Source organism: Bubalus kerabau, chromosome 11, assembly GCF_029407905.1.
Source record: "Bubalus kerabau isolate K-KA32 ecotype Philippines breed swamp buffalo chromosome 11, PCC_UOA_SB_1v2, whole genome shotgun sequence".
NCBI classification, from domain to species: Eukaryota; Metazoa; Chordata; class Mammalia; order Artiodactyla; family Bovidae; genus Bubalus; species Bubalus kerabau.
Window position 1 is genome coordinate 29,352,302 of NC_073634.1, and position 144,179 is coordinate 29,496,480.

General features: G+C 38.2%; 2 protein-coding genes and 1 pseudogene across 5 annotated transcripts in view; 2 read left to right on the forward strand and 1 right to left on the reverse strand.

The window, feature by feature from the left end:
• The first annotated feature begins 7,969 nt into the window (after positions 1-7,969).
• On the forward strand, positions 7,970-101,493 carry PPM1B (protein phosphatase, Mg2+/Mn2+ dependent 1B). Of its 4 annotated transcripts, XM_055539961.1 has the most exons (7): positions 7,970-8,108; positions 67,897-68,756; positions 77,458-77,575; positions 81,559-81,670; positions 82,060-82,117; positions 100,509-100,553; positions 101,457-101,493. In XM_055539961.1, the coding sequence occupies exons 2-6, from the start codon at positions 67,911-67,913 to the stop codon at positions 100,551-100,553; spliced, it is 1,179 nt and encodes a 392-aa protein (XP_055395936.1). In that variant the 5' UTR covers positions 7,970-8,108; positions 67,897-67,910; the 3' UTR covers positions 101,457-101,493. The 4 variants fall into 4 exon arrangements, with proteins under 4 accessions (XP_055395936.1, XP_055395937.1, XP_055395935.1 ...); XM_055539962.1 differs by lacking the exons at positions 100,509-100,553; positions 101,457-101,493 and adding an exon at positions 92,699-94,444; XM_055539960.1 differs by lacking the exons at positions 100,509-100,553; positions 101,457-101,493 and adding an exon at positions 90,802-91,862.
• Positions 46,739-47,195, reverse strand: LOC129622993 (small nuclear ribonucleoprotein E-like; annotated as a pseudogene).
• Positions 101,494-121,154: 19,661 nt separating the features above from the next.
• SLC3A1 (solute carrier family 3 member 1) overlaps positions 121,155-144,179 on the forward strand; it is a 38,401-nt gene continuing 15,376 nt past the window's right edge. Inside the window, exons 1-5 of the mRNA XM_055539969.1 lie at positions 121,155-121,261; positions 126,377-126,838; positions 130,309-130,488; positions 130,642-130,796; positions 133,731-133,856. Of these exons, the coding sequence (XP_055395944.1) occupies positions 126,409-126,838; positions 130,309-130,488; positions 130,642-130,796; positions 133,731-133,856 (891 nt within the window). The 5' untranslated portion in view covers positions 121,155-121,261; positions 126,377-126,408. The remainder of the gene's footprint in view (positions 121,262-126,376; positions 126,839-130,308; positions 130,489-130,641; positions 130,797-133,730; positions 133,857-144,179) is intronic.

Here is a 144,179-nt window from a genome sequence, read left to right on the forward strand (position 1 = left end):
ATTCCTTCCAAAGAAATCCCAGGGCTGATCTCCTTCAGAATGGACTGGTTGGATCTCCTTGCAGTCCAAGGGACTCTCAAGAGTCTTCTCCAACACCACAGTTCAAAAGCATCAATTCTTTGGCGCTCAGCCTTCTTCACAGTCCAACTCTCACATTCATACACGACCACAGGAAAAACCATAGCCTTGACTAGACGAACCTTTGTTGGCAAAGTAATGTCTCTGCTTTTGAATATGCTATCTACGTTGGTCATAATTTTCCTTCCAAGGAGTAAGTGTCTTTTAATTTCATGGCTGCAGTCACCATCTGTAGTGATTTTGGAGCCCAGAGGTTAATAAAAATAACTAATTTTCCCCCCTCCAGGTTCATAAACTTGTGAATTGAATCTCCTTGGACTTTGTGGACCTCAGATTAAGAACTTCTCATTGGGTGGGTGTGTGTGTGTGCGTGTGCGTGCGCACATGTGCTCAAACACGCCCTTCAGACAGAGTAGCATGTTGGAACAATAAATTACCTAAATAATTAAAATATGAGATAGAATAGGATAAGTAGTCTAGGATTGCAGGAGCAAAGCACTACGGGGAATCAATAGGGAGAGGAAATCTGAAAAGGCCTAAAAATAGGTGAAGGGGAAGAAAAGAGAGGGGAGATAAGGGAGGAAGGCATTTTACCTTCTTGGTCATCTTTTTCGTCTTCCCATCCTCTTCCTTAGCTCATTATACTGACTAAAGTTGAACTGGCTTTTGGAGTTAGCCCTAGGTGGAATATGACTTAGAGTAGCTCTCAGTTTGGTCTCACTATCTCTTGGCCCTCATAAATTATTGAGTACCCAAAGAGCTTTGTCTCTGTGGGTTATATCTATGAACATTTATTGTACAGAAATTAAAATTGAGAAATTTAAAAATATTTATCAATTTATATGTTCACATAAATAGCACTTTTGGTGACACATCACTTTTATTTTCACTGTTATTATTCCTATAATAACAAAAATATTAGTGAGGAAGGGGACATTGTCTTATATTTTTGCAAATCTTTTTCAACTCTGGCTTAATAAAAGCGGGTTGGAGTCTGCCTTTGCTTTTGCATTCACTGTGTTGCAATAGCACCTGTCATATAGCCCCTGGAAAGCTCCACTGTATTCTTGTGAAAGAATGAGTAAAACAAGCAGATAATATCTTAATATCATTGTGAAAATGGTTTTGACTGTGTTGATCCTCAGGGGCCTGAGACCTTACTTTGAGATCTTTGAGTTAAGGATTTCTTCTGACATTTTTCTTCTTTGTTTTACGATTTGAATTTTCTTCAACTATGGAAAAAGACAAGTTCTATAACTAGAAATAAATGATATGCATGTACTTGTTGTGTTTAAATATATGTGTTGGATATCTCTTGTTGCCCCTCCAGATGTCCAGCTGTCCCTCCATTTCTCCATCTTGTTCTGTGACCTACATGGATAATGTCAAGAGGCTCCAGTTGGGCTTGGCCCATGGGTAGCACCTGTGGGAGATCAAAGGGTGGGAGGAGAATGGGGTTGGGGTACTCGAAGAGGGCTCACTTGGTCCTTCACCACAGGTCAGACCCTCTGCATACAATGCTTTCCAGGTTCCTACTTTTATCCCTTCAGGCACAGAGGTGCTGCCATGTTTCCCTATTACTAGCCTGAGGGGATTAGATTTTATGATTTATCTCTACCCTGCCTGCACCTTTGAAAACATTCCCTTTATTACACTCTCCTCAAAATTCCTAATTTGGGTGCACCATCTGTTTCTTGCCAGACTCTGACTAATGCAAGCTATGAGAGTTACATGACCTTAAGGATAAACTTCAGTTCAAGTATTACCCATGGCATCCAACCCACCTGATTTTTAATGGAAATTAGAAAGCTCTGAAGCCCTGGTGTCTCAGAGCCTAAGGTCTTTCATGGCTTGGGAAAGAGAGGACTGGGTGCCTTGACAACCTACTGACTTCTGCAGAGATTTCTTGGTTTTGTCTCTGCTTGATTTTACTTTCATCTGTGCATAGATAAAACAGAAACATAGCTGCAAAACTATTTATAAATGCTCTGGGCAGCAGTGTGCCCATGCCAGGCAATAGATCATGATTAGCCTGAATCAGTGGTTCTCAAGAATGTGGTCCCTGGATCGGCAGCAGTGGCATCTCAGGGGCTCTTGTTAGAAAGGCATATTCTGAGGCCCTACCTGGGACCTACTGTGTCAGAAGCTTTAGGGGTCGGGCCAAACAATCTGTATTTTAACAAGTCCTCCAAGGGATTTAGATACTTGTAAAGTTTAAGAACCTCTACTCTAATCAACTGTGACATCACAGTTCTCTAATTTCCTGGCCTCCCTTGCACTTGGGGGTGGTCATGTAACTCCCTCACACTCTACTGCCTTCAACTTGGGCATCTTACTCTGAAGACATGGGAACCATCTTGTGATCTTGGGGCGATAAGATCATTGTAGAAAAACTGACCCTGACATCACTGCTCACCTCCAAAGTTCTTCTGTGAAAAAAATGCCACCCCACACCCTCCAGTCATTTAAGCCTCTGTTTAAGTTTTCTGATAGTTGTAGTTAAACATTTCTAACCAACACAATATGGTTTTTGGAAAAGACTTTTTCCCCTCATGATGATAAGAATTGTAAACAATATTTTAATATTAAAATAAGTGTTAAGTATGGGGTAGAGGGCAAAATTCTCTGGATTTTAAAGATAATTTTTAGCACATGTAGCCCAATTCTTGCTAAATTCCCAGATACCTTGGGATAAAAGAGCCTCAGTATTAAGAAGTCCTTCTCTGAAATTGTTTGAGAAACACTTTCAACAGAAACAATATTGTGGATTCATGAAAGTCAGGGTTGAACATTTCTAAGAAAGTGGCAGTGGTCAATAAAAGGGAAAACTTGTTTTCCTACTCTTACTCACCACACTTCTGACACCAAATGTGTGGGTTGTTTTCCTTATGTTATACAATTCTGACACTAACTACCCGGAGTTAGCACAGATCCCACAGGTTTCAAGGTTTTGTACCACAGGTTTCAAGGTTTAGTCCCACAAGAACAACCCCGACTTAAGGGGCTGTCATCAGTTCCAGGTTGTGACCTGTACTTCTAACCGATTAGGTATAAATCAGGGGTTCCCACAACCCCCTCCTTGGGTTTGATACTTTTCTAGAGGAGCTCACAGAACTCAGCTCACAGGGAAACACTATCACCTGCTTTTTATAAAGGATAAAACTCAGAAACAGCCAGAGGCTTCCCTGGTGGTCCAGTGCTTCAGATTCTGTGCTTCCAATGCAGGGCACATGGATTCTATTCCTGGTGAGGGAACTAAGATGTCACATGCTTCTTGGCGAGGCTAAAAAAAAAACAAAACAAAAAAACAAACCAGAAACAAAACTCAGGAAGCCAAACGGAAGAGATTCATAGGACAAGCTATGTGAGAAGGGTGTGAACTTCCATGCCCTCGCGGGGCTCACCACCCTCCTAGCACCTTGATGTGTTCACCAACCCAGAAGCTCGCCAAAACTTGTCATTGAGGGTTTTTATGGGGGCTTCATTATGTAGGCAGGATTGATTAATTCATTAGCCACTGGTGATTAAGCCCATTTCCAGCTCCTTTCCCCTCACCAGAGGCCAAGTCGAAAGTTCTAACCTTCTCATTACATGGTTGATTCCTCCAGCAACCAGCCCCCATTCTCCAGGAACTACCTCATTAGCTTAAATTCAGGTAGGGTTCAAAGGGGCTTATTATGAATCACAAAAAATCCTCTTGACACCCCTATCAAGAAACTACAAAAGTGTTAGAAGTGCTGTGCCAGAAACCAGGGATAAAGACCGAATATATAATTATTATAACCACAATATCAGTTAATAAATTCCATAAGCAGCAATATGCATCATCTACCATAGCACATGATTCACAGTGAATGGTTAGTAAATATTTGTAGAGCGGAGCTGGTGAATTTTTTCTTAAGTGAAGAAAACAGGTTTATTAGTGGAACATTTATTTTCAGTGGTTAAGAAGGGAGTGGGTCAGATGAGACTACTTGAAGTATGACACTGACGCTTGTCAGAGACTACAGTATCTGCATATAAGAGGCACATAAATATGCTGAGTGAATATATGAAATTTCTTCTAAATTTCTCCTAAAAATTCTTTATAGAGAATTTCTTTCTCTATAAAGATTCTTATTCAACTGTGACAAGCATTACCTTAGGTGCTATTATGTACCATATCCCATTTAATCTTTAAAAGTCATGTGGAGTAGGCAGCACTGGATTACCAAGGGTGGGCTTAGTGTACCAGTAAAACTGGGGCATATCCAATTTGTTTGGAGAAAATTGATACCTGATGTCTTATTTAAAAAAGAACTTGAGAGTACTACAGTCAACATTGGAAAAATCGGGACCTTTTCTACATTACGTTTAGCATTATTTCTATTTAAAATTATGTACTGGGGAGTGCTTTGTATTACTAAGAGTGCCCAAAACTCTTCATCTGACTCTGGAAGAAGATGTTATGATTCCTATTTTACAGAAAAATAAACCGAGGCTTGTTTACTAGCTGAAGAGCTCAGTTACTAGCCGAAGCCACATAGCTAGTTTTTAACAGAGCCCATTGTGATGATACTCAATGACACATTATATGTTAACGATAATACACACCAATTTTGTGAATCTTCTTGGACCTTCCCTATTGGTTTAGTTTTTTAACTAAATAAAGTACGTAACAAAGTAAACTTAAAATCTTTTTGATCCTTGTTGTACTCTCAGCACCTAGAAGAGTATTCAGTACATCCTTATTTTTAAAGTACATCCTTATTCCTGATTGAAAGAAGGAATGATGGACAATCATCAGCCCACCTAAATGACTGTGCTTTGTATTAATTTCTAGGCCAACCAAGGGAAAGTGAGAAGGAAATCAAGCAGACCAAGAAAATTCTCTGATGACCTTGCTTGGATTCTCAAGACAAGCGTCCCGAGATGTCTCCATTTGTAGGATCTTTAGCATGATTCCTATTTTGGAAGCTGGGATCCTAGATTCCCTTACCCCTATATAAGGCATGTCAGGCAAAGGAGTATGATCTAAAGAAATAGATTCTATAAATCATTTAAGAAATATTTCCTGAGAACCCATACTGATCCCATACTGATAATGAGGGGGACAAGAGAAAGGCAAAATCTAAATGGGCTACTTCTTTATTATTTTTCTTCCCAACATGCAAACATAGGGAAACTGAGTTTTAACTTAGTGTTTCCATTACCTATGATACCTCAATCACTGTGAGAATTGTCTAAAAATTCACTTGTCTTATCCCCTGGGTCCCTGCTATCAGAGATGTGAGTGGACCCAGGAATCTGCTCCCCAGGTGATTCTGATGCTGGTGGTCTAGCCATCATGCTATATGAAACACTATCCTTACACAAACTTGAGTAGATTAAGAAATCTGAATGGCAATCAAGCCTTTATTTCTGCTCTCCTCACATCGGCCAGAACAATCACCCTATTCTTAAATCTGCCCTTCTCCCCAAAACACTGACAGCACCTGAGTAACATTGTTTTGGGTCTTAGCTTAACTGTCTGCCCAAACCAATTTACACCAAAGTATGAACGAAGGTTAAATTCTCTCAGGGCATTTTCCTTGGAAAAAAAAAAAAAAGGCAACTAAAGGTATTAGAATGTCTTCATTACATTTTAATTTTCTTTTTGTTGGGCGTGGGGAAGGAGCAGAGAATCCCATGGACAGAATCCCATAGACAGGTGAAAAGGGACCTGGAGAATCCCATGGACAGAGGTACCTGGTGGGCTACGGTTCATAGTGTCATAAAGAGTCAGACATAACTGAAGTGACTTAGCACGCACGAATGCACCTTTTAGTCTAATTCAGTTGCTGGAAGAATTATGTCCACTTCTCTCATCCTCTTATTGAATCATTCATTCTAGATTAATCCTGCATTAAGCCTTGTCAGGTAAATTTACAGGAAAGATCCTTTAGGTCATCACCGTCTCTATCATGTTTCAGTTACAGCAAGCATCATCTTATAATTTATTTTTGTACTTCAGCTCTACGTACAGGGCCTGACAAATAGCAGGCGTTCAATAACCGTGGAGCAAACGAATGTCAAAGACTAGGCCAAGAGTTTCTAAAATCAATGTTGACTAAGAAACAAAACAAGGAAATGCTAAGGGCTGAATGCCAGGTAGTGCGGAAGGAATAAAAATAACCCCTAACAGCACAGAGGGAGAAGGCGATGGCACCCCACTCCAGTACTCTTGCCTGGAAAATCCCATGGACGGAGGAGCCAGGTAGGCTGCAGTCCATGGGGTCGCTAAGAGTTGGACACGACTGAGCGACTTCCCTTTCACTTTTCACTTTCATGCATTGGAGAAGGAAATGGCAACCCACTCCAGTGTTCTTGCCTGGAGAATCCCAGGGACGGGGGAGACTGGTGGGCTGCCGTCTATGGTGTCGCACAGAGTCGGACACGACTGAAGCGACTTAGCAGCAGCAGCAGCAACAGCACAAAATCCTTCCGAAAGAATCACCTGTCTCATTTTCTTACATCGCTTTTTGGCCTCTCCAGACACCCCAATTTCCCGCTCTCTAACTCCTTTTCTTTCCTTATGGGGACAGGTCAGGCAGGTTGTCCAGTGCAGCTGCTTTGATTGGTCGGCGATGATTTCATTGTTAGGGAACATCCGGGCCTTTCTCCTTCCCGCACCACCTCCCTCAAAGCCCTGCCTTCTGAGTTTCCCTCTCCCGCGTGCGCCCCACCCGCTGGCTAAAGCAAAACAACCGCCTCTCCTTTGATCGCTTCTTGTCCTCGCCTGCGCCATCCCTCTCGTCTCTACGTCTAAGAGAGGCGTTTATATCTTCCAATGAGGGCCTAGTAGGACTTTGTTTGCCAATCAGCAGCGAACCCCCTGCAAATCCGGGTGGGACTAGGCCTCCACACCTATAATTGGACAGCCCATTGGCTCCTTTATGGCGTTTGGTTTTACGCAAGGCTTAGAGGTCAAAAATAAAGGGGCACGGTCCTCACAGAACGAAAAGGCTCCGCACAGACTTTCTGGGTTTGACCGTTTTGGAGGACTAGCCAATCGCTTTTCGAATACTTCCCCGCCTTTTGCGCGTTTATTTAAAAAAAGCCGGTGTGACGGACTTGGAAATTGGTTTCGTGACAGACATGTAAAGAAAGCCAATGATTGAAAGTTCGGGCCACCATTTGGACCAATAAGAAAAGTGAATCGCTAGGGTCTCGGCTCTGAGAGGCAGAGCGCAGGTGAGCGTTACTTGATTGACGACGGTCTCTACTTATGGCTGTTAGGGTGGGTTGGTCCCTTGCATCTGGGCGGCATAGCAGAGGCGGGGCTGAATGAAGTAAAGGGTAATGAAGGGTTGGGTCTCACTCAGTGGGCGGTGTTTGATGGATAGCTGACCTTGCCAATTGAAGATGGTCACTTGTGTCCAATGGGAAACTAAGAACCCAGGGGCGGGGCCCTGTGGGCGGGGAAAACTAAGGACGGAGGTACTGGGGCTGCCGGACTGGGTGGGCTGTGATTGACGGACCGGCCAGCTAACCGACTTCAGTGAGAGGCCGCGTGGCGTCCCAATGGGTGGGAATGGGGGCGGGGCTCTCCGAGGGGCGGGGAAGGACAGGGTGCGGGGAGGGGGTTGCAGAAGGAGCGGAGCGGCTGCTGCTCAATGGCGGAAAAGCCGCCGGTGCTCTGACCGCCTCGTCCCCCTAGCAGTTGCGGGGGAGTTTCCTGCCGGCGCGGCTGGAGTCTCTGTTTCTCAGGGTTTGGTGGCTAGAAGATGCTCCAGAGAGACGAGGCTGCGGCGGAGGAGGTGGCGGCGGCCGAATCGGCAGCGGCGCTAGGGTGGAGAGAAGGCGGCAGCAGCGGCGGCGGCGGCGGCGTGCGGGGCCCGAGGGTGTAAACAGCCCCGGAGGCGGCGGAGGCGGTGGCCTAGACCCCGAGCGGGAAGCGGCGGCTGAGGCAGGGTCGCGCCTCCGTTGGAAGCCTGGGCTGAGTGCAGCAGGGGGGCTCTGCGGCGGTCGCGAGCGGACGCCCTAGACCTCGCCTCCCTCCCTCGCCCCAGGTAAGGCCGCTGGGCGACCCGCCGAAGGGGAAACGGCTCGCGGGCACCGCGGAGGCCCCGGACGGTTTTCGGGGTGCCGCCGAGCCTCGGCTGGGATCTCTGCCCGCCTAATCCTCGCCTCTTTTCTTGGGCCGCGGAGCCCGGAGGAGCGGTATGCCGGGCCTGGCTCCTGGCTAGGCCCCTTCCCCAGCCGCCGCCTCCGCTCTTGGCCGAGGTTGGGAGAGGCTCGGGGCCGGGAATTTTAGTTTGTTTCAACGTCTGAAAGTAAACTGCTTGTTCCTGTTCTCTGCGAGCATCTCTATCATCTGAAAGCACTGGGGCTACTCCAGGCCTTAACTCGTTCCTTCCTGGTGCATGCCTATATGAAAACACTACCTTTTCCCATTTGTTTCCTCATTAGCTTCTGCCCTCTGCGCTCCACTTCACTTCCTTGTTAAATCTTTCTCGCTCTTCTGTCTCTGCGTCCTAACACCTTCTTTTTCCTTAGTGACTTTAAATCGTTTCTCTTTCTCTTCTCAGCCGACTCCGGGCTTCCTTCCCTGCCCTTCCCAGCAGTCCTTTTCGGATGTCTCTTTTTACCAGTAAAGCTACTATCGTCAGTATTCCAAATCCACCAGAGGCCCATTAAGAATAGACTGACCAGTTTTAAGCGGCAGATCAGTTTTTTAATTAACTGAGCCAATATTCTTTTTAAAAAATTGTGTTATTAAATGCAGAGTGTGGAAATAGCCTTGAAGTTATTTTAAAAATGAAGAGCTCAGTGAGTGTTGTAAGAGTTATTTCATTTTTCAAGTTGCATGACCTCCAATGTCAGATTGACTAGCTCTAGAACATTTGCCCATTTTAAGCGTTTAATAGCGACTCACATTCATCAGTATTCAAGTTGGCTTAAAAACAACTTGGAAACTTTAGAGAGAAGACATAACAACAACTAGGAAGCTGTTTTGATGAAGGCACTGCTAACTACCTTTTAAAATAGGCTCTACATGTTTAATGTATCAAAATAAAGTTGGCGGGAGTCTTGTAAAAAGGATTATTTAGGAATTTGAGTAGTCTCAGTGTTATGTAGCTATTTTAGGAGAAACATTCTTTTTCGGTTAACAATCGTTTACAACTCCTGTGATGTGAGAATTACCGAGGTTTATTGCGGGATTAACACAGGAACTCATTTTATTTGCGCTACTGCGTGGATGTAGAAGTGGTAAATTGTTCAGGGTAGATAGTGCAAGCCAGTATGTTCCAGTGGATGGAAAAGTATGCCACCAACACTGAATGTTAATAGACATTATTTCATTTACTTTTTCTGTTGGGCAATAGCAAAGTTACTATTGTTGGCCTACTTTTAAATAGTGCATTTCTAAATAAATAGGCAGGTTATTCTAATTATTATTATAGTAGTCTTTTCCAAGTGTACAGCCTTCTAAAAAAATACAGCTAAAATTACACTATTGAATAGTGGTAATTTATTAAAGGAATGATTTTGTAGGCTTCTTGAATGGACAATGGTTTCAATAGCACTTTTATTTAGTATTTTAACAGATTTTGTTAGTCCACAGATTTTCAGGGATAATTCTGATTTTTACTGTGCTGCTTTCTCTCAGTGGCTTCTTTGTCTATTTTTTTTAAATGGTCGTTTGTATTTTCTCATCATTTATTTTTGCTCTCATAAAGTCTTACACAATTTCTGCAGTGTTTCTTTATGTTGCATTGTCAATATGGAATAGTATTTTTATTTGATCTTTCATAACCATTAAGATTTCCCCAGTTTCTTGGACATTATCCTTTCGATTTGTTCATGTTGTGATTCTTCTCTTAGATGTGACCAACAGAGCTTTAAACACCTGTTTTTTTATACTGGGTGTCTGATTTTCTGTAAAGACTTGAGGAATAAGTGAAAGCCTTTTCAGTTTGTCTGCTAGGTCAGTAAATACTATTTTATGTTAGTAATTCACATATAATTATCAAATCCCTTAAGAATACATCATTTAAAGAAGTGGGATAGTGTCTAAAATAAGAACACCTCGTTCACAATTTGACAAGGTCAGAAAAAGTGGCTCTCATTGACAGTTTATTTTCTTACACAATTTTTTTTATGGAGTCCTTTGAATTAAAATGTTGTGTGGATAGACTCTTGGCATTTGTGGAAGAGTAGAATTTGCCATTGGATTGTTTAGCAATCATAGTGTTTCATTAAAAATTGGCTGAGCCTATAATGGAAGAATTGCACACATGTCCTTGTTAGGTGGATTGGCAAACATTTATTACACATGATGCTGGGAGTGAATGTTCCCCCTTAACACAGACACACACACACATTGGTGTTAGTTACACATTTTGTCTACATTAAATGAATATTTGTATACTATGTGTAATTATTTAGAAATATTTTTTGACATCTAACGTAGAAAGTAATAAAATAGTATGATCCTAACTCTACAGTAGTCCTTCATAAGATATTAATAGCATGAGTAAAATTAATTTATTAAAATAAAACTCATAGTATTTTACTTTTTTGTGAAATATGACTTTCACAGTTCACTGATTTTAAGAAGAAATTAGTTGACAAAAAACTGACAGTTTCAGAGTTCTAAGAGTTACAAGTTTCTCAAATTACAAAATTTTCAAGTAATACTTGGTTGAAAATTACAGGGAGCAGTAAGGATTTGGGAGAATATGGATTTTCAATGATTTTTTCACATTATAACTGATTCTTTTAATTTTTCCTTAGTGAGCTAATTTCAGAATTTGGATTGAAACTAAATACTGAATTTATTTTAGCAACTTTAAAGTTTTATTTTAGAATATATTATATATTCTATCAGAATTTTGAATTAGGAGGATGGATTAATTGGGGATTTGAGATAAGATTCCTGGAAATTGAGAAAACCCCAGAAGTGTAATCTAGATTACCGTCCATCTTGCTGTCCTGTACTCAAACTCAACAGTCAAGGTAAAATATTGTAGATTAGGAAGTATTGATTTTTATAGTTTTTGCTTAATCATAAAATTTATAGAATGACAGAGGTTGTCATCAGCTTCTAGCAGCTGACCTCACAAGTATAGGTGAAGAAAAAGATACATGGAGTTCAATATCCATTTTATTTTATTCTTGTTTTAGGTGGTGATACTTCTTTATATCAAAACATTGATTTAAAATAAAATAAATTTCAGTGTTTTAAACTAATTTAAGTATGCTAATATCTCTGATTAGCCATTTTGGAATCTTTTTTCAAGTGAAATATTTCTAAGGTGATTTAACCTCCTTGTGTATATTTGACTTGAGTTACACTTTTCAGCGTTTTCTCTGGTTTGTCCCCAAACCACCACCGTTTAGAATGATTTGATCAAGTAGTCGAATCAGTGTTATAAAAATAAGTCTTCACTGAATTCTTGCTAAAATTACAAGACTTTCAGAAGTGTAGTCTGTCTACTGTAGTTTCATTTATCAGACTTTATGATTTTGAGATTTAGTTTTTAATATCATCTAGCAACCTAGGAAACAAGTACATATGGTTGCTTATACCTTTTTTTTTTTCAGGTTTTCAGAGTGTTTTATTTGTACCCGTAATGTTAATAACAGACATAAACATTTTGCTCTGAATTATGGTTAAGTCATGATACAGAGTTTCTCAAGTTTTTTTCTTTTTCTGCAGCTAGCTTCTGACCACACCTTCTATACCATAACAGATGTGCACTTCATAATAACTTATTTAACTTTGAAACCCAGTAGTTTTAACAGTCAAGTGTAGCATTTAACTTCTTATAATTAAACATTTAATTGGTTTGTAACATTTAAAGCATAGTTTGCTAATTTAAAGCTTTTATGACTTAATAAGTGTGATGGTAAACTAATGTGAAAATGGATTCAGAGTTTTCTTTTGGAGTATGTTGAAATATCAAGATTATGTTTATTGGCTTTAAATTGATTTCTTGAAAATTAAAGATCTTAAAGTTAAGAGACATAATACTAGTTGGAATATGTGCTTTGCATCCTTTTGAACAAAAGATCTATTAAAACACGGTCTGAGGTTTAGAGAAGAGAGAAACATTGGAAGACTTCTATTTAATATTAAGGAACTTGTCTCACTTTGAGAGATGGGACCAGTAACTGGTGGTCATTTAGGAAGGGTCAGATCTGTGTCTGTCTGGCTCTGTTTTTAATCTCTGTAGAATGACCTTCACTTCAAAATAGGTGGTAAGTGAAAAGTACATTTGTATGAAAAACATGAAAAACCTTTTCATGGAAAACTTCTCAAATGTGGTTATGTCATTAGGTATAATTGAATTTGTTATAAAAGAAAAAAGCCAGGTGTATAGATTTTGTTTGATAAGTAGTACATACCTGAGAAGTAGATTTGATGAATTTGTGAAGTTCTGAAGGATTTCAAAGCACTTTTGAAAGCTTGAGAGTAATGTTACTGATTCTTAAGTATAATGGCATTTTCTTGATGTAGGTATGTATAAGTGTACTCCTAACCTTGAAAAGGGATGGTTAATAGATACTCTTATGAGTAGGAGAATCTAAAAGTGTTCATATAACTCATAGGTGCTTAAACTTGTCTTGGCAAAGAGTTTTTCCTTCTTCAGATTAAAACAGTACTTGAGTTAACGAACTGGCGTTATCTGTTGAACACAGGTGGCCCTTCTTAGTCTCTTACAAAGAGGAAATAAACTTAAAGCGACTCTAAAAAGATAGAATGTAAGGGAGATAAAATTTAGATATGAGGAGCTTCCTGTTACTTTTGCTTACTTTAGGTTACCAACCCAGTGAGAAGTAAAAAATCGGTAGAACTTAATAGTATTTAGTCTGTAGGCTGCCCTGCTCCCCTGTGTGTGCTCTGTGCTCAGTGTTGTCTGACTATGCGACCCCGTGGACTGCAGCCTGCCAGTGTGCTCTGTCCATGGAGGTTTCCAGGCAAGAATACTGGAGTGGGTTGCCATTTTCTACTTTCCAGGCAGGAGGCCCAACAAAACAGACAAAATCCTTGTCCACAGAGATCTTATGTTCTGATAACAGACTCTTCCTTAGTTTACAACTGTGCTCCTTTCATGGATGACTTGAATTATGAGTGGGATTTGGCATGTGTGATGTTTTCTACACTTTGCTTAGAAGCTGTGATTAGAGCTTTCCTATTTTTAACAAGAGAGAAGGAAGAGGAGGTTTTCTATAACTGGACAAAAACTGGAATATGAAAAGAGGAAGTAGGAAGGGGGAAATAGTGTTGTACCTAAGATTAAAATGTGAGCCAAAGATTAAAAAAAAAGAGAGATTCCTACATTAGGCATGTGGGAAGCTGGGGAAAACACCATTTACTGTCCAGTCTAGGATAGAGGAGTTCTTGGACAGGAGAATGGGAGAAAAGATGGAATAGTGGGAGAAGGGTAAACAGGGCTTTTAACAAGTCTGGTTTAAGTAACGGGATGTTCCTATAAAATATATGTTATTTGTGTTTGGAAAAGACCCTTTTCCTTTTGTGAACATAGTTGAAAGATTAGTGGTTGGCCAGTACTGTCTGAAATACTGTCACTGATTTGTGACTGCTGATCTGTCTCTGGTTAGTTGACAGTTCTGTTGAGGTTAGCTGATGGAGTCAATCCATCTCTTAGTTTATTGTCCTCAAATTGCCCTGTATATCGAACTGCATCCCTTAATTCCATAGCTGTTTATGTATTATTTGAAGTTGTGCCTTTGTTTTCCTGCCTTGTAAGTTTCTGCATGATGTCCTGTTGTACTTAAGAGACAAAGCAGGTGCTTAGTTTTCTACTTTCTGTTCATAGCTTTTTTTAGTGACCATCCAGTTTGGTAAAGAAGTCTCTTCTTGAGTTTACACAATACATTGCACACTTTTAAAGATAAGCATGAGAGATCTTTGATGTTTGTTTTTGTTTTAATGCATAATTGTTTTTTTGCTTTCATTTATGAGTCATTCCGTCAGAGTCTCGTGATCTTGCTTGCTGCAGTGAATTGAGATAGATTTTTTTATTTTAAAGCAAATCAACTTCTGTTTATTTCAGTGCTCCAATATGAAAATGAACTCTAGTTCCATTCATGACCTAAGAGATTCCCTTTATAACACCTGAATAAGCCTTCAGAGTACTCGTTTCACTTTTAATGTATTTCTGTAACTGTATTTATCACTTTTATCAAAACTCTGATGTGCAGAACTTGAACTTTTGAATATATTAAAGACTGTAATTCAGACAAGGTTCATTAAGCTGTTCAACATCTGGACATCTTTGAGTGCCTATATTTTAGACTGAAAAATGAAGCAAAAATAACCTTACTTGATTTCTAAAATTATCTTTCATAAAGTGTTGGTGATTCTAGGTCCTAAATGTAAGGAAATTGAGTTTAGCTTCTTTCTGTTCAACTGTTCTGGAGTGTTTTGAATCAGAATGTAAAAGTGAAATAGTAACTTTTAGCTTAAGACATAATAGATTCAGTTATACTTTCATTTTGTTTTTGTTTTATAAAATCCGACTCTAGTTTGTAAGGGAAGTAGAGGCGTCTAAGGAATTGGTGATAATTTAGGATGTTATTACTCTTAACATCTTGAGTCTTTTTCTCAGTGATAGGTTTGTATTTTAGCTCAGTTTATTTGCTGTTGGGCTTTTGATTTATGTTGCTCTTTCTGCCTCTGTCTCTGCTTACTTGCTTTTTTTTAAGTACAGGGTGGCCACCAAATCTGGAAACAACAATAAAAAACCATACACAATAAATGGTTTATTGATGTTATAGAATATGTTAACATAATACCTATGTTTTCAGACTTTATGACCATCCTATAGAGTGGAATTCATGTAAGTAGGTCTTCTGTTTTTGTTTGGATATATATTAATTACATGGCTATTATGGAGTCAGGTATAAGGTATTGAATATAAAGGAGTAGAGATGCATAGTTAATGATAGAGAGCTGGCTAGAATAAGATTGATCCTGGGATTTAAGGGGACTGAAAACTATCTAACAAGGTAAAAATAAGTGTGATGGTTAGTTGGTTTGTAATATTTGGCTAATAAAGTTTGGGAGATGCTGGATAAGCAGTAGCTTCAGGACTATATTTGAGAGATGGTCTCGCGAAGAGTCAGACATGACTGAGCGACTTAACTTTCACTTTTCACTTTCATGGATTGGAGAAGGAAATGGCAACCCACCCCAGTGTTCTTGCCTGGAGAATCCCAGGGACGGTGGAGCCTGGTGGGCTGCCGTCTCTGGGGCAGAGTCGGACACGACTGAAGCAACTTAGCAGCAGCAGAGGTGCTGACCAAACAGTGATGCAGTTAAGAGTGTTTTTAGGCCTTAACCCTATTATTTGAGAGTAATGCCTTTGGTAATGGTAAAATTCTTACGTCACTTAAGAATGAAAACTGGTCTACGTCCACAGAGCTAGATGAGAATGACTTTCACAAATATGTGTGAAGCATCTTTTCCAAAGATTTAGATGCATATTTCTGAATTTTTGCTACTCTTTGCTTTTAGGTAATGCTGTCCGATGCTTGACACTGTTAACTTGTGTATGTTTGTAGGTATATATTAAGTGTAAGAAACCTTTGTACTAATAGGGGTTTATGTTTCTTGGAAACATTTCCAAAGGAAGGAAGGTGATAGGAAGCATAGACTCTATAAAGTCAGAATGCCTATATCCGAGTCCCTCTTCCATCATGCTATAGATGGGATAACTTAAAACAATTACTTAATGTTTCTAAGCCTCAGTTTTCTCTTTTGTACAGTGAGGCTATTTCATAAAATTGTTGAGTTGGACTATTCCATGTGAAGTCGTTACCATAGAGCCTTGGAATGTGATAATTTGAGTGCGTTCTCTTATTGCTATAACTGCTGTGACTACAGCTTCTAAATGATATTGGGAAATCAGAAGGCGGAAGGCCCTGTTTGAGATTCCCACTGAACCTTTTAATGATTCTGTGATTTCGTGAGGTATATATTCTTTCTTGGATTTAGTGGCCTTAATCTGTAATGTAATGTATTTGAGTTAGGACAGAGAGCTGGACCATATGATGTCTTGAGGTCCTTTTGATTCTTAAATTTAGAGCTCAGTTTTAAGATTATAATTTTCTTCCAAAGTATAAGCTACATAAGGATAACAACTATGTTTTGTGTGGAGATTATCCATTTATCTCTATTATGTAAACATTTGTTGAATACATTTTCCCATAAAAAACAATATCTTTTAGGGGGAGGAGAATAGAGAGTAAGAAGAGGAAAGGAAGGTTTGTATTCCTTCTCAAGAACTTGATGCTTATTGTGTTAAAGGTATGAACACAGATTCCTGCTCTTCAGTTTTTATTTAGTACATAAATAGTGTCTGCTAGCGTTAGATACTTTGGGGGACAAAGATTATCAGTCTGCCATGTGTGGGATGAGGAAGGGAGTAATCGTGTATATGAATTGTCATACATGGTAAAAAGTAAAGATGCTATAAAGGAACTATAAGTGTATTTTATTGGAAGGATTGATGCTGAAGCTGAAACTCCAATACTTTGGCCACCTGATACAAAGAAGTGACTCACTGGAAAAGACCCTGATGCTGGGAAAGATTGAAGGCGGGAGGAGAAGGGGATGACAGAGGATGAGATGGTTGGATGGCATCACCGACTCAATGGATGTGAGTTTGAGTAAACTCCAGGAGTTGGTGATGGACAGGGAGGCCTGGTGTGCTGCAGTCCATGGGGTCGCAAAGAGTCGGACACGACTGAGCGACTGAACTGAACTGAAGCGTACTTTATATATTAAGAATCCTTATAAAATGTACAAAAAATCAAACGGCAGTATAATTAGATTGTCTTACCTTGTAATTTGCTTTGTTCTCACTTTTAGAAATCAGATGCTTAAAAGGGAAAGCATCAGGGTTGTGAACTTCAGGAAAGTTTATGACCTTAAGAACTATTACTTAACCTTAAGACTAATATTTGTGGAGGAGATCGATGAAAAAATAAATATATAATCCCATCGCATTTTGGCCTTTGTATTATGAAAATTTTTAATCCTATGGAATATTGTTAACAGTACACTGAGTTCCCATGTGAAAGTGAAAGTTGTTCAGTCGTGTCCGACTCTTTTCGACCCCATGGGACTGCAACCTGCCAGGCTCCTCTGTCCATGGAATTCTCCAGGCAAGAATACTGGAGTGGGTAGCCATTCCCTTTTCCAGGGGATCTTCCCAACCCAGGGATCAAACCTGGGTCTCCCGCACTGCAGGTGGTTTCTTTACTGTCTGAGCCACCAGAGAAGCCCCTATATACCACCACCTAAATTCAATGGTATTTTATATTTTTGCCATATTTGCTTCATCCATAATCTTGTTGAACCATGTGAAAATATATTAGAAACATCATGTCATTTCACCCCTAAATACTTAAGTATGAATCTCCAAAAAATAACATTTCCTTTATACTTAAAATACTTATGTCATGCGTAGTATAGTTATCTAATTCCTAGAAGTCATGTAATCCTCAATCAGAATGTCTTCTATCGGTTTTTTCCTCTCCATACCAAGGTTTAGTGAAGGATCTTGCATTACATTGCATTTGCTGTTGTATCTCAATTCTCTTTTAAATTTAAGCGCTAGTTTTAAAAAATGAGTTTCTGAAGAGACCAATTATTTTGTAAAATGTCCTGTATTCAGAACTTCTCTGATTAACTTCACTGAAGACTGTTAAATTCAGGTGAACATCTGGCCGTGATACTTCTCATAGGGGACGCTGCTTCGTGTTACGTCGCGTCAGGAGGTGTTACAGAAGGACTGGTTGCACTGTTTGTGGTGCTGCTTCATGGCTGGGTTAAGGTGGTGATTGTTCAGGGTCTCCCTGGACAAGAAACATTTTCTCTTTTGAGATTACCAGGTAATTCATGGCATATTTTGTTACTACAGAAATCTTTCTTCTTCAGACTTTGACTTAATGGGTTTATTGATATCTTTTTAAAAGATAGATCTGGACAGGAGTTATCAAACCATAGCTTACTGGCCACATTTGGTCTGCTGCCTGATTCCATAAATAAAGTTTTATTGGAACACAGCCATGCTCATTTGTTTACATACTGTTTCACTGCTTTCCCACTACAGCGGCAGAGTTAAGTAGCGGTGACACAAACCATATGGCCCTGCAGAGCTCCAGATATGTACTGTTTGGTGCTGTATAGAATGTTTGCTGACCGCCCCCCCCACCCCCGTTTGTATTCTCCTTTTTCTCATCATATTTTTAGTAGTGGTATAAAACTGGTGTTTATATGTTGCCTCTCCTGTGTCCTGATGTATTATTCAAGGTATAATTGCTTTTCACATGGTTGAAATTGTGAAGTTTTGCTTATGTCCCCCCAAAGCATAAAATATATCTGGTTATAGTCCTATACATAGTGTATAAAATCACATGTTAAAAAACGAATATTTCAGACATAAAAAGAATAAAGAACCCCAGAGTACCCACTGTGCAGCTTTAGTTTAGACCATTACTGATACAGTTGAAGCCCTTCTATAGTCTTCCCTGGATACCATCCTTTCTTTCCCACTGTCTTGAATGTTGTGCCTTCTGTTGCATATACAATCTCCATGTATATATATGAATCTGTGTGTAACATATAGAACTGTCTTAGATTTTGTAGTTTCTGTACATAATTATATATGGAATGTCTTTTTATACAATTAACCTTTTTTAACTTAACATTTCTGTAGAGTTCTTCCTTGTTGACCTATTCCTCTTTTTAAATAGTGTTGCATTGTATCCCATTGTGTAATTTTTTTCTTTTTTTTAAAAAATATATTTATTTTAATTGGAGCCTAATTACTTTACAATATTGTATTGGTTTTGCCATACAGCAACATGAATCCGCCACAGGTATACACGTGTTCCCCAGCCTGAACCCCCCTCCGACCTCCCTCCGCATACCAACCCTCTGGGTCATCCCAGTGCACCAGCCCAAGCATCCTGTATCATGCATCGAACCTGGACTGGCGATTCATTTCTTATATGATATTTTACATGTTTCAATGCCGTTCTCCCAAATCATCCCACCCTCTCCCTCTCCCACAGAGTTCAAAAGACTGTTCTATACATCTGTGCCTCTTTTGCTGTCTCGCATACAGGGTTATCATTACCATCTCTCTAAATTCCATATATATGCATTAGTATACTGTATTGGTGTTTTTCTTTTTGGCTTACTTCACTCTGTATAACGGAGAAGGCAATGGCAACCCACTCCAGCATTCTTGTCTGGAAAATCCCATGGACAGAGGAGCCTGATAGGCTGCAGTCCATGGGGTCGCTAAGAGTCAGATACGACTGAGGGTCTTCACTTTCATGCATTGGAGAAGGAAATGTCAACCCACTCCAGTTTTCTTGCCTGGAGAATCCCAGGAACGGGGGAGCCTGGTGGGCTGACGTCTGTGGGGTCACACAGAGTCAGACACAACTGAAGCGACTTAGCAGCAGCAGCAGCACTCTGTATAAAAGGCTCCAGTTTCATCTACCTCATTAGAACTGATTCAAATGTATTTCTTTTTAATGGCTGAGTAATACTCCATTGTGTATATGTACCATAGCTTTCTTATCCATTCATCTGCTGATGGACATCTAGGTTGCTTCCGTGTCCTGGCTATTATAAACAGTGCTGTGATGAACATTGGGGTACATGTGTCTCTTTAAATTCTGGTTTCCTCGGTGTGTATGCCCAGTAGTGGGATTGCTGGGTCATAAGGCAGCTCTATTTCCAGTTTTTTAAGGAATCTCCACACTGTTCTCCATAGTGGCTGTACTAGTTTGCATTCCCACCAACAGTGGAAGAGGGTTCCCTTTTCTCCACACCCTCTCCAGCATTTATTGCTTGTAGACTTTTGGATAACAGCCATTCTGACTGGCATGAAATGGTACCTCATTGTGGTTTTGATTTGCATTTCTCTGATAATGAGTGGTGTTGAGCATCTTTTCATGTGTTTGTTAGCCATCTGTATGTCTTCTTTGGAGAAATGTCTATTTAGTTCTTTGGCCCATTTTTTGATTGGGTCCTTTATTTTTCTGGAATTGAGCTGCAGGAGTTGCTTGTATATTTTTGAGATTAGTTCTTTGTCAGTTGCTTCATTTGCTATTATTTTTTCCTATTCTGAAGGCTGTCTTTTCACCTTGCTTATAGTTTCCTTTGTTGTGCAGAAGCTTTTAATTTTAATTAGGTCCCATTTGTTTATTTTTGCTTTTATTTCCAATATTCTGGGAGGTGGGTCATAGAGGATCCTGCCTGTTGTGTGATTATAACACATTTGTCTAATGTCTTCTGATGAACATTTGGGATTACTTTGCATATATATACAATTGTGCCGAAACATAAATTACATCTTTTTATATATGTGTGTTAAAGTTTCTCTAGAACACAAAGTTAGGAGTATAATTGCTAAATTGTAGGTTATTCTTACCTTATAACCTACCTAGATAATTCCAAAATTCTCTCCAAAGTGACTGTACCAATTTATACTCTGGCCAGTGGTATATAAAACTATTGTTTCTGTTACTCAGAGAAGGCGATGGGCACCCCACTCCAGTACTCTTGCCTGGAAAATCCCATGGATGGAGGAGCCTGTTAGGCTGCAGTCCATGGGGTCGCTAAGAGTCGGACACGACTGAGCGACTTCACTTTCACTTTTCACTTTCATGCATTGGAGAAGGAAATGGCAACCCACTCCAGTGTTCTTGCCTGGAGAATCCCAGGAATGGGGGAGCCTGATGGGCTGCCGTCTCTGGGGTCGCACAGAGTCGGACACGACTGAAGCGACTTAGCAGCAGCAGCAACAGGGCTTCCTTGGTGGCTCAGCTGGTGAAGAATCTGCCTGTAACGCAGGAGACCTGGGTTCGATCCCTGGGTTGGGAAGATCCCCTGGAGAAGGGAAATGCTACCACTCCAGTATTCTGGCCTGGAGAATTCCATGGACTATAATGGGGTCACAAAGAGTTGGACATGACTGAGCGACTTTCACTTCACTTCGTGTTAGTATCAGTGCTGTCTTATATAAATATAATGTTGGTCATACATGTAACTTAAAATTTTCTAGTCATTAACAAAAAAGGTGAAGTCAATTTTAGTAATGTATTTTGTTTAATCATTATATAAAAAATACCATTTCAGTATATAAATAATAAAATTAATGAGATTTTTGCATTCTCTTTTCTATTAAATCATCAAAATGTGGCATGTATTTTATATTTAACAGCAAGTCTCAATTTGGGTTAGCCATACTTCAGATTCTTACTAGTCACCAGTGGTTAGTAGCTGTTAGCACAGCTCTATATCGTTGTCTCCATTCAGTACTAAGAATCTCCCCCCCTCCATATTTCATTGTAACTTTAATTTTGTATTTCGTGTTATTTGTGAGGGTGAACATTCTCATGTTTATTGGCCATTTAAATTTCCCCTTTTGTGTATTTACTGTTTTCCTTTGGCCTATTTTCTGTTTTCCTCGTTTTTTTCTTAATGAAAAAATTTTATAGGTGTAAATATGGGCATACTTTGCCACTAGAATGCTGGTTTGTCAATTGTGTTTTAAGAGTTTTTACAGATTAATAGATAAGTGTCTCTATAAATGACACATTAAACAGTTTAACCTAAAGCTAGTTTTAAAATGACTCCAGAAATATTTGGATTGAAGTGAGGTATTTGAACTCTTATCAGGTGGTGCTAGTGTTAAAGAACCCACCTGCCAATGTGGGAGATATAAAAGATGCAAGTTTGATCCCTGGGTTGGGAAGATCCTTTGGAGGAGGGCATGGCTACCCACTCCAGTATTCTTGCCTGGAGAATCCCATGGTCAGAGGAGCCTGGCGCAGTCTACAGTCAATAGGGTTGCAAAGAGTTGGATACGACTGAAGTGACTTAGGACTGAAGTGGCTTAGCACGTATGCATACGCTTGAGGGAGAAAAGGGGGATGGGGGATTGCTTTACACTTAAATAATCCTTTGTGTGTGTTTCTTTTCCTTCCTTTTGTTCAGCTTAATCTTTTAGTCTTGCTTCTTTCCTTAACTGTAACCTCAAGGACTCTAGGAAGAACTATCCTGAATGGATTCTGGCCTAGAATTAAAGATGTTCTCAAAAAAGGCTATAGGGCTCCACTGAGGTAGGGATTTGGGGCTTTATATGCTGCATCTGAAAAAAAAACAGGTGACAAATTCATTATTGTGCCCTCTGTCTGCAGTTAAGTGGGTGTAATTGACTAGGTGCTTTAAACGTGAAGATCCCCTGGAGAAGGAAATGGTAACCCACACCAGTGTTCTTGCCTGGAGAATCCCAGGGACAGTGGAGTCTGACCGGCTACATACAGTCCATGGGGTCGCAAAGAGTCGGACATGACTGAGTGACTAACACCTTATATGGAACACCAAAAGTAAATTTGCTGAAAATCCAGAACTGCTTTTACTTAATAAATGCTCCAGTAGACGACAGGGTTAGTCAGTCTTTTGATATAATATTTTTTTTGAATGTTAGAATTGCTACCTTGGAATCTTTTCTTACAGGAGTATCTTTTAACGCATTTTTTACTCAACCCCTGTTAGTTGCCAGGGTCACAAGTTAGGATGTGAGAAGAGGTAAGAAAGGCAAAAATGTTAAAAGGAATTTGGATGATTGTATAACAATGGTGAGATGGTGGGATAAGGGTTGGAGAAGGCATCAAGGAAGTATTATTTCATAGTTATCCCGAATGATCTGGTTATCTTAGTTAAAGAAGGTAGGGCAAATTGACCTTGAGGTAGGAGTAAGCATGATGTACTTGGTCTGTGTAAGTCCTCAGCAGGCAGATTAGAGAAGGTTCCAGACTGGATATTTTATACTTAATTTTAGTTGGGGAGTGGGAAGCAAATATATTTTTTTGGGACAGTTAAGGTATGTTTTAAGGAAATCAACTTGGTAGTAATATGGAAAGTGGATGGAAGGAAGGGGAAATTGAAGTCAGGGAGACCAATCAGGAAGCTGTGAGATAATCCAGAGAACAGGTTATATTAAAGGCTTAAGATTGATTGGAGGGTAAGTGATATACTTAAATGGAAAATGTGGTGGGATGTGGTGTTGAAGTAGTTGGATTTATATAAATGGTTTATAGTTTCTGAAAGTGAAGTGAAAGTGAAGTCGCTCAGTCGTGTCCGACTCTTAGCGACCCCATGGACTGCAGCCCTACCAGGCTCCTCTGTTCATGGGATTTTCCAGGCGAGAGTACCGGAGTGGGGTGCCATTGCCATTGCCATTATAGTTTCTAGCCCCAGTTAATAAAAGGATTACAAATAGGTAGATTAACAGGTAGTTAGTACAGATAGTAGTTTGGGATATGAGGGTGTTTTGGTGGCAGAGATGAAGATTTTGGTTGTTTGAAGAAATATGTACAAACATATTTTAATGATTAAAATCTGCACTAAAATGCACCTGAGAAGTCAACCTACGAGTGATAGCTGAAGCAGTGAGTTGGATCAGAGGACAGATATTGTGTTTTGGGTTGAAGGCTACTTGTTTTGGGGGGCCCAATTCCCTCTTGAATTTAGGAAGCTGAAGGAAAAAGAATGAACATGAATGGTTGTGTTTTGAATTTGAGTGTTTTCATAGTCAGCAGAAATGTCAAGAGTTTCAGGAAGGGAGGCATTTTCAGTAGTGTGACGTGTTACAAAGTAGCTTATCTTGCGAAGCCTCCTTTTTAGGACCAGTCGTTGTTCAGTCGCCCAGTCGTGTCCAACTCTTTGTGATCCCATGAACTTATGTATGCCAGGCCTCCCTGTCCCTCCTCATCTCCTAAAGTTTGCCCAAGTTCACATCCGTTGCGTTAGTGATGCCATCTAACCATCTCAACTTCTGATGCCCTCTTCTCCCTCTGCCTTCAGTCTTTCCCAGCATCAGGGACAGTTCCAGTTTGTCAGCTATTCATATCAGATGACCAAAATACTGGAGTTTCAGCTTCAGCATAAGTCCTTCCTATGAGTATTCAGGGTTGATTTCCCTTAAGATTGACTGGTTTGATTTCCTTGCTGTCCAAGGGACTCCCAGGAGTCTTCTCCAGCACCACAGTTTGAAGGCATTAATTCTTCAGCACTCTCCCTTCTTTACAGTCCAGTGCTCTCAACCTTACATGACCACTGGGAAGACCATAGCCTTGACTTCCACAGACCTTTGTCGGCAGAGTAGTGTCTCTGCTTTTCAACACACTGTCTAGGTTTGTCATGGCTTTCCTGCCAAGCAAACGTCCTCTGAGTTCATGGTTGCGGTCACCATCCACAGAGATTTTAGAGCCCAAGAAAAGGAAATCTGTCACTACTTCTATCTTTCCCCCCTCTATTTGCCATGAAGTAATGGGGCCGAATGCCATGATCTTACTTTTTTTTTTTTTTTAAGTATTTAGTATTAAGCCAGCTCTTTCAGTCTCCTCTTTAGTTCCTCTTGGTTTTCTGCCTTTAGAGTGGTATCCACATATCTGAGGTTGTTGATGTTTCTCCAGCCTGTCTTGATTCCAGCTGGTAACTCATCCAGCCTGGCATTTCTCATTATGCACTCAGCATATAGATTAAACAGACAGGGTGACAGCAGACAGCTCTGTTGTACTCCTTTCTCAGTCTGGAATCTCTATACAGGGTTCTTAGGAGACAGGCAAGATGGTTTGGTATTCCCATCTCTTTAAGAGCTTTCCAGTTTATTAGGACCAGACTGTTGTATGTATGAACTAGTAAGTCTTTTAAGCGGGAGCTGATTCTACCAAGCAAAAACATCAGTGTTTGAGTTGTTTTTGCCAGGAATATTATGTGAAACATTCTAGATAAGTTATTCATAATCTAACCATGCTCCAGGGTAAAGTAAATTCACTTTGGTGGATATTAGGACTATGACTGTACTTCTATTTCACCTCAATAACTTCTCATAAATAGATCACTAAAAGGATTATATAATCAAACCTACAAATGAAAATTTCTCCAAAAACTTCTTGAAACCTTTGTTTGGTTTTTTTCTTCTTCTACTTTTATAGCCTGAAATCATTTATTTAGGATAGAGGAGAAGACAGAGAACAACTGGAAGTTAAATCACGTAGCCCTGAACTTACTTTATTGTCATTGCTAATTGAAAGACCTTTGGAATTAGGAAGAGCAGTTATGTTATTCCTGAGCTGCTTTGCTGAAGTTAGGAAAAGTCATTTCTGTCAGTATGTTTGAAGTCAGTCATGGAGTAAAAAGAACAAGTATAAAATCATGACAAAGTCCAAGCTACCTTTAGCCCTTGTTTCATTATTCAGGTAGTCAAATGCAGGTAGGACATGAGCTACGTCTGATTTTAGCAACATGAGCCGAAAATTATAGTCTTAGGGTCCAAAGGGAAAATGCTTTTACCTTATAATATCAAGCTTTTAATGGACATATGCAGGTACCTGATAGTGTGTTCTTTACACTGGCCTAAACTACTTTTTGGGCTTTGCCTCAGCCTTTTTTCAAGTCTGTTAGGGCTGAAAATTTTCAAAAGCCGAGGAAGCAATAAAAAGAAACAAACTAATGATAACCACAACATGGATGGATCTCTGAAACATGCTAAGTGGAAGAGGCCAGATGCAAAGAAGTATGTACTATGATTTTGTGTACATGAAATTTTAGAAAAGGCAAAAGTACGCTGACTGCAGATGAGTGTTTGCCTAAGTCTAGAGGTGATGGGGAGATTATTCTCAAAGGGGCACAGAGGAACTTTTTGGTGAGTTAAAAATGTTCTGTATCTTTATTGTGTGTAGTGGTGGTTACTCAAGTGTATACGTTTGTCACAGGTCATCAAACTGGATATGTAAAATGGGTACATTTTATTATACATAAAACAGCAGCAGCCAGAGGTCTTCAGCATCAAGGATAAGTTGGCCAACAGAATGGAACTTTATGGATTGGACTTTAATCCCAGGTTTTCATAGTGAAGTGACCTTGACCTGCTTTTTGACAGTAAAGCTAACACTGATGTTACCTCTTCATGTGTGCTGACAGGGAGTTATTCATATGAGAAGGTAATTCAGATAAATGCAGTGGTTGTTACTACATCAGAAATATAAGTAAATGTGTGTATATACATATCAACTGAAATGTTCTGATAATATCTAGTTGATTAAAATTTTTTTTTCTGGTTTACTGGTTTCAGAAGTCATTGAAAGGATTTCAGAAATGAAAAAAGCATTTAAAGAATATTTAAATAGTATAGTTCAGCCTAGTTGGAAAAATTTGAGACTTCAGTATATTAGGGCAATCCTTCTCTTATATCAGATAGTTTCTCATGTCAATTTATAGATTATTAATCTGGATATAAACTATACTTTTTTTTATTTGAATATATCTGGTTTTATTTATGTGCTAGATTGCTTATGGTAGACTAAAGTATGATTTGTGGATTGTGATGGTAATAATAGCTAATACTTTTAAAGCACTTACTTTATGCCAGGGACTGACCATGCAGTTAACCTGCAGTACCTCATTCAGTTATTGCAGCTGCTCTGTGATACAGATGCTTTTATTACTCTTCATCTGTTAGATGAATACATCACAGCTCTGAGGAAATTAAATAATTAGGTCAGGGTGGCACAGAAAGTGGTTGAGCTGGCATTTGAATTTGTTTACTTTGTGTTAACGCCCATACTGTTTTTTTTTTTTGTTTTGTTTTTTAATGTAAACTCTTGAGAGGGAGAGTGATGATTTAACAGAGAGGGCATAACTGCAGATGCTCTGACCCATAATTGTACCTTTGATAACAAAGAATCTGGCATTTCTAGCTTTGGGGAGCCCGTCATGGCAGGCAGTACTTCATGGATCTGGTCATGATGGCCATTGGGAATGATGTTTCTGTCATTCCTAAGGACTTTGATGCAACAGTTTGGCTATTTGCCTTCAGGAAGCCTTTTCACATATTACTTTTCCTCATCCTCACATGCTTATGTCATTGTCTTAAATCAGGTTCCCCTGGAAGGCCTCATGGGAACAATATTTTGTGAGTGCCTGTGTGTTCGTGCAGGTTTGTCTATACTCTTCTGTACTTGAAAATTAGTTTTGCTGTATATAAAATCCATGAGAAACATTTTCTTTCTTTGCATATCTGAAAATATCACTGTTTTCTGGCATAGAACATTGCTATCAAAGTTTGATGACAATCTGACATAGCCGGACTGTATATTCTTCACAGTTCAGATGCATGTGTGGTCTGATTTTTAGAGGACCCTATACATACTCAGAAAAGGAAGATCATGGCATCTGGTCCCATCACTTCATGGGATATAGATGGGGAAACAGTGGAAACAGGGTCAGACTTTATTTTTTGGGCTCCAAAATCACTGCAGATGGTGACTGCAGCCATGAAATTAAAAGACTCTTACTCTTTGGAAGGAAAGTTATGACCAACCTAGATAGCATATTCAAAAGCAGAGACATTACTTTGCCAACAAAGGTTCGTCTAGTCAAGGTTATGGTTTTTCCAGTGGTTATGTATGGATGCGAGAGTTGGACTGTGAAGAAAGCTGAGCACCGAAGAATTGATGGTTTTGAACTGTGGTGTTGGAGAAGACTCTTGAGAGTCCCTTGGACTGCAAGGAGATCCAACCAGTCCATTCTAAAGGAGATCAGCCCTGGGTGTTCTTTAGAAAGAATGACGCTAAAGCTGAAACTCCAGTACTTTGGCCACCTCATGCGAAGAGTTGACTCATTGGAAAGGACACTGATGCTGAGAGGGATTGGGGGCAGGAGGAAAAGGGGATGACAGGGCATGAGATGGCTGGATGGCATTGCCAACTCGATGGACGTGAGTCTGAGTGAACTCTGGGAGTTGGTGATGGACAGGGGGGCCTGGCGTGCTGCGATTCATGGGGTCGCAAAGAGTTGGACACAACTGAGCGACTGAACTGAACTTATACATATCCAGAGGATTGGGAAAATCCCCTGGAGGAGGGCATGGCAACCCACTATTCTTGCCTGAGTATTCTTGCTCCTTATTGACAGAGGAGCCTGGCAGGCTATAGTCTGTAGGGTCACGTAGAGTTGGACATGACTGAAGCGACTTAGCACAGCAGCACATATGTATGTATCCAAACAGTGATGGGTTTTTGTTGTCTCATTAAATTGGCAGCTAAAGTGAAATGCCACTGTCAACAAAGCGTTTGCATTTTTTTACCTACTTTTTCTTTATTGAAGGACTGTGGAAAGGACTAAGAACTGGTTCTGTTGCCCTAAATTTGACATCTCTCTGCTTTTGAGTTTGAACAAGAAAATATGTTATTCTCATATATGATGAACTTCACTTATCATATATTAATTTCACAAAATCTGACTTACTGAATTATTTTCATAATCTAATATAAAGCTGTAGTTTCCAAATTTGGGGGAATTCTTAAAACTGCTCAGCATGGTCTCATAATGACATCTCTTTATTACTGGAGCTGGGTGTGGTCAAGGCTAGTTGGTCCTTAGTCATGTCCGACTCTTTGTGATCCCATGATGGACTGTAGCCCGCCAGGCTTCTCTGTCCATGGGATTTCCCAAGAATAGTGGAATGGGTTGCCATTTCTTATTCTGAGGGATCTTCCCGACCCACGGATTGAACCCATGTCTCCTTCATTGGCAGGTGGATTCTTTACCACTGAGCCACCTGGGAAGCCCCAATGCCTAGTTACCCAGCTGTTATTTTTAAAACTGTTAAAAGTATCAATTTAACAGCTACTCAGACCCTTTTGAACTTTCCATATCATTTTTTATAAAAATCTTAAATGCCATCCATAAAACAATTCACCAAAGTTGATTTGGAAGCAGGGACAACTTTGAATTTAGTTATAAAAGTATTAAAAATTGGAAGGAAGGATAAGGAATAAGAAACAAATGTTGTCTTTAGTGAATGAGAAAAACGTTCTTCCTTTGCTTCTTATTCAGACACTAGTATTTAGGATTTAATGCTGATATTTCTGAAAAATAATGCTTTTTAAGGCTCTGGATTGGTATTAGTACTGTGTGACTCTTCATGCCTCATTTCAAGCATGAGGGATTTTATTACTACTGTCATTAACTTAAGTGAGGTATTCTAGTAAAAAGTAGTCATTGTGTCTAACAGTAGGCTGGTAGTGAAGAATATTTGGCTACATCTTAGAAACATTTCTTGATAACCCATAGAGAATACTGAATATAGAAAGAGACACTGTTCAATGTATTTCATGTGCTTGATAACTTCTGTTACACTCAGGGGATAGGTATTATTCCCTGCATTTTATAGAAACTGAGGCAGAGTTAAGGTTAAGTTGGTGATGGACAGGGAGGCCTAGTGTGCTGCGATTCATGGGGTCTCAAGAGTTGGACACGACTGAGCGACTGAACTGAACTGAACTTGACCAAGATTACCTGTTTTGTAGGAAATAAATGGAAATCCAGACAGCTTGGCTCTAGGTCCTTGCTTTTAACCGCAAGTAAATAGAACCATGAATTATATTGAGGAAGAATACATTATATTAAGAGCTGAGAATTTTCCAGACTTGATGAAACTGGATTATTTCAGAAGGGTTATCAGTTCTCAATCTCAAAGTAGTATTTAAAAGTTTAGACTGCTTAGTCAGTGATCTAGGTCTGTAGTCTACAGCATAAAGTTAATCAACTTGTATGCTGTTTCTGCTTCTTTTTGTCCTATTGAATTACAGATTTTTAGTCTTATGGCTGCTGCTGCTGCTAAGTCATGCCAGTCTTGTCCAACTCTGTGCGACCCCACAGACGGCAGCCCAACAGGCTCCTCTGTCCATGGGATTCTCCAGGCAAGAATACTGGAGTGGCTAATTTAAACATAACTTTGGTCAGTCAGTTCAGTCACTTAGTTGTGACTCTTTGAGACTCCATGGACTATAGCATGCCAGGCTTCTCTGTCCATCCCCAACTCCTGGAGCTTGCTCAGACTTGTGACTATCGAGTCGGTGATGCCATTCAACCATGTCCTCCTCTTGTTGTCCTCTTCTCCTCCCACCTTCAATCTTTCCCAGCATCAGGGTCTTTTCCAGTGAATCAGTTTTTCGCATCAGGTGGCCAAAGTATTGGAGCTTCAGCATCAGTCCTCTCAGTGAATAATCAAGACTGATTTCCTTTAGAATTGACTGGATTGATCTCCTTGCAGTCCAAGAGTCTTCTCCAACACCACAGTTCAAAAACATCAGCTTTCTTTATAGTCTAACTCACATCCATACATGACTACTCGAAAAACCATAGCTTTGACTAGACGGACCTTTGTTGGCAAAGTAATGTCTCTGCTTTTTAATATGCTGTCTAGGTTGGTCATAGCTTTTCTTCCAAGGAGCAAGTGTCTTAATTTCATGGCTTCAGCCACCACCTGCAGTGATATTGAAGCCCATAAAAATAAAGTCACTGTTTCCATTGTTGCCCCACCTATTTGCCATTAAGTGATAAGACCAGATGCCATGACTTAGTTTTCTGAATGTTGACCTTTAAGCTAACTTTTTCACTCTCCTCTTTCACTTTCATCAAGAGGCACTTGAGTTCTTCATCACCTTCTGCCATAAAGGTGGTGTCATTTGCGTATCTGAGGTTATTGATATTTCTCCCAGCAATCTTGATTCCAGCTTGTGCTTCGTCCAGCCCGGCATTTCGCATGATGTATTCTGCATATAAGTTAAATAAGGAGGGTGACAATATACAGCCTTGATGTACTCCTTTCCCGATTTGAAAGCAGTCTATTGTTCCATGTCTGGTTCTGACTTGCTTCTTGACTTGCCTACAGGTATCTCAGAAGGCAAATAAGGTGGTCTGGTATTCCCATCTCTTTTTAAGAATTTTCCACAGTTTGTTGTGATCACACAGGCAAAGGCTTTGTTGTAGTCAATAAAGCAGAAGTAGATGTTTTTCTGGAACTCTCTTGCTTTTTCGATGACTCAATGCATGTTGGCAATTTGATCTTTGGTTCTTCTGCCTTTCCTGAATCCAGCTTGAACATCTGGAAGTTCACGGTTCACGTACTGTTGAAACCTGGATTGGAGAATTTTGAGCATTACCTTGCTAGCATGTGAGATGAGTGCAATTATGCGGTAGTTTGAACATTCTTTGGCATTTCCTTTCTTTGGGACTGGAATGAAAACTGACCTTTTCCAGTTCTGTGGCCACCGCTGAGTTTTCCAAATTTGCTGGCATATGGAGAGCAGCACTTTAACACTATCATCTTTTAAGATTTGAAGTAGCTCAACTGGAATTCCATTACCTCCACTAGCTTTGTTCATAGTGATGCTTCCTAAGGCCCACTTGATTTCGCACTCCAGGATGTCTGGCTCTAGGTGAGTGATCACACCATCGTGGTTATCTGGGTCGTGAAGATCTTTTTTGTATAGTTCTTCTGTGTATTCTTGCCACCTCTTCTTAATTATCTTCTGCTTCTGTTAGGTTCATACCATTTCTGTCCTTTATTGTGCCCATCTTTGCATGAAATGTTCCTTGGTATCTCTAATTTTCTTAACTTAAACATAACTTGCCAGTATGCTATTATGAATACTATAATTATAATTACTATCTGTTATAAGCAAGTATGTTTCCATTAGGTTTTTTTTTGCCTTAGATTTCTTCATTTTTAAATGTCATTATTACCTTATAACTGACTTTTTAAATTCAGAGAAATATGTTTCATATTTTATAGTGGAAAGCAAAAAGAAAAGGTAAATTTCAGTTTATTTTGGTGATTTATTAAGTGAGTAGTCTATCAGCTCAGTAAGGGTACTTTTATACTTAATAGTTTTAAAAAATCAAAGTAGTAAGTTAAAAAAAAATTATATAGTAGGCTTGTAACAAAGAAAATCCTGCTTTACAGAAACAGCATTTTTGATAGTCTGTGGGTTCTTCTGGTAATTACTTCCATTATCTTTAACTAAAATGTTTATACAACTATTTAGTGATTTATGTTTTAGTTAGGTAGTAGTATTTGATTTTTGCTGTGGAACTTGAAAGGAATTTTCTGTCACGTAGTTTTGATGATAAAACGTCCCATGCCATCTGGATTCTTGTTTTTATGTAGATGACTTACTTGCCCTATTTTTACCCCCAAAAGCTTAAAAAAACAATTAAAAAACAATTTTTTAAAATCGTGGTTGAAAAACAGAAGTTACCATTTTAACCGTTTAAAAATGTACAGTAATGACAAGTATACTCATTATTTTGAAATAGATCTCTAGAACTTTTTCATCTTACAAAGCTGAAACTATTCCCATTAAACAACTGTATCCCTTCCCCCCATTCCTTGGTACCCACCATTCTGCTTTCTGTTTCTGTGAATTTGACTGCTTTACATACTTCATATAACTGGAACCATACATTTATGTATTTGTCTCTTTGTGACTGCTTGTTTCGCTTAGCATAATGTTGTCAAGGTACATCCATATTATAACATATGACAGAATTTCCTTTGTAAAGCTGAATAATTATTCATTGTATGTATATACCACATTTTAAAAAGTCCATTCATCTGTCTTTGAATACTTGGGTTGCGCCTTCCTCTGGACTGTTGTGAGTTACGCTGCCATGAACACTGAAGGGTGTGCAAATATCTTTTTGAGATTCAGCTTTCAGATCTTTCGGATTATATACACAGAAGTGGGATTGCTGGATCCTTTAGTAGTTTCATGTTTAATTTTCTGAGATCCACCATATTGTTCCCAAAAGCTTTAAAGACATCTTAATTTTTGGCCACGTGAAAGTTCACAAGAATCTGTCTACACATGTGTCTTTCCCCATACTCCACTTATCCCTCAAGCAATACATTCTGAGTATTTGTATCTTCCCTCAGCCTTGAGAGATTGTTTTTCTTTTATTCTTTCCCTGATAATAATACTCTTGTTCTGTTTCTGGAATACTTACTTTGTCCTTTGTTGCACTCCTAGATTGAACCACCATGATGTTCATTTTTTTTGTTTTACAGTCTGGGAGTTTGCTGTGACCTACTTAAACTCCCAAAAACTCTCCAATGAGAGTTTTTTGGGGGTGGTTGTGAGAATGGTAGAGTAGTCATAAATTTAAATCTATTTCTCATCCTGTATTCCATTTTCATGGCATCCTTTTCTTGCTTTATGGAAGCAAGAGCCAGTATCTTTTTCACTTTCTAAGGATTCGGAATTCTGATTTTTTAAAAGTCCCTTTTCTTGTTGAAATTCCCTTTAACAGTGATGCCTTTGTCCCTTCTCCCACTATTTTTCATGGTCTTTGCATTTGATGCTGGTGGGTTTCCTTATATATCTGATTATCCTAGGCTGTCTTTCCACTCTTACTCTTAAATATGAGTAGAACATTCATCTTAAGTTTCTTGAGAAAAAAATACTTCTGATTTTTGTTTGAAAGTAAGGCTGATAGAAGCTTTTCTGGATCTGGCCTTCAGTATGAGGAGAGGGTGAGGTTCATGGTTCTCTGTTACTTCTGCTAGCCCCCTCTGTTTTCATTTGTGTGTAGTCTCCCATTTTACTGTGCCCACACGCAGTCAGTGTCTGAATTCTGTCTAGGAGTCTCTCATCACTTCTGATTTGTTACTTGCATATTCTAAACTGCCAATCCTTTCATTCTGTTTTGTTAATTACCATACTCGCACCTGCTTAACACCTTCCAAAGATTTTTAATATCTCTACCCATGGTTGGAGGGGGCTTCACAGGTGGGGCGGTGGTAAATACTCCACCTGCCCGAAATTCAAGAGACACGAGAGACACAGGTTTGATCCCTGTGTCGGGAAGATCCCCTGGAGTAGGAAATGGCAACTCACTCCAGTGTTCTGGCCTGGAAAATTCCATAGACAGAGGAGCTTGGTGGGCTACAGTCCATGGGGTGGCAGAGAGTCAGACACAGCTGAGCACACATACCACCACCACTGCCCTCCGTGCATGGTGTACACCTTGCTTCCATCTTCTCCCTTCTAAGTTGTCTTCGTTTATTATGTACTTTAAAAAATTCCTTTACTAACGTTTTGATGGTGTATTGGGAGGGATTAGGGATAATGATTGTGTTTTATGTCCTGAACTAGAAAATCCTTTATTGCGTAAGTTAGTATATCAATATGAGTGATTATTTTTGTTACAACAATATTTTGCTGAAGATTAAGCTACCATGGGGCATTTGTTTGTGCACAGATCATTATTTGATAATAGTATAGAGAAATTTAAAAACAACAGGATTTTGAAAAAATATTGAAACTTTAAGTTGCATGTCTTCTTTCCTATAGCACTCTGAAGCTTTAATCCCATTTCCTTGTTCCCATTAAAAAAAATTTTTTTTTTATTTTCTTTTTAAAATAGTTTTAAAGAACACTTAAAATTTAGTAGGCTGATAAAGTTAAGTGAGTTGATCTTTTATTTGTAAGTGTTAGACTAGACGTCTGATAAAACAGTGACATTTATTTTGGCTAAACAGTTTCTGTTCTACATATATGTTTACGTACCTTTTTCACACTCCATATTGAGCAAAGCAAGTACTCATATTTTGGGGTTTAGTAAATTTTATTGTAACATTTGTCTAGGAAATGGGTATTGATGACCATTTAATAATAACAGAAATTGTTGCAGAATTATTGTGTTTCAGTGAAACTGTACTGAGATGTGAATTTATTAAATCAAAGTATGCAGCTTTTTGAACAGCATGAAAATTTTCTTGCAGTGTGAAAATTGGATTCTTGACATAATTCATGTGCCCATCATCAAGATTTCATGGACATTAAATTTTGCTCTTTGCTTCAAACTGCTCTCATAAGGAAAATGTTATCAGCTTTGTCTGAATATTATCTCATTCCATCTCCTCTTCTTAGAAGTTGAGTATTATCAAGTTAGTCTTGATAGTAATTTTAGTTTTTATACTACTTTGGTGTGTTTTTAATACCTTTGCTGTATATTCATGCATCTAAACTATTTATTGGTTTGTAAATTTTATAATTTTACATAAATAGCATCACGCTGTATGTATTTTATTCCAGCTAGCTTTCTTTTTGAGATTGGTTCATGGTGGTACATGTGGTATGATCCATACATTTAACTTCTGCAGAATGTTTTTAATACATTGCATCAGTACATGCTTCCCTCTAGGGTGAGTATTCTGTAACCCAGCAATTCCACGGGAAGGTACATGCTCTTTACTTGATCAGATACTGCTCTGAGATTTCTGATGCTGCCGGTTCCTGATTCTCGGTGTGACCTGTTTTTCCCACTGGGGATTTTCAGGTTTTATCTTACAGTGCTTTGGAGTTCAGTTACCTTTTTTCTTGTGGTTGTGGTTGTGCTGTCATCAGTTATTATGCACTTTCAGTCCTGACATTTTATACTTTTTAGTGTTGGGAAACTTTTCTGAATCATTTCTTTGGTAAGTTTCTTCTCTTTGTTTTTCGTGTTCTTTCTAGAATATTTGTTAGTCGGATAGATCCCAACAATTTCTTAGTTTTATTCTGTCCTGTTTTAAGTCTTTGTTGTTGGATTTGACTGGGGATGGGGGTTAGGTGCAGAGACATCCTTTTTAGGTTGTTTTTCCTACTTGATTTTGTTATCTTTTTATTATTATTATTATTATATACTTTTTGGCTGTACCCCATGGCAAGTTGTATCTTAGTTCCCCAGTCAAGGATCGGACACACACCCCCCTGCATTCCAAGGCAGGATCTTAACCACTGGACTGCTGGGAAAGTCCCTGTGACCTTTTATTGAAAAACATCTGTCCTCATTTTAGTTTCTAGGAGTACTTTCTTTTTCTCTGGAAAAAAAAAATTTTTTTTTTCTTTTGGTAGCATCTCATTCTTGTTTCATGAATACAATACACTTTATTTCTCTTGATTTTTTTGTTTCTCTCTCTTCTCTCTGATTTGTTTATGTTCTTGCTTTGATTCTGTTTTGCATATTGTATCTTTTCCTTCAGTGTCTGGTTATCTTTGAATGCCTATTGATATTTAATTTTGTAAGTCTTGTGTGAATGGACAGGGACTGTCTTAGATAGACTTAGTAGGATGACCTGATGATTTGGTTGAGTATTCATTAAGTAGTCTGTAAGGGACTACTGAATTTCCAGTTTTACTGTTGCCTTCCTGAGGTTTGTAACATTTCTGGAAGTTGAGTTGGGAAAGAATGAGGATTTCAGTAATGCTTTTTACCTGACTCAACTGAGTTCAGTTGTTCAGTCGTGTCCCACTCTTTGCGAACCCATGGACTGCAGCACGCCAGGCTTCCCTGTCCATCACCAACTCTGGGAGCCTGCTCAAACTCATGCCCATCGAGGCGGTGATGCCATCCAACCATCTCATCGTCTGTCGGCCTCTTCTCCTCTTGCCTTCAGTCTTCCCCAGCATCAGGGTCTTTTCCAGTGAGTCAGTTCTTCGCATCGGGTGGCCAAAGTATTGGAGCTTCAGCTTCATCATCAGTCCTTCCAATGAATATTCAGGACTGATTTCCTTTAGGATGGACTGGTTTGATCTCCTTGCAGTCCACGAAACTCAAAAGTGTTCTCCAACACCACAGTTCAAAAGCATCAAGTCTCAACTGAGTTTGTTTCTAAATCCAGAATCTTTGTAGTTCAACCTTTTCAAAGTAAGGGTCCAGTCTTTTCCCAGATGTAGTAGTTTTAGTACATCTGCAAGTTTTTAAATCATCCTAGGTGGGAGGTTGGAGAAGGCAATGGCACCCCACTCCAGTACTCTTGCCTGGAAAATCCCATGGACGGAGGAGCCTGGTAGGCTGTAGTCCATGGGGTCGCTAGGAGTGGGACACGACTGAGCGACTTCACTTTCACTTTTCACTTTCATGCATTGGAGAAGGAAATGGCAGCCCACTCCAGTGTTCTTGCCTGGAGAATCCCAGGGACGGGGGAGCCTGGTGGGCTGCTGTCTCTGGGGTCGCAGAATCAGACACGACTGAAGCGACCTAGCAGCAGCAGGTGGGAGGTAGTATACATGTCCTTCCGAACTGTCCTTCGTAACTTGCTTTTAACCTGCAGCATGTAGCAGTGGTGACAGTCAGAAAAGGCCGTGGAGCTTCTGCTTGGTTCTCTTGGGACATTCTCTCTGGGGAAAGCCAGGTGCCATGTAAGAAGTCTGACTACCCTGAGATAGTCAAAACTGGAGAGACTACTCACAGGCTCTCCAGGGGACAGTTCAGTTCAGTCGCTCAGTCGTGTCTGACTCTTTGCGACCCCATGAACTGCAGCACGCCAGGCCTCCCTGTCTATCACCAGCTCCTGGAGTCTACCCAAACCCATGTCCATCGAGTCAGTGATGCCATCCAACCGTCTCATCCTCTGTCATCCCCTTCTCCTCCTGCCCTCAATCTTTCCCAGCATCACGTTCTTTTCAAATGAGTCAGCTCTTTGCATGAGGTGGCCAAAGTATTGGAGTTTCAGCTTCAACATCAGTCCTTCCAATGAACACTCAGGACTGATCTCCTTTAGGATGGACTGGTTGGATCTCCTTGCAGTCCAAGGGACTCTCAAGAGTCTTCTCCAACACCACAGTTCAAAAGCATCAATTCTTCAGTGCAGTCACAGCTGAATTCTAGCTAACTGCTTCCAGCAATTGCTAATTAAATAAAGGAGTTTTCAAGTGACTACTGTCATCCCTTGGTAATAGTTCCAGGACTCCCCACATAAAATCAAATTCCACAATTGCTCAAATCCCTTCAATAAAATGGCAAACTATTTACATACGCACATCCTACTGTATACTTTAAATCATCTCTAGATTACTTGTAATACGTGCTTCTGCTGCTGCTAAGTCGCTTCAGTTGTGTCCGACTCTGTGCGACCCCAGAGACGGCAGCCCACCAGGCTTCCCCGTCCCTGGGATTCTCCAGGCAAGAACACTGGAGTGGGTTGCCATTTCCTTCTCCAACGCATGAAAGTGAAAAGTGAAAGTGAAGTCGCTCAGTCGTGTCCGACTCTAGCGACCCCATGGACTGCAGCCCACCAGGCTCCTCCATCCACGGGATTTTCCAGGCAAAAGTACTGGAGTGGGGTGCCATTGCCTTCTCCACTTGTAATACCTGCTATAATGTAAATGATATGTAAATAGCTGCCAAAGCAGGGCAAATTCAAGTTTTGCTTTTTGGGACTTTCTGGAATTTTTTTTCCCCAAATACTTTCAATCTGTAGTTGGTTGATTGCACAGATCCAGAATCTGTGGGCATGGAGGGCTGACTGTACCTCCCCAGGCTTTATGTGTGTGCAGTAATATGACAAGCCCTAAGGGGGAACTGCCCAGTTGAGCCCTTACGATTAATGAGCGAGCCAGTATTGGTTATTGTTAGCTAAAGCTCCCATCTCTTTAAAAATTTTCCACCTTACCTACCTCCTGAGAAATCTGTATGCAGGTCAAGAAGCAACAGTTAGAACTGGACATGGAACAACAGACTGATTTCAAATAGGGAAAGGAGTAGGTGACGGTTGTATATTGTCACCCTGCTTATTTAACTTACATGCAGAGTATATCATGCAAAATGCTGGGCTAGATGAAGGACAAACTGGAATCAAGATTGGTGGGAGAAATGTCGGTAACCACAGGTATGCAGATGACACGACTGTTATGGCATAAGGCAAGGAAGAACTAAAGAGCCTCTTGATGAAAGTGAAAGAGGAGAGTGAAAAAGTTGGCTTAAAACTCAACATTCAGAAAACTAAGATCATGGCATCTGGTCCCATCACTTCATGGCAAATAAATGGGGAAACAATGGAAACAGTGAGAAACTTTATTTTGGGGGGCTCCAAAATAACTGCAGATAGTGACTGCAGCCGTGAAATTAAAATACGCCTGATCCTAAGAAGTAAAGTTATGACCAATCTAGATAGCTTTTTAAAAAGCAGAGACATTACTTTGCCAACAAAGGTCCGTCTAGTCAAAGCCAAGGTTTTTCCAGTAGTGATGTATGGGTGTGAGAGTTGGACTATAAAGCTGAGCACCGAAGAATTGATGCTTTTGAAATGTGGTGTTGGAGAAAACTCTTGAGAGTCTCTTGGGATGCAAGGAGATGAATCCAGTCTATCCTAAAGGAAATCAGTCCTGAATAGTCATTGGAAGGACTGATGCTGAAGCTGAAACTGCAATAATTTGGCTGCCTGATGCGAAGAGCTGATTCATTGGAAAAGACCCTGATGCTGGGCAAGATTGAAGGCAGGAGGAGAAGGGGACGACAGAGGAAGAGAGGGTTGGATGGCATCACCAACTTGATGGACATGAGTTTGAGGAAGCTCCAGGAGTTGGTGATGGACAGGGAAGCCTGGCGTGCTGCAGTCCATGGGGTTGCAAAGAGTTGGACACGACTGAGCAGCTGAACTGAATACTGAACTAAAGCTTGTACTTATTCAGGGTCCCATTTAGGATATAACCACATTCTTTTTAATCATATGTCTCCTTAGGCCCCTCTTGGCTATGTGTGTTGATCAGACTTCTTTGACCTTGACAGTTTTGAGGAGTACTAGTCAGGTATTTTGTCGAATGTCTCTGCTGAAATTTGACTAGTTCTTTCTCATGATTAGATTGGAGTAATGGAGTTTGTGGCAGAAGACTACAGAGATCAAGTGCTATTTTCATCATATTGTTTCAGGAAAACATACAATGAATATGATTATGACTATTGATGTTGACCTTGCTCACCTTAGTAGTATATGTTAGGTTTCTTCACTGTAAAGTTACTCTTTTTACCCGCCTTTCCATGTTGTGCTCTTTGAAAAGGAAGTCCCCATGCTCAGTCTACACTTATAAGGGTGGAAAGTTTCTACTTATTTGTATAGTCTATCTACATAAAATACTTGGAATTTGCACTGGAGGTTTGTCGGTTCTTTCATTTTTTTCAATCACTGATTTTTATCAGTATGGACTTGAGTATTTATACTTTGTTTTATAATCCAATACCACTTTATTTTATTGCTCAGATTATTCCAGCTTTGTCCAGAAAAAAAAAATTTGATCTACCGTAGACAAAGAGTGGTGAATTAATTTTGTTCTGTTGTTTCTGGTTCTTTACCTTTGTGTTACTGGTAGGTTTTACTTATGTGCTGTGGTGTTGTGTTATTCCACTTACAAAACAAAAGACTTTTAGGAAAGACAAATACCTCTTTAGGAAAGTAGATGGCAGTTATGATAGTTTTGTGACTATTGATTTCTCATCTCAGGTGATAGGCGTTAGTCTACTCTGTTATTGGAAATCTCCCTTGAAAGAAGCATTTTTGTCTAGATAATTCTTTTAGACTCTGCTCTTTAGATAGATATGGGGAATGGGGTTTAGACAAATCCTTTTTCTGCATCTGTTGATTTTCAAATGTCTCAAAATAATTTTTATGCCACTGGGATGAAATTTGCATCCCTTCACATGTTTGAAAGAACAACAGTTTAGTTAAGGATAAAACACTTCTGTCATGCCTGCTTCCTTGAAATCTGACACAGTGCCACTTCCCTGTGCATTGCGCTTTGGAAGACTGAAACTAGCCTGATATATCTACTCCTCTCCTGCTTCAGGTGGCTTTATTTAGAAGGGTGTGGGAGAGAGTGAAGGATTGAATTCTTATGGGATTCTTTAATTGCCTTTAAAATCAAATAGCTTAAATATAGTGTGCTGTTTTTTCCTTAAATTGTAAATATGTTGCCCCCCAGTCCTTTGCTGATGCGACTGTATGGTACTTCGTCCTGTAGATGAGGGCCTGTTAGCCTCAGCACCGTTGACATCTGAGCTGTTCTTTGCTGCAAGGCTTTCTGCAGCACAGGACGTTTTGCAGCCTTCCTGACCTCTTCTAACTAGATGCCAGGCTTGTCTTCTCCCCACATCAGTTGTGACGACCGAAAATGTCTCTAGACGTTGCCAGATGTCTTTCTCTTCCTGGTTGAGAACCACTGCTATAGATTTGTTCCATTTCTCTGTTGTTGGATATACAGATTGTTTTTATATTCAGTATAAATAACACCATAATGAGGCTTATACACAAAGATTTTTCTCTCTTGATCTTCTATTTTGGAGAATTATATTATTTCCAAATACATAACTTTTTCTGTTCCTACTATAGAGGATTATTTTTTAACATACTGATCCTATTTGTTAGTATTTTTAATCTTTTAAAATAATATTTTTGTACAGTTGGGCTTATTTCTTTAAGATAACTTCTCAGAAACAGAACCACTAGGTCAGAGTTTCCAGGTTTATATACTCTGGGTATTTTTAGGATACATTTATAAGCCACCCTGGCATGATTGGCCAAATCACAGGTAGAAAGATTTTCCATAGCCAATTTATAATCCTTGCTTTAGCCAACACTTTGGTTGGTAGGGGTGTTCTACTTAATTTTGGTAGAAACCTGAGACTGACTTGTTACTCTTAAATTTTTTAAAAGAAATTTTAAATTTTGAAGTAATTTTAGTTTTATAGGAAAGTTCCAAAGATAGTACAGAGAGTGTTCCTGCATACCCCTTGACCAGTTTCCTCTCTGTCAACTTCTTATGTTACTGTGGTCTAAACTAAGAAACCAACATTGGTGCTGTTCTACCAGCTAAGCTCCAGACTTGATTTAGATTTCACCAGCTTTCCTAGTAATTGCGTTTTTCTTTGCCAGGATCCTGTCTGGGTACCACATTACATTTAGTACCCTTGCCTTTTGGGTCCCCATACAGTTATAGGAATATCGTTGATTTTAAAAAGGAAGGAAAAGGTTTTTTAATGCATTAAGCACTTAAGCCTTAAATTTAAGAAGCTGCTCTCTAGTCTGCTTTGGTTTGAATCCTGATTGCCACCTAAGTTGTATTGTTATTGCCGTTTAGTTTTTTAGTCAGAACACCTGGAGAAGGAAATGGCAACCCACTCCAGTATTCTTGCCTAGAGAATCCTGTGGACAGAGGAGCCTGGTGGGCTGCTGTCCATAGGGTTGCACAGAGTCGGACATGACTGAAGTGACTTAGCAGCAGCAGTCAAAACACCATACTTGTCTTTAGAAACCCTTGAGGAAAATCTTGTCTATGGGCCTGAGGCCTCCCTGACACATCTTCTGTTTGGTAGGAAGCAGATGGGATTGACAGATTATGCTGTTGTTGAATAGACTCACCAAGATCCACATGCCCCCTCTAAGAAAACTGTGCCAAATGTAGAAAGGAGAGGGGGAATTTTGCAGTATACGAATGTCCTTTGTTGAAATTTTATGACTTGCTTTCTTTAAAGATTTTTGACTAGAGGTCGCTTTGAAAATTGTTTGCCTTTTTGATATTTGTTATTTTTGAGAGTAGAATTTCAATGAGTTAATGTTTATGAAGCATTTGAAACAGTGCCTGTCACAGAATGAGTGTTATGGAAGTATTTACTTATTCTTCAGTGCCTCAAATAAGATAAAAACGTTATGATTGCTTGTTATAAGAAGCCTCTGTATCTAAAGTTAACTTTATATATAATAAGAGGTGAGAGGACCATTAACCCTCTTAGATTAGTCACCTGGTTGTCCCTGAGAGGGTTTTGTTGCTGACCAAAGAAAGTGCTCTGCAGTCTGCCCCCTCAAACTGTTGAGACAGCAAAAGATTCTTACCTTTGGCCATGAGGCTGATAAAAGTGTGAGTGATATTTAGCATTTGTAATCATGAAGGAGTAAAGGCAAAATGAAATGGCTCAGGAATTTTTTTTTTTCTACATGTCTTGCAATTTAAATATCATTATGATAAAAAATATAAATTTAGTTGCTCTTAATTTTGATAGAACACAGAGAGAGACAGCATTGTTAGTTTTAAAACATTTTGGTGATGGAAATTTTCAGACATACAGAAAAGTAGAAATAAAGTGTAAATTGAGCATCCATGTATCAGGTTGGCCAGAAAGTTTGTTCGGTTATGGGATATGTTGTTCAATAAAGTTCTTGGTGAAAATGAAAAATAGGTTTTTTATTTTTACTTAAAACTGAACAAACTTTTTGGCCAACCCAATACCTGTTATGCTCCTTCAATAAATATTGACATAGAGCCAATTAAATGTAGTGTTCTTAGATTGCTGTGGACTGGCATAACATCATCAGTCTGACAACAACTATATTCATTTTGGGATATTTTCCCTTATATGTACAGATTTTATGCTATTCCATGTACAATTTTTTTATTGTTTATGTCTCTAAATAGTAATCATCATTTTAGTGGGGAATTACATTTTGTCTTTTATCCCTCTCAAATTCCCCTTCTTCTTTGTTTATTTGCTCTTCTTTCCATATTCTGTTTTGACTTTAGCTTAGGAAGGGCACTCGGTTTTTCTGTTGCAGTAGACGCCAAGATAATGATGCATCTTGGGTTTTGTGTATTTATAAACAGTAGACATCCTCTAATACAGAGTTGTCTTTCCCTCTTTAATTTTGGTGGTGAGTAGTGCATGTAAACTGTTAAATGACTGAAGGACAGCTGCACTCCAGTTTTTAATTTAATTTCATCCTTTCTTTCAGCTTCTGTAATGAATAACAATTTTTAAAGAAATATTTTAATGTTAACTAGACACCTGGTAGGTCTACCCTCAGGAATAGATAAACATGCCATTTCTTCTTTTACAAGGACTCAGAATTCACTATCAGCCCTGATCAGACTTAATGTGTGTGTGTGTGTGTGTGTGTGACTTCAGTTCAGTTCAGTTGCTCAGTCGTGTCCGACTCTTTGTGACCCCCATGAACTGCAGCACACCAGGCCTCCCTGTCCATCACCAAGTCCCAAACTCATGTCCATTGAGTTGGTGATGCCATCCAACCATCTCATCCTCTGTCGTCCGCTTCTCCTCCTGCCCTCAATCTTTCCCAACATCACGGTCTTTTCAAATGAGTCAACTCTTCGCATGAGGTGGCCAAAGTACTGGAGTTTCAGCTTCAACATCAGTCCTTCGAGTGAACACCCAGGACTGATCTCCTTTAGGATGGACTGGTTGGATCTCCTTGCAGTCCAAGGGACTCTCAAGAGTCTTCTCCAGTGTCACAGTTCAAAAGCATCAATTCTTCTGCACTCAGCTTTCTTTATAGTCCAACTCTCACATCCACGCATGACTATTGGAAAAACCATAGCCTTGACTAGATGGACCTTTGTTGACAAAGTAATGTCTCTGCTTTTTAATATGCTATCTAGGTTGGTCATAACTTTCCTTTCAAAGAATAAGCGTCTTTTAATTTCATGGCTGCAGTCACCATCTGCAGTGATTTTGGAGCCCAGAAAAATACAGTCAGCCACTGTTTCTACTGTTTCCCCATCTATTTGCCACAAAGTGATGGGACTGGATGCCATGATATTAGTTTTCTGAATGTTGAGTTTTAAGCCAACTTTTTCACTCTCCTCTTTCACTTTCATCAAGGCTCTTTAGTTCTTTTTCCCTTTCTGCCATAAGGGTGGTGTCATCTGCATACCTGAGGTTATTGATATTTCTCCCGGCAAGCTTGATTCCAGCTTGTGCCTCTTCAGCCCAACATTTCTCATGATGTACTCTGCATATAAGTTATATAAGCAGGATGACAATATACAGCCTTGACGTATTCCTTTTCCTATTTGGAACCAGTCTGTTGTTCCATGTCCAATTCTAACTGTTGCTTCCTGACCTGCATATAGTCACTGCTGCTGCTGCTGCTAAGTCGCTTCAGTCGTGTCCAACTCTGTGCGACCCCATAGACAGCAGCCCACCAGGCTCTCCCGTCCCTGGGATTCTCCAGGCAAGAACACTGGAGTGGGTTGCCAATTCCTTCTCCGATGCAGAAAGTCACTTCACTCAGTTGCTAGTCATGTCCAATTCTTTGCGACCCCATGGACTGTGGCCGGCCTGGCTCCTTTGTCCAAGGAATTCTCTAGGCAGGAATACTAGAGTAGGTTGTCTTTCCCTTCTCCAGGGGATCTTTCCAACCCAGGGATAGAACCCAAGTCCCCCACATTGCAGGCCGATTCTTTACCGTCTGAACCACCAGGGAAGCCCTGGGACTTAATTCCTCCTCTCTAGTCTAAGCAGTCCCAGCTTCTTCAGATGTTTGTTACCTGATGTATTTTTTCCAGTTGCCTGCTGTTCTCATCTTTTACTTGGGATATATTTTAATTTTGTCAATGTTCCTCTCAAAGTGTGGTCCTTAGAATGAAATTTGTTGCTGTATACGTTTGATAAATCACAGTGCTGAACCTTATATCAATCTAGACTATTGTATTTTTTAGCTTTACTGAGCTTGAGTTGGAAACTGTGGTTCAGCCATTTTCAGTTGCAGTAGGCCTCCCATAATGTGAGCATTATCCAATGCAGATTATTTCTGGTAAGTCAACTACTTCATTTGGTGCTCACTTGCTCATTCATTCATTCCATACATATTTATGGGCTTCCCTAGTGGCTCAGTTGGTAAAGAATTGGCCTGTAGTGCAGGAGGTCTGGGTTCAATCCCTGGGTTGGGAAGATCCCTTGGAGAAGGAAATGGCAACCCACTCCAGTACTCTTGTTTGGAGAATTCCATGGACAGAGGCATGGTACAGGCTGCAGTCCATGGAGCTGCAAAGAGTTGGACACGACTGTGCACCTAACTTTCACTTTTTTCCGTACATATTTATGGAGTGCTTACTGTGTACCATGCGTAGTTGTAGTCATTTTGGCATTGTGTAAGACAGATGTGTTTCTCTTCTCTTGGATCTTACATTCTGGTTGATATCAATAAAGTAAAGAATTGGATGAAAAACCGTTTCAGCAAGCTGTGAGTAAAAGAAAACTGAAAAATGAACTGTGATAGTATTCGGGGTTCTCAGGAAAGGTCTCTTTGAGTTAACTGTTGGGCTGAGATCTAAATGTCAAGGAGCCAGCCATGCAGGTATGCGGGTGGAGAAATAAGGGTTATTCCAGAAAGAGGAAGAAGTAAAAACAAAAGTCCAGAGATAGGGAACAAGCTTGACATGTTGAGTGAAAAGATAAGTCCACAGTGGCTAGAGAGCTTAAGTGATGGAGGAAGAGTTATAGGAAGTAAGATTGAAGAACTAAACAGGAGTCAGATCATAGAGGACTGTGGTAAGTTTTTCTTTAAATTTTCTTTAAATTCAGTGGGAAGTCAAGAGTGAAATGATTTCATCATATGGAAGAAAGATCACTCTGGAGAATGAATTAGAGGCAAAAATGGAAGAAGGACCACTGGTTATTGCAGTAGTCTACGCAGTGGACAGTGATCACTTTGCGATGGTGCAGCTGCAGATGAGAGATGTGGGATGGATTCAAGATATATTTGGAGATAAAATTGATAGGATTTACTAGTGAATTAAATAGTGTATTTGAGAGAAAGCAGAGTCAAGGTTCTGACAAACAGGTTTTTTTATTCATGTGAGGAAGTGGAGATTTGTTTAAACTCTGGAAGAAAAAAACCTCACATATTTTAAGTATTTACTATGGTGTGTGTTGTTGATGGTTAAGAGAATGGACTCTGGAGTTAGACTGCTTGGTAACAATAGCTCTGCTACCTACCTTGGACAAGTTACTCAGCCATTCTTTGACTCAGTGCTCTCATCTATAAAGTGAGGACAGTAATAATATCCATCTTAAAAATGTGTTGCAAAGACTAAGTGACTTGATTGATGTAGGTGTAGATAATACAGGCTCCAGCGCCTATTCATATAAAGAATCTATATAAATGTTAGCTTTTATTATCTTAAAGGTCTTTGCAAGGGTAATATTGAGTCTACATAACGATAGCCATATGCTGACTTTTTTTTTTTTTTTTTTTTTTTTGATAAAAACAGTCCCACAGCATTTATTGTAATCTGGTAATAACATAAGGGTGAGCAGAACAATATGAATACATGTTTTAGAACTACATCTCTAACAGAGGACACCTAAAAAAACCAACGGTATTGCCAAACAATTTCTCACTTCATCTGTCACTTCTAGTTGGAGACACTTTGGAGCAGAGTAATGTTATCTCCTTTTAGCATGATCCGACCCAGTTGTTTTCTTCACTTTGTTTTAGAATGAATCTCTTCTGCGTCACCTAATACGAGGTTCGTATACTCATCAAAACCAATGATGCAGCCCTCTATCGGCATATTCACTGGCTCATAAAGCCACACCTGAATCCGTGATCTATTTTGCAAGTATCTGAAGATGAGACTGATGGGCTGCACCATCACCTTCTGACCTTCTGGCCCTGGCCCCGGTACGCCATGCTGGACGCTCACAAGCACCACAGTGCTCCACACTCTCCCATATGCTGACTGTATATACTAATAGCTATATAAGATATAATTTTTCTCTTTAATTGAAGCTTTATATTTTTTGCCTTTCCCCAGGAACATCTGTAATTTTTTGTTTACTGCCATTGTGAAAATATGATAAAGATTATTTTGTGTTTTCCTGTAGCTCTGTGTTGCTAGCTAAAATCTGCTTAGGACTGCGTTTGTATCAAATCTCTTTCAGAGTATGCTATACTAGAGTATCTTACACTGAAGAAATGTCTTGCAAGAGGTACCAGAAATGCTGGGGTTTTGCTAACATGCCTCATAATACAGCTTTTATATTCCTTTTTGGGAAGTATCTATTAATCCTATTTCTGTAAAATTAGAAAATGCACCATGAGAATTTTTTCACCTTGTTTCTTACAGAAGTACAGTTCATTTAACTAGAATTTGATATTTTGATTTATAGCATAGTAAATAATACTAAATATTTAGTCTTATTCTAAATTCTTTCCAGAAAGGAACTTTTCTGTTAGTGGTATATACATCTGTTTATGAATTTTTGATGTGTTTTGCCCTAGATTGGTGCTAACTTTTAGAGATTATTAATTACATCCCAATTTTTTTTAAATCTTGCATCAAGTGTAGAATCCATGCTTTTTATTTATTCTTTTTAATAGTAGGATTTACCAGTGGGTTTACTACTTCAAAGAAGTGCCAGTGTATTGAAACAAGCAGGATGTGTCTGCTGGGTGTTAATGGTTCTCTCACCATGTCACTATGAGTGATTGTTTTTTTGTTTGCAGAGAGGAAAACCTTTGGGTATCACTATATTGATATTTCTAGCCAAAATTTATTTACATTTTTATAGATTATAGCTTTGATTACTAAAGGATTCATTATAAAGGGATTTTCATAGTTGAAATAACATTCATGAAATGGTATTAAATTTAAGTATTTAATGTTCATTACATTTACATGGTTTAAAACGGAAAAGATACAGCATGGTATATAATGGAGATTCTCTCTTTAATTCCTGTCTTCCAGCCTTTTGATTTCTCTTCCCCACAGGTAATCAGTTCTGTGTATGCTTCCAGGAAATGAATATAAACATTTATGCAGGAATATATACATCTGTGCACTTGCCCACATGTGTATATATTCTTTTTTAAAAGTTGTAGGGTATTATGGTTTATATTTTATCTTTAAGTGTATATCATAATTCATCCCTATTAAATAAAATTTGCTGTTGTTCAGTTGCTCAGAAAATATTTCATTTTTTAGGCACTGTAAGTTTCTTGGTTCTTTTAAAGTCTAGATTGATATGTATACTCAGATGTGTAGTTTTCTAGAGTTTCTGTTACATAAGGATCTCATAGATCTTTTCAGTAAAATATGGCACATGGTTCTGATGTTGTTGTTCAGTCACTCAGTCATGTCCAGCTCTTTGCGACCCCATGGACTGCAGCATGCCAAGCTTCCCTGTCCTTCACCATCTTCTGTAGCTTGCTCAAACTCATGTCCATTGAGTCAGTGATGCCATCCAACCATCTCGTCCTCTGTTGTCCCCTTCTCCTGCCTTCAGTCTTTCCCAGCATCAGAGTCTTTTCTAATGAGTCGGCTCTTTGCATCAAGTGGCCAAAGTAGTGGAGCTTCAGAGTATTAGAACTGATAATAAAATTATCAGTTGCCAAATGAGTGATATTAAAATTGTTTTGTCTATTTTACCATTGCCACTCATATGTCTGTCCGTCTACCTACCATCCAGTTAACTATTCATCTGTCCATCCACCATCTACCATTTGTACATTTAGGAGTAAACCTGTAGGTAAATTTTTAGAATGTGGTTGAAGAGTATGTGCAACTGTAATTTTTGGTAGACTTTGTTAAATTGCCTTCCAGTGAGGTTGTACCACTCTGTTGGTACCAGCAATGTATGTTCCTGCATCATGTCGTCAAGAGAATGATTATCAAACCTTTGATCTTTGCCAGTCTGACACGTGAAAAATTATCTTAGTGTAGTCTTAATTTTCATTTCTTTTATGAATGTGAAGTTGGACATAGTTTAAGATCCATTTCTGGGGGGTTTTTTGGTCCATTTATCTATCATGGTGTTCATCTTCTTACTGATTTATGGGACCCTTTTAATATTAGGGAAATTAGTTCATGATATGTAATATAATTTTTTATTTCTTATCCATGTAGTGTGCTATTGTTTTACTTTGTTTCTTTAATATATTTTCTTTTCTTTTTTAATTAAAATATCTAGTTTACCTATAATCAAATAGTTCTAAAAGCTCCTCTCGAAGAAGATTCCCTGGAACCAACCATTTTGAACTCTTGTAGCTGATTCCTTTGGAATTTATCTTCAAATTTCTAAACAGCTGTGCTGCTTGATTTTGCTTTTTTCTTTTTTTTTCAGTTTTAGAAATTATCTGTCCCATTACAGAAGAAGAGATTTAACCACTGTACTACCCCAAAAACACATATTCCCTACACACCCTTCTCCCTTCACCTCCTGTTCTTCCTCATCTCTTCCAGATAGGATTACTTATTTCCAGGACAATTTCTTGTTTTCCTTGGAGTTCTTAAATTCCGTTTGGTGTGCTAATCATTAATTTAACCCCCCGGCTTTCCCCCAGTTGAGACCGACACCATTCTAATTCTTGGGGTTTTGTATGAAAACTTTTTTCTCACTGAAAGCACAAAGGCTCTACCTACCAATCTTGCATAATGTGCCTTTGTAAGCCTTCTATTTTCATCCTTTGTGCTTGGCACAGAGTAGACCCCTTCAGTCTTGAAAATCATGCCATTCAGTTTGGAAATTTTCTTAGATTATTTTTAAAAATTATTTCCTCTCTTCAATTTTCTGTTTTCTCTTACTCCTGTTTTTGACTACTAAACCTCCTGGACTAATCCTGTACTGTTTTACCATGTCTGCCTTGTGCTGTAATTTCTGGGAGTTTCCTTCAACATTTATCTTTCCAACTTTCTCTTTTATGATTATGTTTTTACTTTACAGGAGCTCTTTGTTCCTCTGAATGTTCTGTTTTTCCTTTTAATAACATCTTGTTATTTCATGGATTCAAAAATCTTATCTTTCTGAAAGGAGTTTGCTCACTTGTTTCCTTCCTCTCGTCTTTCCTTAAATTTTCTCTCCCTAACCTCATCCTTTTTTCTTCCAAGCTGCCCTTTTCTGCTTGTTTTGCTTGCAAACCCCCTACCCCCCACCCCCACCCCCACCCCCACCCCCTGCCACCCTTCTATTAGGGGACTTCTGTGTTTGGCCGTTGGGCTTTCTGCTTATATTTTAAAGTGGGCATTGAATAGCTGATTGGAAGCTCTGTGCTTGTCCATGGAACTTACTGGCTGTGGACTTCACTCCAGGGTAATCTGACTGACCTGTTTGTGTGAGTAACCTCCAATATTAGCACCTTTTGGTCTTCCTTTAGGGCTGGTGATATTATAAAGAGTAGAAAAACTCTTCTCATCTTTTTAAGAGGGTATAAATTTGATTGCCATCACTTTGAAAATCAGGTCACTGGAAAAGATTTTCAGTTCAGTCACTCAGTTGTGTATTATGTCAAATAAAACTTTCACTTAATTTTATGTTTTTTAAATCTCACTTCCAACCTTCATCTCTCTGCCTGGTTTTCTTCAATACCAAAAGTCCTGTTTACTTTCTTCAGAAATATTATTATTTAATACAAGTGAAGTGAAGTGAAAGTCTCCCAGTCGTGTCTGACTCTTTGCAACCCTATGAACTATACAGTCCATGGAATTCTCCAGGCCAGAATACTGGAGTGGGTAGCCTTTCCCTTCTCCAGGGGATCTTCCCAACCCAGGAATCAAACCCAGCTCTCCCGCTTTGCAGGCGGATTCTTTACCAGCTGAGCCACAAGGGAAGCCTTTAATATAAGGCCTATCATAAAAATTATGTAGTTAATTGTCTTGTGTGAGAGACGCAGCTTCCAGGAGTTCAGAAGGATGATAAGTGATTTGGAGAGTTTTATAAAATTTCATTTAAGGGGATATGCTTGACTTGAAGGTTGTTTCTTTTCCAAGTTGGAGTAGACAATATGGTGGCTGTTACTTTGGGAACCTTGGGGAAGTTACAAGTTTTGTAACTTTCATTCAGAAATCAAGAAATCTGGTCAAAATTCTTAAATCTTTTTTCTTCTTTCTTTTCATGAATCATTTGCTGTGTATGAGATACGAACTTGGCTGGTGGTACTGTTCTTTTATGAACTATACTTTGATCTTACTGTGTCATATTTAATCTTTTAGCTGTTAGTAGCTGGTAATTCACTTACTAATCAGACTTCAATAACAGAGTTTCAGAGCAGGAGGAGATGCTCAATATTATTGTATATACCTTTTTTCCTAAGAAAACAGATAAGTGGAAGAGCCAGAAATCAAACCCAATGTTAAGGCATTCTTTTTCTTGTTTCCTATAGTTCATTGTCTTGATATGTTTATTGCATGTGTATGTATCTTGAGTACAAGTTCAGTTCAGTTCAGTCACTCAGTTGTGTCTGACTCTTTGCGACCCCATGGACTGCAGCACGTCAGGCCTCCCTGTCCATCACCAACTCTGAGTTTACTCAAACTCATGCCCATTGAGTCTGTGATGCCATCCAACTATCTCATCCTCTGTTGTCCCCTTCTCCTCCCACCTTCAACCTTTCCCAGCACCAGGGTCTTTTCCAGTGAGTCAGTTCTTCGCAGCAGGTGGCCAAAGTATTGGAGTTTCAGCTTCAACATCAGTCCTTCCAATGAATATTCAGGACTGATTTCCTTTAGTAGAAGCTCATATGCTTTTATTTATTAGCAGAAAATATTTCATTTTTCAGGCACTGTAAGTTTCTTGGTTCTTTTAAAGTCTAGATTGATGTGTATGCTCAGATGTGTAGTTTTCTAGAATTTCTGTTGCATGAGGATTTCATAGATCATTTCAATAAAATGTGGCACTTGGTTCTAATGTTGTCATTCAGTCACTCAGTCATGCCCAACTTTTTGAGACCCCATGGACAGCAGCATGCCAGGCCTCCCTGTCCTTCACCATCTCCTGAAGCTTGCTCAAACCCATGTCCACTGATGGGAGTCAGTGATGCTATCCAACCATCTCGTTCTCTGTCATCCCCTTCTCCTCCTGCCTACAATCTTTCTGAGCATCCGAGTCTTTTCAAATGAGTTGGTTCTTCGCATCATGTGGCCAAAATATTGGAACTTCAGTTTCGGCATCAGTCCTTCCAGTGAATATTCAGGACTGATTTCCTGTAGGATTGATTGGTTTTATCTCCTTGCAGTCCACAGGACTCTCAATAGCCTTCTCTAACACCACAGTTTGAAAGCATCAATTCCTCGGCGCTCAGCCTTCTTTCTGGTCCAACTCTCACATCCATATACGACTACTGGAAAAGCTATAGCTTTGACTAGACGGACCTTTGCTGGCAAAGTAATGGCTTTTTAATACTTTGTCTAGGTCCTAATAATCTCTAACAGATATTTTTGTAATTCATATGAGAAACTTTTCATGGCCAAGCCTTGTAGATGATCCTATTAAATGAACCTTAATTAAAATGACTATGAGTATGTGTGAGTAAACTGTTACTTCTTAAAAAAAAAAAAAAAAAAAAAAGTCTATGCAGGTAGTGGCCAGTGTTCTCATTTGCAGTTCTTTTTCTTAAACCAAAATTCCTTTCCCCTTTGGGAGACTATCCATTTTTATTATTGCCCCTCAATAATAACTTAAGGGAGACAGAGATCATTCAGCTTATCTTTAACGCCCTCTATAGAACATGAGCTTGAGACTTTCTGCCCTTAATTTGACATGAGATAATTGAGGTAAAACAGTCAGCAAAAACAAGACCAGCTGACTGTGGCTCAGATCATGAATTCCTTATTGCCAAATTTAGACTTAAGTTGAAGTAAGTGGGGAAAACCACTAGACCATTCAGGTATGACCTAAATAAAATCCCTTATGATTATACAGTGGAAGTGAGAAATAGATTTAAGGCACTAAATCTGATAGATAGAGTGCCTGATGAACTATGAGCAGAGGTTGGTGACATTGTACAGGAGATAGGGATCAAGACCATCCCCAAGAAAAAGAAATGCAAAAAGGCAAAATGGCTGTCTGAGGAGGCCTTACAAATAGCTGTGAAAAGAAGAGAAGCAAAAAGCACAGGAGAAAAGGAACAGTGTACCCATTTGAATGCAAAGTTCCAAAGAATAGCAAGGAGAGATAAGAAAGCCTTCCTCAGTGATCAATGCAAAGAAATAGAGGAAAACAATAGAATGGGAAAGACTAGAGATCGCTTCAAGAGAATTAGAGATAGCAAGGGAACATTTCATGCAAAGATGGGCTCGATAAAGAACAGAAATGGTATGGACCTAACAGAACCAGAAGATACTAAGAAGAGGTGGCAAGAATACACAGACTGTACAGAAGATCTTCACGACCCAGGTAATCACAATGGGGTGATCACTCACCTAGAGCCAGACATCCTGGAATGTGAAGTCAAGTGGGCCTTAGAAAGCATTACTGCGAAGAAAGCTAGTGGAGGTGATGGAATTCCAGTTGAGCTATTTCAAATCCCGAAAGATGATGCTGTGAAAGTGCTGCACCCAATATGCCAGCAAATTTGGAAAACTCAGCAGTGGCCACAGGACTGGAAAAGGTCAGTTTTCATTCCAATCCCAAAGAAAGGCAATGCCAAAGAATGCTCAAACTACCGCACAATTGCACTCATGTCACATGCTACTAAAGTAATGCTCAAAATTCTCCAAGCCAGGCTTCAGCAGTACGTGAACCGCGAACTTCCAGATGTTCAAGCTGGTTTTAGAAAAGGCAGAGGAACCAGAGGTCAAATTGCAAATGTCCACTGGATGATGGAAAAAGCAAGAGTTCAGAAAAACATCTATTTCTGCTTTATTGACTATGCCAAAGCCTTTGACTGTGTGGATCACAATAAACTGTGGAAAATTCTGAAATAGACAGGAATACCAGACCACCTGACCTGCCTCTTGTATGCAGGTCAAGAAGCAACAGTTAGAGCTGGACATGGAACAACAGACTGGTTCCAAATAGGAAAAGGAGTACGTCAAGGCTGTATATTGTCACCCTGCTTATTTAACTTCTATGCAGAGTGCATCATGAGAAATGCTGGGCTGGAAAAAGCACAAGCTGGAATCAAGATTGCCGGGAGAAATATCAGTAACCTCAGATACGCAGATGATGCCAACTTCATGGCAGAAAGTGAAGAAGAACTAAAGAGCCTCTTGATGAAAGTGAAAGAGGAGAGTGAAGAAGTTGGCTTAAAGCTCAACATTCAGAAAACTAAGATCATGGCATCCAGTCCCATCACTTAGTGGCAAATAGATGGGGAACTGGGCTTTATTTTTTGGCTTTATTTTTCTGGGCTCCAAAATCACTGCAGATGGTGATTGCAGCCATGAAATTAAAAGACACTTGGGCTTCCCTTGTGGCTCAGCTGGTAAAGAATCTGCCTGCAATGTGGGAGACCTCCTGTGTTCGATCCCTGGGTTGGGAAGATCCCCTGGAGAAGGGAAAGGCTACCCACTCCAGTATTCTGGCCTAGAGAATTCCATGGACGGTACAGTCCATGAGGTCACAAAGAGTCGGACACGACTGAGTGACTTTCGCTTTACTCCTTGGAAGGAAAGTTATGATCAACGTGCTCCTGCTGCTAAGTCACTTCAGTCGTGTCTGACTCTGTGTGACTCCAGAGACGGCAGCCCACCAGGCTCCCCCATCCCTGGGATTCTCCAGGCAAGAACACTGGAGTGGGTTGCCATTTCCTTCTCCAATGCGTGAAAGTGAAGTAGCTCAGTCGTGTCCGACCCTCAGCAACCCCGTGGACTGCAGCCTTCCAGGCTCCTCTGTCCATGGGATTTTTCAGGCAACCTAGACAGCATATTAAAAAGCAGAGACATTACTTTGTCAACAAAAGTCCGTCTAGTCAAGGCTATGGTTTTTCCAATAGTCATGTATGGATGTGAGAGTGGGCCTATAAAGAAAGCTGAGCACCGAAGCATTGATGCTTTTGAACTGTGGTGCTGGAGAAGACTCTTGAGAGTCCCTTGGAGTGCAAGGAGATCCAACCAGTCCATCCTAAAGGAGATCAGTCCTGGGTGTTCATTGGAAGGACTGATGTTGACGCTGAAACTCCAATACTTTGGCCACCTCATGCGAAGAGCTGACTCATTTGAAAAGACCCTGATACTGGGAAGGATTGAGGGCAGAAGGAGAAAGGGAGGACAGAGAATGAGATGGTTGGATGGCATCACCATTGGGATGGACGTGAGTTTGAGTAGGCTCCAGCAGTTGGTGATGCACCGGGAGGCCTGGCGTGCTGCGGTCTGTGGGGTTGCAAAGAGTCGGACGCAACTGCGCAACTGAACTGAATTGAGGTAAGAACTTTCAAACTTTATTAAAGGTTGAGGAAATCTGAAGGGAAACAAGCATAGAGCACCGTGTGTGTGTGTGTGTGTGTGTGTGTGTGTGTGTGTGTGAGTTGCTCATTTGTGTCCGACTCTTGTGACCCCATGGACTGTAGCATTCCAGGCTCCTCTGTTCATGGAGTTCTCCAGGCAAGAAAACTGGAGTGAGTTTCCATGCCTTCCTCAAGGGGATCTTCCCAACCCAGGAATCAAACCCAGGTTTCCAGCATTGCAGGCAGATTCTTTACCGTCTGAGCCAGGGAAGCCGAAGGGCTATTGATTATGCAAAATAGATTGTGCTAAGTGCTGTGTATGGTAAGGAACTTAGTATTAATAAGGTTTAGTAGAGCACCACGGGGAAAGGATTTCTGGAAAAGATAGGACTGAAATCTGAGTTTTCAGGAAGGATGGGAGGTAATGAAGGAGGGCACAATTTTAAAAATAATTCATTGTCTAAATTAAGGTAGACTAAATAGTCCTGCTTTTGAATTTACACTATATTAGAATCAGTACACATGTTCAGTTTAATAGTTTCTTCTTCGTTTTTACATTACTAAGGTACTTTTTATTTGAAAAAATGAAGCTATATGCTTCGATGACCTATTATTGTTTCTTATTGTGCCGTCACTTTTGTTTATAAATATGTAATCTGGTCGGACTTGATTGTAAACTGAGGGCAGCTCCAATGTAAGTAGATCCCTCTCACTTTATTGATGAGAACAAGTCAGCCTCAGTCTACCAGGAAAGGCAAGGGACCTGGAGTACTAAATTCAAAATAATTTTTAGAACATAATGCTTCAGACAGTTTTTCTTGTTCTTTGTCAGAGTTTATCATCAAAATAGGTTAGTAGCCAAGTGCATTATATTTACTGTTCTTGGGAGTAGTAGAGAATTTTATACAGGGAACCTTACATGGTTTATAAGTGGAAATTAACTTTTTTTCTTCTGTAGCAACTATGAATTCATTTCTTTAGATGAAGTTATATTCCCTAGGTATGTTTAGGGCGAAAGGGAGAAAAGAACCTCTATTATATTGGATCAGTTGACTTAAGGAATAGAGATGACTTTGAGTGAGCTAAAGGGGTGTTTCGAAAACAGGAATCTAATACTCAGTTTTGAAAGTGTTTTATCTGGTCATGAGTAGTATTAATATCTTCTTAGTATGTATCTTTACCTGCATTTGACCTTACTTTATAGTAGTAATATTTTAGTTTGAATATTTAAACAGCCCATTAGGTTTCTTTCAACTGAATTTTGGCTTGTTACATATAAAGATTGCCCACCCTCTGCCCTCAGCCCTTTCAGTGTTGATTTGTAAGCAGACTCAAAGGTATCAGAGTTTTTTAATGTGGAGGCTTATTCTAGAAAATAATGTCAGCTCTAGATCTGCTTGTCTAAATTTTAGGCCTCTAGGATTTTTGTCCAGATTTTTTGTTCTCAGTGGAAAGCATTTTCAGTCTGGTTTGCTGTTTGCCTAGGCAAGAAGGACAAGGACATCCTTGAATTCCCATATCTGTGATTCTAAGTAGGCAATAGATATCTCAGTAGGAAATAATGTTATTATTAGGATTTTTGTGCTTCTACTTTACTCTGTGAAATACTCGTGTACACACACATGCACATCAATTCTGCTCTTACTCTTTGGTTTTTGTATATGCTGGCTAATTCCTTCTCCCACTTCTACCTTTTACTTCTCATCTTAGGCTTCTTCCTTTGCAAAATTTTAAGTACATGTAACTTTTGATGCCTGTTCTTGACATACCTATACTTATCCCCTTAGACCCCCTGTATCACCACATGCCTTCATTACATGTGCACTGGCCTTTATCTTCCACCAGACTATACTTGCTTTTAGGGAAGAGGTCATCATATTCCTACTACCCAGAACAGTGCCTAGCTTGTAGTAGGCACTTAGGAAATGCTTCAATGAGTGACTATTGGGTTGGCCAGAAAGTTTGCTTGACTTTTTCTGTATCCAGTACTACTGTTAAAGTACTTTTAAAGTATTCAATACATCATGAATATGTATTATTTATTGCTGCATTTTATGCGTTGACTGTGAATGAAAAATTTTAGAATCAGTCCAGAATTGAATGCTAGATAATATATATAAACACATGTGAAACCTTTTAAGTGATTTTTAAAATGTGGTTAAAGTGATTTAAGGGCTTCCCTGGTGGCTCAGAGGTTAAAGCGTCTGCCTGCAATGTGGTAGACCTGGGTTCGATCCCTGGGTCGGGAAGATCCCCTGGAGAAGAAAGTGGCAACCCACTCCAGTATTCTTGCCTGGAGAATCCCATGGACGGAGCAGCCTGGTGGGCTACAGTCCATGGGGTTGCAAAGAGTCAGACACGACTGAGCGACTTCACTTCACTTTTAAAGTGATTTAAGGAAATTACTTAAATAAAAAAGATAGCCAGTAGTTCCATCTTCCGTGTATGAGAACTCTTTAAAATACTGTTTCTCAGGTGCCTATTTTATAGTACAGTTACTCTGTACCATTGGTTAAGCAAGTAAATAATAACATTATGCTGCTTTGGGTTCAGTAGTGTATTTTTCCTCAAAGAAGGCAATGGAAAAAGACAGATGTGCAGAGAACATTGTTTATTCAGTCTTCAGACGATGCTTGCTGTACATATATTCTCAGTCTTGTAAAAACTTAGGCTTGCAGAGTGGTATAGACCAAGTGATCTCTATAAGGACTATACAGGACCATCCATCAGTATTAATTTTTAAAGATTAAACCTCAATTGTCTTTCACCCTGAGAAAGGCAAATTACGTTTAATATAGTGATAATACAGTGATTGACATTGGCTTCCCTATGCTGTTATTATTTCACATGGGATGGTGAGGGAACCTAAGGAATGGTAAAATTTTCACTTCGTCGGTTGTATTCGTCGTTGTACCACGTTGAGGTTTACATGTGATTACATTGATATCATGGATCTAGTTTTAGCTAAACTGTCTTCCAAAAATAAGCAAGTGATTGTAAAAGATACCTATCAAGAAATTAGATTGATTGTGATTATGATAAAGCACAAGCAAGCACACAACATAAAAAAATGTTAAAACTCTTAATCCCAATATGGGCTCTTAATATGGGGTAAAAAATATAATATCATCCGATCTCAAATATCAATTTCTCAAAATTTGAGATTGTCCAAGATTATTTGAAATAGGTGACTCTGTTTACTGTTGTTGAAACTGTAGCTTGTGTAAGTGTACATACAATGTGCTTGATAGGTGGCTAAGTGATAGCATAAAATCAGCAAATTAGCAAGATGTTTTAAAAAATATGCATTGAGGATAAAAACTAAGCCTTATGAAGTTTTCCCCCAGAAGTGTTTGATCGAGCCATACAACTTTCAATACAGTCCTACAGAATTTCTCTAAATTTAACTGTAGATGTTAACAAGGCCCTTTGAGGTTTCTTGTTCAGTAGGAAAAGATAGAAAGCGTGCCACTGGGGAAACACTAGGTTTTCAGGCCTTGGTCAAAATGACTGAAATAATGCATAGAATATATGGCCAAAAATTAAAATACATTCCTTTGTTATCAGATGTCTTTGAAACATGTAGTAAACAGTGCCAAGTTGATGAAACCAGTATGAGACCAATTATATGTGGGAGCTCTACTTTAAGATTGACTAAAATAAAACATTTTCCCTTACTCTTTGCTAAGTTTTGTCTTTTGGTGGGGAGTGAAGAGTTACAGCAAAGAGATGCTGGACAAAAGTATATTCTCAACAGTAAATATTTCTTTCATAAAAATTAGCCTTTTATGGAAGAAAAATCATAGGCACTTAAGGTGAAAATGGTTCACTGCATCCTTCCTAGGAAAATTACTGCAGCAGAGAAATTGAACCAGGAGTTCCGAGCTGTTAGTGTCATCAGTGTAGTTAATTTTATGAAAACAAGACTTTTAACTTTAAAATCCAGGGAGCTGTTTACAGCGGTGATACCAAAATATGCAGATGCTCAAGTCCCTTATATAAAATGGTGTGGTATTTGCATATAACCTATGCACAACCTCCCCTTCCTGTATACTTTAAATCAGCTCTAGATTACCTAATACAATATAAATGCCATGTAAAAGTTGCTGGTGCTTGGCATATTCGAGTTTGCTGTTTGGAACTTCCTGGAATTCCACCCCCCCTCCACTAGTATTTTCAACTTGTGGTTGGTTGAACCTGAATACGTGGAAGCAGCTGATACTGAGGGCTTACTGTGAATGAATGAAATGAGAAATGACCAAGAAGTTAACAGTCTGCCACATACAGTTTTGTATGATGATTATCTCATAGCAAAGATTTTTGCTTTTGAAGAGTTAGAATACTTAAAATAGTAATTACTAATTGCTATGCAGATATTTTTGGATAAAAGAAAATACGCACTCTTAATACACATGCTATTTCAGGATGAAGTTTGCTTACTAAGAAAGTAAACTCTTTTTTAGAGAGAGAGTACTGTTAGCAAAAGAACAGTTAAGAAACAAATGTTTGGAGACGGTTTGTTTTGTGATTTTTGTTGAGGGGGGGAAAAGATAATATATATTAAGTGAACTTTAAGAACTTTGAAATTTAGGTATATCTTCTAGGAAAACTCACATATTTGCACCATGATTTTTTTTTTTTTTAAACAGCACTGTTTCATACTTTTAAATGAGAAATAACTCCAATAGTCGTTGACAGTGGAAGGGGTGGAATAAGCATACAGCGGCATATCGGTTCAGTTCAGTTGCTCAGTCGTGTCCGACTCTTTGCGACCCCATGAATCGCAGCACGCCAGGTCTCCCTGTCCATCACCAACTCCAGGAGTTCATCCAAACTCATGTCCATAGAGTCGATGATGCCATCCAGCCATCTCATCCTCTGTCGTCCCCTTCTCCTCCTGCCCCCAATCCCTCCCAGCATCAGAGTCTTTTCCAATGAGTCAACTCTTCGCATGAGGTGGCCAAAGTACTCGAGTTTCAGCTTTAGCATCATTCCTTCCAAAGAAATCCCAGACCCAAATAAAAGTACATTGGGTTGATCAGTTGGGGTTGTCATACGCTGCTAAGCTAAGGAAAAACAGTGTGGACCTTGGAACGCTGGGTCAGCGCAAGTTCAGAACATTGCTTGTGCACACACTGAGATGTTTTCCCAAGGCATATGCGGGTCTATGACCTCCAGCTAGGTGATAGCCCTTGTACAAGAAAATAACAGACAGTTTAAAGTAATCAATAAAATGGGAGATGTGACTAGGGACACAGGAGGCTGACTTCATCGTAGCACAACAGATACTTTGTGCTTGCCAAGACACTAAATAAGAGTGATGTGGCTCCGAGGAACAGGGCTCTTGACCCAAGAGGTCTTGAGTCCCTGGTCCCATCTTTAAAACTTTAATTCTGTCTCTAGTTTCTTTTTTCCAAACTGTGCGTTGACCACTTTCCATCCCTACCTGCTGTGCTGGCTGCAGCAGTGGTGCCCAACATGGGGCATGAAAGTGATGGATTGAAGCGATGCATGATCCTGAAGAACAGTAGGCTGAGGCCTCTGAAAATCCCCCTTTGCGGTAAATAACACTCTCTTAGGCATTGAAACCAGGATTATATATGGGAAATTCAGAAAGCTCAAAACCGTACTGGCTGTATATATGCCTCTTAAGGCACCTTTTTAAAGAGGAGTGGGGGGTACAAAAATAAGCGAGGACCAGCTGTTGGAGCTTTTACAAACCATTGAGAAACATTGCTTATGGTTCCTTTCTCTCGGTACTTTTAGATTTAGGAACTTGGGAGAAGGTATTAGAGAAACTTCTTTGCAAGGGAGTGCCCTTGCCTGTATCTGTCTGGTCAATTCGGACACTGATCATTGACCCTGATAAAAACTATTTTAGAACCTCTTCAGACCCCAGAAAGCTCAGAGGGAGTGAGGATGAAGGTGAAACCCCATTAAAGGGAAAACCTGAATATGCAAAGCCTGAGGGGAGAGAGCAAAAAACACGGGAGGCTCTTAAAGCTACAGTTCCTTCTGCACTTTTGGGCAGGATGAATTTCCTTTACCTCCGCTTCCTCCTCCTGTCTTAAAAGCTGGAGTGACTCAAGCTTTTCCTTCCTTGCCATGGACAACGGTTCTGTCACCTCTCCAGAAAGGTATTTGGTGGGCTCGACAGGAGGGTGACTTGGAGGCTATGACTATGACATTTCCAATGACAGTACATGAATGAGTAGCTCCTGGGGAAGATCCTAATAATTCTAATGGGGTGTATGAGGCTGTACACAGATTCCCTTCAAAATACTAAAGGAACTTAGGCAAGCTGTTCAGAGTTATGGAGTAAATTCTCCTTTTACCTTGGGAATAGTGTGGGGACTAGCTGAGGGTCCCTGTTTGATTATGGTCGCTCATGACCAAGTCAGATAGATCCCCATCTCTTTAGATCAGTTGATAGGCAGTGGGAATTGGGGGACAACTCAAGATCAAGTGCTTATGGAAGATCAGGCCATAGAACAGGTGAGGTGATACTGCAGAAGAGCCTGGGAGAAAACAGGGGTTAAAGGACAGGCTTTCTTTAAGAGCTCTCACCTCCCCAAAGAGACAGTCCCTACTGGGACAACATTACCCCTGTTAGCAGAGCCAATTTGAACACTGTCTGGTTTAAATTTTAGATAAGAAACTATGACTACAAAAAGGAGAGATCACGTTTTTGATACTGAATGGCCATGATATTCTTTAGACTCCAGAGAAAACTGGTTAAAGTGAAGTCTTTTTAGAAATTGCAAAACTGGTTCTTCTTGCATGTGGAATTAAAAAAAATGTTGGCTTGTTAAAATACTTTTTTTGGAGCTCCAGTTCTGCCTGAGAAACAAAAACAGGCCTGGGAAAAAACCTCAAGTTAACTCTTATCGTGTCCTTGGGATACGCAGCCCACTATCTGGGACTCCAGCCATGAACAAATCGGTAGAACTCAAACCAAGAAGAAAAAGAAGGGGCAAAGAGACATTTTAAATATTAAGCAGAAAACTATGAGATCTCTGCCTATATGTCTGTCTAAATTTATGTGTCTGCCTTCATCCTTGAACAGAATTGCTTAAGGCTGATTGGACAATGAGCTCTATTTAATTGGCCTAAAGAGAAGTAAGTGCTTACGAATCAAACAATTATAAATTCAAAAAATTAAAATGAATTTCAGGCTTGTGTGAATTGGGAAATATTCACTATTAAATTGATACCTGGTATTAATGTTTATTTATTGACTTTGTGAAGATACTTTTGCAGATGACATAGCTTTGGGTGAATTATACTTACCAATCTACAGAATGATGATATAAAGTACAGTTCGTGGTTACTAAAGGAAAGTAAGACGTGTTTTTAATAGAAAGGTATAAGGAATGGCATTACGTTCTATTAAGGAAAAAGGAAGTACATTTGAACTTACAGGTGCTATTCTCTGAATGGGCAAATAGAGTGATAAATACAGAAGTATAAAAAAGGTATGTGACAGTGGAAGGGAGTTTTGTACATGATACAAGTTTCTTAAAGACATTAAACTGCCTTTGAAATCTTATATTGTTACTTTGACTAAGTGAATAACCATTGTTTCACAATGAATATAATCTGGTACCAATCTGAAATTTTATTTTCTCTTCCTGTTAAAAAAAAAAACAAAGTCTTCTTGGAATATGGCTTTTGATAACAGACTATGTAAATTTCTTTGTCTTTAAGTGATTCATACTTGCTTTTAAAATCTTTTGTTACTTTGATAAAATAAATGAATGTTATATCACAATGATCTATGGAAATTATGGCACACATAGACAAAGCTCATTCTGCTTCTACAAAATTAACCCCTCATCAGAAAATTTAAAATGGATAAAAAATGGCTATAAACCAGATAGTCGGGGCTATGGGAAATCCAAGGCGGCCTCTTGGCTTTTCCCGGCTCCCTAACAAATCTCACTTTTATTTGATAGGATAAAACCTTTCCTGGCTACAGGGTTAATATCTCGCAATTAAAAAAAAAGATTAAAATACATTTTCTGCAATCTCCAGTGATCAGGGCACCCACTTTGCTGGACAGGTTATACAGACACTGGCAAAAATTTCATGAGCTTCTTAGAGACTGTCACGTTCACTGACGTCCTTTGTCGTCAGGCAAGGACCACAAAACAAAAGGATTGGTTACACGAGATTGAACAGACTGCTAAATATGACTGCAATTTTCATGACTTTTTGTCTGACATATTACTGGCGTCTAATCTTTGTTTTCAGGTATAAAAAACCTCTTCTCCTCAAGTCACTGACGGTTTAAACAATTTAGTGATTTACACCTGTGGGTAAAATTAAAACATTTTTCTTTTCTCTCTGTCTCACCAGAAATTGGAGACATTGGGGTTCAAAACAGCCTCATCAAGGTACAAAAAAGACTGTCTCCAGACATACACAAAAATCTCGGCGTATACTGGGGAGCCCAAACTCATATAGATGAGGATTTTAACAGTTTGGTGAATTTAGAAAATTCAGTGCTACTCTTAGGAAAAGAAGCACAAAATCTTAAATTACAAATACATTTAATGTGTGACTGGAACATTACTACTTTTTGTGTGACCGCCCCCTCCCCCCCCAACCTCCCCAGGAATATAACCAATCTAAACACTCCTGGGAAAAGGTTAGATGGCACTTGAAGGGCCATGTGCTGACAACCTTACACTAGATATTAAAAAGCTACAAGCAAAAATCATTGGCATGCAACACGCTTCTTTCAGACTATTACCAGATACAGATACACTTCTTGGACTAAGCAGAGGGCCTTAAGCTCATTGAGTCCTCAAAGGCATAAGAGGTGGTCTCATTGAAACACCAGCTATGTTTTGCTGTTTCACTATATAATCATCTGTTTAGTCCTCAGATGCGTGCGAAAAACCCTCCGAGAACTAATGAAGAAAGAAGTTGCGAGATCAACATATCTTCTGCTACAAAAACAAAAAGGGGGATATGCAGGGGTGAATAGTTAGCTGCCTGTTGCTCTGGCTAAGCCATGAGAAAACCACTATGGGAAAAGAGTAAAAGCAAAATATAGCAATACAGCATAACCCAAATAAAAGTACATTGAGTTGATCAGTTGGGGTTGTCATACGCTGCTAAGCTAAGGAAAAACAGTGTGGACCTTGGAACGCTGGGTCAGCGCAAGTTCAGAACATTGCTTGTGCACACACTGAGATGTTTTCCCAAGGCATATGCGGGTCTATGACCTCCAGCTAGGTGATAGCCCTTGTACAAGAAAATAACAGACAGTTTAAAGTAATCAATAAAATGGGAGATGTGACTAGGGACACAGGAGGCTGACTTCATCGTAGCACAACAGATACTTTGTGCTTGCCAAGACACTAAATAAGAGTGATGTGGCTCCGAGGAACAGGGCTCTTGACCCAAGAGGTCTTGAGTCCCTGGTCCCATCTTTAAAACTTTAATTCTGTCTCTAGTTTCTTTTTCTCAAACTGTGCGTTGACCACTTTCCATCCCTACCTGCTGTGCCGGCTGCAGCAGTGGTGCATATTGTATTTTACATCAGCGTAAAGTGTTAAACATAAAATGAAACAACCAACATAAATACAGTTAGACTAGAAGGAACACTCATTATGAAGTTCAGAAATAATAAGAGGCTTCAGTGGTCTTGATAATGTTGTATTTTTAAAACTATATGGAAGGTATGTGGGTATTTAGTACTCTTTAGCTGTGTGTAACATTGTATAAAATATGTATTTCATGATTAAATAATTAAATCATTATGGGACAACACTAACTTTAAAATGAGATCAATTTTAAGCTTTAAAACAAATTACTAATTTGTAAAAGAATACGATCCCCGTTACAGCCAGTGAGTGTGGCGGTGACCAAAGCTCAGTCAAGTAGTTAATAGTTTACTGAACTTTGAATCTTGAGTAAGTGACTTTGAGAAAGGAATCAAATCCTTTGAGAAAGGAAGGTAGAAATCACCGCAGCCCCAGGCAAGGCTGTAATTTTCAAAGTGTTTGGCTGCCCAGCCTTAGGGGCTCTTTTGTTTCCTGATGGTTTTCCAAACTGTCCTTCCAGGCTCCCTTTGATTTTTAGAGTCTACTACAGTTTCTATTAAAGATCCCTCCTCCCTTTTCTCCTTTCTTTATTCCTAAATTAAAAACAAATTTGACGATAGAAACTTTAAAACTTATTTTTAAAACTCTTCTAAATGAGGAGTTCTGGTGACTTTTGAGCCCATTTGTTGAATTTGAAACAGCAGCACCTTAATTTGAAGAACATCAAGATAATGGAAATGACAAAAAAGTTCTTTTTTTGTAATTGGTAGTTGGGACTGAAGAGTGGGTGATAAATACAGTTATCAATTTAGTTTCACTTGCATTTAGCTATCTTTATAAGGTGGTGATGTTTTCTCAGGTGAAATAGGCATTAAAAACAATCTAAAATATACTTAGAACTAGGCTTTCAAATCATTGTGTCAAAATATTAAACCAGTGTGTTAAAAAATAAGCACATTCTGTTATATTGTTCTCAATACTTGTGTACTATACTTGAATGAAAGTTATTTTTAGGTAAGAGTAAAACTTTGCCTTTTGAAAATTCATTTTAATAAACATTTGTATTTATATTAATAATTAGTACAGTATTATATATAATGAAAAGTTACAAGATTGCTACAGTTTACAAATATTATATGTGGTGGTTCATTGGGTTTTTAGGAATATATAGTTTTATTATAGTTAGGTAACAGTTACAGCTGAAAAAGAGCTCTCTCAAAGATACCTAGAGCCAAATAAAAGTAAGTTGATCTAGACTAGTATGTCTCAAAATGTGATTCTTAAGTCACCAGCATGCTTTTTAGAAAGCCCCATATAAAGTCTGCTGGGGGGCAGGGAAATGGGGGTGTGGAAATCTGCATTTTGAGCAAATACTAACAGCAAACATTTTGTGGTGTTTACTATGTCTCAGGAACTATTCTAAGCACTGCATATTAATGCTTTCTTCCCTGTCAGGTGTAGTGAGTGAGTGTCTCTCAGTCGTGTCTGACTCTGCGACCCCATGGACTGTAGCCTACCAGGCTCCTCCATCCATGGGATTTTCCAGGCACTAGTACTGGAGTGGGTTGTCATTTCCTTCTCCAGGGTATCTTCCCAACCCAGGGATCGAACCCAGGTCTCCCGCATTGTAGGTAGATGCTTTACCGTCTGAGCCACCACGGAAGTCAGGTGTAGATAATATTGTTATTATTCCCATTGACAGAGGAGGAATTTAAGGTATAACAGACTAAGAACCTTACTAAGGTCACACAACTCAGGAATCTTAGGGCCAGGCTTGTATATGGAAAACATATCAAGGCATTCGCATTCCCACTGCTCTAGTCCAGGCCATTTAAAATTGAAAAGATTTTATCCTAAAAGTGAAGTTGGGAGGATGGTGATGTGTAGTGGATTTCACAGTTCTCTCATGGGTAAAAGCAAAAGCACGTTTACTTTTTCACTCAGTAAAAGCACTGAGTAAAAGCTGTCCTAATGCCACTTCATGGATTGTAAACTCGGCAGTATTAAGTAGTTTGCTCTTCAGCACATCATTAAAGTTATATTTGTTTTTATGGGTTAATGGATTTCCGTTAGTCCAAGTAAAGTTCTTTATTTGATGTGCAGTACAACCTAGATGGGATCACATATTTGTAAAACTGAGATTTTGTTTTAATTAATTTTGGGGGTTGTCTTCAACATCTCTGGTGGGGGAATATACTTGATTATAACACTTACTTTTGGAAATCTTTCTAAAATGTATTAGCATACTTTTCTACATTAATGAGCAAGATGTTGCCAAGTTTTGAATATTCTCATTGTTCCATCTTACATATTGAACTCTCAAATTATAAATTGAATTAAAAAAAAACAGGTTTGTTTCTTGGTTTTCCTTTCTCCAACAACAGTGAGTGGTTTTCAGCTTGCTGCACATGCAGATCACTAGAGAGGCATTTTAAAAAAGATAATTTATTGGGTCCCACCCCTGGAGACTCAAGTGTGTAAGGATTGAGAAACCACTGTTATAGAAGAAGTATGTGTGGGGCAGTTTTCTTGGTTTCTTTTTGTTGTGGTTCCTGTAAGTTTTGATAATAATGAAAAATACACTTGAGATTAGGAGTTAACTAGAAAATAGATGAACTATTGTTGATAAATGCTCTTAATTTAAATATGTAACATCTACATTTTTTCCCCCCTTTCAGATTTATTACTAAACATGGGTGCATTTTTGGACAAACCCAAAACTGAGAAACATAATGCTCATGGTGCTGGGAATGGTTTACGTTACGGCCTGAGCAGCATGCAAGGATGGAGAGTGGAAATGGAAGATGCGCACACAGCTGTTGTAGGTATTCCGCACGGCTTGGAAGACTGGTCGTTTTTTGCAGTTTATGATGGTCACGCCGGATCCCGAGTAGCAAATTACTGCTCAACACACTTATTAGAACACATCACGAACAACGAAGACTTCAGGGCAGCTGGAAAGTCAGGATCTGCTCTTGAGCCTTCAGTGGAAAATGTCAAGAATGGTATCAGAACTGGCTTTTTGAAAATTGATGAATACATGCGTAACTTTTCAGACCTCAGAAATGGCATGGACAGGAGCGGTTCAACTGCAGTGGGAGTTATGATTTCACCTAAGCACATCTACTTCATCAACTGTGGCGATTCACGGGCTGTTCTGTATAGGAGTGGACAAGTCTGCTTTTCTACCCAAGATCACAAACCTTGCAACCCAAGGGAGAAAGAGCGAATCCAAAATGCAGGAGGCAGCGTAATGATACAGCGTGTTAATGGTTCATTAGCAGTGTCTCGTGCTCTGGGGGACTATGATTACAAGTGTGTTGATGGCAAGGGCCCAACAGAACAACTTGTTTCTCCAGAGCCTGAGGTTTATGAAATTTTAAGAGCAGAAGAGGATGAATTTATCATCTTGGCTTGTGATGGGATCTGGGATGTTATGAGTAATGAGGAGCTCTGTGAATTTGTTAAATCTAGGCTTGAGGTATCTGATGACCTGGAAAATGTGTGCAATTGGGTAGTGGACACTTGTTTACATAAGGTATGTAAGTCTTTTTTTGTTACAATTAAAATGCCCTATTAATATTTAAAAGGCATGGTAAGTAAGATTAAGCAAACTTTTTAAGTTTTAAAGCTTTTAATATTTTCATTAGGGAAGTCCTAACTAAGTCCTATGTATTTTAAAGTTATTCTCTTCCCCAGAAATGAAAATTTTTTTTTTTGCCATCCTCATTTGTCTAAACCTTCTAATTTGAAAATTAAGTTTAAAAAATTTATGACATTTATTGTCATTTAAGTGTTTTATGACTTGTTGTTGTGGCAGAGGCATCTATACACAATTGTGACTTGATTAAAATTCTCAACATTGGCAGTACCTGTCTTTTTTGGTTTGTTTAGGCCACTCGGCTTGTGGGATCTCAGTTTCCTAAGCAGGGATTGAACCCTGAGCCCAGGCATTGAAAGCCTGGAATCCTGATACTCTGCCATCAGGGAACTCCCATCAATAGCTGTCTTATGCCTGATTATGTAGCAGTTTCATAAAAAAAAAAAAAGAGAGCATGATTGTATATTAGATACACAAAAGATCAAGAACCACATAAAATATTGGAAGATATAACAGAAGCCTTAAACTAAGTAAAGTTTTATAATTTAGCTATGAGCCAACTAGCCTTACTAGCAGCTAAGACAGAAACTGAAGTGAGAGTTGTATATTTCTTATTCTGTAGTAGTAAAAGAAGCTTTTTCTAGCCATAAAACCTAAAAGGAATTTATTTATGTGTGACTCTGTGTAAATATGACATGGTGGATAATATCTTTTATAGGAGATAATCAAAATTCTTTCCATAGAGATGCCTTTATCATCCCCAATTAGAGAACCAAAGACTAGTATAAAATGCAATCTTGTTAAGAATTCCTGTGGAACACTAAAGTTTAATTTACATTTGCAATATTATATGAATCTTATTTCGATAGAGTAATAGAGAGGAGCATCCAAACTAACAGGTAATTAGCAATTTCCTTTAATGTCTTTAAAATATTCAGTAATTTCAAGTGGGCTTTTGACAGCATCTATATAGCAGTCAATTAGAATTTGAGTTATCTGACCAGAACCTAAAATATGTAAGTATTCTGTGACTCTGATTGAAGAAGGTATCAGGACAAAACTAACCTTTGGTTATGTGATGTAAAGATTTTGACTGACTGACTCTGTCTAGATTAGAGCCACTCTATTTCCTCACCGTGTAAGTTGCTGTGAAAGATACAAGCATAGCCAGGAAGTTTCTCTAAAGGTCTCTGGGTCTATGGAAATACTCAGGTTTTGTTGAAGTATCTATTACTTTTCCATAGGGTGGGAAGAGGCACCTTCAAAAAGAGAAAAGGGCTGGTGTTTCCAGCTTTTTTCTTGATGGTATCTCTAGTACTCTGCTGTTTGTGTGTTTGGTTTTAAAGCATGTTGTATCTTTTTTGCTTCTCTGGATGAATTAAGTACAGAAATATTGATGGTTGTCAATGATCAAATAGTAAGTTGTTCTAAAATTGTCTCTCTCCTTGGACTCTATATGGAGAAATTCTGACGTGGCTTTTTGAGACGAAAGCAGGCATGTGTTTTTTTGTTTTTTTTTTTTTTTGCCTAACTGGGAACTGAAAACTGTGTTTTCCCCAATTATTTAAAACAAAAAGTTTATTGAAAAAAAGGCCAGATAATATAGGGTGTATATGTATATTTTAAGGTGATACAGAATATGTAAAGGAACGCTTGAAAATTTTGCCACCGACCTAAGTGGGCTATTGTCTTAATTGTGGTATTTATTTTTTTCATCTTTTTTGCCTGCCTTGAATGTGTATATTTTTATAAAAAGGAATTCATTATACTTGTTATTCTGCAGTCTGCTTTTTAATTCAACAGTGTATTGTAGAGAGATCTCCATGTCTGTATCTGTTGATCAAAATCATTTTTCATGGTTGTGTAGCAGAATGACACGTAGTTTTGAGGGGATAGCCAGAAATCTATTATGTCTGTAATTTAGAGTAAGGAGAGAAGTTTGTATTCTGGAGAAACTGCACAGTCTCTTTCCTATAAATGACATTAGTTTTCAGGAATTTTGACCCAGCCATTTTGAATGGGGTTTAAATGATTCTGGTGGTGTATCTTCCTTTGATGGTTTTTATTGGTTTAAAGTGATTAAATATTTTTGTTGATGGTGTTAAACGATTCTAGGCAGAATCTTAGAAATGATAAATGATAGTAAAGAGGGACAGGGGTTGGAATGCCAAATCTCTGTTTTGAATTTAGTTGAATGAAGTTGACCGTCTAGTGCCTTTGAATGAAGTTACATTTACATTGAAATCAGTTTTGAGATGCCTATCTAGCTCTTTTGTGTTGAAATGGAATAGAGGTGAATTTTTTGAATCACCACATGCGACTTAAGGAATTAAATAAAGCTCTTATCCATTCCTGTTTTTCTGACTCCATAATACTGTCCTTCTACTAGTTTATATTGTAAAGCCACCAGTTAGCAATGTTTAAAACACTAGGATTAAAATAGAACATATAATTGCTTTTAATTTAGTCTGAAAGATTGAATCTAAATTTTAAAATCCATGGAAAGCGTGTTGGCCAGTGCTTGCCCTGAGCAGTTGCTCAGTAGGTATTAGCTGATTTTTTGTGTGTGTGTGGTAGAATAAATTTTAAAACATTTTTTTAAATTAATTTTTTACTGGAGTAGAGTTCATTTACAGTGTTCTGTTAGTTTCTGCTGTATAACAAAGTGAATCTAGTTGCCTGTTTTATATATGCTGCTGCTAAGTCGCTTCAGTCGTGTCCAACTCTGTGCGACCCCATGGACTGAAGCCTACCAGGCTCCTCCGTCCATGGCATTTTCCAGGCAAGAGTACTGGAGTGGGGTGCCATCGCCTTCTCCTTGTTTTATATATAGTAGTGTGTATATGGAGAAGGCGATGGCACCCCAGTCCAGTACTCTTGTCTGGAAAATCGCATGGACGGAGGAGCCTGATGCGCTGCAGTCCATGGGGTCTCGAAGAGTCAGACACGACTGAGTTGACTTCACTTTCACTTTTCACTTTCATGCATTGGAGAAGGCAATGGCAACCCACTCCAGTGTTCTTGCCTGGAGAATCCCAGGGACGGGGGAGCCTGGTGGGCTGCCTTCTGTGGGGTCGCACAGAGTCGGACATGACTGAAGCGACTTAGCAGCAGCAGCAGTGTGTATATGTCAATCCCAGTCTCCTAGTTTATCCCTCCCCCCTTCCCTTAACAAGCTCTAAGTTTGTTTTCTGTGGCTCAATTTCTGTTTTGTGAATAGTTTCATTTGTACTTTTTTTTTTTTTTTGATTCCACATATAAGCAATTGTTGATATGTCTTTCTGTCTGAGTTATTTCACTTAGTATGAAATAAGTATACTCTAGGTCCAGGTGTTAGCTGCTTTAGGAGAAAGTGTGAATGGAGTAGATTGAATTTTTAACTAGATGCTTTTAAGATTTTTTCTGATAATAGATTTAAGTTAAGTGTTGGGAATTTCTTGATGATCCACTGCTTATAACTTGGCATTTTCATTGCCAGGGCCTGGGTTTGATTCCTGGTCAGGGAACTTAAGATCCTGCAAGCCTTGGGGCTCAGCTATATATAAATAAATAAATGTTAAAATTTTCTAACACTTTTAACATTTGTCATTCCCTAATAGTTTACAGGGATTTTTATATGTTAACTCACGAAATGTTGGGATATTATGATAACCATCGTAATCACAGTAGTATCAATAAATTGCTTTTTATGAGCCATATGCTATTTTAAGCACTTTTTACACATTTTAATTTATTTAATTTTCACAACAACTGTAACAGGTAGCTAGCATTATTGTTTATGATGGTCATTTTTCAGAATTGCTATTCAGCAATATGAAGCTACAAGAGTTGGATGATTCTGGTCAGGTATTACCCTATTTAGATAATTAACTCTAGGGGAAAATGGTCCCTAAGGAAGCAGCTTTTCCATTTTATTGCCAGTGCTGGTAGCATTTCTGGTGTTTATGCTAACTAATTTCCAGTTGCATAGAATAAGTGAAAGTGTCAGTCGTTCGGTTGTGTCTGACTCTGTGACACGTGGACTGTAGCCCACTAGGCTCCTCTGTCATGGGATTCTCCAGGTAAGAATACTGGAGTGGGTTGCCGTTCTCTTCTCCAGGGAATCTTCCCAACCCAGGGATCAAACCCAGGTCTCCTACATTGCAGGCAGATTCTTTACTGTCTGAGCCACCAGGGAAGCCCGTGGAATAGAATATGTAATAGCCATTTGCATGGCCTTTATAATAATTTTATAGATCACATTCATTTTATTCATCCTCATAGTAACCTTCTGAGGGGAACAAAGGAAAAATTTTTATTTCCAATTTGTAAGTAAGGAAATGGAGGTTTGTCATAAAAGACTTTTTTTAATAAAGAAAGCTGTAAGTCAGATATTTGATGAATTTTGAAGCAGAGTCTACAATTCAAGCTTTCTGAGTTAAGCTTTTCATGTATGTTACCAAAGTTTCCCACTAGATTTGATGAAAAAAATTTTTCCCAAGGGAAACTTTTAAGACCTTTCTTTTCTTTTTTCAGTAATTACAAAATAAAAAAATTTTTAAACAAAATGATATTTGAAGTGAAGTTATTAATCTTTATGTCTCTCCTTGTCAGTCTCATTCCCTTTAGGTAGCCACTGTTTACAGTTTGTTATATATCCTGCCAAATAATTCTCTGTGTTTATTCATAAAAATAGAAGTATAAAAAGTAGGGTCATGTATGCATGTTACTTTGCTAGCTCTTTGTTTTTCTTAATCATAAAAGTCAATATTTGTTCAAGTTTTTAAAAAATATAATTTGATTTCCTTTAATCAAAAATCTATATACCACCTATTAGAAGCTTATTTATTTTAAAGAATGAGATATAATACCTGATAATTGGATTATGTTGAGGGAAATTAATAACATTTTCCAAAGGCAATATCAATCTAAGTCATTGATAAAACATGGAAAAATGTACTTCTGTACCCCTTAAAATAGTTGTTTAACCCTAAACTTGGGAGCTTTTTGAGTATAGTTTTCAGAAAATGTAATCATAAACAATGCAAAAGTAGACATAGATAATATTAGAGTGGAGTGTGGCTGGGTTTTTTGAAGTATGGAAGATAAGGATGTAAAAATACAGTATATGTAATGTAGAAATTCCGAAACTTTCTTTGTTGATGGTGTCTGAATATCTCAGTAAGTTTTTTTGTAGTGCTACTTAACCATATTAATATCTAACAGTTATAAGTATTAAGTAGTTAGATCCAAACTTAATGAGTGTACAAATAATATTTAACAAAATAATACACATACATGGAAAAACATTTATTCCATTCTTTTAAAAACAATAATCGCATAATATGATATGCTTGCACCTGTTGGATATGGCACAACTTCTCAAGCCTTGGAATCATTGGATAGTGCCACCCTTGGAGGACTTGACTTTAATCACAATAACTCCTAGAACCTCCGCTTTGGGAAAAGAGAATGTCATTGAGAGGACTATAGCGCTATCTAATGTTAAAAGTGTGAACTACCTCAAACTAGTTTGGAGTGTTCACAGATACTGAATATTGCTATGTCCTTCCCTCCCTCATTTAGAGTATCTCTGAGGACATTTGGCTTCCTGGGGCTTTTTGGTACCGTGTTTAGAACCACAGTTTCAGTATTACAACATAGGCTCTTTGGAACCAGACAGCTTGGTTTTGAGTTGTGCTCTGCCACTTGGTGCAAAGCATGGGTTTCTTCATTTTATAAAATAGAGATAGTAATATCTTCTTCATGGAATTGCTAAGAATATAGCTTTTGGAAAGTGCATGAACAGTATCTGGTTTACAGTCCTCAATAAATTTTAGTTCTGTTATGACAATTATGAAATGAAGAGGTAAATTTGTGCAAAGGGAAATATAGGTTCAAGAGAAGGGAATGGTGGGAGAGTTGAGTGTTTTAGAAAGGAAGTAATGATAGCCTTCATCTTTCTTGGGTAGGTGGAAATTTGGGCTATTCCTTAAAATTGGCTGTTTTGAACACTGTAAATGTAATAACTACAGTGAGTGGCAGATTTTAAAAAATTTATTTAAAGAATTACAACTTTGTAGTATAAGATTCTGTTCACAGACCATTTCATATGCTGTGTTCAGGACTTGATCCAGAATGCTTCAGAAGCATGCAACATTCAACTTTAAAACTAACAGCATCAAATTATTTTCTGATTAATTTTAGATACCCTTACTTATGGCAGGGGCACTGGTTATTTTGATCTGTTGTTGTTCAGTCGCTTAGTCATGTCTGTTCTTTGCAGCTCCATGAACTGCAGCACGCCAAGCTTTTGACCCATAACTATCTATTAAAATAGTTCTGATTCCTTTAAGTACTGCTGCTGTGCTGTTGTCATAAAAATGAAAAGGAGCTGAAGTCATCAGTTTTTAAACAGCAGGCTGATTGCTGTAATTGTTCAAGTTGATTTTTGCATATTTCATTAGTGGACTTTACAAAAAAATGTATACTGATTATGCAAGGATGATTTATCTCTAGAAAACTAAAGAGTCATAAAAGAAAGGCTCTTTTTCAATTGCTATATAAATTGCTATATAAAAATTAATGAAGTACACCCATACTTTGTATTTAGGGGAAGATCATCTTTATGTACGGAGAAGGCAATGGCACCCCACTCCAGTACTCTTGCCTGAAAAATCCAAGGGACGGGGGAGCCTGGTGGGCTGCCGTCTGTGGGGTCGCACAGAGTCAGACACAACTGAAGCAACTTAGCACAGTAGTAGCGTCTTTATGTAGAAATAGAAATACCATCGTTGAAATGACACATGCTGAGATGTTTATGTAAATTATTTTCTTTAAATATCTTCAGGTACTTAAACTTCTTGAAATTATCTTTTAGTTAATTTTCCAAATAATAGGACGTATGTTTTATAACTTATAAAAATCTAATGGAAATTATATATATATGATAGATTAAGAATGGGTAAACAACGCTCATACTGTTGTTAACAAAATAGAGAGTAGAAGAAACTGGATTTCTAAAAATGTAAGGTGTTAATTCTGTTTATTCATAAAATTGCTTTAAAAAGTCATTGGTATTCATGTGATGCTTGATTCTTGAATATCTATGGTATAAAGAGTTTTCCTGACCCGAATTTACATGGTAAATCCTGATTCCTATTCCTATGGGATGTATTGCTGTTTGGAATCATAGGATGTATATGTGGGATGTGTGTGTGTATATCTTCATATATATGTGTGTGTGTGTGCACGTGATGATATATATATTCATATAGCCATTGTAGTTTTTTTTTTTTTTTGCCACACCACATGGCATGTGGATCTTAGTTCCCCAACCAAGGATTGAATCCATACCCCCTGCATTGGAAACGCAGAATCTTAACCACTGGACCATCAGGAAGTGCCCGCCAGTGTATACTAGGTCATTATGAAAGTTTTGGTGGGTTTCATTAAGTGATAAAATTCATTTGGGCCAGTTTGGAAATCCTGATTTTTTTCCCCCCAGATATTAAGAATTTATATATTCATGATGATTCTTTCTATTAAAGCATAAGAATTTGTACAGAGAATTACTGTTTTCGAAGTCTTCTTGAGACAACCTATACTGCCTTCAAACTTTGCTCCATTGAGGTTTAGCAGAAGTTTTTCAAGGCCTACCTGTGTTTGACTGTGTCATGTGGGTCCCCAAAAGGTGGCAAGTCTTAACCAAAGAGTGCTCACCTAGATTCTGACCATGATGACTGAAAAGAGTAGAATGGGTATGTTTTTGGCTCTCTTCATTTGGGTTGGCAAATCCCACCTCCATTGACTTAATTTTTGAGAGTGGTAAATAGAAAAAAAAAAGAAGTTAAAAAAAGATCACTATTCTAAGAACAGTTTCATTTGGTTTTAAGAAATTCAGTAAAAGTAATATACCTTTAAGAAACTGTTTTAACTTTATTGCTTGTAGTCTTGTAATAGAGTAGTATATATCCCGTGTTTCCTTTTTGATATAGATCTTTTGTGATGGTGTGATTAAAAAGGTAGCAGTAAAATTTGTCCTTCAATTAGTAGTTTTAGCTGCTCTCTCCAAATCCTGACACTAACTGTCTGATGTCATTTCTTCAAAAGTTATTTCATCTGACTGCAGTGTATCTGTTTGATCATTGGTACTATACCCTTAGAACAGTTTCCAGTTTAACTTTTTTCTCTGCTTGTTTAGTTTAGTGTCTTGGGTATCCTAATAATCCCCAGTTTTCATCCATGTCAGTTTAGTAGAGTTTCAATAGCATTGCTCCAATGCAGGTTAATTAGCTAGGGGGGAAAATGCGTATTTTCTTTGGGAGGATGCATTTTGGGCTTAAGTCACTTTGGGAATATGCAGTCTTGAGTGGGAAACAGAGTTTTTAGAAGATTTAATATGCATGAAGATACCTTCATTTCTCAAGTAGTGGAATGGACGTAGATAAGAAGAGGTGCATAGATTCAGAAATCATAAAATAATTACGATCTACCCATACCTAAGAGTCCTTGTTTCTTCAGGGTGCACTTCAAATAGTTCTTTGAAAATGAATGTGTTGAAGGTGTACATTCTGGATGATTAAATAATTGCTTAAAGTAAATAATAGTTGATAGACTGTAGAAGTATAATTTTTATTTTCTTTTTTTTAATATACAGGGAAGTCGAGATAACATGAGTATTGTACTAGTTTGCTTTTCAAATGCTCCCAAGGTCTCAGATGAAGCAATGAGAAAAGACTCAGAGTTGGATAAGTACTTGGAATCACGGGTGGAAGGTAAGAAAGATGCTTTTTTTTTTTTTTAGAAGAAGCAAAAGTATTATTCCTTGTTTGTCAAATCTTTTAAAACTTCCTATAGATTTTGGACTAAAAGTCCATTATTCAGGAATGAGAGAGGGGAAAGCTAGTCTCCTTAACTTCAACATAATTTGCTAATTGTTTGGGTTTATATCTGTTGTTTACATATGTTCCACCTATTCTTTTCCCTTTTTTCTTCCCTTTTGGGGTTAATCAGTATTTTTTATTTGAGTTAATCCCTGCATTTGCTCATTAGTTATACTTTCTTTGAAATATTCATTTAGTGGTTACCCTGATAGAGAATACATTTTAGAGTCTATGGCAGGATCTCTGGTTTAATACTTTAGTTTTATATGTGCTACTTTTCAGATATAAAATTATTTTACATGAAGTTACACATGTTGGTCTTATTTATTTTGCCTCAATGTCATTCTTACAAAGTTCTTTCCTCAATTCAGGGTTACTTTTTTCTTTTTTTTTTAACAAAATACAAAATTTTATTTTATATTTTTTAAACTATTTTATATTGGAGTAAAGTTGATTAACAATATTGTGATATTTTCAGATACACAGCAGAGTGTACTTATACATGTATCTATTCTTTTTCAATTCTTTTCCCATTTTAAGTTGTTACATAATATTGAGTAGCAAGTTCAGGGTTACATATTTACCTATATTTTTTCCTAACACCTTATGGCTTAATCATTATTACTTTTCAATAGTAAATTTGAATGATATAATTATGGTGTGGTCAGCTTGTTGAATTTGGCCTATTTATGAGTCATGTTTTAGATGTATAGTAGCTATAGTAATTGGTAAAAGTTTTGAAATGCAAAGATTGGTGATTTCAAATGTGTAATTACCAAAAGAAAACTACATTCTTTTGCAGATTTGGTGGCGAGGGACTGATTCATCTTTTCTAGCTTTACAGTTGTCTGCACATCCTAAACATTTTTTTGTTGTTGGTCTGCAATTTCTTCAACCCTGAACTGTCAGTGAAGTTGTGTTTTCAGCGAAGTGGAGAGATAAGGAACATGTGAAAACACTTGGAAGACCATGTCAGAAGCATTCGTTCCTGTTGATAATGTCATAATTATGAAGAGAAGCTGTTTATAGGAGTTTTTAGTAACATACATTTTCTGAAAGGTCGAGTGTGTTGGGGTGGGAGGTTGCTGGCTCAAATTTGTCAGAAGACGAGGAAGAGTTTCTTATTGTCCAATTTCCTTGTTGACAAAAAAAGCTAGATAGTTTTCATTTGGGGAAGAACTCTAAAATTTGGTCGATTACATGTTATATGATCTTGACCAACTTGCCTAATCTCTCTTAAGGCTCCAGTTTCTTTATTGTGAACTAAGGGTGAAAACACCAACCACACAGTTTGTTTTAAATAAATGAGATAACTTTGTTAAATACTTGGTGATGTGCCTAGCACACAAGTCTGCAGCAAACTGTAGCTTTTATTAACTCTTATGTAACAGCTAAATTTTAATTTCTTAAATGTGTGGTCAGTTCAGCTCAATGTGGGTTGTTAAATTTTAATATTAATTTTATTTTGTATGATTTTAAACTATCCAAAAGATATGTTATATGGCAGATATAACAAATATGTATTAATATGATGTGATCTTGGGGCCTGTGGCACACACTTGATTATAATCACTCAATCAAAAAACTCTTTAAAATCCTTGAAAAAGCAGCCACTACAGATCAATATGCCTTGGTACCTAACTTCTTTTTTTAGAAGCAGTTGTTCTTCAAGAGCACTATATTTCTGTTAGGGTTTAAAGTCATGTAATCTGATATTAGAATTTTGAGGTGAAAGCGTTTTGGTATATTGGCAAGTCTGTGTATGTGTTTTTATTGGGTGTGCAGAGGAGAGGTATAATGTTAAATAGTCTTTAACCTAAATTGATTAGATATCTGGTGAATGCCTTCTGTATGTATTCATTACTTCAGCAATCCTTGAGCATGTGAGTCACTGGGAAGGTAGCAGAAAACAAAGCAAATGTGTTCCTGATCTCATGGAGTTTATAATCTAGTGGAGACCAGTGTGTGTGTGTGTGTGTGTGTGTGTGTGTGTGTGTGTGTGTGTGTATTTTTTTTAATAGGAGAAAACAGAACAGTAGGCAGACAGTAGCAAGGAATATTGGTTAGGAAGGTCTTTTTGAGGAAAAACATTTAAGCAGATGACTGTATATGGGAAAGAGTGGCTATTTGGGGAAAGAACATTCCAGCAAAGGGAGCAATAAGAACTGAGGAGTGAATGTGCTTAGAGTGTATGACTGGACTAGAAAGAGCTGGTAGAAAAGTGAAAGACTAGGAGAAATTGCTAACGAGCAGATCATGTACTACTCTGCAGACGCAAATGAGGACTTTGGACTTTATTTAAATAGTGTTGGGAAGTCATGGAAGATGTTGGGTGCAAGAGTAACATGATCTGACTTTTTAAAGGACCTCTCTCTGTTGCTCTGTGAAGAAGAGATTGTAAAGAGAGACAGGAGAGAGGAAACCAAGAGACCAGTTAGAAATCATGCGTTGAAGCAGGTGACAGGTGGTGGGGGAGGATTGGATTGCAGAGGTACCAGTGGTATGTGAAAGTTAGTTGGTGAAGTGCTAGACTGCAGTGGGTTTGGGTTAGGGGAGATTGTCCCTCATGCCACATATGGCAATGTCTGGAGACAGATTTGGTCTCATAAAAGAGAGGGTGCCACTGACATCCAGTGAGTGAGGCCAGAATGTTCCTTAACATTCTGCAGTGCACAGGACAACCTTCACAGCAAAAAATTGTCTAAAACATCTGTAGTGCTGAAGTTGAGAATTCTTGGACTACAGAGATAGAGTGTAAGGTAGAAATACACAGTCATGCCTTCATGAAGTTTACAGTATGTAATCTACTAAATATCATGTATAGTGGGAGTATCTAGCAACACTCCTATCCAGGCATGGGTCAGAGAAGGATCTGAGAAAGTTACACATGAGGTTGAAACATGAAGGATGAATACACTTTAACCATGCAAAAGTGTTAGTTGAATAGGTTTAAAAAGTGTTTCAGACCAAGGGAGGAAATACATGTGAAAATCTAGACTTCTTTGACTAGCTCCTTTGGCAATATAGCTAGGGGTTCGGGGCAGAGTTGAATAGGAGCAGAGTTGAATAAAAAGTTAAGGTCATGGTCCTTGTGAGGGATGCATGGTAAACCGTTTGTATTTAGCCTCTTGAGGGCTGCTTAGGACACTGCTTTGTTGTTGATTTAAAAGTAAGTTTGCCGTTGTCTGATTTTTCAAGAAGTTTATTGTCTTGATACTGGCCAGATAAATCATGCCTTAAGAATCTGTTTTCTGGAAATTGTAAATATAAATGAAACATATAAATGTTTTATTTTGTTAGAGTATTAGCAAATTCTGAGATTTATTTTCCTTTTTTGTTTTAAATAAATTGTACCTGGTGAAAATAATAAAGCAATGGATTCATAAAGGCAAAAATAAATAGATTATAGAATATACTGTTTAGACAAAAACCTATAAAGCAAATTTTAATCTTCCCTTATAATCCTTATCCTTCTATTGCTTTTCTTTTCCTGTAATTATAGCATATAATATATGATATATTATATTTATATATAATATATATATAAATATATATATATAAATAATGTATTTTCATATAAAAAATGTGTTTCCATGTGGCTGTGCCTTGTTCATAGGGATCATTGTAGTGATTATAAGCCATTTCACTCAGTGGCTATTCTGAAGTTTTCTTAACTGTTCCTTTATTGGACATTTAATGTTCCAGTTTTTGCTTTTATGAATAATGCTAGAATGAGTATATATATATGCAAGTAACTTTTTATCTTACCTTTTTTTGTTCCTTGTGTGATAGTATTGCCAAGTAGTACCTCTTGTTTCACTTTGTGAATTCTGAGTTATCACATTAATTCAGGAACTCTTCTTAAAAACCTGCAGAAATTATGGAGAAGTCTGGTGAGGAAGGGATGCCTGATCTTGCCCACGTCATGCGCATCTTGTCTGCAGAAAATATCCCAAATTTGCCTCCTGGGGGAGGTCTTGCTGGCAAGTAAGTAGAACAAAAAGAACTAATTTTGACTTCATTTATAATTAGTAATTAAATAATTTGGGGTTAGAAGTACATCAATTATCTAAAGATGAAATGGGTTGACAATTCTTATACTAGAAAAGAACATTTAAATTTCATCCAAAAGATTTTCTTTTTAAGACATTATTTATTATATTCTTTGGGGCTGAGTATCCTTCTTCCCTTAGTAAATGAGAACAGATGGATTGTGCAGGATCAAATTCTGAGTGAAATGCAGAAACTGTTCTTGGCAGGTATTTATTGGGGCGGTTAATTTTTGACTGTAGTCAAGATATATGAAGTATTATTTTAAATATGCAGAAGCTTAATAACTATGTAATTTAATAAAACTAAAGCATAATTTTTTTTAGGCGCCATGTTATTGAAGCTGTTTATAGTAGGCTGAATCCACATAGAGAAAGTGATGGGGTAAGTTTTATTTTATTTCTTAAGTATTTTAAATAATCTTATTATATAAACAGTGGCTATAAATATACATATATACAATGACTGTTTTTCATTTTAAAGAGTCAGTTAAAGTTTAAGGAGATGTATTGAAGTGGAAGATAGAGCTAAAGTTCTGTTTTGTAGATAGGTCTGTTGTCATTTAATGGGCATCAAATACCTCTTTGTGTGGGCTGTACTTATTTCTTCCCTGTGTGTCTTGCCTTTCCTTCTCCTTCTCCCTTAAATCTTAATTTTGAGGCAAACAAAGAATGTGCTTTTAAATGTGTCCATTTCTCCTCCAGCAGGCTGCTGCCATCACTGCAAGTTAGTGATCGTGATCAGACTAGACCTTTCAGACTCTTATTTTATAGACTAGACCTTTCAGTGCCTCTTTTGTGCCCAGTTGAACACCTGAGAATAATTGCATTCTAGCCTTCTTGTTGTGCTCTGGGTATATATGTTGAACTGGGATGACCATTTTTTGTTGTACTCTGCTGTGCTTCATCAGAGCAAAACTCTTTGTCCCTTTGCCTCCCTTAGAAAAAATACTGATGAACTGCTCCTCTGTAGGTTTTTGATTTTATTTTAATACTAGTACTAGGAGGCCAAACAGTAGCCTTTAAAAAAAAAATAACTGCCCTAAATTTCAAAGTTAGTAATTCAAATAATGTTTTCTCATAGAGTTTTCAAGTTTTCAGACATCTAAAACGGAACAATTTGATTTTAACATGTATGCCTCAAAGATTTAGGAGAGCCAAACTTAGTACTAAAACTTATTGAGAGGAAATAGCCTCTATGCTCCAGCTCCTCTTGGCAGGTCTTGAGAGACCACTATCGGCCACTGGTAGTAATTATGTGTCATTTTAATTGCATTATTTTCCAGGCTTCATTATTGCACAGCAATATCATATAATTTCTTTTTTCTTAGCAATAAAAGTTACATTGACTAAAAGGGAAATTTTTACAACTAATGCATTTCAGTTACCTGAATAAAATTATACTATATATTGCTAATAACAGAATTTATACCTGGGTTTAGAGCAGTGATTCTGAGACTTTCTTTTGTGTCAGGTACCTCTAAAGTATTCAGAATTGTGTCCAAAGCTGTGGAAATTAATATAAGAATAAAGATAACATCATCTGATGCATTTAGACAACTCCAAACCAAACAAGTGAGGATAGGATGTCAAGAAAATGGTGGTAGTTGGGAGGTAAAGAGAGCCTTACCTCTTCAGCTAGATTATAGGTTCCACGTAGCAGCCACTACCAAGGTTGGAGGAACTAAGCCCTCAAGTAGTTATTGATTCATTATTAGCCACATAATTACTTTGTTCCCTCACATGTTTTAAAATGCAGCCCCAGTGTGTAATCTGAAAAATTATTTCATAATATACTTGCTAGGTTTCTTAGTCTCTCAAGAAAGTTCGCAGCTTTTATTCCAAACAAAAAAGTTTATAACCCAGAATTTCTGTTAAACATACACCAAGGATGAACAACAACAATGAAAGGATGAATTTTAAACTTTCTTTAAAAATAGAAAATATGTATTATACATAGTAGCTATGTAAACAGTGAATAAATAGGCAACAGAACCATGAAACTGAGGAGAGCTGCTCTGGATATAAAACTGGCCTTAAAGATGATTATTTACATTGAAATTGAAAGTGTTAGTTGCCCAGTCATGTCCAACTCTTTCCAACCACACGGACTGCAGCCCACCAGTCTCTGTCCATGGAATTCTCCAGGCAAGAATACTAGGGTGGGTGGCCTTTCCCTTCTCCAGGGGATCTTTCCAACCCAGGGATTGCACCCAGATCTGCCACATTGCAGGTAGATTCTTTACTGTCTGAGCCACCAGGGAAGCCCTGGTGATTATTATATGATTATAAATCAAGGAAATGTATAGTTAATCATCTTTATATATAAACACTGATAATCCACCATGTAATGAATTGATGTGGGAGGAGATTATGAAACAAAAGGCAAGGTCCCCCATCCCTGCTCTGAATGCAGCCGGCAGTGTTGATACAAGCACAGAAGTTAAGTAATAAAAAGGTTTCACATCATTTACCAAAGAACAAAAAGAAATGCAAAATATAGACTGATTGCCATGTGAATTGTAGAGTGACTGCTTGGAAAGTCAGATTTTCAGAGATAAGATTAGATTTGAAGAATGGTTTGAATGGCAGAAATTAAAAGAAGATTATAGTTAATGTGGATTGGGAGAGGCAAGAACAAAGTTTAAGCTATCTTTGAAAGAGCGGATGTCATTTTGGCTAGAGCAGGAAACTGCTATGGTGAAAAATAAGAATTCAAGATGCCAGAAGTATTTTTGAAGAGACTGGAGACACCTTTTGACTTTATATTTTAGAGTGAGGAGCCACTGTGTGTTTACAGCGTAAGAATGGCAGACTCAAAGGAGTATCTGGTATTCTCATCTGTTAGAAACATATGCAGTATTAGATGAAAGAGATGCTAGAAGTCAAGTAGTTGTGAATGATCACAGAGATACTAAGTGTAAACTCATTAATAGATAGATGTGTGAATTAGAGAAACTTCCTGTTTACTATAAAAACAGGCTTTGAAGCCCAGAATCCTATGTTGGGAAACATTACTTTACCCTTTCAGAATAATCACAACCTTAGAAAAATGTTGAACCATAATCAAAAGTAGAAGTATACTAAAACATACAAAAGAAACAGAAAACTGAAGAAATGATAATGTTTGATTAAATTCTTAGGCGTTAACTTGAAGCACGGAAGTGCCCCATGAATGCTTCTCAGCTTGGTCAGATCTGTGCCAAGTGGAAGTTGCTGCCAGGAAGTACAGAGTGGCAGGGGCTGATACAATTAACTTGCAGGATGGAGAAGACAGGAGTGTGCTAGAAAGACAGAATAGGAGACAGTTGTATGGGGAGTAGGGTAGCTCATTTTAAAAATATTTTTTAAATAAAAATAATTATTCATTCAGGTATTTAAAAATACAAATGCTAGTCACAGTAAATCAAAGATTATTTAGAATCCTAAAACATCTGCTTTATATCAAAGATAGAACAGAATTGTTCTGCTATAAATGCTTATCAGCAGTACCAGAAATGGGCATTTATTCATTTTTCTTACATTAAAAAAAGTCTTTTGGTTAATAAAAGTATTTTTAAAAAACCTGAGTTGAATATAAGTCAGAATATATTTAAAATATATTCAGAAAAGTCATTATTTAGGGGAATTTTATAGTATTTTACTTAACTTTTTTTTTTCTGTTCAACTTTCTGGAATATGTTCAGTCTTCTTAATGTAAGCAATATTGATACTTTCCCAGCTTTAAAATCAGTATCTGGAAAAGAATCAAGCTTGAAATTTTAATAAAGGGGTTTGTGAATCCTCCAAAAGTTTTTGCAGATATATTTATGTGTGTGCATAAATACTATTTAATGATTAGAGTATGTCTGATTTTCATTAGTTCCTCAAAGGAGTCTGTGACCCCCAAAAGAATAATAACCTAGGGGACCAGAAAAAGTAAAAAATTACATTTTGCTCTAAGTTATTGTTATATTATGTAGGGCTCAGGGATAACCCCCACTCTTTCTTCTTTTAAAATGCTAGTTTGTTTTTAATTCAAGTATAGTTGATTTACAGAGTTGTGTTAAAGTGTACAGCACAGTGATACACAGTTTTCAGTTTTTTCAGATTCTTTTTCATTACAGGTTATTACAAGATATTGAATATAGTTCTCTGTGCTATACAGTAGGTCCTTGTTGTTTATCTAAAAAATGCTAGTCTAGTTTTATAACTCGAATTTAAATTCTTTTGAGATCTGGGACTTCATTCAATTTGTTTATGGCTGTTCCCCAGCACCTTTAGCAGTGTCTGGTAAATGTTGAGAGCTCAGTAAATACTAGTTAAATAAGGAACATTTCTGTTTCTTTCTCTATAGTTGTTTGCTAAGACTATTTTTAAGTCATATATTTTAAAAACTAATTTGAGGTTGCTCGTGAGTAGGAAAGTTTATTATTTGAGCTTTATATTTTTCACGCCAAAAGGTTAAGTTCTTCCCTCAAAGGAGACTTAAAATACTTTTGAATTACTATACCAGTGATCAAATAGCTATATAAGTTGATGATTCTTCAGTGATAAAGAGGAACTTGTATTTTCCCAACTCCTTCTTGTGCTAAGCCATATCTGCATAACTGTATCTACATACTATGTAGGTAACTCAGCATCCTTACTTTACAGAGAAGACTAAGAATTGGTGCAAAGGAGTAGCTTGCCCAGGCTGCAGAGCTAGATCAATCGAGTAGCTAGAATTGGAGTGTAAGTCAGAGTGCCTCCATCTGTTCCCTTTATACCTTTCCATGCAGCCTCTCTGATATTTAGAGGTTACATATGTGTCTATACCCCACCTCTCTCATGTAAGAAAAATCATTTCCAATTCTCATGTTTAGTTGTCTTAAAATATTCCATTTTTGATGAGGAATAGTTTATAAACTTGTTGAGATTAAGCAGTCAAGCCCAGTGTCTTATTAGTTATTTTTCATTTAAATACACACTTTTATTCTAATTTAAAAAAACTAAGGTATTTGGATTTTGAAAATGGAAGGAAAGAAAACGAAAGCCCCCCAAAATCTTCCTTTTCTGTTTTCACATTACTAAATTTTATAGACAAATCTTTTTAATTTTATTTCAAATAGATCAATTATATTTTTATATCACAGTTTTAGGACTTTGTGAATACTGTTTTTTTATAAATTGTTTCTCATTTACTTTTTCACTTGTCAAAGCATTTTTTATGGAGAAGATCTACCTACACTGTTTGAAAACACACTAACTTTAGTCACTATTTTTTAAGGTGTCATTTGACATACTCCTCCTCATAGCTTTGGTCTTTACCATTTTAAGTGACTCTTTAAAATTATTTCAGATTGACTGAAGTTTACATGATACTTGCAGATGATATATAATTTATTAGATTCTTTATTAGTCACTCTTAATTGTATCTCATGAAGTCATATTTGAGAATCTTCTAAAGATTATTTTTACCTGACAAGCAGGGATGAGGACTCCAAAAAAAAGAAAAAACCACACAGTAAATATCTATACTAGCATTCCTTAAGTTTTCTCCACTGTTGGAAGAGTTTCACTTATGGCGACTATGTTTTTAAAAAATTGCTGCAGATGAATTTTAGCTAATTAAATTCTATTTTTAAAATGTGCTTAGATTTCCCTACCCGCCTTTTGCTGTCTTTTTTGATTTATCTATTTATCTGGGTCTTACTTTGTGTAAGGCAATGTTTTCATAATGAGAAATTTGATTCTCAAGCTGAGTTAGTCTAGGTGACAGTAAAACCTTAAAAACAGAATCTGAGGGAAGAGTCCTAAATCCCCATGTCTGTAATTGTCTTAAATTTGTTTTGCAGACTAATTTAAACTGTCCCATGTAATATGATTTTTTTTGTCCTGTAATTTCATTAATTTTTCTATTATAATAAAATACATTATAGACTTCAATATGAAATAATTTGTGGTCCAACTCAACAATAATTTTAATTATTTATTTAGTAAGCATCTATTTATATGAGGCGCTTTACTCTGCAAAACTCTTACCGTAATGTAGCCAGAAGAACATTCAGAGGGACATTGATGTTGATTACACTTGTGCACAAATCTGAGCTCTGTCACTTCTAGCATCGTCCTCCTGACAAATAACTTAAATCTCTCTGTGCCTTAGTTTCTTCGCTTATAAAAACTAGAGTTACAGTATCTATTATAATAGAGTACCTATAAGGATTAAATGAAATTATGTATATTAAGTTCTTAGCACAAGCATTAATTTTTCATCCCTAGGTGGTTGGGAGGATACAGAAAGGAATAGAAATTATCTTTGTCTAAAAGATTTTACAGTGCAATTGGAGAGACTTGTCAACAGTTGCAAGGTGAAATGAATTGCTCTAATAGAGGTGTAAACCTGAGGTACCTTTTGTGTGAGTTCGGGTAAAGAAGGTGCAGCTAAACAATAGATTCATTTTCTGATATTAATGAAAATCCATAACTGTTGTATAACAGTATTTTGAAACATCAGATGAAATGGAGAGGTTTCACCTATCTACTGTCTAGCACAATAGGAAAATATAATTTGCTATAATATAGAATGACTTAAATGTGGTCATTAACTCAAATTCTTTTCAATTGGCTCTTGTAAATCCATTCCTATTGAATTTAGAGTTTGGGTTTTAGTGTGCTTTTTATAAAGCAACTACGTCTCTCTCCCCAGCTACCACTACTGTAGCATTTCACAGAAATATAGATGATTACTGTGATGATATAGATGTCAGATGGACTGTGAGATACAGCCACGTATAACAGCTTTGATCCAACCTTATCAATAAGCTCAGGGAAGTAAGACAGTTTATCACTCGTTTTCAACCTTTGCTGTGTATCGGAGTCACCTGTCAGGCTTTAAGAAAATCATCCCAGCTCACTGAATCTGAATACCATGGCTTGGAGTTTGGCATCTGTATAATTTTAGAAACTCTACAGGTGATTCTAATGTGAAACCAGGGTTGAGTTCTCTGTTGTCCACTTGATTTTGTTTCAGTGTCCAAGGGAGTTGTCAAAGGTAGTTGTTGGTTTGAAGGCTTTTTATTTGGAGGGCAGAGAGGAGTCTTATACCTTCCACTAAAAGTTCTTTGTGATACACTCTCAAATAGAAAATTTCCTTTTGGAAGACCTGATTAAAAATTGATAAGGTTTATGATCAGCAAGCATTTAACTCATTGTTCCATCTTAACCTTTCCTGAATTGATTCAAATTAGAAACTGTATTTAGGGAAATAATGTTTATTTAGTACAGAAAGAAAGGTAAATGGGGGGAGAAAAATCTTAACAGACCATATTTTATTATGTTCTCTCCACACACCAAATTTTGCAAATTAAAAAAAAAAAGTTATTTTGATAGTTAATATGCTTGCTGTAGAAAATTGGAGTAGTCAAAGCATCTGAAACTTCACCCATTATTATCATTTCTATATTGTTGTGTTTCCTTTCTTCCTAGGCATTTTACATGTAATATCCTAAAGAATATGGGCACACATATGCCTACACATAAAACATATGCTGTACACAGTATTATCTCTTGCTTTTTGCACTTAAAAAAAATAGTCACGTGCTCTCATTTTTCTAATAATAAGCATTGCCATTTACTATATGGCTATAGTCATATTACCTTTGTTGTAGAATTACGGAGTAACAACTTCCAAAGATGGTTAAGAGTTTGTATCAGATCTATATCAGTAGCCTTTTTGTATTTTATTTTCCCAACATTTTATGGTGAAAACTTCCAAACGTATAGAAAAATTGAAATGGTCATAGTGGACATCTTCATTTTACCATATTTGTTCTCTTTGCTCTATGTGTACATTCCTGGCCTTTTTTTTTTTTTTTAAACTGACTGAACTTTTGACAGCAAAGCGCTGATAAAATATTTTACCTCTAAATATTTTGGCACACAGCTCTTGAGAATGAGGACATTTGTTTACATAATCATAATTATTATATTATTATACCTAAGAAAATTGGTAATAAATTTAATATCATCTAATGTAAAGTCCACATATTCTCAGTTGTCCATAGAAAGACTGTTAAAATTGTTACATGGTCTAGTCCAGTTGTTACCAGTCAAGCATGTTAAGCAAGCCTTTAACTAAGCTCCCAGTTTGTTTTTCCCCTTAACACTGAAAATAAGTCTAAGCCAGCTTTTAATAGGATGTCCTACATTCTGGATCATATGATAGTTTCCTTGTGGTGTTTTTTCACATAATTCTGTGTTCCCTGTTTTCTTATTATATTGGGGATTAGCTTAATTAAACATTTTTTGGCAAGATCACAAGACATAGCTTTGTCCTCCCTAGCACATCACGTCAGGAGGCACATGTAAGGTTGAGTTGTATCTGTCAGCGTATGAGTATGATCAGCTTGGATATTAGAGTTTGTTCTGCAAACAAGGTTAAGTAGCTACTATAGGAGAAATCTGTCAGTTTTACAAAATTCAGTAAAATATAAAAAAATTGAGTAGTTTAATATTCATATTTTATTATAATGTTTAAAATGATTTTAATCTAGAGATTTTTAGTAAAATATTTAACGACAAAAAATAAGTAAAATTTTTATCCACAGAAATTTTACAATTCCCCCAAATTTAGTTTATATAATACTGCATTTTGTTTCTCCTCTCCTTCCTGTCATTCAGCAGAAATGAAGAAACTAATGTTCTAATGGCCTGCTTTCTGTCCTTTCCTATTGCTTTAAACACTAATTTCCTTTAGTTACTAAATAATTATAGCCTATTATTTTCTTTTGAAGTCAGTTGCTTTTAGGAGATGCTGTGTTGCTGTTGAATTTTGCTAGCAAGTAAATTTCAGATTAAGCTTCAAATATCAATGTAAAATAAGACGTTAATAGTTCATGATGCTCATTTGCTAAAAATAACTAGAGGTATTTCAATTGGAAATTTTTGTTAATTGACACAGTAACACTTGATTCTTAATGAAATGTTCTCATGCTTAGACTATATTACTCATGGTAGAGAAATGAGTGTTTTGCTGTGATATGTTGTGAAATACGTGTGATATCCTAGTTTGTCTACTGACACTGGGGTCTTGAATCTTAAAAAAAGGCCTCCGATGAAGCAGAGGAAAGTGGATCACAGGGGAAATTGGTGGAAGCTCTCAGGCAAATGAGAATTAATCATAGGGGAAACTACCGACAACTTCTGGAGGAGATGCTGACTAGTTACAGGCTAGCTAAAGTAGAGGGCGAAGAAAATCCTGCTGAACAAGCTGCTACAGCTGCTTCTTCGAACAGTGATGCTGGAAACACAGTGGCAATGCAGGAAAGCCATACTGAATCAAAAAGCGATCTTGCTGAATTAGACAGCTGTACCGAAGATGCAGGGACAAAGATGAGTGGTGAAAAGTTATGACTTTACTTTGTGGTAATATTTTTGTGATCTTTGATTTGATGGTTTTTTTCTTAGGAAGTATAATGTATGCATTTATATAACCATTTTGTTATTTGAAATCTTGGTAAACTAGTTTTATTATATTCATATATTATAGCCTTGTTTTTTAAGAAGGCCTTTGCATACATCTTTATCAGATAGTTTAAAATTGGCTATATTCTAGTACTTTGAATTTAATAAAATTACATGTCATTTCATATTGTATGCCAGAAATGAGGCTACCAGTTATTAAAGTCAGTAGTTAAATTCATACTAGGAAAGGATTAGAAATTACCGATTAGCAAGATTACTTTATATTGTGGAAAAAATTGTTAATGTAGAATTATACTGCTTCACATATTAGTACGTTCATAGTTAGCTTTGTAATGAATTTGTGTTTTCTTTAGTAATTTTAGTTCTTCAAGAATGGCAGATGCTGTCCTGTAATTTCTTTTTTCAAGGATGATAATTTGTGTGTTCTTGGAATTGTTTATATTTTGCCTTTCTGTAGTTTTATTTTTCAGTAGTTCTGAGATTCCAGATGTGTGGTTATTTTTCCTTTTTCTGTATCCTTTATGAAACATCATTTTTGAAAAACCTATGTATTATTCATCCAGCTTTGGTTTGTATATTCTGTATAGCCTAACTACATACATCCAAATGTATGTCAACCAAGTGTTTAGAATGAAATTATAAATGTTTAAGTCCAAATAAAGCATGTGATGTGGAATAACCTATGCATGTTGTACTTATTTTTAATTTTTTTAAAAAACAACCAGGTTTGGTATATTGGAAACATAATTGGAATTTCATTTGTCTCTATATAAAACTTAGAAAACTTTTGGTTTGGTGCATTTTTAATTAATTAAAAAAATTTTGAGAAGTCTAGGTTACTCACAGTAAATCTGTTCTGTTTCTTAACCCCCTTGTGACACAAAATATTAATCTTTGGACAGTATGAACACATGTAAACATGTCAGAAGGTTGTCATGATGAGCTTTTTAAAGATTGCAAGACTTTGAGTTTTGCTAGAAGTATTCATCAGAGATTAGTAATGCAAGAAGTATAAGATATTTTAAATAGTGGTGGCAGATATGAGTTTGACTTTGCTAAAATGAATTTTTAAAATACAAACAACTAAGTCACATTAGAGTATTTCTTAAAACAATTGTGTATGTAGAACATTTTAACTTTGCTTTTTCATGTTTTATATTTATCATGTGTCTAAAGTTGCTTAAGGTACCATAAGTTCAAGCTTTGGAATCTTTGTATATAGCTGATGTTTTGATCTGTTTTTCCAATGCCAGAATATTTTTAAGTGGTTTGAGAAAGAGGAAGTCATTTGGTGGAAAGGGGAGGAAAAAACCCAACCAGTTTTCTATCTATATTAGATAGATCCATGTGTGTATACACACAGTATACAATACACACAACTCTCTCTGTAAAAGTACCTTTTCAGACAAAGAAAGGAAGGTAACTTGTTCATCTGATTTTGTTTTCTTTTGAAATTCAGTCCAGCCTGGAAGTGGTGTAGGTAAATAGTAATAATATTCTTCCTTTTCTCTTCCTGTAGGGTGCTGGAGATCTAGAAGACCCATGGTAGCCTTATAAACCTTCTAAAATGCTTTTGATTCTGAAAATTGGGGGAAAAAACTTTTAATCACAATTTTCTTCAATACAAGGGAAAAATATTCTTGTGGATTCCCAGCGTTTTGTGATATGAGCAGAAAATCATTAGCATTTCCCATCATTTGTTCATATTTGTGTTTTCTGGTAATTGCCACTTGTAGCATTGCCTGTACTACAGTATTTTTGCCAGCCTCAGACATACTGGTTACATCTGTATTGAACTTTTGACCCTAGAAACCAATGGAGTTATTTCACCACAAATAACGAATATGCCTGAGGTGCATGGGAATATAGTTAGCTGTACTCTGAAGATACATTTTTTTTTTTAACTAAGGCACACAACATATAAGCATGTAAGAGTAAAGAACTGTATGAGATGTTCCTTTTTTCAGTTCACCAAGTTGGAAGCCTTTTGCAGCTCTGTGGCTTAAAATTTCATTTGAGCAATTTACTATAGGATTTATATTTATTATTAATTGTTATTTAATTTTTTTTCCAATTTTACCTGTATTACCAAACTGGGTTCTCCAATAATGTCCAAATTGTAATGTTGCCTGCTTCAACATAAAGTGTATTTGGCAATAATATTATAAACCCTTACAAATTTTATGCATGTATCTACTACATCCTTCAATTCTCACTAGAAAAATCTCTTGAAACCAAATGGATTAATTTATGGCTATTTATAATTTGCTTTGACATCTCACTGCTGCAAATTTTTTTAAATGATGAAATTTGCCTTTATAATGTAAATTGTGATTTTTGTTTTACATGTGGGTTTCTATAGTTTTAATTTTTCAGCTTTTAAGATACAACAGGTTTTGTGTAATTTGGTATAATTTTTAATTGTTTACGTTATTTTAAAAGCTCAGAATATCACATTGAAATGACTATAAATACATTTAAAATTATCTATTTTAGATCTAAGGAAATATTACAGAGATATTTTCATGGGTTCAGTAACCTTTCATTTTATAACATTGGGCACGGTACGGAGTGGCTGTCACATAAGGTACTTGAAGATTATTAGTTTAATTCTATTTTTACAATAACCTTGAATTCTTGAATTCTTTTGAGTTTTGCATGTATCCAGTTAATGCTGAACGTGAAGAGTGAAATATTTATCTAAAAGGAGCGTGGGGGTAGGAGAAGCAATGAATGTATCCATTTGTACATGGTGTACAATGTTGTGGATGCTTTGTAACATTTTCCTATCTGTTCAAATTGTGTTTCAGCAGGATGTAATTGCCCTTGTGTGTAGTTGAAATGAGTCATCATCTGGTCCTGTGTGAAATGGAATTCATGGTATTTTCTGTAACATTTTCCTGAAGCTGTTTTTGGAGAGCCACACATTTAAATACAGCTTTCTTGATCATTTCGATTTATTGTGCACCTGATTTTTTGGTCTAAAAGGAATTATTGCCACAACATATTTTATTTATTCTTTAGATTTTAGCCTTGTAAGTTAAAGTGCTTTACATGATGATGTTAAAAGCTATTTGTCCCTTGACCGGGTTTGAGGGGGTTGTTAAAAGATAGGGAATGAAGAATGTAAAATGGTTGTTGTTCAAACTGTCCACTCTGATCCAACCCTGTACTGATAGTACCTTTCCAGTATGATATTGTGATGTTTCATACAATGCAGTGAACATAACCAACTTGTTACCTAAATAAAGACTTGATAAAAACAGTGTGACATATTACTATTTTGTATGCTATTTAAAAATAAAAGTTCAGCTTTGTATGTTATCATAAACATCTGATATAGTTAGAATATTTGTTATAAAAAATTTCATACAAAACCATGTAGAGGAGTTACAATTAAATCCAAGGAGGTATTAACCAAACTCTGTAGGACAATACTAGTTAACTCCTTATCCACTCCAAAAACATTTTTATACTGTTTTAAGAAATCTTTTTCAGGGGACTTTGTGGCCATGGAAATAAAAATTTTGTGTGAGTTAGCAAAAGAAACACCCATATTCAGTATTTACTAATCTAAATTCCATAGTCTAGCTGTTCTCAGCTGTTTTTGTTATCAGGACCCATTTATATATCTAAAAATTCAAGATCCCAAAGGACTTTTTGCTTTTGTGGGTTTTGTGTGTTGTATAGAAGTTAAAACCAAGAAATTTTGCATATCATTTTAATTCATTAAAGATAAAACCATTACCTGTTAAATAGCATGTTAAAAAATAGCACTAGCTTTCATTCTTGTAAATCCTTGAATGTTGGCTGGATTCTCTTATTTACTTTTGCATTCAATCTGTTGCCGTGTGGCACTGTGTTCGCAGTATATAATGAACTCTGGCCTCACACAAATAAGTATTGGAAAAGAGTATTTTATTTTAATATCTTCAGATAATTATGGATATTCCTCTTTGATACATTATCAGAACATCAGAGCAGGTAGCTTCTTAAAGATTCGTTGTAATATGAAATCTGAAACTGTATTGTCAGCTTTGTTCTCTGTTACGTTAAAATCCATTTGATCTGTCTTGCCTTGTAAATAGTGGATCTTTGACATTTGCATGGTTTTATAACATGCCTTGGTCATTTGGAAAATACTGGTTCATTAAGTTAATGCAGTTCTTTCTAGAATATTGACATCTGATTATGGTGTGTTTATAATTTTTTTTTTAATATAACTGATCTCATCAGAAAAATCTTTTTTAAGTATTAGAAAGCTGTCAAGCTCATGATGATGGATACAGATTTTTCAAAATTTTAATTTTCATTTGAAAGGTGAAATGTTATCATTGGCAACAAATATTGTCAGTTGTTTTCTGTATATAACAGGCTTTCTTCATTTCAGAGAAAATGCTGAATTACCACTGTCTGTCATTCTTTCAAGTAAAAATGGTGTTCATGTAAAGTGGCCACTAGTTCAGCACATGCCTCACACTCCAGCATGCTGTAGAGCCAGCAGTTCTCATTTCACCACAATAGGATATTAAAAAGATGTATACTCAAGGGTAGAGGTGTAATGAAATTTTTAGGACTTTCTTTGTTAACTGGAATTTGTACCCCCCCCTCCATTTTTTTCCCTTCTGTGAGTACAAGGAAAATAGTGACTAGCTTGGTGCTAGTGTCGTGATTCATGCTGAGGTGCCTGCAGCTTTGCCCACCATTTCTCTTGCCCAGTCAGTGCAAATTTTGATACTTTGAGAAAGAATAACTACTAGTATTATTAAGAAAACAGTTTTGATTTCTTGGACTTCCTTGAAAGAGTCTCTGGGACCCGCAGACTAAGATTTGCTGCCCTCATCCTGTTGGACAGCTTGACAGTATTCCCAACATTACAGTGTAATAGTAGATGAATCCGAAGACATACAGATTTGATGAAATTTATTTGGGGGAAAAGATGATGTTTATGTAGTTACCATTACACTGATCTTTAGCAAGATAAAGTGGAATCTTTATATTGTGGCATTTTTTTCTCCCAGAAGTTTCCTGTAATGGGCTTCAACTTGGAAAACTTGTGATGTTTGTATAGCATAGATTTGGATCATTTTAATCTTTTAAGATGACTTCTGTTATAGATTTGTGTTACTTCTTTTGAGACGGTCTCAGTTCTATATTGAATTTTTAAATTCATATTTTGAATAAAATTATTTACCATGACTGAGATGTCATTTAAGGTTGGCCCAATAAAGACAGGGCTTTTCTTGTTTAATGTTGATTAAGTGGATCGTGGTTTTATGCTGAATTTTTGTTGTTAGATTTTTTGACTTTCGCAATATTCAGCAAGGTTGGGGAAAGTTACCATGGAGATTGTTTTTTAAAAAGCACGCTTGGGAATTTCCCTTGTGGTCCAGTAGTTAGGACTCTGTGCATAGGTTTGATCCCTGATCAGGGAACTAAGATCCTATGAGCTGCCCGGCACTGCCCCTCCTACCCGCCCCCACAAAAAAACCCTCTTGATTTCTGTTTTACATTTCTTGTCCAATTATGAGGCATGGTACTCGTAATATTTACTTAAGATACATTAAATGTGTTTGGGTAGCCAAAAATGACTGCAACTCTGATTTCTCCGAGTCAGGTTTATTTTCAGATGCGTGGGTCTCAGTCAGGTGTTACTTTTCATAGTGCTGCCAGGCAGTTCATGTTGCTTGAATTAAACTGAGTTTTAATTGAGATTAACCTGAAGACATCCATTGAGTTTCTTTTGCTAGCCAGATATTATCCTTGTCTTGAGTTTAGATTCATTTAAAAAGGACATCTCATATTCACGTTTCCTCTTCCAAATTGCCTCTATTTGTGCTTTGAAATTAAACTGGTTTGATAAGACAAAGCATTTGATAAAAGATTTTAGAACACAGTCTGTTTTGGGTAGCTAAATAGTATTACTGAAAAATAGCGTACTGTGATTTTCATATATTAAAACAATGCACAATGTGCACAAAATCTGTTAAGATAGTCAAATGCTAATATAGTAATCATTGAGACAAAAATTTTTAAGTTATTTCAAAGCAATCCTGAGAGTTACTTGGTTTTGCAGATCAATTCTTAGGTGCACATTCTGCATTCTAGCAATTTGCGTTGTCTTTTTTTTTTTTTTTGGCTTGCCAGCTCTTAGTTTCCTGACCAAGGATTGAATCTGGGCTCGGAGTGGTGAAAGTCCTAACCACTGGACTACCTAGGAATTCCCATGCATTGTCATTTTTTATGCTCAATTGCTGTGTGAGTTTTTTTTTCTATTCAACATTGGGCATTATTCTGTAAGGCTTAATGAAAATGCTAAGCAAGTGTTTATTTTTGCCCATTATTCTGGTGACTCCAGTACTGTTATGCTGTATTGTGATCAGAAGTAAAACAGTGTAACTACTAATATAAAAGTTGCTTTTCAGACAACATCACCACTGATTCCCCTTCTGCTAGCTTTCCTGGCAATGGTATCGTCTCTCCCTTATTTCTTGTTTGTTTTATTCTACCTGGCAAACATTTCTATTTTCCACTCAGACATAACTGGTAGCTGTGCTCTTAGTATCCACAACCCTAGTGAAGCACACAAGAACCATACTTATTAAATATAAGTAGAAGAATCAAGGCAGTGGCACCCCACTCCAGTACTCTTGCCTGGAAAATCCCATGGGTGGAGGAACCTGGTGGGCTGCCGTCCATGGGGTCGTTAAGAGTCGGACACGACTGAGCGACTTCACTTTCACTTTTCACTTTCACGCATTGGAGAAGGAAATGGCAACCCACTCCAGTGTTCTTGCCTGGAGAATCCCAGGGACGGGGGAGCCTGATGGGCTGCCGTCTATGGGGTCGCACAGAGTCGGACACGACTGAAGTGACTTAGCTTAGAAGAATCAAAGATAGGGGTTTTCTCCTCCTTGACTATAAAATCCCTGCATGATAATGTTGGCAATATTCATCTTTTTAGTGATTAAATCTGTACAGCATAATATTTACCGTATAATATCCACCTGCATTTAAAATACTTGGACATGTATTTGAGGTGAAGAACACCAGTACAATCCAAGAATTACTCTAATATATGGGTCTGACTGCTTTCCCTTTCCTGAGTCGTTTATGCTTATTTTCAGTTGTGCACACATGAAGAGAGGGTTTTGCTTCATTTCTAAATCTTGAAGACATGAAGTACACTTTATTTTGACAAAATTCCACAGTAACATGATTTAAAAGACCCTGTTACTTATGTTCATGATGTTTTGCCTACGAATAAGCATCTTATAAGTAAATTGATATAGAGCTTATTTAAAAGATTTGTATTTAATATTTACTATTAAGATTAGTCTTGGATAAGGCTGGTTAGTTATTATAGCTGCTGCTGCTGCTAAGTCGCTTCAGTCGTGTCCGACTCTGTGCGACCCCATAGACGGCAGCCCATCAGGCTCCCCCGTCCCTGGGATTCTCCAGGCAAGAACACTGGAGTGGGTTGCCATTTCCTTCTCCAATGCGTGAAAGTGAAAAGTGAAAGTGAAGTCACTCAGTCATGTCCGACTCTAGCGACCCCATGGACTGCAGCCCACCAGGCTCCTCCGTCCATGGGAGTTTCCAGGCAAGAATACTGGAGTGGGGTGCCATTGTCTTCTCCAGTTGTTATAGCACTTGGATGCTATTGAAGTATACTCCTAAATTGAACATTAGTGGATTTGTTACAGTTTCTTTAGGAACTACAAAGCTTTTCATGAAGGGTTGACATTTTAAAATTATGTGTAGTCAAAAAATAGGAGTCTTAAGAATTTTCGTATACGGTTTACACTGTCTCTAAAATGTTATAATTACCAAAGGAAGTTCTAGGGTTCCAATTCTCAACCTCCAGAGCAGTTCTGCTTTTTTCTGTTGTTGAGATTCCGTCTAAGATTTCATTTGAATGAAAGCTCTTTGGAAAATTTGAAAATCACTAGGCTCAGAGAATGTATGTGTGGACTTAGACAGAGGAAACTAGTAGTATTTGTTTTGCAAGAAAGGAAATTGAAGTGTTTGGCTGAGCTGTAAACAGTATTTACAGGTTTTGATTGAGTTATCTACCTGAGTTTTATCATTGTTACATTTAGAAGAGGGGAGAGGGGGTGTTGTTGAACACTGTCCACTACCACCTACCATAAGAGGCCAGTCACCTCATAACTCTTGCCCCACACTGTCTACCCACCATTTTTGGTTAGTTTGGATTTTGCAGGGTGGATTATGGGAGAGGAAAAGGTGTTATTCCCAACATCAGGTTTGAATTTATTCACACTATTACCTCTACATTCCCCACCTCTTCCATAAAACAAGCTAACAGTTAAGTAAACTGGTTTATTTTTGTTGAGAGAGATTTAGATTATTTACAGCTTTTTACTATTACAAAACACTAAGCGATAGGCATCCTGGTGTATGTCCCTTGAGTATGTGTACTAGTGTTTCTCTAGTGTTTGCCTAGAAATAAAATTACTGGGATATAGAGTATGCTTATCTTCAAGTTAATATTGTAAATGCATTGGTGTGCTAACTTCCACTTCCACTAGAAATCTATGAAAATTCCTGTTCCTCTGTTCCTCCCCATCCTTAGTAGCACTCAGTAAAATTGTCAGTCTCTAAATTTGCCAGTCATTTGAATGTGAAATAATAATCTAATTTGCATTTCTAGTTACATGTGAGGCAAACATCTTTCCTGTGTGTGTTGGCTATGTGTTGAATGCCCATGACTTTTACCTACTTTTCTTTGGGATTATCTTTTTCTCATTTATTTGTAGTTTTATTTATTTTCTATGTAGTGAGGATACTAGTCCTCAGTTATGCTTTGTAAAGTGTTGGTCTCAGTTGTGTCCGACTCTTTGCAGCCCCACTGACTGTAGCCCACTGGGCTTCTCTGTCCTTTGGGTTTTCCAGACAAGAATACATCCTAATTTCTGAAAAGCTACAAAGTCAAAGGCATAGAATCGCACCTCCCCCACCTTACAGCATACTACCCTGTGTCTGCTTTTTCTTAGACAGCGTTTTTTTGTTTCTATGCCAGCTTTTCCTATAGGCAGAATAAAGGTTTTTAATCACTGTGATTGGAGAGAGCTAAGATGCTCTGATCTGAAGAGTACTGGATAGTTCTCCTTGGTCAAAAATAATTCTTTTATTTTCCATATATTGTTTTAAGAATATAGTGGAGCTTATTTTTTTGTTTGTTTGTTTTACTTTAAAAAAATATATGAAGTAAAATTTAACTTAAAAGATGTTCAGTTTGAGTTTTGAGAAGTTTCTTGGTTTTTTTAAGTTTCAATAGTTTAGAACATTATCATTTTCTTCAACAGTTTGAACCTTCAATTGTATACTTAGACAGTCTTTTCACATTCTGAGTAAGTACATGTATTTTCTTTTACAAATATGGCCTTTTTATTATAAATTTGTAATATAAATGGAACTATTTATAGAGTATTACTCCACTCCTAAAATCTAATGTAATATTTTCCATTAATCCCTCACAGTAGCTGATACATAAAGTTTTTGTTCATTTGAAAGTGCCCTTTTACTATATATTCTTGTGAAAATGAAGTCGCTCAGTCGTGTCTGACTCTTTGCGACCCCACGGACTGTAGCCTTTCAGGCTCCTCCGACCATGGGATTTTCCAGGCAAGAGTGTTGGATTGGATTGCCATTTCCTTCTCCAGGGTTTCTTCCTGATCCAGGAATCAAACCCAGGTCTCCTGCATTGAAGGCAGACGCTTTACCGTCTGAGCCACCAGATATATTCTTGTATATACTTGTATTTTTATGAACATTCTATTTCATTACTTTGTATTGTATACCAGTGTGTCATCTAAGTTATCATTGTTTTGTTTTATTTTTTTTAGGCTGATAGGGAGAGTGCTCCCTTCTTAATCTACTTAAATAAAAATTGAACATTTATTCTTCCAGATGACCTTTTTAATAATTTGGCCAAGATTTCACCGCCAAATAAAAATCCTGTAATTTTGAGTTGTTATGTGGTAGATTAATTTGGGGGTTTCTAGCAGAGATGAGTTCCATTCGAGAATTAGTGCTACATCTTTTTACATAGAAATATTCCTTAGTGCCCCAGTAAAATTTTTATCTTTTTCTCCATATGTTCTATACATTTACTAAGTTAATTCCGTATTTTATATTTCTTACTGTATTGTGAATGAACTTTTTCTTCCAATTTATTTTTAATTTGTACCTTCTTAGACAACTGATTTTTAATCACTTGCAAAAACCATTTCAATTTCTATCATTTCCACCAGATGGCAGTCTTGGGCACGTCCACTTGTAAACCCGCTGAGAACTCTGGTGACAAGAAAGGCAATGGCTGGCAGACCTTAGAAGCCCTTAAAAGTACAAGAACAAAAAGGTTTTTCGTAAACCTGAAAGAAAAACGAACCCAACATTATGTAATTATAGTATTTATACTGCTATTAACCTGTAATCTTAGAGCCCGTTAATGAAGGCAGAGAACTGTCGCTTGTAGCTTTCAAAATCATATTTATCTCTGTCCTTGTGATAAATACCTGTGGCTTCTTGGCAGTACTTTTGCTTTTATTCCAGAGACTTTCATGGTTAAAGGCAGGCTATATTTAATCAATATCATTATTGTTTCCCCTCTCCTAAAAGCACCATTTAAATCAGAAGTTACTGGATTTCAAATGTTTATGTAAGAGCATCTTGTGACTCTTTTATGATGCCCAGAACTCATTTGACATATGAGGTATAGAGTTAATAGCTAATACAAAGGGAAGTAGGTTTGTAACTGTCTTGTTCTACATGCATACACATCTTAAATCCCCTAAATCAGACGCTTTTTAGCTTAATTTTGGTGACTTCAGAGACCTATGTTTAGGAATATAGAAAGGAGTGAATTTCTCGATCAGACAAGGAATTGGCTCAAGTGCTTTCTCATAGATGCTTTTCCCAGTGGCCCAAAGAGAACACCTTTGGACAGCAGTACCTCGCCTAGGTAAGCTCCCCTTTGTACCTTCATTACATTTCCATTTGCTACTTTACTTTTATGTAATCAGAGAGTAGTAAGTGACTGGACAGTAACTGTACATTTCCTTTCTGAGAGATTTTATCTCTGCTCTGAGATTGAAAGGTGCAAAAAAAAGTATTATAAGAATGAAAAGAGCAGGTTTGGTACAATGGTATGCCAAGGTTAATTCTTGCTTTTCCAAAGAAAATTGATATAAATATCCTAGGAGGTGATACAGAAAAATTGCTGACAGATGGTAAATAATTTCTTTAGGGAAAATTGTGGAAAAGTTTCCTTTCTTAGTCCCTGATGATTCTAGCATGTAGTTACATGAAATAGCAAATTTATTTCATGTAGTACATGCATTTATTCATATTTTGTGTGATCTCTGAGAATGAATGTTGAAATGGACTTCAGGGAATCCTGTGCAGTAGTTACGCCTGGAGGTTTTGTGTAGTATAGTGTAAAACATACCTTTAATTAATTTTAAGATAAAATTGAACTTGGTTAGTTCGTACCACACATTTCCAAATAGTTTTGAGTAACCTAAATTATACAAATAGATCCATATGTTAAATAAACCTGAAAGATTGGCTATGTAAAATTATTCTTGACAGCCAATGTTTGTTTATATTTATGTAATTTTTTTAAGGCTTTTTCAGGATGGGACACACATGAATCTGGCAGTTAAGAATGTGTAATAGAGTATACACTATTACAGTGTATTAGTGTATATACTGCACTAGTCAAACGCCTGTCACCGTCAGAAGTTTACATGTCAATGCTGATGAACAACTTGGGGAAATTTCACATCAGAGAGCAACCCACAAACAGTGTCTGTCAGTTTGAGAGAGAATATGCCCATAAAGCAAACTGAATGATTTGTAATTTCATACCGTCAAACGTTTTAACACAGTAGTCCTGAAGACTTGTCATCTGTGTGTTCTTCAAAGAGTAATTTTATAACGGGACAGATCTTTAAATATGTTTTTATGAGGTCTCCAAGTTGATTCCCTGTGTACCAGATAGGCCTTTAGAAGCTCTGATTGGGTTCTCCAGGGGCCAGAATCGACGTCCATTTGAGGGCAGCTCTGCCTATCCTGGTTGGTTCTTCCTGTCATTTGTCTCATGAACCCCTTGGGGCCAAACATTTAAGCACAGCTCTTACAGTGATTCGCAGTATCTTTTCTAATTCTGTTAACTTCCCTGATACATTGTGGCTTCAGTTGTCTCTACCATCCAAACCTCAGTTTTCCAAAGGCTCTAGTTTTCTTTCTTGCTTAAAGTATACAACCCAGAACAGAACCAATATAGGTAGCAGAACGTGGTCCTTTGTTCTAGTTACTGCTCTTTTGTTCTTCGATTTAACACTCAATGAACTAGCTTTTCTGACATCCACGTGAAAGTGAGTCTTTGAGGTTAATTATGTTTACTACTGTTAATAGTCTTTCCCCATCCTGCACTTGTGCAGTTGGTGTTTTGTTCAACCTGCTTTGCAGGACCTTCATTTTTTCTAAGTTTTCTTGTGTTAGATTTATTAACCTTTTGAAATGTTTTGGGAATCATCTAAGATATATATACTCTCTTACTCTTTTCCATCACCCCAAAGTTTGAAACTTGCACATTCAATATTGAATGACACAAGTCTGAGGACAATGACCTAAGAAACTTCTCTTTGATATGATATAAATTGACCAATGCTTTAAGCAGCATCCATTAGGTAAAAAATTTAGCAATTTACTGATTCATCTATCAGCCTGTTTCTCTCCAGGTTTGTCTGTGAGAGCATCATGGATCTTACATTCCTTGCTTAAGTCCTGCATTTCTCAAATGTTAGTCAAGTAACTGCCCTCCAAAGTTTATGAAGTACCTGCTGATACTTGGTGAACAATGTTCTCTTGCCAAAAGGCTTAAGAAACATCATTATAAGTAAGGTTTTATTCTAGGGCCTTTCCTGGGATCAGTGTCAAGTTGTTGCCATCTTTTACCTCTTATAAAAATCGGAAAGATAGTCACGCTTTCTAATATAAGGCCAGTACCCCCTTTCCCACTTTTATATAACTACAGTGGGTCACCTAGAAATATTCTTAGATTTCCAGGATCATTTTCTTGTTTTCCATTAGCATAAAATAGGAAAATCAGTTTCTTATTGGCCTTATCACTTCTGTATAATACAATTTATTTGGAGTTTTCACTTTGACCCTATTCCCATAGGCCCATGCAAATTTATTTGTTTATTTTTGCTTATAGTGTTTCTTGCATCATTTATATGTTTTTGAAACTCTGAACTTGTTACATTTTTTCCTGTGTAAACTGGTGGTTCTTGTTTTGTTGTTTTATATTGCTTTTAGTTATGTCTCCCTTTTTATTCTGTATATATATGATTCATTAATTTAAAAAGTATTTTAAAAGTAACCTTTATGCATCTAAAAAAAAATCAAAATTACAGCCTGGCCTGAGGCCAGCTGCAGCATGTGAACTGAACAGAACAGGCCACATCCAGAAGATGCTCTTCACATCACAAACTCTGGGGCCTTACCTACACAGCTTCGCAGCAAGGGGAAGGAAGGTGTTCTTACCAGTAAAGTCAGTATGGTTATAGTGCAGCAAATATCTATCAGGTGACTTGAGAAAAGGAGTCCTTTATAAAGAGCTTTTAAAAAATTTATCAAAGATGCCACATGGGCCAGTAGTAACCCTGGAGCCTTATATTTGTTTTAGGAAATGATGTAACTTCTCTCTTCATATTCTTCCCTACCTGTTTTATATCTTTGTTCCCTTAAAACATGGGGAAAGGTAGCACTGAGGAACTGAGCAGCATATAGGTGATTGCAAAAGACCAGCTTTGGCTTTCTAACCTTGAGTTCAAGAGCCTCTCTAGGATAACATCTTGGGTGCCCTTCTGTCTCTTGTTTTCTTGACTTTCTCGATTACCAGGGCTTCAAAAATAGCAAATAAGAAATAACAGGAAAAAAATGCCCCAGGTGTAGACAGCCTTATATATTTCTACAGATATATGAGTTACATATATTATATGTATAGATAGTATGTTTCTTGGCACCCATTTCTGTACACATGCTATATACTTCAATAAAAATTTATTTCAAAAAAATCTTGGCTGGTGCAGTAAACTTCCTATGTATTTATTTTTATTCATATGAAGGTTTTATCTATTAATGGAACACATGAAAATATTGAGTAGATGTGGTGGGTATGCTTTAGATAGTATGAACTGAAATATAGACTCTGTGTTTTGTGATAAACTCAGGGAGATGGAAAGCAGAGGGGAACCTTCAAAAGATAGCATTTGAATCTCAGGGTAAGCTAAACTAATATAACAAACAGAACCAAACCTGTAATGGTTCAAAAAATAGATTATTTCTTGGCTCATGTATTACCAGGTTGAGTGTTCCAGGTGAGGGTGGTGCTTTCTTCTATGTAGTGATTCAAGCCTGAGATTTTTAATCTTGTTGCTGTATCATCACCCAGGGCCTTGTTGTCTCTGTCCAACCAGCAGAAGTAGACCATGAGCAAGGAAAAGGCACCCCTGCTTCTTAAAAGTCTCCTTAAATTTAAAGGGCATTGAAATTTTATATATAAGGCATTATTTTCCAGACACAGTGGAATTAACGTAAACAACAGAAAGATAACAATACACTTAAATAATTCATAGGCCAAAGAAATCATAAGAGAAATTAGAAAATATCTTGGCTAGAATGAAAATAAAAATCATAACATCAGAATTTGTGGGCTACAGCTGAGGCAGTATTCAGAGGGAAATTTATAAACATATATTAGAATGTAGAGTCTCAGTTAACTTTCCAACTTAAGTAAATACAAGTGCAAGAAAGGAAGAATAAGAACAGAAGTCAGTGAAATAGAAAACAAAAAAAGCAAATCAGAAGCTGACTCTTTGTAAATATCAAAGAAGTTGATTAAACTTATAACCAGGCTGATCAGGTAAAAAAACAAATTATCAGTGTTTGAAATAAAAGGGGAGATACCAGCATGAATCCTACAGACATTTAAAAAGGAGTATTATGAAATGATTTATGCCAATGAAATTGATACCTTAGAGGAAACATTTGAAAATGAATAATTCCATGCTGGGAGTAAAATAGAAAAACCATATCATTACATTCAGAAAAAGCATTTGACGAAATTCAAGACCTATTCCTAGTAGAAATTCTCAGCAACCTACAAATAAAAGGGAATTTGCTCAGCCTGATAAAGAGTAACTAATACCATATTTAACAGTAAAAAACTGAATACTTTCCCTCTAATACACCAAATAAGGCAAGAATGTCTGATCTAAACACTTATATTCAATACTGTTTGGAGGTTTTAGCCAGTGCAACAGAACAACAAAGAAAAACAAATTGGAAAGATACATATAACTGTCTTTATTTGTAGACGACATGATTGTGTAAGTAGAAGATGATAAACTATAAGATGCTGCTGCTGCTACTAAGTCGCTTCGGTTGTGTCCAACTCTGTGCAACCCCATAGACGGCAGCCTACCAGGCTCCCCCATCCCTGGGATTCTCTAGGCAAGAATACTGGAGTGGGGTGCCATTGCCTTCTCCAATGCGTGAAAGTGAAGTTGCTCAGTCGTGTCCGACTCTTAGCGACCCCATGGACTGCAGCCTACCAGGCTCCTCCGTCCATGGGATTTTCCAGGCAAGAGTACTGGAGTGGGATGCCATTGCCTTCTCCAACTCAAAGAAGCTTAGCAAGGTCAAAGGATGCAATGTCAATGTACCAAAATATTTTTATATACCAGGAACAAACAATTGAAATTAAAAAATAACACCATAGCATCAAAGACCATGAGATAAATTTTGTGAAGTATGTGTAAGACCTAAACATGGAAAACAAACCATTTTGAGAGAAAGAAAACCTAAATAAATGGAGAGAACACATTCTTGGATGAAAGGTTTAATGCACTGGTGGTTAAGTAACTCAGTCATGTCTGGCTCTGTGACCTATGGATTGTAGCCCACCAGGCTCCTCTGTCCATGGGATTCTCCATTCAAGAATACTGGAGTTTGTTGCCATGCCCTTTTCCAGAGGACCTTCCTGACTCAGGGATCGAACCTGGGTCTGGTGCATTGGCAGGTGTATTCTTTACCACTGATCCACCTGGGTAGCCCTTAATATGATTAACATGTCAATTAAAATTAAACTGACATTAAATGAAACCCTAATCAAAGTACTTAGCAGCCATTTGGGGTAGAAATTAACAAGCTGAGTCTAAAATTCATATATAAATGCAATTGGACCTTGAATAGTCAAAACAGCTTTGATAAAAAGATTATATTGGAGGATATATGCCTGATTGCAAGAATTACTATAAAGTTACCATAGTTAACATGCTTTTGGTATCAAGGTGTATACATAATCTGCTGGAAACAATGGAAACAGTGACAGACTTTATTTTCTTGGGCTCCAAAATTACTGCAGATGGTGACTGCAGCCATAAAATTAAAAGTCGCTTACTCCTTGGAGGAAAAGTTATGACCAACCTAGACAGCATATTAAAAAGCAGAGACATTGCTTTGCCCACAAAGGTCTGTATAGTCAAAGCTATGGTTTTTCCAGTAGTCTTGTATGGATGTCAGAGTTAGACTAAAAGCTGGGCACCAAAGAATTGATGCTTTTGAGCTGTGGTGTTGGAGAAGACTTGAGAGTCCCATGGTCAGAAACAAGATCCAACCAGTCAATCCTAAAGGAAATCAGTCCTGAATATTCATTGAAAGGACTGATGTGGAAACTGAAACTCCAATACTTTCGCCACCTCATGTGAAGAATTGACTCATTTGAAAAGACCCTGACGTTGGGCAAGATTGAAGTCAGGAGGAGAAGGGGACGACAGAGGATGGTTGGATGTCATCACTGACTCAATGTACATGAGTTTGAGCAAGTTCCAGAAGTTGGGTGATGGACAGGGAAGGCTGACGTATTGCAGTCCCTGGGGTCGCAGAATTGGACAGGACTGAGCAACTGAACTGGACACAATAAAGAATCCAAAAATAGACTGTGTGATTATGTAACACCTATATGGTAACTTAATTTGTCACAAAACTGACTAATTTGATGGGAAAAAGGAAAGTCACTTCCACAAATAATTCTGGAACAAACATAACTATATATATGTATCTTTTTTTAATCAACCTTTATTCCTCTGTGTCACACAAAAATTAACTTGAAATACAGACTTAACTGTAAGAAACAAATTTCTAGACCAAGACACTGAAGGAAAATTGGGTTCAGCAAAGGTCAGATTAGAATAACATCTGCACTTCCAGAGAGAGACACGGTTGAAAATGGAAAGATAAGCCTTAGACAAAACACATCTTGCCTAAGGATTGCTGTTTATAATAGACCACTTTTAAAAACAGGTTAAAATGTTGAAAAACTAAATAAGGGTTTTATCAAGGAAAACATATGAATAACAAATAAGCACCAGTGATCCAAGTTGTTATTAGTCATTCAGGAAGTGCAAATGGTAATACCACCACAACACAGTAGAATGAAGTTGCTCAGTCGTGTCCGACTCTGCGACCCCATGGACTGTAGCCTACCAGGCTCCTCCCTCCATGAGATTCTCCAGGCAAGAATACTGGAGTGGGTTGCCATTTCCTTCTCCAGTTATTAGTCATTCAGGAAGTGCAAATGGTAATACCACCACAACTGAGTAGAATGACTATAATTAAAAAGACGGGAATTGCCAATAGCGATAATGGGGAGCAAATGGAACACACACATTGCTCATGGAAAGGTTAAGGTCCAAGGACCTCAGATGACAGTTTGGCAATTTCTTATAAACTTAAATATTATACTAACCTCGTGACTCAGCAGTTCCACTCCTAAGTATATACCCAAGAGAAATGAAAACATGTCCACACAGAAAACTACATAAATGTTCATAAGCTGTATTATAGTCCAGAATTGAAAACACCTCAGAAGTTCAGCTGGTAAAAGGATAAACCACATCCATACAATGAATGCTAATTAGCAGTAAGAGGAACAAATTACTAATTCAAGCAACAACAGGAGTGAAGCTCAAAAGCATTATGCTAATTGAAAGAAGACACAAAAGACTGATTTCATTTATCTGCAGTTTGTGAAATGCAAAATTTAGAGACAGCAGATTGATTGTTGCCAGGGGCTAAGGGGAGTAATGGAACTTTGGGGAGTAAGGAGCTGTTCGGTATCATGATTGTGGTGGTGATTACATAACTACATTTGTCAGAACTCATCCAATCATACCCTAAAAGTCGTAAGTATGCATTTTATATCTCATTCATCTGGCTAAAAGAAAAAAGTAATAAAAAGAATCAAAATGTGTTAATGTAAGTTTGGGTTTATGGGTATTCACAATGTGTTAATGTAAGTTTGGGTTTATGGGTATTCTTTCAAATCTGTTTTGCATTTAATAGTTTTAATTTTTACATATTTCCAAAGACATGAACTTGAGATAAAATTCACAAGAGAAGAGTAGTCCAGATTTTGTGCCCTGAGTTACTTTTCACATGGGCTCCTCTATGTGACCTGCTTAGGGTAAATAGCACCAGGGATTTACCATTTATGTATTTATTTAATATCTGTATATATGTATGAATTTATTGTTTGTTTAGTTACTTGATGGTTTTCTTGAGCAACTGCTGGGCTGATGGGGTTGGATGATCAGGAAGCTTTGCTAAGTAATCTATTTAAAGGGACTGAATTACATGACATGGATATAAATTGATCAAGTCCACTTTGTTATATAATCCCATTTGCTACCCTCTCCCACCTCCCGAAAATCAGGAAGACTTACTAATAAAATATAACTTTAAAGTTTTGTAAGAGTAAGTAAAATTTTTATTGAAATCCAGCTGTAGAAGATGGCCATAGTTGTTTTCCTCAAAAGCCACAGTTTAGTAACCTTTTAGAACTGTCTCTTTTGCATGGCATCCTCACTAATACGATACTCCTCAAACCAAAACCAATTTCATTTACTACATATAAAGAGCAATTACTCCATAATTACTCCATTTTAAGTATGACTTTCACTTTGATGTTTCCTCAAGCTTAGGAAAATGGAATTCTACTTTTTAAAGCAAGACTATTGCCTGTCTGGCAAAAAGGTATATAGGCTTAGGCTGGCATCCCTGAGACTTTTGGAGTGATACCTTTTAAAAATAAAAACACTTTAACATCTTTAGTTATTCTTTATTCTGTAGGTCCAGGGTTGGCAAACTGTCTATAAAGGGCCAGAGAGTAAATATTTTAGGCTTTGAGGACCAAATAGTCTCCATCTCTCAATTCTTGTGTTATGGCAAGGAGCCACAGATAACAAACAAGTGCTGATGGATGTATTCAAATAAAACTTCATTTATAAAAACATATAGTTCTGGATTTAACCTGGGACAAAGTTTGCTGACCTTCATTGGAGATCATAAACACCCCGCCAAAGCAAATCTATTTGTTTTGACAAACCAGTCAAAGACTCAAATAAACTTAGGTGCTTCAATGAAAAGAAATAATAATGATAGCAATGAAGCTCAGGACATGGTACCCCAAAATATGGCGCCTTGACATATTGAACGTTTAAAGCTGAAGGAACTTGAGAAATGGCATGTGCAGAAAGGATACTCTGAACTTCTCTGAAGCAGGTCATAAAAAAATAAAACAGGTCATAAAAAAATCTTGTGAGAGATTTATGCCCTCTCTATGCCAGGAGGAAAGGAACATCTCTGTCTGAAGACGACGGGACACGGAGAAGACTCCAAATATTAGCATTGCTAAGTTTCTCCAGATTCCTACGCTTACCTCATGACCTTTGTTCTATTATATCTTTCCACCCTGCATCAAGCTTAGCATAAAAACATGCGGGCTTAACTTTGTTCGTTTTCATTTCCTTACTAAGTCTCTTGTGACACATAAAGCTTATGTTCAGTGAATTTGTATGCTTTGTTTCTTGTGTTTTGTTACAGGGGTCTCAGTCAAGAACTTAAAAGGGTAGAGGGGAAAGATAATTTTCTTCCCCTATAGAAAATAACAGAAATAAAGTGTTCATTAGGGAGGCTCCACATCCGAAAGTCGAGGTATGCATGTTCTGCAACTCTGTGTGATTAACTGTGTACAAAAATGTATAATATCTAGAAGATATGAAGATACTTGTCCGAGCTAGCTTACAAAATACTTCATGAATGTGATTATGACTTTGCTTGGTAAAGTTACAAATGTAGATTTCAGAGAGTAGGTTTTACTTTTATTTTTGTTCCCCTTTCTATATACAAGATTTTTTTTTTATATATTTAGTCAGTAACCAAAGATGACCACTCTTCTTGCTAAAACAGTGCAACAAATAAAATTCACTCCTGTTGAAGATTTAGTTCCACAGTTTTTCACTCTTGTTTGTAAGGAGTAGATAAGGACCTGACTAACGTTGATGACTACAACCTAACACTTTGTGTTGCTCCCTGTATTTAGATCATTTCCCCCAGTTTAAAGCAGAGTTACTGATGAAGGATTAACAGATGATCAATTATGATTCAAGTAGAAATACTATAATTATGCAGAACTTGGAAGAACTAGAAGTCCTGGTCCTCATGGTCTTATCATTCAAATTAAATATATTTTTAAAGGGAAAACAAGAAATAGAAACAAGGATGTGATGGTTTGTATTATTATAAAGCTCTGCTTTATAAAGCACAAGCTCTGTTGCTTCTAGACAGTGTTTACTATGAAAGAGAACTATTTATTAATTTTTGTATTAATACTTTTGAATATTAGAATATTTATGTTTAGTGAGATAACTTTCTGGTTGCCTCTTGGAATAACTGAGGATAGAGAAATTATCTCTAAGCAGGTCATTCTTGTGAAGAATAAGAAGTTCCTTTCAGTTCTGTAAATGTAGTGAGTAGACCCCGTTGACCTGATACTTAATAGTAATGGTTATTATTATAATGTTAACAATAGCAACTTTTATCAATGACATAGGCCTCACTCTGCACATCTCTTTGCTGAGAAGAAAGCTGACCAGCCTTTTTAAAGCAAGCCTGTTATCACTGGTAGGTAGTTTGTATATGCTATTAAATTTAAAACTTTGTTTTATTTGTATTTAAAATAAATTTTACAATTTAAATGTATTTTATTTCTAACAACACTATGAAGCAAGATGAAAAAGCTGCGATCCATTCAAAGAGGCTGAACGCACTTACCCAAGACCATGAAGCTTAGAGTGGCTGCGGCCCCTTAGGCAGGGCTTGAGTCTCCTGTTTGCCAGCATTCACCATCCCCTCACTTTATTTTTTTTAATGGAAGTGTTAATTAGTGCTGAAAAGCAAAGTGATTCAGTTATATATATATATATATATATATATATATATATATATTTTGATACTCCATTACGGTTTATCATAGGATACTAAATATAGTTCTCTGTGCTATACAGTAGCAGCATGCGCACCACTTCCTGTTGAGTCCCACCCTGCCTCCTTCACTCATTTATGTGCACCATCACAACTTCAAGCAGTTGTGGTCCAGGTACCACAGCACTGGCATTATCTGGGAGGTGGTTAGAAATGCAGAGTCTCGGGCTTCACCAAAAATCTGACGAATCAGAATCTACATTTTAACAAGATCTCCGGGATATTCGTATGCAGATTAAAGTTTGAGAAGACTTGCTGGAGGGGATCTCCAAGGTCCTCCCTCCCCACCCCCACCACCCACACACACGATTCTGAATGTTGACCATGGGCCAAACCCTGGACTTTTCACTTTGTTATAGGTACAGCTCTCCATCGTTTTAGGTGGGAAATCCAAATAAAATCCTATATTAAAGTAACTGCCCTTATAAGGATGGATATGCAAATGAATAACACAGTCAGGAATTCTGCAAGGGCTAGATCAGTGTCCATGGGAGTGGTGGAAGGCGGATGAAGCAGGGCCTGTAAGAGAGGTGGGAACAAATGTCCTGAACAGGTCTCCCTAGTTGACAATGAGGAGAGGACAGTGAGCGTGGCTGATGGGACTAGAGAGCTTGGTTTGGGGAACTAAGACAGAATTAAGTTTAGAAATGTAAAAAGTGTGTAGACTGTAGCTTGGACCTCTAGGCTGAGATATTTGGAGTTCATTCTCTTTATAATGAGCAAACATTGATAGCTTTCAAGTTGCCATTTGAGAGTTTTGAGAAAATTAATGGTCTGATAGATTGAGTAGTATGAGTGGGCTTCACTTTAAAGATATATTCACAGTGGTTTTATGTACATGGCTTGATGTGGGTAAAGCACTTTCCCAAAAGTATGACATGTTTAGTGTTTTTTCTGCCTATATTGGCACTTGTTCTTCTGATATGTTCACAGAGACCCCAACCCAGCACCCAAACCATTCTGAATGTTTCTGGGCTTTGGGGCAAGCCTTGCTGAGAGTGTGTCCATTAAAGGTCAGGGAATCATAAAGCCTCCCCCAGGAATACTGGGTCTGACCTGGGAATTGAAGAATTCGCTTAACATCCAAGAACCACATTTCCGTGGCTGTAGATTGCAGAAAATGACGTTTGTGTCCCAATGAAGTTCAAACTCGCAGTGTTCTCAGATGACTGTAGCGTTTTAAAAGTAGCATGTGAGTCACACTCTGAATTTACAGTGAGACTATTCGTGGCAGTACAATGTCTATCAATGCTAATAGTTACAAGTTTTCCAGAACAGCTCAGTGTATCTGTATTTGACATACTAGTCACAGGGTAGGTAAGTTGGCATTTAGCTGTTGGGTACTCTTTTTCCATAGAACTTTGTTAAAGGCCAGATATTATATATTACTGTTTCTTTTATGATTCTGGACTGTTTTGGAAAACTAAGTCTTCAAGCAGTAAAGAATTGAGACATTCCAAGGTTAAAACACTTTATAAATCAGCCCATCACACTGTGAAGTAAATTACATTGTTGGCCAGTGATGTCATGGAAGGACCTAATTATGTGTTTACTATTTTTAATTATTATTAAAATTATTATGTTTGTGTGTGTTGTTTTATTTTGTAATATTTGGCCACCAGGAAGGCACAGTGGTGAAGTGTGACTAACTGTGGCTATGGGGACTTCCCTTGTTGTCCAGTGGTTAAGAATCTTTCAATGCAGGGGATGCAGGTTCAATCCCTGTTCAGGGAACTAAGATCCCACATGCCACAGGGTGACTAAGCTTGCATGCCGCATCAAAGATCCCATGTGCCTCTGAGACCTGATGCAGCCAAAGAAATAAATAGATATTTTAAAACAAAAGCAGTGACTTCTGGGTTGACAACAGCCACAGAAATCCCCAAGCTGTGAGTATCACAAACTTGGGTCTGAGATACATGGAAACACCTGCCTCTCATCAGGTGGACATAGCCAACTTAGGGTTGCACCTGGTGCTATAAGTGCCTGTTGGAAATACAAATCAAAATGTTGTTACAACTCAACAAAAAAAATCAAATAACCTAATTTTTAAAATGAGCAAAAGACTTGAGTAGACATTCCTCCAAAGATGTACATGGTCAACAAGTACATAAAAGATGCTCAGTGTCACTCATCATCAGGGAAATGCAGATCAAAACCACAATGATGTACGACCTCACGCTCATTAGGATGGCCACTTTAAAATAATAAAAATACAGAAAATAATCAGTGTTGGCAAGTATATGGAAAAACTGGAACCCGTTGGAACCCTTGGGCACTGTTGGTGGGAATGTAAAATGGTAAAACCAGTAGGGAAAACAGTAAGGTGGTTCCTCAAGAGATTAAAAATTGAACTCCCACATAATCCCACTTGTGGGTGTATATCCACAGAATTAAAAGCAGGGTCTTGATACTTTTGCACAGCCACGTTCATAGCATCATTATTCACAGTATCTGAAGGATGGAAGCAACCCAGATGTCTGACAAATGAATGAATAAACGTGGTATATACATACAGTGGAATAACATTTAATCTTAAAAAGGAACGAAGTTCTTTCACATGCTACACCATGGATGAACCTTGAGGACATTATGCTAAATGAGGTCACAAAAAGTCAAAGACTGTATGATTTTTATCTAAAATAGTCAAATTCATGGAAACAAAGTAGAATGGCAGTTACTGAGGTCTCGTGGTAAGGAGAAAAATCTGTGGTTTAATGGGTATCAAGTTTCACATTTGCAAGATGAAAAAGTTCTAGCGATCGGTGTCACACCAGTATGAATATACTTGACTCTAGAGAACTGTACACTTAAAAATAGTTAATATGGTATCGTATGTGTATTTTTAACCACAATTTTAAAAAGTATTGTGAGGGTGTGTGTGTGAGAGTAATTGCACTAAAAGTCCAAATAATTGGCTTCCCTGTATCTCCTCTATTCTGTAACTTCTCACATGGACTCTGGCCTTCGTACATCAAGTACAGTCAAAAAGATGCTATATGACTTCTAAGGCCTGGTCACAAAAAGGATACAGTTTCTGCCTTGCTTTGTTTATTCATCTGGGGCACTCACATTTGGGACCAAGCTGGAATGCTATGAGGAAGCCCCAAATAGCCAGTGTGGAGAGATGCCATGGAAAGATCCCTGTGGAGAGAACTGAGACCCTTTAGTTGACCCCTTAGCCAGCGTCAACTGCACCAGAAAGATACATGGGTGGCAAAAAAACACTGAAGAGACATTCAGCATCACTAGTCAAAAGAAATGTGCAAATTAACTGCAATAAAATACCACTACCTACAAAAACTAGAATCACAAAAATTAAAGACTGAACATAGCAAGTGCTGGGAAAGATGTGAAAGAACTAGAACCTCAAACGCTGCTGAAGGTAATGAAGATGGTATAAGCACTTTCTGAAAAAGGCAGTTTTTTAAAAAGTTAAACATATACAATGTACACCTTCCATATGCTCCATCTGTCTGTACCCAAGAGAAAAGAAAACTATATCCTTACAAAGATTTGTGCATGATTGTTCACAACAGTTTTATTTATAATAGTAAAAAATGGGGGAAACCCCCAAATGTTCAGTTATCAACATATATTGTATATTCATAATGGAATACTACACCATGATAAAAGAATTAACTAAAAAATGGGATACCACTGTTCTCATATTAGAATGGCTTATGTCCAAAACACTGACTACTATAAACATTAGCAAAGATGTGTATCAAGAAGGAACTCTTATTAATTGCTGGTGGGAATGCAAAATGACACAGTCACTTTGGAAGACAGTCTGGCAGTTTCTTGCAAAACAGTCTTAGTACAAAATCCAGCAATCACACTCCTTGGTATTTACCAAAAAGCTGAATACTTGTGTCCACACAAAATCCTGCACATGATGGTTTATAGAGGCTGTATAATTGCCAAAACTTAGAAGCAACTAATATGTCCTTCAATAGGTAAATGGATAAACTGTAGTACACCCACACGGTGGATTATTATTCAGCACTGAAAAGAAATGATTAAGCCACAAAAAGACATAAGGGCAACTTAAACGCACTTACTAAGTGAAAAAAGCTAGTCTGAAAAGACTTATAATGTATTATTTTATCTATATGGCATTCTGGAAAAGGCAAAGCCCTAGAGACAGTAAAAATATTGGTAGTTGCCAGAGGTTCGGGGGATGGAGGGATGAATATGTCACATATTCATGAAATATGCTTCAAGCACAGGGTATTTTTGAGAAAGTGAAACAATTTCATCTGGTGCTGTAATCGTGAATACATGACTGTGCATTTGTCAAAACTCTTAGAACTGTACAACATGAAGTTCAGTTCAGTTCAGTCATTCAGTCGTGTCCGACCCTGTTTGACCCCATGAACCACAGCACGCCAGGCCTCCCTGTCCATCACCAACTCCCAGAGTCCACCCAAACTCACGTCCATTGAGTGGGTGATGCCATCCAACCATCTCATCCTCTGTCGTCCCTTTCTCCTCCTGTCCTCAATCTTTCCCAGCATCAAGGTCTTTTCCAGTGAGTCAGCTCTTCGCATCAGGTGACCAAAGTATTGGAGTTCCAGCTTCAACATCAGTACTACCAGTGAACACCCAGGACTAATTTCCTTTAGGATGGACTGGTTGGATCTCCTTGCTGTCCAGGAGACTGTCAAGAGTCTTCTCCAACACCACAGTTCAAAAGCATCAATTCTTCAGCGCTCAGCTTTCTTTATAGTCCAACTCTCACATCCATACATGACCACTGGAAAAACCATAGCCTTGACTAGATGGACCTTTGTTGACAACACAAAAAGTGAATCTTAATGTAGAATAATGGATCAATAATGGGTCAATATTGATTCATCAATGTACATCAAATGTACCACATTAATAAGGGAGAATGAGGACATAGAAGAGGGGAGTATATGAGAACTCTGAAGAAATACAGCTCATTTTTTTCTGTAAAACTGCAGCTTTCTCTAATATATTAGCTAATAGAAAAAGAATGAAATATTGATACACACAAGACAGATAAATGTCAAAAATAATTATGCTGAGTAAAAGAAACCAGACAAAAATTACATACTGTATGTATGATTCTGTTTATATAAAATTCCAGAAAATGCAAACCAATCTATAGTGATAGCAGATCAGTGGTTGCCTAGGGACAGGCATGGGTGCTGGGGGGTGAGGGAGAGGTGTAGGGATAAATAGGAGGGAGCGAATATGAAGAGGATCATTATTTTGATTGTGGTGATGGTTTCATGGGTGTATACATAGGCATGTTAAAACTTGTCAAATTGTGTGCTGTAAACTTGCAGTTTGTCAGTTTTCCCTCAATAAAGTTGTTTTTTAAAGGCCAAGCCAAAAAGGAACCCAACCATGTATTAATTCCCATGACACTGTAGTTGTTCATAGGCCAGTTTGAATGACCTGGACCACATTCCACTGATCCTGGCTGGGCTCACTCAAGCAACTGTGGTCAAATGGCTGGGTGCCTGGGAACTGACTAATCTAGAGGACCATGGATAGGAAGGTTCCATAAGGGAAGGCCCTTATCTCCCACATCCTACAGCAGACCAGCCTGGGCATACTCTCATGGTGATGGCAGTTGTCTACAAGAGGAGCACGTTTTAAAGCCTCTCTTTGTGTCAAGTTTCTTGTTCCATTGTCCCAAAACAAGTCACATGTCCAAGTCCAGACTCAAGTGTGTCAAGAGATGGGAACCGTGGGGCAAAAGGCCATGTTTGACAGGGCTACGGGGATGCTTTTAATGACTGTTAATGCAAGTCTGACCTAGGGCCAGACATCTGGAATGTGAAGTCAAGTGGGCCTTAGAAAGCATCACTACAAACAAAGCTAGTGGAGGTGATGGAATTCCAGTTGACCTATTCCAAATCCTGAAAGATGATGCTATGAAAGTGCTGCACTCAATATGCCAGCAAATTTGGAAAACTCAGCAGTGGCCACAGGACTGGAAAAGGTCAGTTTTCATTCCAATCCCAAAGAAAGGCAATGCTAAAGAATGCTCAAACTACCGCACAATTGCACTCATCTCACACGCTAGTAAAGTAATGCTCAAAATTCTCCAAGCCAGGCTTTAGCAATATGTGAACCGTGAACTTCCTGATGTTCAAGCTGGTTTTAGAAAAGGCAGAGGAACTAGAGATCAAATTGCCAACATCCGCTGGATCATGGAAAAAGCAAGAGAGTTCCAGAAAAGCATCTGTTTCTGCTTTATTGACTATGCCAAAGCCTTTGACTGTGTGGATCACAATAAACTGTGGAAAATTCTGAAAGAGATGGGAATACCAGACCACCTGATCTGCCTCTTGAGAAATTTGTATGCAGGTCAGGAAGCAACAGTTAGAACTGGACATGGAACAACAGACTGGTTCCAAATAGGAAAAGGAGTTTGTCAAGGCTGTATATTATCACCCTGCTTATTTAACTTACATGCAGAGGACATCATGAGAAACGCTGGGCTGGAGGAAGCACAAGCTAAAATCAAGATTGCTGGGAGAAATATCAAAGGCCTCAGATATGCAGATGACACCATCCTTATGGCAGAAAGTGAAGAAGAACTAAAAAGCCTCTTGATGAAAGTGAAAGAGGAGAGTGAAAAAGTTGGCTTAAAGCTCAACATTCAGAAAACTAAGATCATGGCATCTGGTCCCATCATTTCATGGGAAATAGATGGGGAAACAGTGGAAACAGTGGCTGACTTTATTTTTGGGGGGTCCAAAATCACTGCAGATGGTGATTGCAGCCATGAAATTAAAAGACGCTTACTCCTTGGAAGGAAAGTTATGACCAACCTAGATAGCATATTCAAAAGCAGAGACATTACTTTGCCAACAAAGGTTCATCTAGTCAAGGCTATGGTTTTTCCAGTGGTCATGTATGGATGTGAGAGTTGGGCTGGGAAGAAGGCTGAGCGCCAAAAGAATTGATGCTTTTGAACTGTGGTGTTGGAGAAGACTCTTGAGAGTCCCTTGGACTGCAAGGAGATCAGCCCTGGGATTTCTTTGGAGGGAATGATGCTAAAGCTGAAACTCCAGTACTTTGGCCACCTCATGTGAAGAGTTGACTCATTGGAAAAGACTCTGATGCTGGGAGGGATTGGGGGCAAGAGGAGAAAGGGACAACAGAGGATGAGATGGCTGGATGGCATCACTGACTCAATGGACGTGAGTCTGGGTGAACTCCGGGAGTTGGTGATGGACAGGGAGGCCTGGCGTGCTGCGATTCATGGGGTCGCAAACAGTCGGACACGACTGAGCGACTGATCTGATCTGATCTGAATGCAAGTAATCTGTCATGTACCTGAACAATGTTTTAATTTATATTTCTTTAATCCTGTTAGGAAGGTACTTTTGTTCAAAGACTTTTGTTGTTGTTCAGTTGCTAAGTCATATCCAACTCTTTGTGACACCATGGATTGAAGCACTTGAGGCTTCCCTGTCCTTCACTATCTCCTGGAGTTTGCTCACACTCATGTCCATTGAGTCAGTGATGCTATTTAACTGTCTCATCCTTTGCTGCCCTCTTCTAGAACATTTTGCCTTCAATCTTTCCCAGCATCAATTTTTTTTCCAATGAGTTGGCTGTTCACATCAAGTGATCCAAGTATTGGAGCTTCAGCATTAGTCCTTCCAATGAATATCCAGGGTTGATTTCCTTCAGGATTGACTGGTTTGATCTCCTTGCTGTCCAAGGGACTCTCAAGCGTCTTCTCCAACACCATAGGTCAAAAGCATCAGTTCTTCAGTGCTCAGCCTTCTTTATGGTCTGTCACATCTGTACATGACTACTGGAAAAACCATAGCTTTGACTGTATGGACCTTTGTTAGTAAAGTGATGCTTTTGCTTTTTAATACACTAAGTTTGTCATAGCTTTCCTGCCAACGAGCAAGTGTCTTTTAATTTCATGGCTGCAGTCACCATCCACAGTGATTTTGGAGCCCAAGAAGATAAAATCTGTCACTGTTTGCACTGTTTCCCTGTTTGCCATGAAATGATAGGACCGGATGCCATGATCCTAGTTTTTGAATGTTGAGTTTTAAGCCAGCTTTTTCACTCTCTTTCACCCTCATCAAAGAGGCTCTTTATTTCCTCTTCACTTCCTGCCATTAGTGATATCATCTGCATATATGATGTTAATTTCTATTAACCTCAGAAATGTTAATTTTTTATATATAATTTGCAATTCCTTTTACTCCCTTATTGAATGTAATTTAGCTATTGATTTTTGTAGCAATTCTTTGTATGTAGAAATAGTAAGGTTTTTGTGACTTTTGTCAAGTCTCATGTTCTGTTAACATTTCTTTTGCTATTTGTTTGGTTTCAAGAATGTTTTAAATAGTTTAACTTCTAGCAAATCATGGTTAAATGTTTTATTTTGATTCACTGGTTATATAAGTTGAATTCCTACCTCTAGCTAGGATAGGTCTATTTTTCTGTTCCTTCTAATTAGAACTGTTTTTAAAAACATTGTACTCTGGACTATATTTATAATGTTAACCCCAGAATCAAATTCAGTTTTATAGCTGAGGTAACAGAGGTTTAGAGACAGTTTTGTCTAAGGTCAAGCAGAGAGCAAATGGAGGCAGGCTTGAATCTCACTTCCTCTGACTTAAAATTTGAGTCATGAAACTGTATCAAGGTAAGAACATTTGGCTTAGTGATAAAAATCTACACTTTCAGGCAGAATGTACTTTCCACTTTTCTGTTTTTCCTCCTCTCCTCCTCTTCCTCCCCTTCCTTTTCGTTTCTTCCTCCTCCCCCCACTTACTCATTCTCCCCTTATTCTTCAGCATAGGTCACCTACCTTTAAGTAACTATTCTTTTATTAACTTAATAATGTACCTGGCACTGAGCTGGGTGCTAGGAACTTAAAGATGACAATGCAGATCTTACCCTTAGATCACAGAGGCTGTAAACAGGTAAGTGCAATATGGAAAATCCTTCTATTTTAAATGTTTACTAATCTGACAGGTTATATGCTGTAAGATATTTTGGTGGGTTTGCTGTTAACTGGAAGTCTTTATGACTGAATGGCTTCAAAATTCATTTAATGAATCTTAGTACATGTATATTTAAAAATCCATTTATAATATATATAATATAAAATATATTTTTGTTGATTTTTGCTTTCTATATGTTTGTTTCTGTTTAATTTGCAGGATGTTTCTGTGTCCTGTGGTAGCCCCATTGTTCTGTTATCTGTTTTCCAGAGGGTTCATTCTTCTTCACTTTATTATCATGATTGTGTAACTCACTTGGGATTTGAATTTACTGAGGAAGTTTATCTACATTATCTCTGATTCTTTGTTCCGATTATATGAGTTAGCTCTTAAAGCTTCCTTAGTGTTCTTGCTCCTTATTCATGTTTAGGAGTTTTAACAGGCAGTGTATTTGGCTTTCTACAATCAATATTTCCTTCTAAGTCTCCTTGATAATAAGTAAAACATACTTTGTGCTTGGTGGGAAGTCTTAACTCTGTGGCTGTCCTCTCCAAATTACTGTCAACTTCTTCCCTCCAATGTTTCCATACTTTTTCACTGAATCCATGTCTTCCTTCTGCTTTTTGAAGTTTGTTTCTTTTCTCTTTAAATCTTAGTTTAAATCTTGAGTATGGGATGTTTGTGACGTTTGGGTGACTGATACTAGAAGGAATCACTTTAAGCTGAACTCTACAACCTGACTGGAACTTCTAGGTAGACTCCAAACTCAAGGTTCCCTAGCTTATTTTTTTTCTAATGGAAGAGTAATATTGATTGTGATATTAATTACAGAAAAATTACAAAAATCAGAAAAAGTTTAAAGAACAAATTGTGTATCATCCATAATCTTAGAACCCAGACATAAACACTTTAAACATATATTCTAATAGGACTTTATATACATGAGAATTTTTTTTTACATAATTAGAAGAATTACTTTATATCTTGCATTTTCCTCACTCAACACAATAATGTGAGATTTCTTCCATGTCATTAAAAATCTTTGAAAATATGCTTAGTGACTAAGATTCTATAACATGGATGTACAGTAATTTAGTCTTGTGTCACTGAACATTTTGGTTTCCAATATTTGACATTATAAATGACACTGTAATTAATAAGCCTTATTGCTCATAAACTTTTGTTCCTGTCTTGGATTATTTCCTTAAGATAGAGTTTTGGAATTGAAATTGCCAAGTTAAAGGATATGAACCTCTTCTCCCCTTTTTATTACAAAAGTCATGATATGCTGAGAACAAATGACACAGGGCAAAGTGAAATGTATAAATCCAAGGAATCTCATCTTCAGCCTCTTAGTCTCAGTCTCCAGGCAGCCACTGGCTGACATTCAGTATGCATGCACAAATAGGTGTGCTATTTTTTCCCACATGATTCTGATCATATTTACTCTTCTTATCCAACTGTCCACCATCACTTACTAAATAATCTTTCTTTTCCTCACTTTTCAGATTCTAAATCTCCTTCTGAATAAGGAATAGGGGTCCATTTTGGATGACTCCAATCTATTCAATTGATCTTTTGACCTAACCTAAACTTTAATATCAACTGTTCATTTTTTTTGAAGTTTTTATCTTAAAATCTGGTAGAGCTAGCCTCATTTATGACTCTGAAAATGTTAAAACTCATGATACACACTGCCAAATTACTTTCCAGAATTATGAGTTTACACTGGATCCTTGCTAGTACTATTATCTTTTAGAAATTCTTTGCCAAAAGTGATTGAAAATGCTTATTTCTCTAACATTAATGAGTTGATTTTTGTGAAATATCTGTTTACAACCTTTTTTTCAAGCTTAACTGACATTTTTAAACTGATATTGTGAAATTTTATATATGTATACATAATCAAATTGCCAACATCCGCTCGATCATCGAAAAAGCAAGAGAGGTCCAGAAAAACATCTATTTCTGTTTTATTGACTATGCCAAAGCTTTTGACTGTGTGGATCACAATAAACTGTGGAAAATTCTGAAGGAGATGGGAATACCAGACCACCTGACCTGCCTCTTGAAAAACCTGTATGCAGGTCAGGAAGCAACAGTTAGAACTGGACATGGAACAACAGACTGGTTCCAAATAGGAAAAGGAGTATGTCAAGGCTGTATATTATCACCCTGCTTATTTAACTTACATGCAGAGTACATCATGAGAAACGCTGGGCTGGAGGAAGCACAAGCTAAAATCAAGATTGCTGGGAGAAATATCAAAGACCTCAGATATGCAGATGACACCATCCTTATGGCAGAAAGTGAAGAAGAACTCAAAAGCCTCTTGATGAAAGTGAAAGAGGAGAGTGAAAAAGTTGGCTTAAAGCTCAACATTTAGAAAACTAAGATCATGGCATCTGGTCCCATCACTTCATGGAAAATAGGTGGGGAAACAGTGGAAACAGTGGCTGACTTTATTTTTGGGGGGTCCAAAATCACTGCAGATGGTGATTGCAGCCATGAAATTAAAAGACGCTTACTCTTTGGAAGGAAAGTTATGACCAACCTAGACAGCATATTAAAAACAGAGACATTACTTTGTCAACAAAGGTCCATCTAGTCAAGGCTATGGTTTTTCCTGTGGTCATGTATGGATGTGAGAGTTGGAGTATAAAGAAAGCTGAGCGCCAGAGAATTGATGCTTTTGAACTGTGGTGTTGGAGAAGACTCTTGAGAATCCCTTGGACAGCAAGGAGATCCAACCAGTCCATCCTAAAGGAGACCAGTCCTGGGTGTTCATTGGAAGGACTGATGTTGAAGCTGAAACTCCAATACTTTGGCCACCTGATGTGAAGAGCTGACTCATTTGAAAAGACCCTGATGCTGGGAAAGATTGAGGGCAGGAGGAGAAGGGGATGACAGAGGATGTGATGGTTGGATGGCACCACTGACTGATGGATATGAGTTTGAGTAAGCTGTGGGATTTGGTGATGGACAGGGAGGCCTGGTGTGCTGCAGTTCATGGGGTCGCAAAGAGTCGGACACGACTGTGCGACTGAATTGAACTGAATGTCTAACAATGTATACATACCTTTAATGTTAAAAACATAAAGTTCTTTGGCATATTTATTACCAATGCATTTTCCAATTTGTCATATGTTCTTCAATTATATGCTTTGTTGTATAATAAATTTTATTAAACAAATTCAATCTTTGTAATTGCTTTTACTGTTCAAAACATCCTTTCAATTAACTCCTATGGTGAAAATTACCATTATGTGTTTGAGAGATAAAGTTATTTGGAAACATAAATCCTTTAATTGTTAAAAAATATACAGTATGCCTAATTAGTAATAATGAGAGATGCCACTTATCAGATGCATTGAATGAGCTAGATTTTGGGATTTACTCACTTAAAAAAATAACTTAGCCAAAATCAAACAGCTCATTTCTCTGTACCAATTACTGCTTCTAAGTCACTCTACAAATTAACAGTAATATTAGCAATTCATGTAACTTTCCTCACTTAAAACAAAAAACTTCTTATTTGATCAAAAGAGTCATAGAACTGTTTATTATATGTGCACTGATTAAAAGAAAGCCATGAATCATCACATTCTTTTAAGGTTTGCATAATCTTCTAGGAAAGCATACTTCACTTTTAATGCAGTTTCTTCTTGGTTGCAAATTTGTATTTTATACTTGTCAATGATCAAACAACTCTTTAGTGCTTGTATTAAGAACTCTTTACCTATAATAAACCACTTGAACTTGCTAGACATGAAATTCCCCATTCTACCATCCCCACTTGGAAAAGTGCTTCCAAGAATGGGCAACCATACTCTCCTGAAAAATAGGAAACAAGACTGAAGGCACCTGGGGTCGAACTGAGCATACAAATAGGCATGTATCAGGTTGGCTTGAACTGAGATACAGTAGTTTCAGTAACAAAGGTGTTGTCCCCTGTCTTCAGATCTTCTTCCTCTTGGGTTTGTAGAAGAGACCTTCAAAATAAAAAGTAAAGAAAAGCATGTTTTCCCCTGCAAAGTTCTGTTTCTTTTTCTCATATCTAGTTAACAAGAAAGAAAATTTAAGCTATTTTTTATTGTGGTAAAATATACATAATATAAAATTTACCACTTTAAGAACTTGAAAGTGTACAATTCAGTGGCGTTAAATACATTTACATTGGTGTATGACCACCTCCAGAACTTCTGCATCGTCCAAAATGTAAACTTTATACTCATTAAACAAGAACTGTTCATGACCCCCTTTCTTCCGATTCCTGTTATCTCCCCTTCTGCTCTGTCTCTATGAATTCATGTACCTACCTCATGTAAGTGCACTCAGACGACATCTGTCCTTTTGTCTCTGGCTTCCTTCACTTAGCATAATGTCTTCAAGGTTCATACATGTTGTGGCACCCATCAGAATTTCATTCCTTTTTAAGGTATATGTCACAGTTTGGTTGTCCATTCATCCACTTGGCTTCTTTCCACCTTTTGACTGTTGTGAATAATGCTGCTGTGAATATTTGTGTGCTCAACCAAGTAAGGTCTTAAACTGCAATGGAACGCTGTGTCCTCTTCCCATTTCACCTCCTCTGTGCCTCTCTTCCAGTCCAGATCTGAATCCCTCCATGTGGTTGACTGTTGCTGCATCAGTCTCACAGGGTGTAAGGAGAATTTTTTTAAAAACCCCACTTTACCTTTACCCTTTCTTCCTTGGCTGAACTTTGTCCAGTCAGGTTTATTTATAAACCATGAAAAGCTCATTAACATGATCAAGCATTTCTGCAAGCTCTCTTCTCCCTTTTGTTACTGCAGGAAGGCACTCGGCAGGGATAAGATTGTGAAACATGGCTGAGGATAAAAGCAAGAGAGATTCCATTGGATTAAATGCGAAGGAAGGCCAGACCAACAACGGGTTTGTACAAAATGAAGACATCCTGGAAACCAACCTGGACCCAAGCAGCCCAGCAGTCGGGCCACAGCACAACACCGTGGACATCCTTGGCCCCGGGGAGCCCGACGTGAAGGATGTCCAGCCCTACGCTGGGATGCCCAAAGAGGTGCTATTTCAGTTCTCGGGCCAGGCCCGCTACCGGATACCGCGGGAGGTGCTCTTCTGGCTCACCGTGGCTTCCGTGCTCGTGCTCATTGCGGCCACCATAGCCCTCATTGCCATCTCTCCCAAGTGCCTGGACTGGTGGCAGGCGGGACCCATGTACCAGATCTACCCAAGGTCTTTCAGGGACAGCAACAAGGATGGAGACGGAGATCTGAAAGGTGCGCGCCTTGAGACTTGGGGCAGGGGGGGATGAGGTTGGTTTAGGGCTCTTCGTCCTGGAAGCTCATTATGCCTGGGCTGTGTGGTAATAAGCACATTCCACCCAGTATGACTGATGATGCCTTTCTCCTTGTTTATGATATTTTAAAAAGCCACTCAGCAGAACCCAGCAATTCTTAGCATATGATGAAAGGATACTTGCTGGAGCCCTTTGAGCCCCCAAAGGGCTGTTAAGTTTATTGCCCAGTAGGAACTTTTGCATAGTCATCTGATCTAACTTCCTGCATGAGCAAGTTTCCTCCTGAAATGTGTCCTGCTTCTGTGCACTTTAGAGTTGGTCATCTCAGAGTGACTGTTTAGAATCTTTAGAATCCTTTTTCCAGGGTGCACAGTGGCTAGTTTGATAATCTGGCAGAGAGATTCTGATTAATGAGCAAAGCATACTTCATTATTTTAGAAGAAGATTAAGTGATATCTTTAAAATGTATAGACTGAGTCTTTAAAAGCTTAAATCTTGAGAAATGAAGAAAAGGTATAGTGTGGGTTGGTCATTAGTTGAATTAAAGATTATTTTAAAAAATATCTATCTTAATAAAGAAAGAAATATTTTTAAAGATATGCTAATAATTTCCTAGTGTGTTATGTATGGGATGGCCTTACTATTTATTGCTCAAATGAGGACACAAACCAATTGCAGAAAACTGTCCCAGGCAAATTGGTTGATATGGTTACCCAGTTAAGGGAAACAATAAGGAATGAATAAACTAATAAGATAATTTTTGATAATGCTATTTGGCTTAAAGAAGACAAAATAATGATTTAAGAGTATGGGATAGAGAAGGGAATGGCAACCCACTCCAGTGTTCTTGTCTGGAAAATCCCACGGACAGAGGAGCCTGATAGGCTACAGTCTGGTGGGTCGCAAAGAGTTGGACACCACTGAGCAACTGAGCACACACGAATGTATTGGGTAAAGCTCTAGATGCCTGATATATAATAGCTTGCTGAATTGTTTGTTTTTGGCTAGTTGCTTGGCTCCCTTCCTGGTGCTTAGTATTCCTCTTTTCATTGCTGTAGAGTCTGTAAGGCCCTCCATTCTGCAGCCCCTTCTTCTGGCTTACCGAGAAGGCCCCAGTCCAGCATTCTAAAAGGTGGCTTTCCTTGCACACCTCCTGTAACAGGTCACCCACTACTTCCTCAATTAGTGGACAGCTTAGACTCAGAAACTGCAACCTTTGAGACTGTAGTTGTTCTAGAATACAGTATATAAGGATAGATTTGATAGAACTGTGTGGTCAAGGCCTGCACCTTACACGAAAATGTCTGAATACATCAGGGAGTCCTCACAAAACTATTAGGTTGGTACGAAAGTAATTGAGGTTTTGCATTGTTGAATTTTGCTTTTTGATATTGGAATACATTCTTAAATAAATGTGATTATGTTACACATCAAAAAGAAAAGCGTATAGGAAGTGGTAATGAGCTTAGTCGAACTTTAAAATGCTTCAAACACACTCCTAAAATCTTCAGCTTTCTTTAGTAAACCAATAAAAGACTTCTTCTTCACACTCATATAATTTTTCTCTTAAAAATCATCCTGCATCTTAACTAATTAAAATATTATCTGACCTTTAAGATGCACTTCAAACCCACTTCCTTCATTAATCTGTTTAACCTCCTGATCAGAGGGGGCGCTACCCTCCCCAAACTCTTTCAGGGTTTTGGATGGAGCGGCACCTCTGGTGCTTTGGTGTAACATATCTGGGTGACTTTCCTTCCAACCCCTCAGCCCCTAGCATGATCCTATCGCCTGCTGCTGCTTACAAAGTAAATGCTTTGCAAAGTGATGTTTTGATGGAATAAAGCCAAAAACCCTATAGCCCTAAAATATACTGCCTACTTCCTGGCCCTCCCTCTGTAATCTCCTTCTAAATTCCCTGCGCAAAGGGTAACTTCTAATCACCTCTCACATTTGTCATTTCCCATAACTTTTCCTTGAAGGACTGGCTGCTTCCTGTAATTAATAGGTATTTTTTCTAGAGGTTGAGAGGATTTTGTTCTAATTTGAAGAAAATGTTCCAGGTTTCAGTTTAGACTATTGCTTTCTGTCCCCTGGAATGTGGACATGGGAGATCTTTTGTTACTCTGTGTCCATTTGGCCTCTTCGTTTTAATCATCCTGTTCCTTTGTGCTTATTCTTGATATAAATCAAAATTTTGACTTGAATCTGAGTTAAATAAAAATTCTTTTGTTGCCTGTTGATACTCCAGGAGGTCTCATAGCCATCCACGGAAGGGAACTGAAGTATATAGTCAGGACACAGATAAGCAGCCTGACTCCTGCTTTGGCCTCAGCGACTTCTGACAGGGGTCCCACAGGAAGTTACTGCAAACCGAGTACTAAACTCGGACTCTGCATTTAGGACTCTGAACTAGAAGCACTTCCCCCCACTAACTGCTAATTATCCTACGGGGTCCCAAGTACAAGAGTTTCATTCCTATGTCTCTTCTCATCTAAGTCTAAAGTTCTCTTCTGTATAAATGCTTGACTTCATCGCTGTCCAAAGGAAATAGAATGTGGACCACATAGGTAATTGACAGTTTTCTAGCAGCCATATTAAAAAAGTAAAAGAGAAATGAGTGAACTTAATTTGAATAATATACTTTGTTTAATCCAACATATCGACTATCATTTCAACATATTGTTGTTGTTCAATCGCTCAGTTGAATCCAACTCTTCACAACCCCATGGATGCAGCATACCAGGCTTCCCTGTCCCTCATCATCTCTGCAGTTTGCACAAGTTCACGTCCATTGAGTGATGCCATCCAACCATCTCATTCTCTGTTGCCCTCTTCTCCTTCTGCCTTCAATCTTTCCCAGCATCAGGGTCTTTTCTAATGACCAGCATCAGGATCTTTGTAACATATAATCAATATAAAAATATAAATGAGCTATTTTACATTATTTCTTGTCATACTGGGTCTTCAATGTCCAGTGTATGTTTTACATTTTCAACACACCTCGGTTTAGACTAGTCACATAGCAAGTGCTTGATAGCCACATGGCAAGTGGCTACACACTGGACAGTGCAGCTTAGATCACGTGACCATCAAGAGTGCATACGTTGTTCTTCTTTGTATCTTCGTACTTAGCCCAGCATCTGGCCTGGATTAGGTGCTCGAAAACCATGTGTAGAATAAATTAACAATAGTGTAGTTTTGGTTTTAAGTATAAAATATGAACAAACCACAGACAGATTTTTTAAATATTATGCATTGATATTAAAGTTCAAAGGTTATTGCCAGAAGACTAATTTGCTGTTGGTTGTAGAACTAGACCTTGCTATTTGAATTTTACCCAAATTCAAAAAAACCCCAAATATTTCTGTCTTAAGCCTATTCGTTTTATTTTTAGTTGTTCAACTGAAAAAACAAACTACTTTTCATGGCTTTGACTTTTGCCTTCAGGTATTCAAGATAAATTGGATTACATCACAACTTTAAATATAAAAACTATTTGGATTACTTCATTTTATAAATCATCCCTTAAAGATTTCCGACATGGTGTTGAAGATTTCCGAGAAATTGATCCCATTTTTGGAACAATGAAAGATTTTGAGAATCTGGTTGCAGCCATACATGATAAAGGTAAATTGAATGGAAGGTGGGTGGGATGGTTTAAGGAAAGCATTTCTCCAAATGCTTAGCTTAGAGCATTTTCTTCCTCACTATTGTATTATTCTAATATGATATTATATAATATAATATTATCTCACCATTTGAAATGTTTTCACACACTAGGTTTAAAATTAATCATCGATTTCATACCAAACCACACCAGCGATAAACATGCTTGGTTTCAATGGAGTCGGAACCGGGCAGGAAAATATACTGATTATTATATCTGGCATGACTGTAACCATGAAAATGGCACAACCATACCACCCAACAACTGGGTAAGTCCCAACATGCTTGATTTACAGAAGTAAAATTGGCAGATCTTCAGTTATTAAACTGGCTATTTATAAAGCCCTTTTAAAGGAAAATGAATGATAGCAATAGTTTAAGAGAAGGGAAACAAATTTCCCAAAGAAATAGAAATGAAGTCTCAAGCTTCTAATCATCTGTGGGTTTGGATTTTTCATTTCATTGTAGAGCTGATGTGTTTTAGCATATTAAAATCTATGCTCTCTGTTAACCTCTCTTTCCTTTATTTCCCCCTCTGTCCAGCTGAGACCCCATGTCTTATTAGTTTAGTAACTGTCTTGCTACCCTCCAGACCCTTTTGCCTTTCTGACTTTTTGACTCCGTTGTCCAGTAAAACGCTAGCCATAAAAGAACTCAACCATCCATTTTTTCTTTACCTGAACTTTGGTATCCAAGCCTCTGGACATATTCATTGTCCCTATCTGGACTGATCCATCCACTCTTTTGGGGAAATTTTACTAAATCCAACTGATCAACATGCCCTGTCTCCTCTTCAGACATCTTACCCACATTCACCGCATCTCAGCACCCTCAGCAGCAAACCCAACTTTAAAGGGAGAACAGAAGCTGACACACCCTGTTCCTGTTCACCTCTTCTGCACAGAGACCTTGTCTCTCCTGCTTGAGAGAAAGGCCAGTGAAATCTGCTTTAGATAAACAATGAACAATTTTTAGTGTAAAATATATGGAATACACTTACACTAAAAAACTATTCATTGCTTATCTGAAATTGAATGTCTTGCAGTTTATCTGGCAGCTCTCCTTCTGTCCCAGGTCAGTCCCTCTGTGTACTCTAGTTCATCCTCTCTCCTGCTTTCTACAGACCCTTTTTCTCTGGATCATCTCTCCCCACTCCAGGGCCTCTCTCTTGACCTCCCTAAGCACTAAAAGAGGCTGACTCCTGGGCATCAGCTTTTAAATGACCCAAGGGCACTCAAACGATGTGTGTCTAAAGTTGACTGTGTGATCTTTTCTCCCAACCTCCCGTATCCGAGGTTATGTGAATGGCACTAATATACGCAGCCTGGTAAACAGCCCTTTAGCAAGTCCTGGCAATTTCACCTCTTCCCAGGTGGCTCAGGTTAAAGAATCCGCCTGCCAATGCAGGAGACGTACATTCAGTCCCTGAGCCGAATAGATCCCCTGGAGGAGGAAATGGCAACCTGCTTCAGTATTCTTGCCTGGGAAATCCTGTGGACAGAGGAACCTGGTAGCCTATAGGCCACGGGGTTGCAAAGAGTTGAACAAAACTGAGTGATTGAGCAAACACACTATTTTCCTTTTTACCAATCCACCACTTTTAAAAATAATGATGACATTAGCAAACATTTGCTAAATGCTTACTGTGTGCCAGGCTCTGAGTGTTTTATATTGATTATATTCATTAACTCCTTTAATTCACTGTAGAGTCTTATGGGTTGGGCTTTAATTCCTGTTTTACAGATGAGCAGACTGAGGCAGAGAAATGTTAAGCACCTTGCCCCGGTTCAAAGCTAATAAATGAAAGGGCTAAAGACTGTATCTAGTCTAATTTTTACTGAGTGAACATAAATTGGTACAACGTTGAGGTCTTAATTTTACATTTCTCTAACTGCTAATGATTATTTATCTAATTACTAATTATTGATGTACTAGTTGCCTAATTAATAATGATGCTGAATATCTTTTCATACATTTATTCACTTGAGCTTCCATTTCTGTGGAACATCTGTTTAATGGTTTCTTTCTCCAATTTTTTGTTGGATTGCTGGTCCCTTTGAAATAGATTTGCAGAGTTTATTTATTTATTTATTTGTATTTTGTATACTGGTCTCTCTGTATACTGATATATGCTGTAAAAATCTTATCCTGGTTTTTATTCAGGTGGGCCATGAAGTGAGCTGACAAGAGAATGTTTCCTCAAAAGGCATCAGCTACTACTTAGCTTGGGCCAGTCGTTGCCATGGAAATGTGGACCCAGTGTGACTAGGTCTTTCAACTAAAAATAAAATATTTATGTAAATCCCTTAGTTTGTAAATGTTGTCTAGGTGTTCTCTTTAGTGTGAAATGAACAAATGGCCCAAGACAGAGCCCCGAGGAAACCTGACACAGGTTCCTCCTTCTGGAAATGCCACGGAAGTGAGTTTCTAGAAGGAGGAAAGCAGCACCCCTGTCAAATGTTGTTGGGTGCCAACATGTGAAGTTACTGTGTGTGTGTGCTCAGTCACCTAGTCATTTCTGACTCTTTGCTACCCCATGGACTGTAGCTGCCCAGGCTCCTCTTTCCATGGGATTTTCCCAGGCAAGAATACCGGAGTCGGTTGCCATTTCCTTCTCCAGGATATCTTCCTGACCCGGGGATCAAACCTGGGTCTCCTGCCTTGCAGGCAGATTCTTTACCATCTGAGCTATATATAGGGAAGTCCTCTTGAAGTTGCTATATTTCTTTTATCCCTGAGGGCTAGCAGCATTTTAAATGGAATGATTCTAATATTTTTCTAAAAATATCATTTAAATAATCACTCTATTTGGATTCAAGCTCCTAGATCAGTGGAATGCGTGTTTCTCCCAAATTGACCATCATTTGCTTTTCTTCACAAACAGGAGTCCAGGGCCTGGACAGAAGTTTCAAGAAAATAGATTAGAAATGTCTGCTCCTTACATTGAGAGCATTGATTTGATGTTGTGGTTGTTGTGAACAGTTTCTACTGTACAAACACATCACAACCACTTTTGTGGGGCACTAGGCCAGCAAGTGGAATTTTAGGGAATTAATTTATCTAGTGCTCTCACTAGAAGGAAAATTCTGGGGACTTGTGCACTTAGTCTGCATGGGGCTGGCGATGACAATGATCATTTCTTTGTGGGAGATACCATCATAGAAACCATGTAAGGAACTGATCTGCTATTTTCTGTTTGCTAGTTAAGTGTATATGGAAACTCCAGTTGGCAGTTTGATGAGGTACGAAAACAATGCTATTTTCATCAGTTTATGAAAGAGCAACCTGATTTAAATTTCCGTAATCCTGATGTTCAAGAAGAAATAAAAGTGAGTACAGACATCCACGTAAACTTCTCCATTTCATGGGTGCTTAAGTGGTTATTTGCTACACTTTGTGTTGAATAGTAATTGTGTGAGCAAAATCAAGCAGTGCAATTCAGTTCTGGGATTAAGGTGTCTGATGCAAATACAGACTCTCAGATATGTCAGTGGCTCTTTCCTTCCTCTAACCCCAAATAATCAAAATGGGTGGAAGGCAGAAACACCTGTTACCTTAGCTCTGAGATGCCTCTCTGCCTGCGCTAAGCTGGCACAGCTCCTGGGTCTGGACCTGGCCTCATCATCAGCTTCAGGGAGCTTCTGCGTGAATTATTTAGCTTTTCTGTGTCTTGGATCCCTTGTCTATGAGACACGATCGATGGTGCAGTGTTTGTCTCACAGGGGCTTTTTGGAACATGAGTTGATATAACCCACGCACAACATTTCTGTATTCACTCAGTAAATATCAGCTTATTATCTGTTCCATGTCAGGTCTGGTTCTAAACAGTGGGAATGCAACAGTGAATCAAAGAAACCCCACCCTCAAGGAATTCCCAGTATCCTTAGGGGAAGGCAGACAACAGCTAAATATTTAACATGTCAGGTGGTGATGAAGGCTTAGAGAGCTTCGCAGTGCCAGTGAGAAGTGGGCTCAGAGACACCCCTATGTTGAGGTCCCATTTGCACAAAACCTGATGTTTGCAAGGGAGCCATGTGGACAGCTAGGGAAAGAGAACTTCAGGCAGAGAGAAGAGCAAATGCAAAATTTTCTGGGGGAGACTGAGCTCCATGTGTTTCAGAAATGACCTGGGGGCTGCTGCGCAGAACTGCCAGGCACAGCAAGTGAAATTTCAAGATGTTCGATTAAATTTTAATTTCAGTTAAACAATGAATAGTGCAATATTTGATACTTTCTTCTACTAAAAAATTAGTTCATGGTTTATCTTAAATTAAAGCTTAACTGGTTGCCCTGTATTCCATGTGGCAACACAATCAGTGCACTTCAGTGACGTGAGGGACAGGGTTGGGGAGTTTGGGTGTAAAAATGAGGGTGAGGGCTGATGCTGTGGGGCCGTGAATGCTGTCATAGGGACACTTGCTGATCCAGAGGTGATGCTCTGTGGTCTGATGATGCTCAGATTTCCTGCAGCACCCAGGTGAGAGTTGCTGGCACTCACACCTGTATAGTGGTGGTTCTAACAACACCTGACACATAATCACGGTAAACATTGGCCCTGCTGCTGTTTTCTTTATTGCTGCTGCTGTGGCTCTCACGGGCAAGAACTTAGGAGCAGGGTAGGGCTCTGAGGCCGGTGAGGAGGAAGCCCACATACAACAGAGCAGGGAGCTGTGGGTCTCCCTCTGCAAGTCACCATGTCAGCCAGATGCAGAGGATGCCTTGCTGGAGTCACCAAGAACACCTGTGCCCCTTAGTCTGTTCTTGTTTTGTTTTTAAATAACAGCTTTATTGAGATATAGTTGACATATCACAAAATTCACCCCTTTCAAGTATGTAAGTCAGTGGTTTTAGTATGTTTACAGGATTATGCAAGTATCACTACTAGTTTCAGACACTTTCATCACCCCCCCAAAAGAAACCCCATACCCGTTAGAACTCACTCCCTCTGGCTGCCATATTTTCTCTCTTTGAGCCCTGGAAACCACTACTCTACTTTATGCCTCTATATAAGCCTGTTCTGGACATTTCACATAAATGGAATCATATAGTATCTATATAGATGTCTGTGACCTGTATCTATATTATAACCTGTATTTAAGTTCTTGAGAAACTGTTTTCCAGTGTAGCTGGACCATTTTACATTTTTATTAGCAATGTATGGAGTTTCTATTTTCTCTGTATCCTCATTGACACTTGCTATTGTCTTAGCTTTGATAACAGTCATGCTAGTGAACTGGTATTTCACTGTGGTTATGATTTGCATTTCCCTGACAGCTAATGATAGTGAGCGTCTTTTCATGTGCTTATAGTTTATTTGTATATTTCATTGGGGAAATGTCTATTCAAATCCTTTGTCTATTTTAAAACTGTGTTATTTGACTTTTTGTTGAGTTATAAGTTTTTTTTTTTAACACATTCTGGGTATATGATTTGCAATTAATTTTCTTCCTTTCTATAGGTTGTCTTTTTACTTCCTTGATGGTGCTCTTTGAAGCACAAGAGTTTTTAATTGCTGTGATCTTCAACTTATCTATTTTTTTTCTTGCTTATGCATATAGTATAACATTTAAGAACCATTGCCTAACTCCAGGTTGTAAAGATTTAACTCATGTTTTCCTTCTAAGAGTTTTGTAGTTTTAGCTCTTACACTTAGGTCTCTGATCCATTTTTTGTTGATTTTTGTATTTGTAAGAGGGAGTCTAACTTCACTCTTTTGCATGTAGCTATCCAGTTATCCCAACAATATGTGTTTAACAAAGATTATTCTTTCACCATTGAACTGTCTTGGAACCCTTTAGAATATCAATTGATCACAAACATCGGGGTTTATTTCTAGACTGTCACTTCTGTTCCATTGATCTATATGTCTGTCCTTACGCCAGTCTGGATTACTATAGTTTTATATAGTAAGTTTTGAAATTGGGATGTGTGAGCTCTACAACCTTGTTCTTTTTTTCCAAGATTATTCAGCTGTTCTGGGTTCTTTGTACTTCCCTGCAAATTTTATTACTTGCTTGTCAATTTCTGCAGAGAAGCCTGCTGAGATTGTATGGAATCTGTGGATCAGTTTGGGGGAGTATTGCCATCTGAAGAATATTAGCTCTTCCGATCTGTGGACACAGGATGTCTTTCTACTTACTCAAGATCTCCTTTAGTTGCTTTCAACAGTGTCTTCTAGTTTTCAGTGTACATGTCCTGCGCTTCTTTTAAATATATTCCTATAAATTCCTTAGTTCTAAGGCTATTTTTACTATATATGTTTTCCAGAATTTAGATGAATTGCTTTGGGATCTTGAGAAGTAGGCACCTTGTCATGGCAGCCTTGTCTCATTTGGGGGTGGGGAGGTAGACACAGTCAGCCCACTGCTGCTGCTGCTGCTAAGTCGCTTCAGTTGTGTCCGACTCTGTGTGACCCCATAGATGGCGGCCCACTAGGCTCCCCCATCCCTGGGATTCTCTAGGCAAGAACACTGGAGTGGGTTGCCATTTCCTTCTCCAATGCATGAAAGGGAAAAGTGAAAGTGAAGTCGCTGTGTCGTGTCTGACTCTTCGCAACCCCGTGGTCTGCAGCCTACCAGGCTTCTCCGTCCATGGGATTTTCCAGGCAAGAGTACTGGAGTGGGGTGCCATTGCCTTCTCCAGTCAGCCCACTAACAAGGGGTTAGTTTTAAACTTCTCTGATGGAGTGTGAACTTTCCTCTTCTCTATCACTGAAGATCATTTATACACTCACATCCCCCACTCTTATTAGGCACTTACTTTTTGCCAAGTGCTTTACCAGCATTATCTCATTTAATGCTCAAAACAAACCTAACTTAGGAGATTTTATGACCACGACTGTTTTACAGAGAAGGAAACTGAGGCTTAAAGAGGTGATACCACCCACCTTGGGACTAAGGGGACAGGATTCAAACCCAAGCACCAAGATTGTCACATCCATGTACTTAAATTAACCACAGCTCCATGCCTAATCTGAGGCAAACTGCTTCTCTCTCTCTGTTTCACTTTTTCTACACAGTTTTTGTAAGCAGGTTTTTATTGGAAATTCATAAATGGGAGCATAAACCAGTTGGTTTATCAGGCAGTTGATTTCTCCAGGCTCCTTGCGGCAATATTGATGGATTGCCTGGAGATGTTTAGACAAATGTGATAAATTTTGCCAAAATATGCCAGGAATACATTAATTCTTTTTTGAATAACCCGGCAATTCTCTTGAAGGCATCCAAGTAGTGGAGGATGTAAATAGGAGCTTTAGTTACTAGCCTTGCAGGATGAAATCCCTCTTGAGATGAATCATTACTGCCTCTGGTTGAGGGGTTAGACATTTTTTTGCAAGGCTGGTTTAGAAGGTTTCCTATTAGAAGTAAATAAGAAAGGCTGAATGCTGTAAGGGAAGGCTCTTCGCTCCTGGAAAGGGACCTTTCACATGAAGGGACTTCTGACATCCTCCTTCCCCCAGCAGCACTTATCTTTGAAGCAGAGTTATGCAGGTTAATAATTTGCAACCCTGAGAACTTGTGGTGAGGAGGCATTTGGAATGAGTTGTGCTTGCATACCAGCTTGTACTCAGGACTTGAGCCTTCTTCCTCGGGGCTCCCATCAGATTTCAGCTTATCTGCACGGTGGGAGGCTGGCAGGCAGGGGACACCCAGCACAGAGCATCCTTCTTCTTCCTCTTTGTCCTCTCCCTTGCACTGGCCATTAGGGGTTTGGCTCTGCCCTGAACCTTCCAGGGCTAGAGCTTTTTCAGCTACAGAAGTCAGGAAGAGGAGGGGTGGCTTATATTTGTATAGTATTTTATAATTTTCCAATCAGTTTTTTTTTATTTGCCCTCCAAATCCTTTATTTGACAAATAAAGAAACTGAGGCCCAGAGAAGTGATCAGTAGACAAGCTGAAGAGCAGGGAAGCGATTCCAGATGGCCTGGCCCCATGTCTGGGGCTCAGTCTGATTCCTGAAACCACCCACGTGGGAAGGCTGAGCCCTGGAGTAGAGGAGTTAGTGTATTTACAGCAACTGGCAACTGGGAACCAAGATGCCCTCCTGGCTAAAGATGGGATACAGAGCATAAGTAATGGTTCTGTTCTGCCTCTACTGAGCACGGTATTGCTGGAGACAAGCAGCTCAATTCAAAATAAAATATACTCACTACCTGCTTTATAAGCCAGCTCAGTGCTTGATGCTCATCACTGCAGCATCATTATACCACGTGTATGCCATGCACTTCATTATAAACCATTCCCTCATTAAACAGCATGTGCTGTGTATTGGCTATATGCCAGAGTAGGCTGATTCTGAAGATGGACCCATGTTGTGGCCATCATGGGCTATGATAATATATTCTGGAGGGGGGTGGCAAACAAATGGGAAATAGAGGGTATACCTAGATATAGATATATAGATATAAGCAATGATTCCTAGAGAGTGAGAAAGAATGACCCGTGTTGTAGCCATCATGGGCTATAATAATATATTCTGGAGGAGGGTGGTAAACAGATGGGAAATTACGGTAAAGTGTGCTGAGTGTTCATGGCAGTAGGAAGTAGGAGAATGCAGGTTGGGGACCTAACCTGGACACAGAGTGGGAGAGACTGGGGAGAGGTTTACAGAGGAAGCAATGATAGCTAGAGGGTGAGAAAGACTGAGCCAAGCAAAGAGACACAGGTGGGAGGGTCCCCAGCAGAGAGAAAGCAGTCACAGCATAGTGGGAGTGCTGGGAGTTGTCCACTGTGGGTACATGCTGTCCCGAGAGGGGGTGTGTGATCAGACGGGGTGAGAGAGATGAGTAGGAACCACATCATGAGCTGCATTGGAGGCCATGGTAGGATTTGGGTTTAAAAGGTTTTGGGCAGGGGAATAATTTTTAATTTGCACTGGGAAAAATCAATCTGGTTTGTGATGAAGGCATTTGAGTAAGGCAGGTTTGAAGGCAGAAAAACTGGGGAGATGGGTGATGCAGTAACTAGGAAAGAATGCTGGAAGGTTGGACCAGTGAGGGTGGCAGGGTGGGGTAAGGGTTGCAGAGGCATCATCAGTCCTTAGAGAGGAGTCTGGTGTGGCTTCCAGGTTTCAGATTTGAATTCTGGCTGGGTGACAGGTCTGTTTCCTGGGATGGGAGATATGGGAAGAGTGGGTGTGTATGTGGGGGGTCTCAGTTGTGTAGAGTTTGAGCTCTCTGTGAGACATCCAGGTGTTCAGTGGGTAGCTGGCTAGAATGCCATGGAGCTCAGAGGAAGGTCTGGTTCAGAGATAAAACTTTGGGACTTGTTGCCATGTGGACAGTGCCCACAGAGGTCAGGCAGGTAATATCAGTGAGCGAACTGGGCTGGCTGAGGTGAACCAAAGGGCCATTTGTCATTTATCTTGAGGGGGTTGTTGTCATGTGGGGATGATGGCCAGGTGTAGCAGGTCCTCCCAACTAAAAAAATTATAGTAAAGGAAGGCCACATAACAAATGGAGTACCATCTGAGCCACCAGGGAAGCCTGTAAGGGCACCACACAGTTCCAATTACGATGTACCACTTGTCGTATGACCTTGATCAAGACGCATCATCTCTCTGTGTCTCAATTCCCCTGATGGTAAAATGGGAACAATAATAGTACATGCCTTGTGGGGTCGTTTGGGGATTAAGTGGTTTAACCTTTGTAAAGCACTTAGGATAGTGTGGTGCTTATTATATATGTAAGGGGTCCCCAGCCTCCAGGATCTAATACCTGATGATCTGAGGTAGAGCTGGTGTAATAATAATAATAATAGAAATAAAATGCACAATAAGTATAATGAGCTTGAATCGTCCCAAAACCATCCTCCCACCCACAACCCCTGTCCATAGAAAAATTGTCTTCCGTGAAACTGGTCCCTGGTGTCAAAAATGGCTGGTACTTGTTAAATAATCAATAAGTGATAGATAAATGAGTCAATACTGTTGTGAAATGAAATGAACAGAGGGTGTAAGATGGAGGCCCAAGGAGTATGAATATTTAAAGGACTGTTGAGCGGACAGAGAAGTCACAAACCAGGAGCGTGGTATCCTGGATCTAAGTCCTATGAGTATTTCTAGATGACAGGGTTAGTCTATGTTGTCAAACACGGCAGAGAGGTCAGGTATAAGCTTCCTGGGTAGCTCAGCTGGTAAAGAATTAACCTGCAATGCAGGAGACCTGGGTTTGATTCCTGGGTTGGAAAGTTCCCCTGGAGAAGGGATAGGCTACCCACTCCAGTATTCTTGGGCTTTCCTGGTGGCTCAAACAGTAAAGAATGCACCTGCAATGTGGGAGACCTTGGTTTGATCCCTGGGTTGGGAAGATCCCCTGGAGGAGGGCACAGCAATCCACTCCAGTATTTTTGCCTGGAGAATCCCATGGACAGAGGAGCCTGGCAGGCTACAGTCCATGGGATCGCAAAGAATCAGACACGAATGAACGACTAAGCACAGCACAAAGACCACATCAGTTGACTCTGGCAGCAGTACCTCATTTAATCCTCGCAGAATTCCTGTAAGGCAGGTATTATTTTATTGATGAGGAAACCAAGGTTTTGGAGGTCATGCATATAACCTAAGTCATGCAGCTGGACAGTGGGGGAGATGGGACAGTCCCTTATGGGTCAGATTCTGGAGCCTGTGATCTATGTCCTGCTTCTGGAAGAGTCAGCAGAGAATTTTACCCAGATTTCTGAAGACCAGTAGGGCTGGCTTGCCTTCCTTGCTTATAAGCAGAGGATATGGTTTTCTCTCTGTCTTTCTGAAATATCCTATGCTTTCTCATTCTTTCTTGAGACGGATGACCTGGGGTATATGTCATTATCAAGAGGATGTCTTATATATCATCATGTGTAACAGCAGAGCCTTTCTTTGTCCCAAACCTCTCATTTTACGTAAATGGATCCAGTAATGTCAGTCACCTCAAAAGGAAAGATTTGCCTCAAGGTTTTGAACTAATTCCTTTTTCACTCAGAGGAGCGAGTTGTTTAAGGAGAAAAGAATGTAGACATGTCTGGTGGAAAAACCAGGGCTGCGTGATGTCATGGGAGTTAGTTAGAAATTGGAGACACAATGTACTGTCCCTAGAGTCCCATGGTCCCTACATGGGTCACCCAGACCTGGGGAACTAGGCTCTGTGCCCATTTTTGCATCCAGCACACTAGGGGAGCTTAATTGGCATAAAGAGATGGTTAACTAAGGAGATCCAACCAGTCCATTCTGAAGGAGATCAGCCCTGAGATTTCTTTGGAAGGACTGATGCTAAAGCTGAAACTCCAGTACTTTGGCCACCTCATGCAAAGCGTTGACTCATTGGAAAAGACTCTGATGCTGGGAGGGACTGGGGGCAGGAGGAGAAGGGGACAATAGAGGATGAGATGGCTGGATGGCATCACTGACTCGATGGACGTGAGTCTGAGTGAACTCCGGGAGTTGGTGATGGACAGGGAGGCCTGGCGTGCTGCGATTCATGGGGTCACAAAGAGTCGGACACGACTGAGCGACTGAACTTATACTTAACCATTAAAATCTGGAATTCTCTTTTTTTAGCTGGTTGAGAATAAATAGCACAATGTAAATATTTTTCAAGAGCCATTTAGCAAATTTTAGATTATCTGGGTGAAGACCTCAGCGTGTAAAATGCCTCTCAAAATGGATACATGTATATGTATGGCCGAATCTCTGCGTCCACCGGAAATGATCCTAGCATTGTTAATTCACTATACTCCAGTATAAAATAAAAAGTTTAATAAAAAATTTAAAAAAAGACTCTCAAAAACAAGCATCCGGCTTTTTTAGTTTTGTCTCATCAAACAATGATAACATCTCTTACCAGACTACAGTGAAAATCCCTGCCAGGGCCATATGCCTATGCTGAGGTCCGTGTTTCTCATTCTCTAATGTCGGCTCGGTAGCTAGCAATGCTGCGATCCCCAGAGTGAATGAGGGCCTCATGAAGAGAATGAATAGCTTTATTCTCGGAAATCAGTGCTCCAAAGCTTAATGTTTACAACTGCATGGCGTTTAATGTTTTTCTACATTCTTGTCAGAGTCCGCTTGGGTGGATTAGTTATTTGTGCCCCACCCCGATTCTCTTCCATTGTTCTCGCTTGTTAAGAACAGCGCCACCTAGGGGTGGACCCCGGTTGTACGGGATCTGAAGGTTATAAAAACTTGGGGCTTTTTTAAAGTTTAAACTTTTTATTTCATATTGGAGTATAGCTGATTAACAATATTTTAATAGTTTCAGGTGAACAGTGAAGGAATTCACCCATACATATACATGTATCCATCCTCCAAACTTGGGGGCTTTTTTAAAATAAAAAGAGTATAAAATTAGGTACAGGGGAAAAAAAAAAAGTGGTTATTTAGAATGAAAAATGAATGTGAGTAGAAAGGGGGCCATGCAGTGAAGGGTCCTAAAACTTAAGCCTGGTTAGCTTCATGCTAAGTGGGTCCTTAGAGCCACTATGGATCCTGTTCTGTGAATGAGGTGCCTTCCTATCTGGGGCTTCTTTAACTGAATCTTAACTGCCTTCACTTCCTGCCATCCTGCTGCACTGACCTCCCTGGCAAGTCCTGCTGTGTCACCCTTGTGTTACCCTGCTCCTCTCCTTGAAAGATTTATCGTGTCTGTGACTTAAGCATTTTTGCATTAATATTTGTCTAGCTGAGGATTCTTAAAAAAAACCCATGAGACCTAGGATTGTGTCTGGGTTGTGTTGTATTTTGCACGTGGTTCTAGTTCCAAGGCCTATAGCTAAGTGCCTGGTCCCTAGCTGGAACCCAAATACTTACTGAATGAATGAATTTGTGAAGAAGGATGCTAGTAAGAATAGATTTGTGGGTCTTGTACCCCAAAGAGAAATTCCACTGGGTAGGGCCAGCTTAAGGGCACTTGGGTCAGCTATGTTCAAAATGAGGCTTGTCAGCAGCAGAGTCTGTTCTTAGATTCGAAAAGTTTAAGCTTTGCCATTCAAAATTTCACCTTAAACGGACGGACATCAGCCTTGCATTCAGCCTAGAGAAACCTTTGGGAGCCTTGACCTGCAGCCTCAAGAGGCCCCATATGCCCATGTAGATACAAGAAAGACACTTTGAATCTATCAAGTGATTTTGGGGACAGTCCTTATTTGAGGTCTATAGCTCTGTTCCCCTCACTAGGTGAAAATTGGCTTCTTCACTCCAGTACCTTAAGTTACAGGTGGTTCTGCTCTAATGTGATGGAGTGGGTTGCCATTTCCTTCTCCAAATATGATGTACACATTCCTGTAGAAACTTCCCTTTGGCAAGGATTGAGCTGAAAGGAGAACAGGGAGAGCTCTTGTTCCTTTGCAGAAGGGTGTCTTTCGGTGGGTGCAGGCGTCGGCCCAGCTGGGAGGGGTTGGCAGGGGGAGGGGAACTGAGACCAGGCCCTCTGCTTTTCAAGGTCACCTGGTCTTCTTAACTGTCCCCATACAGGCCAAGTCATCCTCTGCCTCCATGCTTGACTCATGCTGTCCCAAAACAGTCCCGAATATTCTTCTAGGCTTACTCTCTGATGGTATCTCAAGCCAAGCTCTAGCTTTTCCTTGCCTTAAGGCAGGAAACACATGGCTGTGCCCACCCATGTTAACTTACATCTTCTTGGTGCTCCAACAGTCATGCAGACCGAGGAAGCTGCTCTCATG

Coding starts and splice junctions, on each gene's coding strand:
- PPM1B (XM_055539960.1), top strand. CDS start 67,911: ATGGGTGCATTTTTGGACAAACCCAAAACTGAGAAACATAATGCTCAT. Junction 77,576..81,558: donor CTTGGAATCACGGGTGGAAG/GTAAGAAAGATG, acceptor AAAAACCTGCAG/AAATTATGGAGAAGTCTGGT. Junction 81,671..82,059: donor GGGGGAGGTCTTGCTGGCAA/GTAAGTAGAACA, acceptor AATTTTTTTTAG/GCGCCATGTTATTGAAGCTG.